The 144179-nt window shown below is 38.7% G+C and overlaps 2 protein-coding genes across 3 annotated transcripts; both read left to right on the top strand.

Moving 5' to 3' along the window:
- The first annotated feature begins 242 nt into the window (after window positions 1-242).
- On the top strand, window positions 243-977 carry LOC113444611 (uncharacterized). The gene has a single exon (XM_026713444.2). The coding sequence runs from the start codon at window positions 243-245 to the stop codon at window positions 975-977; it is 735 nt and encodes a 244-aa protein (XP_026569229.2).
- A 71213-nt stretch (window positions 978-72190) lies between these two features.
- Window positions 72191-140220, top strand: LPAR1 (lysophosphatidic acid receptor 1). Of its 2 annotated transcripts, none has more exons than XM_026713463.2 (4): window positions 72191-73155; window positions 104324-104487; window positions 111877-112624; window positions 137604-140220. In XM_026713463.2, the coding sequence occupies exons 2-4, from the start codon at window positions 104431-104433 to the stop codon at window positions 137903-137905; spliced, it is 1107 nt and encodes a 368-aa protein (XP_026569248.1). In that variant the 5' UTR covers window positions 72191-73155; window positions 104324-104430; the 3' UTR covers window positions 137906-140220. The 2 variants fall into 2 exon arrangements, with proteins under 2 accessions (XP_026569248.1, XP_087782655.1); XM_087926529.1 differs by lacking the exon at window positions 137604-140220 and adding an exon at window positions 120376-120729.
- The last annotated feature ends 3959 nt before the right edge of the window (window positions 140221-144179 follow it).

Raw genomic sequence — 144179 nt, 5'->3', positions numbered from 1 at the left:
AACTTTGGATCTCAGCTGCCGAGAGTGTGGATTGCTCAGAGATGCCCAGAGTTGGGTTTTTCAATGAGCAGCTGTAGAATCCAAACATAAATAAATAACCATTGTAAAGTAGGAAATAAGACTGACCTCATTTAAAGCCATTCCATATATTTATTTGTATTTATTTATCATATTCGTATAGCCATATGATTATGGATGCTAAATTGTTTCTTTTCTCTTTTATTGATCCAGTATCAGTAAAGATGGACGTCCCTGGGAAAAGTCCAATTACAAAGGACTTGTGCCCTCTCTGTTCCAAAGCTTTTGACACTATGCCACATGTAAACTCCTGTTTCCACAGCTTCTGCTTTTCTTATACACAGGACTTGTTGGAAACCAAGGCAAAATGTCCTTCTTGTAAACAGCCTTTCCATTCGGTTTCTCATCCTGTGAATGTTCCTCTGAAAGAGCTCCTATCCACAAAACACCGCCAAGAAAACCTCTCCTCTTTTTCACCATCCAGGAAGAACCCTGCAAAATATGGTCTCTTGCATTCCAAAAAGAACTTGGACGAATATTCATCTTTACCTTCTAAAAGTCAATCTGAAGATCACATCACTTTATCTTGCAAAGACTATTCTCCCTCCCTTCATTTAAAGAGATGCTGTAAAGTGTCCCCTATTAGATTGCCATCAAAAGACAATCGACCCCCTTGTGAAGTCACAAATTTTCAACCCCATTGTGAATGTCACCATATGAGGGTTTTAGGAAAGAAGCCAGTTCGTGTGTCCAGACAATTAGAAGAACCTGAATTCAGATCCACTGCAAACTCCCTGAAATTTGATAACGATGATCTGGAGAACTTTGGCTCTAGAATAGCAGCTTCCAGTTTGTCTATGTCAGATTTTCTAGAAGCTACATTTATGCTTATTTCTTCTGGGGCAATGGCATTCATATTTCTTTATATCTATTTAAAATTGGTTCTTGTACATAAATAATAAAAGTCAGATTTGTTTGTGAACATACTAAGCTCTGGCTGATAGAAACAATACTTCCTGAGTCATTATGTTCTGATATAACACATGATCACAATGCTTTGATATATTCTTTTTTTAAGATGTGTTACACAAAATGACAAATATACTGTATAATAGTATTGCAGTTCAGGACCTCGGAAACATATATAATATTTGACACCAAATCGTTCTCTGTACATTCCATGGGAAACTCTTCCCTATCTATCCATCTGAGAAGGTTCAAGAGATGTCCTGCTCTAAATTCTACCCCGGGGAGAAATCAGATGAGACAAAGAAAGAAAAAACTCTGTATTTGGGTCACAACTAATTGAAAGCCCGTTTCATACCTACCAATCTTGCCCTCTAGTCTTAGGATATATAATATGGCTTCCAATTAAATAAAAATAAACTATAAGCAGATTTGCATAGAAGATGGCAATCTTTCTAGCTGCAAATTGTTTAGGGTTTTGTTGATTAAAACAAGCATCATGAAATTGTCTGGAAATAAACTGGAAGAATGTAGAATGGCATATATATGGAAAACCAATGGGGAAACTTTCTCTGTATCAAATTCCTGCCAAAGGTAAATATAGTTAGTGTTTTCAAACCTAGTTTAAACTCAAACTGAAAACGATCCAAATAAACAATTTAATCGAAGCTTTATGCCAATTTCCCACCCCCCACCCCCCAATATGTGGGCCTGAATAGGTATGAATAGGCTTGTACTCACACATAAATACAAACTGGTACTTCATGTAGAAATTTTTAAATTACAAAGATCTTAAAGATTTAGTAAAAAAAATAAAACACAACCCATTTCATGTTTTCCATTTCGATCTCTACATGTCCACTTAACAAAACTGGGTCTGTGGAAGGAAGGAAGACATGTGAATAAGATCCCAAAGTTTTGTGAAAGAAAGGAAAAAACAGATTCAGGGAAGGGGGTTAAATTCTTAACATCAACGAGTTTTCCTACATCAGTCAGCAAAAAGAGATTTAAGGTCACTACATTTGTCCAAAGAACTCAGCTGATAGTAAGCAATCTGTCAACTTTCAAAGATGCTGGACATTCTTTTGCGGGGGCTAAAATGACATATGTTTAAGACTGCAATTCTATGCATGTCTCATTGAACTCAGTGGGACATCTTGACCCTAAGGTGCACTGCATAGCATTAGTTTCTCAAGAAGCAAAACAGCTGCTACCTTTGTTCTTTTTTGTGATAATTTCCATTCAAGGTGAGCGTTTCAAGTTTTCCCTGTTACCCAATTGTATACAAGATCATTAAGTCATAGGCACTGGGTTAGTATATGTACCATATACCATATCTGCGGGGAAGGAAGGGAAACTAAAGAAGAGCTCACTTCAATGTGTTTTAGTTTTCTTATCTAAGAATGTCTGTAGCTTCTACCAGTTGCAGCTGTCAGAAGCCTGAGATGGTCATCTTGCTACATATTCTTCAGCTGCTCATGTCAAACAGCCAACAAATCATTGGGCTCAATATACATCAGTGTCATTCTAGGATGGATAAAGTTATCATGATGGCTTATGGTTTATGATTCTAGTGGTATTACAAAATGCTGGACTAAAGAAGTTGGAGAACACCATATCAGTCTCCCATAACTTTGTTAATTAAATTCAATCAAATGTATGTGAGGTTTCCTAATTTGATTTTGAAATGCCAGTGGGGAAAGAACTGGGGCTGTTTGTTTTCAAAGCGTAATTATTTTTTCTCTAATAATTTTGACTCCGCTTCCATATACATCTCATTCAAGCGAGAAAATGTATGTGAACCGGTCTCTTCTCACATTAAAAAGCAGGAAATGTGTGGTTTCACATTTTATTTAATTAGCATATGGCAAAAATGTTAAACACATCACAATGATATTCTCAATGAGGAAACATGCAACTATTTACTCTGTTTACATATTCAAAGGTAGACTATTTATATAGTCAGTACACGATGGAGTTGCATACCAAAAGTCTGTGGGGTTCCCTGACATTCATTCAGAGGGCAGTTTTTCACAATAAGTAGTCTGTTTTCACAATAACTGTCTGTTTTGGAGCACTACAGCTACATTCCAAAGAGGAGAGCTTTCTCCATTTATGGAGGAGACTAGACATGTTGAGGTTTAATCCTGTTGAGCATTCACCAGATCTTTTGGACAGTTTGGATCCTTTTGGTTCTAGAGGAGCATTCTTGCATCCAACCTGAAGCAGACTGAAGTTGTTATCCAGCAAGCCCTCCTAATAGGTTGAAGTCTGGAGCAAAGCCTATTGTTTATAGCTTCAGTAATATCTGCATTGATTGGCAGGTCTCACATTCACTCATCAACACAGTTCCAAACCATTTCCCCTAATGGCAATTTGACCAGGGAATGGGGAGCTCAACCTCCTAGAAGGTTTATTTGCTAGTTTTTTTCCTACTGGCTGCCTGAAATTTGGCACTTCAAATCTCACCAAGCTCAAGGTTGACTCAGCCTTCCATCTTTCCGAGGTCAGTAAAATGAGGACTCAGATTGTTGGGGGCAATAGGCTGACTCTGTAAACTGCTTAGAGAGGGCTGTAAAGCACCATAAAGTGATATATACATCTAAGAGCTATTTCTATTAGGTCACAATAGAAGCAGCAAACTCATGCCCCGTTTCTTCTTGTGATAAAGCCAACAGAATCCTGCCTTTACAACCACATGATTCTTTATTCCAGATGAAAATGGCAGAAAGAAAGGGAAGAAAGAAAGAAAAAGACAGAAGGGAAGGAAGGAAGAAAACAAAAAGAAAGAAAGACAGAAAGATTATAAATTCATATTTCCCTATCACAATTCCCTAGATGAATTGCTGGTTAACATTAGCTCGAGGCTTTAGAGTGGATTCTGAATTATAGGCTGTACTGTCAACATGGTTTTAGGATTAGGTTTGACAGGGAATGAATTTGACAAGTGAAAGTCACTCCCATTATTGTAATAAGTTCATCTCCTGATGAGCTTTGGATTAGCTGTGGCAGCCATGCCCTGCAGGATTAGGATAGTATATAAATTCCAAGGCATTTCTAAATGCACTGCAGGTTTTTTGAGATGGATAGTGCTTCTGTTGAAATTCCAGTTTCACTCTGGAATGGCAAGATGAGAAGGATCATTAACATTGCTACTCCTGATCTCCCTGTGTTTACAGGGAGCCCAGAAAGTTCTGGAATTCTGTGAGGAAATCTGGACAATGATGTAGGCTGATAGGCTTATCTAGGCTGATAGGCTTAGTGAGTGCGATTGGACATAAATAATACATACTTACAACCAGTATATGTTGTTCAGTCAGCCAAGCAAAACCATTTCTTTGTCATTATCACATCTTTAGTGAATCAGCCAAGCATTTTTCCTCCTAGATCTTTTTGTAAAAAAAAAAAAAAGTAACTGCTTTAAAAGTTATATTAACTTCCTTAATGAACCGATTCCTTAAAATAGAGGCATCTGTCTTCATATTCACACAGAAGCCAGAAAAAAGAGGGGCTATCTTAATGTTGTATAGTTTTTATCAGTTTATAATATAACATACAAACGGAATACAAAAGCAAATATCAGGGAAATTAGGAAAGGAAAAAGGGAAGTGAATAGTGGGAGAAAGGAAGGGGAAAACAAAAAAAAAAGGCATTGACTTCCGATTCCTTTGGTGTAATAAAATAAGGCATTAAGATTCTACCCTCAACTTTTTACTTTTTCATAATATTAGAAACTAGCCATTTCTGTAACAACAAATCTATCTAATCGGTAAAGCCCAAGGTCAACGTTTCATCTTTTTCCACTTCAAGCACAAAGTCCAGACGTGGTTTCCAAGTTGAAGTAAAGGTGTTTGTGTGTGTGTTTTTTTTAATCAATCAATTTAGCCATCTCTACTAACTCCCATCAGTTTTTGCAGCCATTCATCCATTGTGGGAGTTGAGGTGACCTTCCATTTCTGTGCATAGAGTAGTCTTGCTGCTGTCAACATATATAACATCAGAGTTCCATTTTTAAAAGTCTCTGGATTTTTTTTTTTTTCTGTATTCACTTTAAGAATTTTCTGTATTAGGGTATGAATCCTACTCCAATGTTTCTTTGCTTTATCACACATCCACCATAGATGATAAAAAGTCCCTTCTTTACACTTACATTTCCAACATTCATTTGAGGTACCTTTATACATTCTTGACAATTTATGTGGAATTAAATACCAATGATATATCATCTTATAAAAAATATTTTAAATTATAGTTTAATGTAAACTTTAAAGCTTTATTCCACATATTCTCCCTGTGTTGAAACATTACATTTATCCAAAATTCCTTACCCACTGAATCATACAATGCTTTATTTGTTCATTTTCCATATTTATATGCAGTAACACTTTATAGACTTTAGCAATAATATGTTCATCACTACCACACAATCAAGTATCCAATTCATTTTTAACAAAGTTAAGTGAATAGCAGAGATACGTTATGCTTGTACCACTTGTATAATGTCTTCCAAATAGGTTTTGAAGTAGGCATAGCACAAATGTTTTGCTCATCATATATACCGGTATATATAGGAACAAATATCCTAATTTATTCAGGGTCAACATCTAGGTCAGGACTGTCAAACTCCCGTGGGTGGATGCATCACTCACTGGCCATGCCCACGCCCAGTTTAGTGAAGGGGAAAAAAGTATCAGTATGTCACGTGACGCTGCCGTGATGACATGAGTTTGACACCCCTGATCTAGAGAATGAAACTCTCATTTTGATAGCAGTGGTGAATTTGTTCCCATCCCCCACATCCTTCTTGAATATACCAGCTAAAAACAGAAGAACATCGAACCAACTGAAAATCTTCATTTGTCCCCTGCCTTTGTACTTTATGAAACAGGATAAATTTGCTGGTCCTTGTAGCCACCTACAGTGTAGATCACCATATTGGCTGGGAAATTCTGGGAGTTGAAGTCCATAAGTCTTAAAATTGCCAAGGTTGAACACCCCTGATATGGATGGTAATTTCATGGTTATAGATGTGTTCAGATACAACCATATACATATGTAAGAAGACTCATGTCTTCCAACACTTCACCAGTTCCCAAGAATCATTGAGAAGAATGGGAAAAATCATCTTCTCCTTCCATGTCTTCCATGGTAACTGGGGATGAAGTTGATCTGCTCAGTCTAATACGCATCTGTCTCCTCTGATTGTGTCTCAAGGAATCATGGTTGAAAGAGATTGCTGACCTGTTAATCTTCATGAGTTCCGATACTTTCTTTTCACAACATGAGTCTGCAGTTATGATTTTCAGTATGATTACTTGCAGACAACCTTCACAGTATCCTTTTCAATAACTGATAGTTGGATCTTTCTGACTGGGTCCTTGTTGTTTCTCAGAACAAATCAGGACAACTTTTTGGCTCGCACTGCTTGCTTATGCTGTCATGGTCCTTTTGATATGGCAATTGCGCACACCTGTAGAAGTCAGTTCAACTATACAAATGTTCTTAACACAGAGAAAGAGAGTCCTGGTCTCATTGTTGGCCTTCCTACGCAGTACTACAGCCATACACTGATGCAATTTTGCAGAGAGGTTTAAGTACTGCTCCCTAATTTCCCCCCACTATGTCAACTCTGTGTAATATACTAAATTGCACAAAGAATGTCTGGCCCAAGTCATGCAGGTAACTTCCTTGGGTGAAGGTAGACTTTAAATCTGATTTTCCTAGTTCTAGTCCAACACCACTATGCTTAATTGCGGTCAATTCCTGTTAATACTGCAGAAAATACAACTTCAGCAATAGAATGCTCAACGCCTGGAACGCCCTACCTGACTCCATTGTCACAGCCTCAACCCCTCACAACTTCAACCTCAAACTGTCTACCGTGAACTTCATCCCATTTCTAAGAGGTCTAAGCGCACCAGCATGCCTACCATCCCTGTGCTACTGTCCCCATTTATCTGTATTTACTTCCTTAGTTCATATTTATGTTCATACTTACACTTGTTATCTTGTACATGTTTGACAAAAAAACCAAATAAATAAACAAATAAATAAATAATATCTTTATGCCTTCAGTTGGGACTCCCAAAACATGGATCAGATCATTTTGTTAAATCTGTCTGTTGGTGTTTGGAAAATTCATCAAAAGGACAGGAGAAGTTACCCTGCTTTGCTAAATAGCAGATCAATATTTCAAGGCTGTCAAAGGCCCCAGATATATAGTACAGGAATACTATTATAAATGCAAGTGCTTTGTTTATTTCCTCATTTTAAGGCGTGCCTTGGTTCCTCTGACTTTTCTTAAACCTATCCAAGTTTAGAAAACAGAATATAACTCTAATTACTTTCCCATTTCTCCACTCATCCCACTGAGATAATCAGTATGTTCAGCCAAAGATTTTTTTCCCCTCCCCTGAACTAAGAGAAATAGTAACTGCGGTTGGCCCTGACTTAGCCTTATGGCCTATAGCGCTTCTTCTGCATGAAGACAATGTTTTAGATTATTTTTAAGCAAAGCACAAATATCCAGTGTGGTTCAGTTACTGCGCCAAGAGAGATTAATCAACAGTGTTTCCTTAATCATTTAAGTATGGGTCAGCTCCCACAGAGCCAACTCCTCCATTACTTTAGGAAAATCTGTATGAACCCTTTTCTGACTCTCGGGCATCCAAATCTATAGTAGTGCAAGCTTTTTCCAAGCTCACTTCCTTCCATGTGCTACTGCATACACTATTTCTGTGTTTAGAGATTTAGGCAAGTAGCTGATATTGTGACCTTGTGAAATAATACTGACTTTTATTTTTTTAAATAAAATAAGGAATACCCACCCACCCTCAAATCAATGTATGGATGTGTTGATAGCAAGGATAGTTTGCATCAGTATAAACACCGGGAGAGGTATAGTGAATAATGCTGGAATAAGCTAGATTTATCTCTATTTCTTCAGGCCCCAATTTCTTTGTCTGAGCAAATGCCTGAACCCTGCCTGAAATTTCTTGCCTAAGAGAGTACCATGATGATTATATACAATATATTATCTTGATCCAAAACCATGGTTTGGTATCAGGTTCAGTTTGGTGCATGAAAATCGTTGATTAAGTTGTACATGTGTATGTGTGTCCATGTGACATACAAAGAGACAAGCTTTGATTATGTGCTGAGCCACAATTCTGGCCTCATCCCCACCCACAACATACTGTATACATAACTATATGCCGTTGTATAACCTAATGAAGAATTATGTCCTATTTATCCATTTTTGATAACCATAATCGTGACATATAGATGGACATTTCTCCCAAGTGTATACGCAGTATGACTATTTGTTTAATGACAGTGTGAAGTTCTGAGACCTTCGGAAAAAGTGATTTTTTAATCCATCCTCAAAGTTACGACCATCAGCTCACCTGATCACAACGGCTTGCATTTACAACAATTACAGCATCTTGTAGCCATGTGTTTGCAATTTGTCACTGACCCAGGCAGCTTCCAACAAGCAAAGTCAACTGGGGTAGCTGGGTTCTGTTAATGATGTCATGATTCACTTAATGACCACAGTCAAATGATCATAAAATCAAACCATTCACGTTATGACTTATGAGTACATTCAGCGGTAGGATTCAAATAATTTCACAACCGGTTCTCTGCCCTAATGATTTCCTCCAACAACCAATTCATCAAACTGCTCAGAAAGTTAACAACCAGTTCTCCCAAAGTGGTGCAAACTGGCTGAATCCCACCACATTGTTTAGCAAACAAAATTCCAGTCCCAACTGTCATATATCAATGGCCCACTACCTTTAGAATTGCTACTAATAAAACCTTTAAAATTTAATTATCTGTGCAGCTTATCAGCAACCCTCAAATGAATATATAAGGGGAAAATACCCAAAGCACTTATATTTCCCCCCATCTACGCTCAAGATGGACATAGAATCTGGCCTTCTCATGTCTTCAGTTCTCTCAGCACCCCAATTTTCTAACTTTTAATTACCAAGAAATCTACCCAACTCAGAGGAAATAGTTTATATTATTTATGTAATTTATATGCCACCCATCTCATTATCATCTCATCTGTGTAGCTTACACTGTCATAAATAATGATATACCCTTTTGCAGACATTTTTGTCAATATTGCATCCCAAAATAAATGATTTCTCAGTGGTTTCAATTTAAGGAATATTTAAAGCAATTTCCTAAATTTGTGATATTTGGGTGATGAGAAAAGTCTGTCCTACTTGAAATTTTCATAGAATTACATGGCTGGAAGGGATCTTGGAGGTCTTCAAACTAGTCCAATCCATTGCCTAAAGTAGGAATCCTGCTACCATCCGGGACAATTGTTTATCCAACATTTTCTTGAAAACCTCAAGCAATGGAGCGCTTGCAACTCTGGGAGGCACTGCTTAGTGGTTCTCACTGTCCGGAAATTCTTCCTTCTTTCCAGGTTGGATCTCTCCTCTGATGAACTTTCACCCATTGCTTCTTGCCTTGCCTCAGGTGCTGTGGAGAATCAATCAACGGTCTCTTCCCTGTGGCAGCCCTTCAAACATCGGAAGATTGCTATCAAGCTCAATCTGAGAGGATTCATTGGCTGTCAATTTTTTTATGTACAGGAATTGTCTAGAAAAGCCAATTGATCCTTTGAGTGTGCTTTGGATTTGCAAACATTTAATCACTTCCAGGCATGTAGCATCCTAGTATCCATAAATGGATAGCATCCCAGTGTCCATACATAGATAAATCCTGGTGGCATTTAAAGTTCATTAATGAGAGTTGGAAAATGTGAAGGCTAATTGCCTGGAAGCATGTTGGTGGTTCTCTGCTTGCTCCCCTAAGATCCATTTTACAGTCCGTTTACAGTCGTTATTTTTGGAACAACATCAATCGTGGTTGCTCCTTCCCAAAGAGACATTGTTTGTAATAGTTGCCCTTAGACTTAACTGATCATTTCAGACGACATAAATGCATGTGCTTGCTTGCTCTTCCCTTTTTTTATTTCACAACAAATAATGCCATCTGCATTGCGGTCATTTGAAGGACAGGTGTCTAGCAAAAAGCCTGTGTTCTGTGAAAATCGAGTAGCCCAAGGGCACTTGCCAAAATAAATAGTTTACAGTCTGTCTGAACTTTGCAAAAAAAAAGGTAATCTAACGGTGTATGGGGTATACAGATGAAACGGAGTCTTAAAACAGATAACTTATCTACTTGAACCAACCTATTCCTGATGATGTTAAAGAAAAGGGGTTATTTCTTAGATCTGTCTCAAGAGATTTGGAATTAATCTACTCATTAGACAAGGGTCAGGCTTCCCTGACCAAACTCTTAGCAGAAACTTCCACACAATTCATTTAAAAGCCTGGATTGAACTCTATTCAATCCAGGTAGAAGCTCTCAAACAAATAACATGACATGTCTGGTTAAGAATCTTGGTTGTACACTAGAATGATGCCATATAAAATAATTGATTGGTTCTGCCAAGGTGAAATTGAAATTTGCCTGTTATACCCAAAGGCAATTATACCCATGAGTCAAAGATTTGCCTCGTCTGAGCAGTCCTTAATTGTTTATATAACTGACATCACTGGTTTGGGAACGGCTGGCTCCTTAGCTACTTTTCCATACCAGGAACATAAACTCCAACATTAACTCATGGAGAGGAAATTTTGAAGGACAAAATCAATGGCATGAATAGAACAGCCGTCTTCAGATATATCAGAATGTTTGCTGGCAGGGATACAAACATATGAGGAGAAAAGTAAGGAATATGAAACTCATTCTGCCATATAATGCATGCCTAAAAATTATTTCAATTTGCAGTGCAAAAAAATGGAAGGGTTTACTGCATCCTATCCACTAAAACTGAAATAAAACAGACTTAATTTTACATATGAATCAAGCCTCTGCACTTTTTAATGCATCTTCCTATGTAAGAAATGATTTGGGGTCTTTTTTGTGGTTGGCAAGAATTGATTTGCCCCAAATCTGTTAGAAATTAGTGTAGAGCTTGTTTATTTGGCAGGGTGTGAACCAAAGTTTTCTTCCGTGGGATGTTTCTTTATCTGCCAAGAAACTGTGTTAATATTACATTTAAAAAAAAAAATTTCTTGTTGCACTGATCTAGAACCAGATCTTTGGGCCTCTATCGTTGGCCATGCTTTTTTTCTTCTTCTTCCCCTTTTTATTCCTGACAGTTATTAGAAAACCTACTCTTCTCGCACTCTAGGTTTAACTTCAGCACCTAAGTTATCTCTTGTAGGTTCTACTATGTTTTGTTTTATACTTGGGCTAGGACCAAACTATATATCTCAAACTTTGGCCTGCTTTGATGGCTGAATTATCATGTTCATCCACCAAACATTTCTAGGAGAAATAAATAAAAATGACTTTGGTAAGCAATATAAAAGTCACCTTCTACTGTTCTGTCTTAGAAAGAGAGGTTTGTGTCACCTCACTGATTCGTGAATATCAATGGTGATTTGCATGGTGACTCTTAATTTGAGGGCATGTCTGAATGAAATCCATTGGATATATATATATATATATATATATATATATATATATATATATATATATATATATATATATATATATATAATAAAACCGAACACTTCAACAGCAGAATAATCAGAGAAGCCATAGAGATAGAAAAACGCCCACACAGCATGAATAAACGAGATGACACCTCCGCCTTCCAGCCATTGGGAAACCCGCCCTCATGAACAGACAGTACCTAACATGAAGAATGACACCAGACCCACACCCATGAGAGCCACACAAGATGCCACTACCACACTTCCATGTAGAAAACAGACTCACACCCACTCAGAAGATGAGACACGACCACGGACCAGAAGCCGCACTGCAGCTGCATCACTACCCACTTCAAACCCCTCCGAGCCATACATGAAGCAAACCAACACCCACTATGAAGATGCAGCACGACCACGAACTCGAAGCCAAACAGCAAGATCACAGCTCACCAACTCAAATACCCCAGCAACTAAGACTAACCTGAGCACAACCAAGCCCCCACCTGAACAGAACACACCCCCACCCAATCAGAACACAGCCAAGCCCCCACCCAATCAAGTCACACCCCCACTAGCAATTAAAAGGAAGAAGCAGCTGCAATCTCACATCACTCTGAGAAGCACAGAGCCGAAGACAGAAGCCTGAAGATGATGAATGAGACTTCATCGAAACGTTGCCTAGATACTTCGAATCTTACGCGGGAGAAAACCCGAACAACCAAAGATCCATATATATATATATATATATACTCCAAGTCACAATTAGCATCCCAGACAAGTACTTTTTTATTTAAAAAAAACAACTCTACTAAAAATAGAGAAGACAAATGCCTACAAGGAGGTTATACTGAGTTCCTTCTTTGGAACTAGGGGAGTCCAGGTTGATGTCTACCCTACAACCCTAAAGCTAACTGCCCCTCTGTTCATTCTGTAAAACTCAGGAGAGGAAATTAAAAGTACACAGGTTAGGTTACAATAACAATTGAACTTTCACATTTTGTTAAAAACAAAAACAACTGCATTAAGGGGGGCAGATGGTTATGTTTAGTCTGAGGATTACATGATGTATTCCAGAATGTTCATCTTTCATATTCCCAGTTTATGCAAAAGGGATGAAGAGAGAAAAGGTGTATGTGTGTGTATTTCCCAGGTAAGCTGAATTCTTGCCGCTTTGGTTTAGCAGAGCCTGATATTCAGTAATGTACTTTCACACAGAGAGGTAGTATTCTCTTGGCTTCTACAGGCCTGCAAAATTTCCAGGACAGCAATCATAGCATAAGGACTAAGGAAAGGACTTTATTCATCACTTGAAAATGCTATTTAAATCTGGCAGTTTGAATTTTGGCCAGGAGACGGCTGTTTCTTTCTACCAGGTGATGGATTATACATTTTATTTATAATCAAATCAGTCTTGCTTCCTAAACTTTTTGCCATTACACTTCCCTTTTGTGCAATCTTAATGTATGCACCTCCTCTAAAAATCCAAACCCCAAACCACCAATATGAATACAAAACGCCAACATGACCACAAGTGAACAATAAAAACAATGCAATTCAACTTTGGGGAGTCCTGTCCTAAAGAATATTCATTGGCTTGTTTTTCAACCCTTTGGAAGATTAGTAGAGATGTAAACCTGGCTCTTATATTACAATAGGTAGGTAGGTAGGTAGGTATATATAGACAGACAGAGAAACAGACAGATGGATAATAGATAGATGATAGAGATAGGGATGAGATAGATAGAGATAGATAGAGATAGAGATGATAAGAGATGGAGATAGAGATGATAGAGATGGAGATAGAGATAGACATGTAAATATGTATGTATGTATGTATGTATGTAGAGGGAGGGAGGGAGGGAGAGAGAGAGAGAGAGAGAGAGAGAGACCCTGGGTACAATAATTGCAGAATTTGGAACTAAGTACCATATTATTAGTGTAATATCCAGAATGAACAAGCATATGGCTATACAGTCGAGGATTGAAAAGCCAAGAGACTAAAGATTAATTCTGACACATATTCTATAGATTATAAAATTGAAAATTCCCCACCGTACTCTGGATTGGAGGTCCAAAACCCATAAACGATGAACTACAATATTGTCTCCCAGCCTAGATAATACACACCCACATATTTGAAAAGCATCAGAGAGATAATACTGTTAGAAATAGATATTTCCTGACCATAATTTTAAAGGAAGCTTGAGTACTAAACAAGCCAGCTGAGAAATATATTTTATTGTGTCCCATACAATAATATCTTATAGAGAAAAGGCATGTACAAAACAAGAAGAGGGACACAAATTGAGTTTTAAAATTGAGCTTTAAAAATACAGAGAGGTGTGGGAATGTTACTGCAAAACTGACTTGAATGAGCACAGGCTTTGCATCTTTTGAGAAAGCTCACCGTGAACCCTGGTTCTACAGAAGGCTGTACCGTTGGAATCCAACAACAGCTGCTAGAATTTGCTGCCATGCCAAGACATTAGAGGCTTAAGCCATTTGTCTCTGTGGGTTGATTCACTCACTTCAAAGTAAAGCAACCTTAGGAGGCAATGCAAGAAAGAGAATCCTTTCATTAAAAAGGAAAAACAAAATTGGGGAAAGGTGCAAAAGGGAAACAGAACAGAGAACAAAGGGAATAAAGCAAATAGCAGGAATTTCTAGACACAAGATATACAGAGCTCAAAGGAGCACCTAACCTGCGCTCAGGCAAAATAAAGGAAAAAGTTCTATTTTACCCAAATTAATGGCTGGCATGATATCAGGAATTCATGTTGTTTTTCATAATTCCTGGATGGATAACACAAGGCTCAAGTTGAAAGGGACTGTGTAGGTAAACAGAGACAGAAAAGCCCAGTTTTACAAAGAGGAAGAAGAATCAGAAAAAATAAACTTTAAAACAAATTTAAAGGAATCCACCCACTGACCTTTGCAAGCTCTGAGTATAGTAGTCTGTAATTATGCCCTCATCCAGCAGCTTCGCATAACTACAGCACTAGGGTCATGCTTTAAAAAAAAAAAACTTTTCTGAACAAATCTTGCACTCACTATTGTGTGTAGGTAGGAGGATATTATTTACTTCTTTAGGTTTTAAATATACTTGGCACAAGTATGTTTATATTTGGTTGGATGGAAATTCTGGCAGTAACAAAAATGATGATTGCAAGTCAGAACATCAAGAAACCAGACTTGTTATGTGACCAAATTCATCCGATTCTATTCAAATTAGGGTGTTTCTTCCAGAATGTATAACCATCCATGTTTAGTAACAAACTCAGATGACTTGTTCCTGTTCTTCTGGGTGTTTAGAACAGACTTTAGACTTAAGAGAGAGGAGGAAAACGGTCAAATGTAAGAATTAGAAACATGCTGCTAACTACATTTTGTCTGTCTTTGGAATCTTTCTTAAAATGTCTATTACAGTAACACATGTTATTTTATCAACACACTGTGTCCTTTAAAGTAATATAATGTCTAGCTGGAGCCTAAGAATAATCTGAAAAACATTTATAAATAAACCTAAACGTTCCATTTGCCTTAGATTCCCAGTTGTTAAATGTTGATGTATCCTACACTAAGGAGCTATTCTAGCTCAATGCATTTAGCAGCTGTGAGGTTATTTCTAAACAACTGTGCTCAAAATATTGGGGGACAATATTTTTTTAAAAATAAAATCCATCATTGATTCTGTTGTGAGTGGGAGTGTACAAAGCAATCCAACATCTTCGCAAAGCCACAAATGTTAGTAATAAGCAAAATCCACTGTGATGTACTGTTTTCTTATTAAAATTAGAAAATGCAGAGGTGGTATTCGGCAGGTTCTGACCAGTTCTAGAGAACCAGTAGCAAAAGTTTTGAGTAGTTCAGAGAACCGGCAAATACCACCTCTGACTGGAGATTTTATGGTAGCCTGCCATGCCCACCAAGCCATGCCCACAGAACCGGTAGTAAAAAAAAATTGAATCCCACCACTAAGAAAATGGCCTACTGTATCTAGAAAAGTGTTGCCTACAAACCCATAACTGTATAAAAGAGAATGTTTTATTTATTGATTTAAAACATTTCTGTAACCATCCATCTCATACCAAATTCTGAGTGGTTCCCAATCAGAAACTAAAGCAATATAACACACACAAAAAAAATTATCAAAACCATGAATATTTAAAACAAAACAAAAAAAAGGTTCCAAGTCAAACTTCTGACATCCTGTCACCCCATTCTCCCACCTTGGTGCGAAAGCCAAATCCTTCAGAAGGCTAGAAGTATAAAAATCTTCCAATTTCATTGGGAAGAGTGTTCCACAGGGCAGGGGTTGCTATGGGAAAAGGCACTCTTCCTAGTTCCTATAAGGTGGGAATCAGTGGTGGGCTTCAAAAAAAATTTGTATGTCACTGCCCTGTATGTCTAATAGATCCTTTGAAGTTTTTTGAAGTTGGGCTCGAGAATCATGATTTAATTTGAGTGATTGCTGGAATCCTGACAGCAAAGCCTAGTTGAAGTGGTTGGAGAATACGCAGTTCTTGAAGATGGGGCCCTTCGATGATGAAGGGACTCAGATTAACTCTGCCCATTGCAGCGGTTCCAGACGACAGGAGAAAGGAAACAGGAGAATCACACCACCATTTTCTCCTTCCAGTACCGCAGTGGTGGCAAGTTTGAGCCCTGTGAGGGTTTTTCTTTTTAGCCACTGAAAATATCCCTGCCCATTTCTTCAGCTTCCTATATTTATACCATTCCATGTACAGGTTGTTCTCGACTTACAACAGTTCATTTAGTGTCCATTCGAAGTTACAATGGCCCTGAAAAAAAGTGACTTATGACCGTTTTCCACAGTTACAACCTTTCAAGCATCCCTGTGATCATGTGATTAAATTCAGATGCTTGGCAGCTGGTTCATACTTATGTCCATTGCAATGTCCCGCCAGGATCATTGCAAACGCACAAGGAGCAAAGTCAATGGGGAAGCCAGATTCACTTAACAACCAGGTAACTAAGTTATCGACTGCAGTGAATCACTTAACAATTGTGGCAGTCATGAAATGGGGCAAAATTCACTTAATAAATTCTCACTTAACAACAGAAATTTTGGGCTCAGTTGTGGTTGTAGGTCAAGGACTACCTGTATTCATGTCATCCTCCTCAACTGGTTCCTTCCCTCCAAACCCTTGGCTTTCTGAAAGTCTCCCTTCCATGTACAGCATATTATTTCAGCCCTCCAGAGTAGACCAGATTAGGAAATTAAAATTTTGAATGCTAATGGTGACTTTGGGCCAGTCACTCACTCTCTCTCAACCCAACTCGCCTCACGGGGTTCTTGCTGAAAATAAAAGGAGGAAATAATAATATATTTACCCTTCATCAAGGTGTCATTGTAGATTGCCTAAAACACAATAAAGAAATTTTTAAAAGCTGGGATTAGTTTTGGAGTAATACATGTAGTCCTCAACTTTCAACCACAATTGAGCCTAAAATTTATGTTGCTATGTGAAGCTGTTGTTAAATGAATTTTGCCCCATTTTGCAGCCTTTCTTGCCACAATTGTTAAGTGAACCCCTGCAGTGTGAAACTAATAACATGGTTGTTAAATGAACCTGGTTTTCCCAATGACATTACTTATCAGAAGGCCTTGTTGGAAGAAATATCCATCTGGTTCAGTTCGGGAGAAAGGCCAGGAGAAAGGCACTGGAGACAAAATGGAGGCTGGAGGCTGATTGGAAAAAGAGTCCATTTATTCATGAACAGCACATGTTTGTGGTTCTGGTGCAGCTCACCACACGGAGTTGAGAGTGGGGGGCGGCTTTTATATCTTCTCTTGGGCTTTGTACTTGAGCTTCCTGTTCCTGTGCAAGAACATATATTCTATTGGCTGTTGTCAGATTCCTATGGGGTCATGTTTGTCTGAGATCCCAGGTTTGATTGAAGCTTGGAAGGTCATGATGTAATGAAGATTCTAGTGTTCTGAAAGGATGTTGGGCAATTCCAATTGTGTCTTAATGGCTTTGTCCTGGTTTGGATCTTGAATGAGGCCGAAGGTCTTTTGTTTTGTAGATAGGATGGCCCAGTTTTCTTAATGGGCACCAAATATCTGCTGGGGGCAGGGAGTTTCTGTCATCCTTAAGATTTTTATTTCTCTTTTAGGGGAAATGTTTTTAATATTTCTCAAAATATTTTATTCTTTTAGGAGAGGGGTGAGTGCTAACTTTCTACAGTCTGAAAAAGTGATCATACAATATGATCCCGGGACACTGTAATTGTCATAAATATGAACCAGTTGCCAAGTATCTAAATTTTGATCATATCCATGGGGATGCTTTCAAGTGTGAAAAACACTCAAAAATCATTTTTTTCTCTGATGTTGTAGCTTCACACTGTCACTAAATGGATTTTTTTTGTAAGTTGAAGACCTCCTGTATGTGGAGGAATGAGTCACACTACTCAAATTCCCGATGTAGGATTGTAGCATCTCAATGTAGGAGAAAGAATATAAATCCCCTCTCATCTGATAGAATAAAAGCACAACCCATTATTAAAATCTCTTTTTAGTTCCTTCAGAATTTCTCAGACCCATTTAAGATCATCCCAGGTCTTTTATATTGCATTAACCAGGGACAACCAAGGGATCCTTTGATTCTGACTCTTCCCCACCACCCGTTAATGACGTTTTTTAAAACCTTATCACAACTGTTTGTTGGCTCTCATCCAAACTCCCCAGATGTTTTGCTTAAGACACTCGCAAGTTTTCCTTGACTTACTGCCACCTTCCCAAATCTGGTGGTGTTGCCCAGATGCACTGAACTACCATTTACACTGTTCCCAATCAACATGGGATAAAAATGGTCAGGAAACGCTGCTTTACAGGATACAACAGCAAGTCTGCTTTTGACAATAGCATCGGTATTGGAAGATGGATTCTTTTTTTTTCAACGTTTACGGCTGCCACTGCCTTGCTTATTACTTCATGCTTGCTACATTCCACCTCCAGCACAGAACAGGGATGGGAAAATCCTCTTTCTGTATGGTAATAAGGACCAGCTGTTTCCATGGAAAAATATATACACACCCTACGGGCAGGAAGCTTGTCCAATAGGGCATTTTTATTGATGTGTCACTGAACAAAAGGCACACCCACATTCTCCTCCCACTAAAAGCATCTGTTTTTGTTGTTTGTACAACGAATTAAGAAAAGAACATAAAAAGGAGCCTAAAGCCTGGTCCCACTCAATCTCCTTTCCTTTCCAGACAGGGCAACCAGAAGTTTATAAGAAAGTGAGCAATAGGAGAAATGTCTGTCTGAACATTTACATGTTTTCTCTTTCTATTATGTATTCTTTTAAAACAGTAAGCTTCCCAGTCTTTGTGGAGTTGCGTGACTTCAAAAACCAAATGAAGTTGTACATGCTTCTAGTACAGGAGATAGTATGTATTATTATAACCAGAGGTGGGATTCTACCAGTTCACACCTATTCACTAGAACCAGTTGTTAACATTCTAAGCAGTTGGGAGAACTGGTTCTAAGAAGAAATTACTGGCCTAATCCTGTAAGGAAGGCAGGAAGGAAACATTCTGGTGTTGCTTACAGAAACTGCCACTCCGTTGACCCTTATTACATTCTTGGCAGGAATAGACTTCCTGTCTCAGGAACTTCTCTGGAGGTTTTTTTCCCCTCCTTTGCTGGTACTTTGCTTTTGTGGAGTGACCATTCAAAGTTACAATGGCACTGAAAAAAGTGACATGACTATTTTTCACACTTACGACTGTTGCAGCATCCCCACAGTCATGAAAGGCCAGACAAGGAGATGTGAGCCTCAATGAGAGCGATATTGAGTTGGCCACACCCAGCTAATGACATGACCACCAAACCACGCCCATCACCTAAACCATGCCCACAGAACCCGTTGTTAAAAATTTGAATCCCACCCCTGATTACAACCAATAACTTCAGGAAGGAATTGGACAGGAGAGCCTCCCAAAAGTCACTGTCAATGGTCAGGAGACTAGAGGCTAACTCCTATTTGAAGAATAAGACATATTGTTTAGCCCTGAGAAGAAAATACTAAGGAGGAATTTGATAGCAGGGTGATTTCATGCAGAATGACATCTTCAACATGAAACCCCGCCTCAAGCCCTTTGCATTTTTTGAAATCTTTGGAAGGTTAAAGGGCAAAGTACATGCCATAAACCTTGCAAGGTGGTTATTTCACCCCTTAAAACCCTCAGAGCCTCCCTGAATAAGCTTACTTTTGAACTGTGCCTACCGACACGTGCAAAACCTTGTGCAGCCTTCAGGCTCCTAATCTCTCCAATACATCATTCTCAACAGAACCATTGCGGTCTTTTTCATTAACTCCCTCTAAAACTGGACTGGGTCAAGTGAAGTTTTAGGGTCTGGGGCTCTCACCTTGATTTCCATATTCCTTGACAAGCAAAGCCACCTACCAATTTCTGGGAAGAGAAATTATTTACTCCCAATTATTTGCTCTGGGTAAAGAAGAATGTTGGAGGGAGAATCTTGGCAGAAAGAGAGAAGGTGTCCCAAAAAGAACCTGGCATATTTTAACCCAGACTTTAGCACCGTCCCATAGATTATTCTCAGTCATAGTCAAGGTAGTCCTTGATTTACAACCCTTCATTTAGTGACCATTCAAAGTTACAATGGCACTGAAAAGAGTTACCTCTTTTCACATGACCATTGCAGCATCTTCATGGTCCTTAGATTTAGATCTTGCCCCACCCACCCGCCATGCTGTGTAGCATATTGGGCAGCAAGGGATCTCCAGAATTTTTGGTCTTGGGTAAGTACTTCAGTGTCTTCCAATGTGATGTATAGAGTCTTTAAGTCTTCCAGGAACATTCTTCGCTATGTATTTCAAAGAGTTTCCTCCTAGTCACTTGGCATCTCATTGCCATCTTCAGGATTTGATTGTTCTCCATTCGGAGAATATGACTCGCAAGTTGGAATCTTCTGCGTGTGACAAATTCAGTGGTGGGATTCAATTTTTTTTTACTACCGGTTCTGTGGGCGTGGTTTGGTGGGTATGGCTTGGTGGGTTAGGGGAAGGTTACTGAAAAATCCCATTCCCTCCCCACCCCGCTAACCTGCTTTCCAGCTCTGTTCTCCTGTGCAGGGCAACAAAAGAAGGCCCAGCTGATCAGCTGGGACTCAGGAGGCAGAGAATAGATGGGGGCAGGGCCAGTCAGAGGTGGTATTTGCCGGTTCTCCGAACTACTCAAAATTTCTACTACCGGTTTTCCAGAACTGGTCAGAACTTGTTGAATACCACCTCTGGTGACAATGTTATGTAGATCGCAGGAGGAACTCTTTTGCAGCACTTCTTTGTTAGTAATAAGGTCAAAATAGCAAAATAACAAATCCCCATGGCCACATGATCAAAATTCAGATGCTAGGCAACTGGCACGTATTTATGACAGTTGCAGGGTCCTGGGGTCATATCCTTTTGCGACCTTCTGACAAGCAAAGTCAATGTGGAATCCAGAGTTACTAATTTAACAACTGCAGTGATTCATGTAGCAATTGAGGCAAGAGAAGTTGTAAAATGGGGCTAAACTCACTTAACAACTGTCTTGTTTAGCAATAGATATTTTTGGCTCAATTGTAGTCAAGGACTATCTGTATAACAACCAGGATTACCACTTCCAGGTCTGATTGGGTTTTAGCCAATTATTTCACTTAGATTGTTAATCATCCATTACATATTAATCAATGAAACCTATATTCATATCCTTGGGGTATAATGTTGTGGGAACTCTACACATTATTGTGGCAATGTATAACTTTATACAATGTATTTGTATGAATTCTGATGATTGAATAAAGGACTCTGTGAGAGGTCACAGAGGTCAAAGAGGCAAAAATATTTGTTCAGGCATATTCCAATTTGAAGAAGACACGACAAGATACAGGTGTCATAACAAAAGATCCTAAAACCACAGATAGTTCTCATGTTAATTGGTTACGTTACTGACAATCTGATGGGAAAGTACCAGGAGATATGAGAGAAGGGACAAGGTTGGATCAGCCAAGCTTTGTCGGAAAATATAAAATTGTATGGAATTCTAGTCCTTTGGAACCATCACCTAGAACAAGGTAGTATAAAAGGTGCTTCTTCTGGAATTCAAACATCCCGGCCAGCTAGTCTTTCAGATGAATAGACATACATGGCTACCTGAATAAAAAGAACTAACAAACATGTATTTTATTTATATTTCCTTTTTCTAAACTGCCCATCTACCTCAGAGAGGGGCTCTGGACAGTGTACAGCAGGGGCCTTCAAACTTGACAGCTTTAAGACTTGTGGCCTTCAACTCCCAGAATTCCTTCTCCAGTCATATTAGCTCAGGAATTCTGAGGGGTTGAAGGCCGCAAGTCTTAAACTCACCAGGTTTGAAGACCCTTGGTGTACAGTATAAACAATACATAATGTATGAAACTGACTGTAGGAGATGACTAGGCTGAGCTGGAGGGAGAGGTCAAACAGGTCATCAGTTCAAACAGGTCAAACAGATCATTAGACTCTTGTGGGCATGAGTCCTTCATGCCCACAAGAGATCTAAGCCCAGCCGACCTTGAATTCCTTTGGCTTCTATCCACCGCCCATTTGCTTTGGCCATTAGTAGTTCAGATTCTTGTAGAGAGCTTTAAGCTTGTAATAAATCTTTATACAATTTGAATTGCCTGGGTTTTATTATTTCCCTGGGTCTTGACCTTAAAATATTACATTATTTTAACTTGTGCTTTTTAAAATTATAACATTATAAAATTTCAAAAAGGTAAAAAAAAAAATTCCTAGATTGGCATGGTGGTGGTTGTGGGGGTTCTCATGAGGCCATCCAGCCACCCAAGTTGCATGGTCCCCTGTGCTCCCAATGCAGGGCCATAGAGTCAAGTTTTAACCCCTTGCAGAAGGTCATGAAAATGGTTGCAAAACTTCATTTTGTCTCTGCATAAGAAAAGAAAAAGAAGCAACATCGGGTTGCTCCTTCTGACCCCCAATGTGAGTAGAAACTAGGCTCACATATCTGGGCTCAGCAGCAGAACAAACCCTCCTGCATTGCATTAACTGACATACCAGCCGACAAGCACTGATGAGAGCTGTAATAAGCAGCAGAAGAAGACAATCCCTCTCTATAGCAGACCCTCCCATTGCAAAAGGCAGGGCAGTCTTCCACCATACTACGCATTCTCCCCTATATACATATCAGCTGTGAATTAACAGCTGACAGACATATATAGAGGAAGATTTTTCCACTGGCACTCTCCAACTAATGATGTGCTTTTCAAGTTACGTTTGGCGGAAAGTTTAGTGCTTTTCAGTAGACTGTTAAACCCACATGCAAAAATAAAGGCAAGGTTGCACCACGAACTCTCTCTTCTGTAGTCACATCATACAGTCTGCCTACCCCTTAGTTGTTGGTATGGTTTATCCATATCTTTTAAAATTAGTATGATATGATAACAGAACAACACAATAACAGAGTTGTAAGGGAGCTTGGAGGTCTTCTAGTCCAACCCCTGCTTGAGCAGGAGATCCTATACCATTCCAGACAAGTGGCTCTCCAGTCCAGCACTCACAACTTCTGAAGGCAAGCCAGTCCACTGGTTAATTTTTTTCACTGTTGTAGGTTGTTCCACTCCTTGACTAGTTTCCATCCACAGTTTCTTGCCTTGCCTTCTGGTGCTCTAGAAGATAGGTTGACCCCCCTCTTCTTTATGGCAATAAAGTATTCCAATATTGGAATACTACTATCATGTCACCCTTAATCAGTAGTGGGATTAATTTTTTTTTAACTATCGGTTCTGTGGGAGTGGCTTGGTGGGCATGGCATTGTGTGGCTATCGGTTCTGTGGGTGTGGCTTGGTGGGCATGGTAGGTGAAGGATACTGTAAAATCTCCATTCCCACCCCACTCCAGGGGGAAGGATACTGCAAAATCCCATTCCCTCCCCACCCTACTAACCTGCTGTCCAACTCCGTTCTCCTGTGCAGGGCAACAAAAGAAGACCCGGCCGATCAGCTGGGACTCGATGGGAGGCAGAGAATAAATGGGGGCAGGGGCAGTCAGAGGTGGTATTTGCCGGTTCTCCAAACTACTCAAAATTTCCGCTACTGGTTCTCCAGAACCGGTCAGAACCTGCTGCATACCACCTCTGCCTTTAGTCCTTCTTTTCACTAAACTAGACGTACCCAATTCCTGTAACTGTTTTAGCCTCCAAGCCCCTAATCATCTTTGTTGCTCTTTTCTGCACTCACTCTATATAGGACACCCTAATAGAGAGCCTGACTTTCCTGCTACCCCAAACCAAACACTTATGGAGGACAATATCTAGGAACCTGAGTAGAGGAGAAATACTTGAGCTGTCCAAAGTGTCCAATAGAGAGCTGGCCAATAGGAAGTAAGCCAATCCCACCTGCTTAAATCACCATGCTACTGACTGAATAGTATCACATTGCATTTGTCAAAGAAAATGTCTGGGAGAGGGAAAATAATACGGACAATTTAATTCCCTCAAGTAATGGTTGGGAATCAGAAGCAATATGGCAGGGATGCAACAGAAACAAGGACTATTATGTTGTGGTTAGATTCCGCCTTTTGCTGCAGCTCAGGGTCATCAGCCATGTGAAGGTAGTAAGTATGGACAATAGTTAGCCAATCTTACAATATTGCTAAATTTATATGTTACATCATGACATAATCTGGTTTATTTGCTTTGGGTTTAGTGGAAACATTTGTGAACCATTCGTGGTGGTTTGTAACTGTTGTTTGTGACTTTAAGGTTAATTCAAGGACTAATTGGAGTTCCAGAATGATCTTTATTACAAGTTATACTACTACATAGTGCCATTTTGTCTCTTTGGAGAAGCAGTAGCACTTCCATACCACTTTATAGTGATTTACAGCCAGTGGTGGTATTCAGCTGGTTTGCACTGGTTCAGGTGAACTGGTAGCAAGGATTTGGCATGGGTCACCAAACTAATAGTAACTTCTGGCTGGCCATGCCCCTGACCCGGTAGTCAGGAGCTCGCTTGCCTCGCCCGCCCGATGCTCATTTACCCCGCCCGCCTGATGCTAGCCCACCCAGTCACTCCTTAAGGTATTTCTTTTGTTTCCTCTCCCAACAATCAGTTGTTCCTACAATCAGCTATGCTGGGATTTCCCCTTGTTTACTTACTGCTTCACCCAGGAGGCTTCCCTGAAGCTCAGGAAAGGGGGGGGGGAAATCCTCCATCCCCCTCTCCATTTTTTGCCTTCCTGGGCCCCAGGGAGGCCCCTAAACGAAGTATGGGGGGTGCTGCATGGCCCCTCAGGCTCAGTTTTCGGCCTTTCCGAGCCCTAGGGAAGCCTTCTGGAGCAAAAACACCCCCCAGGAGGTCTTCCCTGAGGCCCAGAAGGCCCCAAACTGAAGTGTGGAGGGTACTGTGGGCCCCCTTCAGGCTCCATTTTTTTCCCTCCTCAGCCCTAGGGAAGCCTTCTGGGAGCAAAAAGGCCCTGCCAGGAAGCTTCCCTGAGGCTCAGAAGGCCCCAAAACCAAGTGTGGAGAGGTGCTGTGTCCCCCCCCCCCAGGCTCAGTTTTCTGCCTTCCTGAGCCTTAGGGAAGCTTTATGAGGCCCATAAGGCCCCAAAAGGAAGCGTGGGGCAGGGCGCTGCACGTCCCCCCCCCCCCCAAGCTGAGTTTTCTGCCTTCTTGAGCCCTGGGAAAGCCTTCTGGGAGCAAGAATGACACACATACCCCAAGGCCTCCCTGAGGCCCAGAAGGCTCAAAAAATTGGGGGGGGGTGTATTGCTGCAAAAAGCAAAAAAAGCCATGCCCACCTAGTCACGTGGCCATGCCCCCAGCCACATCCACAGAACCAGTAGTAAAAAAAAAAATTGAATCCCACCACTGTTTACAGCCCCCTTTAAACAGTTTACAGAGTCAGCCTATTGCCCCCAACAATCTGGGCCCTCATTTTACTGACCTCAGAAGGATGGAAGGCTGAGTCAACCTTGAGCCAGTCAGGATCCAACTCCTGGAGTGAGCAGTGACTTCGCCTTTAGTACTACATTCCAACATTGGCTTAAGAACCAAGAAAGATAGTAAGTTGTGGCCTATTTCTTCAATAGCCAATTGGTATTTTTAGACAACTACCACAATAAGGTCAATTCATCTAGCTAAGTGTGTGTCTTTCTCCAGAGACAGCCCAATTTAATTGGTAATAGGACAGGTCCAAACCCTGGCTATCTCCTATAAAGCTACTATCTTTTTTTCTGAAAGACATCTGCATGTAAAAGAAAATTATAAGGCTGAATTTTGACTTGTCATTCATACTGCCCAGTAATTAAGCCAGAAAAATAGTTGGCAGCTCTATACTTCCCATCTTAGCCCCTGTCTGTGGATCACATTTTTCCTTCTCTGCCTCACGAATGAATGGCTTTTGTTTTTTGCTTATGGTTATATAACATTAGAAAAAAAAAAGACTCTAGGAACTTGTTACAGGAAGTGCACTTCTATTTATCTTGTTCCTTTTCTTGAAAGCTCTTATTGTCATAACAGAAGAATATGTTTTAATGAACATTTATCCCAAGAACAAGTGGAAGAGATGAAAATGTGTTGTTGTCTTTGTTGTTTAAAAAAAAGCAGGCATAAAGCTTTGAAGCATCAAAAGGAGAAGCAAGTCCAAACTAATTTGGTTATTCATTTATTGCAGCACAGAATGGCAAATGATGAGGCTTCGTTCTAGTTAGCACTTAGCCCACATTCTGTTTCAGAGATGCCCTAATATAAATTTTCCATTTTGTAATACATTACCGCCTTCCAGAACTGTCATATTTCCTTCCTTAAATGAGTATGCAATCTTTATCTACTCCTCCTCCTCCTCCTCCTCCTCCTCCTCCTCCTCCTCCTCCTCCTTCTTCTTCTTCTTCTTCTTCTTCTTCTTCTTCTTCTTCTTCTTCTTCTTCTTCTTCTTCTTCTTCTTCTTCTTCTTCTTCTTCTTCTTCTTGCTAGGTGTGACTATATTATGGAATTACTAAACTTCTTTCTTAGAGATGACCCAACAACTGGAGGAAAAAGCAGCTTCAAGAAAAAGAAGCATTTATTTCAAAGCCTGGCCTTCGTTCGTCTATGGCTTCTTTTAATTTTAGGATCTGATCTGATGTGATGTGTACCTTCTATCTTCTGGACTTGCTGCCTTTCATAAGATAAGGTAGACTATGATGAGGTAGTACAAAAGTGGACTTTTTAAAAATGATATGAGCTTGGTACTTATTATACAAAAGTCTATTAACCTCAAGACATCTTGCAGCTTTTGAGAATTCTAGAGACCACATCCAGTAGACATCAAGTTGCGAAAGCTGACGTGAGTCATTTTGGATCTCCAGCAAGGCAACAGGAGGGTGAGATCATACTGCTGACTTCCCAATGACATTATATGAACCACCAAATTAGGAGTTCCCTGTATATGCAGCTGAATGGCCACAGAGTTTTAGTTGAATTAGCTCTAAATAAATCTATTTGGTGGTTAGTAGATTAGACTCATTAATTAATTAGTAATTAGACCAGTGGTTAAATGATTATTTGCAATTATCGATTGCAAATTCACCCTCTTCCTTGAAAGTCATGCTAGGCAATTGGAGTTGAGGAAGCGAGAGACAGAATGAGACAAGAATTCCTGTAAATGGGGAAGCTGACCTGCTTACAAATTTAAAACAGTTTCCTTTTCCCGAGAACTCATGTGTTCTGCAAGGAAAGGGGTGTTTTGAACTGGGATGGAGTTCTTATGTGGAAGTACCCAAAGATTGCAACCATATGAACTTTTAGAGCAAGCCTTCCTGGAATTTATTTTATTCTGAAGTTCATAGATTCATAGACATCCTTGCTTTGGAGAAATGTGAACTGGGAACCTGAAAGCTCACATCTGTTCTTGGGATGTCTTGAAGTCATAATGCGGCTTTAATAGAAGTGCCTCTCTGATCTTCAGACCCTCTTTCCACGATATACAACTAATATTGCCATACGTTCAAGTGCTTTCTCTGAATTTCTGAAATAAAGAAAACTCCTTGGACTTGCTAAACACTATATGTGTTCATACTACATTAACTAATTCCATACCCTTTTAAAATGCCAGGAAGTAAAAGTTAAACATGGTTGATACCGGATCAGTGATATCACTATTAAATATGGTGAACATCAGCACGGGGAAAAAAAACCTTTACCTAAACTGCCAAAGATAATTTTACAGAAATCCATCTCTAAGCCTTAGAATGGTAAACTATATGGAAGTTTTCTCTGTGTCCTCTGTCCTTTTTAAAGATTCTTTAATTGAAAAACAATACATGATATTGGGAAGCTGTCACGCTACAAACGAAAAATGAGCATCCTTCACCACTTACATTTCCAAGAATCTCCCTGTCATTCTTAAGCATGCTTAAACAATATAGATGTGGGCTTGTGTTATAACCTGGTATTTTCTTTAGAAATGTGATTGTAAATGTGAATTGGAGACCATCCTTTCCAGTTTGTCTTCACTAAAACTCTTTTGTGACTAAGTAAGCCTACTGGGAAAGAATCTCCTTAATGTTCCCAGTGTACCAGCCAATTCCAAAAGGCTGGGAAGAAACAAAACAACCTGTACCAGGATCAAATAGATTAGATTAGATTAGATTAGATTAGATAGATAGATAGATAGATAGATAGATAGATAGATAGATAGATAGATAGATAGATAGATAGATAGACAGACAGACAGACAGAGATAGGCAGACAGAGAAACAGATGATAGACAGATGAGGGAGGAAGAGGGAGGGAGGGGGAGAGAGAGAGCTTTTTGACCCAGTTGCACAAGGTGTTCATCCTACATTTTCTAGAAAGAAGGCCTCCTACGCTGGGTTTACATGTTCACATGACCCTGGGACACTGCAATCTTCATAAATACATGCCTGTTGCCAAAGGTCCAAATTTGGATCGTGTGACCACGGGGATGCTTATTAACAGTCACAAGTGTGAAAAACAGTCATAAGTCACTTTTTTCCATGCCACTGTAACTTTGAATGATGGCTAAACAAATGGTTGTAAGTCAGTATATGGTTGGTATCAGGAGAGTTGAGAGGTTTTTTTTAATTTCGGAATAACCCCTCCATTGTGAAAATATTTTGACCTGCAGTAGCCAAGTATCAGAGCCAAAGAAATGTTTTGTTCTTGTTTTGCCATTTCTACTGATAGAAGGTTTTGTCTTACTAGGTCAGAGAGATGCCCTGCCAGTGACAATAAAAAGAGAATTACTGCAAGAGCCCTGTCAGTTGGTTCAGATTAATGCAAGAGCTCTGTCAGTTGGTCATCAACCACAGAGATGACAGCACATTTTCTGTTTAAAGAAATGCCAGTCAGCTCTGACCGAGTCAGACAAAATCTTCTATCTTTGATGCTTTAAAGCTGCAAACATCCTACATTTCCTAGAAAGAAGGCCTCTTACACTGGGTTTACATCCCACTGAAGAACTATCTAACTATCTATTATATGGATAGTTATCTATAATAATTAAGCTTTCGCAGGTATTTATATGTATGGTATTCAGCTTTGTTCAGGTATTTTCCCACGTCATTATAGTTGTGCTTTTAAAGTTATAGCAACGTTTTGGCAGAATCTCATCTGCCATCATCAGGCTTCTGTATTGTGTTCTGTATAGTATACAGAAGCCTGATGATGGCAGAATTGATTCTGCCAAAATGTTGCTACAACTTTAAAAGCACAACTATAATGACGTGGGAAAATACCCGAACGAAGCTGAATACCATACACACACATATATATATACCGTGTTTCTCATATAATAAGGCCGGGTCTTTTTCTTTTTGAGCCCGGAAAAAATGGCTAGGCCGTCTTTTCAGGGGTGACTTAATTCCCCTCCCTTGCATCTTCGGGTGGGCGGGCGGCGACAGCTTGGATGTTGACCTCGGTGTTGGTGGGGCACTTTGTATCAGGGTCAGCGCAGGCAGCACCATATCCGGGTGTGCAACAAAAGTACTTCCTAACAGCAAGCCCCCCCGCCATTTCCCCCCCATTTCGCATATTTTAATATAGGCCTTAATTTGGGGGGAGGGGCTTAATTTCATTTCATGCCTATAAAACATGCTGGGACTTCCTATTGGGGGAGGCTGTATTGTTGGAGAAACAGGGTACACACACACACACACACACACACACACACACAAGACACTGGGCTTGTTGGCTAGAAAGCTGGCAGACCAGGTTCAAGACCCAACAGCCACTCAAAGGGCTGAACCCCTGTCCTCTCCCCACAGTTCCTGCCAATCTGGCAGTTTGAAAGCACGCAAATGCCGGTAGATTACTGCATTTTTCGCACTATAAGAAGCACTTCCGCCCCCGCCCCCCCACACACACATACACACACAAAAATAGTGGGGGGGGGAAATGTCTGTGTGTCTTATAGAGTGAATGTTGCCAAAGCCCTGCGCACCTGCCAGTTCCCACCCTTTGGCCTCTGCCTCCCAGCAATTTGCCTCCTTGCAGCAAACAGCAAATAAGCTGGTCAGCTTCAGCACAGCCTGATCTATCATGAGCAGCTGATCCACAGTGGTGATTGGCAGCCCACCTGGAATGGGCTGAAAACAGGCAGAAAATGCAGAGGCAGAAAATGGGGCATGCAGAGGCAGCGATAGGACAGCGGCGTGCTGGTGGGAGGCGGCAGTCCTCGCAGCCCGGAACAGCTAACCAGCGGTATTCCAGGGGGCTGATCCAACCGCCAATCAACTGCTCGTGCTAAATCAGGCTGTGTTTAAGCTGACCAGGCTGTTTGCTATTTTCTGCAAGGAGGCAAATTGGTGGGAGGCAGAGGCAGATTTTTTTCCCTTGTCTTCCTCCCCAAAAGCTAGGTGCATCTTAAATTCTGGGGCGTCTTATAGTGCAAAAAATACAGTAATAAGTACCCCTTTGGTGGGAAGGAAACAACACTTTGTGACATCATGCTGATCACATGACCATGGAAATCAGTGGTGGGATTCAAATTTTTTTTACTACCGGTTCTGTGGGTGTGGCTTGGTGGGCATGGGAGGGGAAGGATACTGCATAATCCCCATTCCCTCCCCACTCCAGGAGAAGGATACCATAAAATCTCCATTCCCCACCCCACTAACCTGCTTTCCAGCTCCATTTTCCTGTGCAGGGCAATGAAAGAAGGCCCAGCCAATCAGCTGGGACTCAGGAGGCAGAGAATAGATGGGGGCGGGGCCAGTCAGAGGTGGTATTTGCTGGTACTTCAAACTACTCAAAATGTCCACTACCGGTTCTCCAGAACTGGTCAGAACCCGCTGAATACCATCTCTGGTGGAAATGTCTTCCGACAGCACTGGCTCAATGGCCTTAAAATGGAATTAAGCATCGCTCCCAGAGGTGGTATTCAGCAGGTTCTGACCAGTTCTGGAGAACCGGTAGAGGAAATTTTAAGTAGTTCGGAGAACTGGCAAATATCACCTGTGACTGGAGATTTTACAGTATCCTTCCCTGCCATGCCCACCAAGCCACACCCATAGAACCATTAGTAAAAAAAAATTGAATCCTATCACTGATCGCTCCCTATAGTTGGCAATTACTAGCAGAGTAAAATCCACAGGGACTGCTTTGCCTTTTGTTTATATATCATAGAATCCCTAATCCCTAATCCCTAAAACTCTATTAGTATAGTTACATATTATAATAATTTATATTGCAGAGCCACCTGGACTCTTGGGGTTTGTGCCACTTGGGACAATACAACAAACCTAGTTATAGTGGATACCCCAGGGCATTTCCTTCTTCCAGCCTTGTTTTCACTATTTTCATATTTCGATATTGGGATGCTTTAAGGGCAGAAATAGTTAGATGTTTCGAAATCCAAAGAGAACTGCCAGTCAACCAATGTCCTCTTGCCAGTTAATGCCATATCCTATGCACCCAGGACTGAGCAGTAATTTCCTCTAGCCACAAAAATAAAAGTCAATAACATTGCCAACTTTTCCTATTGTTTCTGTCTTTGCCATGGAGGCAAAGCTCCATTGCCTTTCAGTGGCAGTGCTGGGTGGCAGAGTGAGCTAAGAATCCTTTAACAAGAGCACAAAACACCCCTTTCAAAGTAAGACAATGTTTTATTTTATTCCCAAGTGGCATTCACTGTCTTGAAATGTTTCCCCGTGCACAGATACAACACTGCTGGCATACAGATATGTAAAAATTGTTCACAACTGCAATGACATCACACAATCAATGAGGACTCATCTTAGGATAATATTCTTATTGTCCAGGCTCTCTTCTTCCTGCCTCCCTTCTTTATTGCTTTCTTTTATTGCTTTTTTTTTTTTTACAATTATAATTATTGCCTCCAGATTGTTGGGGCCGATATGCTGACTCTGTAAACCACTTAGAGAGGGGCTGTAAAGCACTGTGAAGAGGTATAGAAGTCTAAGTGCTATTGCTATTACAGAAGTATATTTGCTTTTGTTTTACTCCCTGAAGACCTTCTGAAGAAATAAATCCACCCTAAATGAAATTAATATTTTAGATATTTTTTAGATTTCCCAAGTAACAGTTCAGAAATTCACAGGTGCTCTATGACCTCTCACTTGGGCTATTTCTGAATTCAGGTCTAGTGTTCTTTTGAAGGAATGCTAAACTCGTGTTCAATAATAGCTTGACAATCGTGGGTATGGAGAAACACTTGAAGCAGGGGGAAAAGGCCCAATATTTCTTACAATCTTTCTACCATGCTGGGACCCTGGACCTTTCTTTATGCAGGAGCTTTACGTACACGGGAATAGCATTGCCAGAAGAACCCATTCTTTAAAAAAAAAAGTTGACTACCGGTCTGATGATCTGCTAATCCTGTGTTTAGGCAATCAATGTAGCACTTCTTCTGAAGGACCTGTCAGATATCGGTTGAAGAGATACACCAAGTGTTTGGTCTCTCCTGCAGCCCAGGACGAAATGACCATGGAGCAACAATTGGAGGAGGCCACTTCACTGAAGATAGAATGGGAAGCAGCTCGGGCGGTGGGGGGGGGAATGAAGAAAGAGACTGTCGTTTGGAAACAGCCGCTGGTTTTTGTGAGAAATAGCAAGCAACCCGTTTCCCTTTGCAAGCAGGTCACCTGTTAAAATCTGATTAAAACATGGAGAACAGTTGCAGGAATTGGGTATGTCCAGTCCAGAGAAAAGAAGGACGAGGGGTGACGTGATAGCAGTATGCCAGCGTTTGAGGAGCTCCCACAAAGAAGAGAGGGACAACTCATTTTCGAAAGCACCAGAAGGCAAGACAAGAAACAATGGATGGAAACTAATCAAGGAAAGAAGCAACCTGGAATGAAGGAGAAACTTGCTAACAGTGAGGACAATTAACTGGTGGAATGGCTTGCCTTCAAAAGTGGTGAGTGCTTCATCACTGAAGGTTTTTAAGAAGAAACTGGACAGCCACCTGTCTGAAATGGTTGAGCAGAGGGTTGGATTAAAAGACCTCCAAGCTTCCTTCAGGCTCTATTCTGATTGATTAAGGAGCTCTGAGATTGCTTGGTAAAATTATAGTTAATAGTGGCTGGTTTATATAGGGTTGCACTAACTACTCTAGCTACCAGACAAGACTCTTTGGAAACAGAGGCTAAGATTCTCCTTGGCCATCAGTATGCATGGCATGATCCCCTCAGATCATTCACTCTCCTTCTCTCTACTTGGCAGTGCTTGGCCCTTCTCAGAGTTTCTCACTGCTGCTGAGGCCCTGTTGAAGTAACGTTGACATAAGAGTAGATAATCACTGTGACACCAGCCTTTGAGGTCGCCAGAGGACAAAGCTGCCATTTGTTGGGTTTCACACATTGCGAGTCTTTATTCCTCAGCTCGGTGGGGCCTGTAAAACCCACGAATAAATTGCACAGCCGGAGCATGAACAACAAGCAAATGAAAGCAATTTTTGTTTTCTTGTGTTGGTAAACTGATAATATGGATGGCAATTTGTTGGCTTAGTGACCAAAATGACCTAAATTAGCTTATATAATCAGTGCGGCTTTGGAGGCTCTGAAGCAAAAGAAAACAAGAGAGCTTCTGGGTGAGTGCTAATAAATCAGGCAAGAGGTGTATATTTCAACATGAAGTAGAGTTACAACTCCTGGTATATGGAATATAATTAGATTATACATATTGTTTTTATTATAATAGAAAATCATTTCTATAATACAAAATGATAGATGATATATAGACAAATGGATAGATAATAGACAGACAGACAGACAGACAGATAGACATAACCCTAAGGGGGTAGAGAAACAAAGACACATTTTTTCACATATATTTGTTTCTCTGTACATGTGTGTGTAATTATAATTATCTATCACTGGTGGCACAGTGGTTAGAATGCAGTGTTGCAGGCAAACTCTGCACAGAATGTGGAATTACTTCATCTGTATTATATAAGACAGTGAAATATTGTAGGAAAGTACAACATTTTATCTATTTGGTTTGGGGTCAAGATTTATATCAGAAAGATCCATGTCTTCAGCTATACTAAAAGAATGACTTTAACGATACATGTCCTTCCCCTGAATTAATATTTCTTCCCTCATTGACTGATTTACTATTATCCAACACAATGTTTCTCAATTTTTGCATCTTAAAGATACATGGACTTCAATTCCTACAGTTCCCTAATCCATATAGCTGGCTGGGGAATTCTGGGGGTTGAAATCTACATATTTTAAAGTTGCCAGGATTGAGAAAAACTGGTCTAACACAGGCCTCTTCTTGAGATTTTATCGCAATCCCAACTGTAATTAGGAAGCAAAATCTGGGATAATAGTATTCAGTCATTCATTATTTTCATTTTTTTTAATGCACCTTTCCAACTGACTGACTCTGGAAAAAACAAACATAATAATACTATTGAAAAATTACCCTACTTTTGTTTGCTGAGAAAAATACATAATGTAGTTTTAGGAAAAGTGACTCAGATGTCATACAATTGGCAAGCAAAGGGACTTTCTCAAGAGATTTTGGAACTCCTTGATCGTTAACAGAGTTTCAAATACTAATATGCTCAAGGTTGACTTAGCCTTCAGCCTTCTGAGATTGGTAAAATGGTGACATTGTTTACCGGTCAGAGAATGCTGTAAAGCACCATGGAGCAGTATATAAGTCTGTGCAATTGCTGCTGCTATCCATCCATCCATCCATCCACCCATTCATTCATCTATATCTTTCATGTTATTTTAACTATCTTCAACTTCGGTTCTAAAGGTCATGTATCAACTATTTCCAGTTCCCAACAAGCCCTATAGTGATTACTTGATAGACAAAATAATGCAAGTAAAGAGGGCAAGAAGATTTATTTTTTATTTATTTGATTTGTCAGTCGCTTATAAGATAATAGGTATAAGAACAAACATGAGTGTGAATACAGGGAATAGATACGAATAAATGGGGACAATAGGACATGGATGTAGGCGCGATTGTACACTTACGCATGCCCCTTAGGAATGGGGTGATGTCAATAGCAGATAGTTTGAGGGTAAAGAAGTAGAGGTTTGAGGATGTACCAACAGAGTCAGGTAGTGCATTCCAGGCATTGACCACTCTATTGCTGAAGTCGTACTTTCTGCAATCAAGTTTGGAGTGGTTTACATTGAGTTTGTATCTGTTGTGTGCTCTTGTATTGTTGCGGTTAAAGCGGAAATAGTCATTGACTGGTAGGACATTATAGCAGATAATTTTGTGTCACAAGATTTGCACAAGATGGCATAAGATTTACATAAGATGTGCACAAGATTTGCACAAGCTTTATTGACAAATAGGAATGAATGTTTTATTTGGCTCATTTTTTTTCAAAATTGTACTCAAATTATCAAATATTTTCCTAAGTGGAACAAGATGTTGATAAACTGGATGGATGGATGGATAGATGGATGGAGCAATAAAAATTAACAGATTCATCAGTCCAGACTGAGAACTTTGAAACCTGACTTTCAGCAGAAACATCTGAGCTTGAATTTTGATGTAAGTTTATGCCAAGGTTGTGTTGTGAACTGGAGCTGTCATTTCTTCTTTCAAGCAGGCAGTTCATATTTAATTTCTTTCAAAATAGCAGGCAAGAAAATACAGTTATCTCTGTGTTAGAAATAAGTGCTGGCTGGTCCAGTTGGAGTCTAATAAATGTCCATTCTGAATCTAATCATGATGAATAGGCATTTAAATATCTAACACTGGATGATGATGATGATGATATTATTATTATTATTATTATTATTATTATTATTATTATTATTATTATTATTATTATTTCTATGACATAGTAGAACTCAGAGCATTGGAACCTAGGACAATCTAATACAGTATAATATTTTTTTAGAAAGGTTCTCATGGATATCACAGTTTCAGATTGTTCTGAGTAAATCCATTCTCTCCTGTTTGGTCAATGACTTTATACTGGGAAATGGACATTTTGATTGGCTGGCTGACTGGACGTCTAGGGATTTCAATTTGTTTCCAGATACAATTCAAAGATTGGTAGCAATTTTAAGACTGTTAGACCTGGATCACTTTTGAAGGATTACATTGTATCATATCCATGTTTCTACAGGTTGAAATCATCCTTGAAGGCCTCTTTGTATTTTAATAGTCTCTATGGTGCTATTTTCAATAGCTGCTCCCTTCTTTGAAATTCAGAGTTATTTCAAAGTAACTAACACCTAACATCCTCACTAGGTATCTTCCAGAAGTTGTGAGGAACATCATTGTTATGAATGACTTTTTGTTGTAGTTCTTGTTAAACTGCTGTTTCAATATTTTTTGATATTTTTATTCCTGCTGTGTTTCTCTGTTGCAGTTTTCTCTGTTGCAGTTTTTTTTTATTTTTTTCCCCATCTTTTTTCTGAGCCTCCTAGAAATCTGTCAAACCTCAGGTTTATTTATTTATGTTAGTTTATTGATTTTTAATACGCTTTCATGGCTGTAATATTTGACAATACAAAATGCACGCATCCTCAAGCACTTTCACTATCTAGCCTTTATATCTCACACAAATAATTGCATTAGAAAAAGAGGCATATAATCAAAGTGTGAGTTTAATGTCACACTTGGGATTATCCTGATAGCAATCTATTAGTCTGGAAGCTCTCATCGTAGAAAGCTTGGCTATCGATGTCTATTAGTGATGATGGCTATGTGTTTATCACCTCTGTTAGATGTTCTTTCCTTTCAGTTTTGCAGTAACGCAAGTCATTTGGTGCTATTACCTTTGAGTCTCATTTCAGTTGTTGCTACTGCCCTCTGCTCTCACCTCTCAAGAGGCAAGCAGACTTCTCTGGCAGTGCACATGAAGGAACATATGTGTCGTTCGTAAATAGTTGCATAGCTGTTGCATTCATAACATTTGTGAATGTTCTGGCTGGGGGCACTCAAACAGTAAAGCACAGAGCAGGAAGTCAGATCAACCAATCAGCATGCAGGATGCGCATCTCCACTCAATGCACAGTCGGAATTTGCTTACCCATCAACCCCTTTGCAATGTAGGTATACAGTGATGGCTATGGGCAGTTGTGGGCAACTCCATATCCACCTTTTTGTCTTTCCTGGCATATCCAGTTCGCCACAGCTGTGGAGTAGCAATTTAGATAGGCCTGAAGCAGTGGTGAGATTCAATTGGTTTTACTACTGGTTCTGTGGGAGTGGTTTGGTGGGTGTGGCAGGGGAAGGATACTGTAAAATCTCCAGTCAAAGGTGGTATTTGCCGGTTCTCCGAACTGTTCAAAATTTCCGCTACCGGTTCTCCAGAACTGGTCAGAACCTGCTGAATACTACCTCTGGCCTGAAGGCTGATTCAGTCTGGCTCCTGCGCTCTTATTATATCTGAGCATTAACAGAAATGAAAACCTTATTTAGGCTGTTAGCATCATATGAGTACAGATCCAGGCATCAATCACTTGAGCATTTTCTCATTCTAATCCATTTCAACCTGTCCTTCAGGGAACAGAGACTCTGATTTCTTTATTTTCAATTATATCAGGTATGTAAACTGAAGAGATGTCACTCGGTATATAATGTAAAATATTTCTTTTTGACATTTGTATTTGGTAGACAACACTTGATCCAGAAGCTCAAATGTTATACAAGCTTGATCTAAATAAGCCTCGGTGCCAAATTACAGGTTTAAGAAGTTCAGAATGAATGTACACTGCTCAAAAAAATAAAAGGAACACAAAAATAAGACATCTTAGATCTGAATCAATGACATATTCTTATTAAATACTTTGTTCATTACATAGTTGAATGTGCTGACAACAAAATCACGCAAAAATTATCAATGGAAATCAAATTTAGCAACCCATGGTGGTCTGGATTTGGAGTTACACTCCAAACTAAAGTGGAAAAAAACACTACAGGCTGATCCAACTTTGATGTAATGTCCTTAAAACAAGTCAAAATGAGGCTCAGTTGTGTGTGCAGCCTCCATGTGCCTGTATGACCTCCCTACAAACTCCTGGGCATGCTCCTGATGAGGTGGCGGATGGTCTCCTGAGGGATCTCCTCCCACACCTGGACTAAAGCATCCCCCAACTCCTGGACAGTCTCTGGTGCAACGTGGCGTTGGTGGATGGAGCGAAACATGATGTCTCAGATGTGCTCAATTGGATTCAGGCCTGGGGAATGGCAGGGCCAGTCCATAGCATCAATGCCTTCATCTTGCAGGTACTGCTGACACACTCCAGCCACATGAGGTCTAGCATTGTCTTGCATTAGGAGGAACCCAGGGCCAACCACACCAACATATGGTCTCACAAGGGGTCTGAGGATCTCATCTCGGTACCTAATGGCAGTCAGGCTACCTCTGGCGAGCACATGGAGGGCTGTGCGGCCCCCTAAAGAAATGCCACCCCACACCATTACTGACCCACTGCCAAACTGGTCATGCTGGAGGATGTTGCAGGCAGCAGAACGTTCTCCACGGTGTCTCCAGACCCTGTCATGTCTATCACATATGCTCAGTGTGAACCTGCTTTCATCTGTGAAGAGCACAGGGCACCAGTGGCGAATTTGCCAATCTTGGTGTTCTCTGGCAAATGCCAAACGTCCTGCATGGTGTTGGGCTGTAAGCACAACCCCCACCTGTGGACGTTGGGCCCTCATACCACCCTCATGGAGTTTGTTTCTGACTGTTTGAGCAGCCACATGCACATTTGTGGCCCGCCGGAGGTCATTTTGCAGGGCTCTGGCAGTGCTCCTCCTGTCCCTCCTTGCACAAAGGTGGAGGTAGCGGTCCTGATGCTGGGTTGTTGCCCTCCTACGGCCTCCTCCACATCTCCTGATGTACTGGCCTGTCTCCTGGTAGCGCCTCCATGCTCTGGACACTATGCTGACAGACACAACAAACCTTCTTGCCACAGCTCGCATTGATGTGCCATCCTGGATGAGCTGCACTACCTGAGCTACTTGTGTGGGTTGTAGACTCCGTCTCATGCTACCACTAGAGTGAAAGCACCACCAGCATTCAAAAGTGACCAAACCGTCAGCCAGAAAGCATAGGAACTGAGAAGTGGTCTGTGGTCACCACCTGCAGAACCACTCCTTTATTGGGGATGTCTTGCTAACTGCCTATGCTTTCCACCTGTTATCTATTCCATTTGCACAACAGCATGTGAAATTGATTGTCAATCAGTGTTGCTACCTAAGTGGACAGTTTGATTTCACAGAAGTGTGATTGACTTGGAGTTACATTGGGTTGTTTAAGTGTTCCCTTTATTTTTTTTGAGCAGTGTATTTATAATAAGGCTGTCCCTTGGCAAGGCTGGCCCAGATCATATAAGAATTGTAATCCTGTTTGCTTAAACATATTCATTTTCAAAATACTCAACATTTTTAAAAAGTACATCCTGTCTTTTACAATATTTTCCCCTCCTGGCTCATAAAACTCTTGGCAGTTTACAATAAGATTAAAAATAAAGAAATCAATCAACAAGGCCAAAGTCAGTGATATGTGGCAATCCACCCATCCTGTATCTCCCGAGTTTTCTCTTTCTACTTCTCTTTCAACAGTACTGCTCTTTGTTATTACATATGAAAACAGGAGCATTAATGTTTTTTTTAATAAATGAAATGTTAGGGTTGTGCAAAATGTTTCAGCTTGCAACATTCTAAGTATGACATGCTTTGCTTTGAGTGTTTTAAGCTCCAAAAAAACATCAATTGGGTTAAAGCAGCTTTTCATATTCCTAAGAAGCTAATTTATCAGGATAAGCAAAAGCCAGTTCTATTCCCAATGTCTTAACTGCATAAAGCAAGGGTTGGGAACTAGGGCCCTGCTATGACTTGTGGACTTCAACTCCCAGAATTCCTGAGCCAGGCTGGCCCAGGAATTCTGGGAGTTGAAGTCCATGGGTCATAAAAGAGCTCCCCACCTCTGGCATAAAGCAATGCAAGTTAAAACCCAGCAATTACAAAATGATTATTTTTTTCTTCAAAGTTTACTTTCCACCTGAGATTTTCATACCAATATGTTTTGAAGGGTTTATATATTCAGCAGTGAATCGTGAATATTATCTTATACGCTACATGATTTTTCTGTGCTACATGATAGATGTTTGACACATACTGTCACACATTGACTAAGGAAGAGAGAAATAGATAAAAGTCTGGGGCAATGACCGCCTTCTATTACACTGACCCTATACCAGTCTTAAAAGGAAACTGGGAGCTTCTGTACATGATCAAAATGCAAAGATTGTAATGATAAGCTAAATGGGTCTTTTTCATGCAAGACCCACCAGGGTCAAAAGGTGATAGTTCAATTCTGCCAAACATGACTCCAAAGCAGTAAGAGTAAATTGATGGAGGACAGGGCACTCCAAAGGAATTTTAGCTGCTAAGATATTTGGAAAAAGCTAACAAGAGGAAGTTTCTTCCTCCCTTGTGCCCACGTCTAAGTTCCATCAAATATTCTGGTTTTATCTGGCACACGTAGTTTCAAGGGCAAAAATGAAAATACATTTCTAACTGAACTTTCTCGTGTGCTCATAATCAGAATGGGCTGTATTGTGCATAGCCCAGTTTCCACTACTAGATGTTAACTTTCAAAAATCACACCTAGGCATTGGACAATGTTGCTTTGAATCAAATAGCCCTCAATGGCTTGCGTTTTATGTCCATTTGCCTGCAGAGGTTTTTGAAATCTCACAAGTTGGGCATGAAGGTGATATATTCTCCCCACTGTAATATTGAGAGATATATTACTCCCTTGATCTGTTTAGCTATCATGTCTAAAATCCACTGATAAACACACAGTAAATTTATTTAAACTTTTCAAAAAGTTTAAACTTCTGTTTCAGAACAAGGGATTTTAATGGCAGATTGACAGATCAAGAGGAAAGGAATATAGAAGTAGTTTTTGGGGGGGAGCTAAGAATTATCCAAATAATTCTAAATAATATTATGGTACATAGAACATGTGGACCAAGCAAAACTGTTTGTTGTAAGCTGAATGTGCTGAGGTGAAAGAATTCTAATTTGGGGGGCTGTTTTGATAATTCTGTTGTTATAGCTCCTAATGTTCCAATAACCATAGAGAAAACTTTTGCAGGTTTATTCCATCATCCCTGTATTTCAGTTAAGTTCTTATATTTTACAGTCTTTTCCAGTTTCTTTTCTGCTAGTCTTCTGTCCTATTGACACATCTATTAGTGAAACTGAATTTTACTAAGAAAACAAAAGCCAGTTTGGACTAGTGGTAAGATACTAGAAGCCAGGAGATTATGAGTTCTAGTCCCGCCTTAGCCCTGAAAGCCAGCTGGTTTTCCAGTCACTCTCTCTCAGCCCAACTTACCTCATATGTTTGTTGTTGTGGGGAAACTAGGAGGAGGAAGGAAGAATTTAAATAAATAAATAAATAAATCAAGTACATAAATTGCGTGATATTGCATTCTAAATATTGGTTGATAGTTATAACTATCTATCACTGGTGGCACAGTGGCTGGAATGCAATATTGCAGGCAAACTCTGCCCACAGCCTGAAATTTGATCCTCACGGCACTCAGGGTTGACTCAGCCTTCCATCCTCCCGAGGGCAGTAAAGTGAGGATCCGGATTGTTGGGGGTAACATGCTGAATTTGTAAACTGCATAGAGAGGGCTGTAAAGCACTATGAAGCATAAGTCTAATATAAGTCTTATATAAGTCGTATAAGTCTAAGTGCTATTGCTATTGCCACTTTTACTGTAACAGCCTTAGCAACAAAATTTTGCAATTCTGAACGTGCTTTCCCACCCCTCGGTTTACATTAATGTGCAAACAAGTGGCCAAAGGGCGCTGTCCATTTTCATGAAAGTGGCCAGCAACTAGAAGCATTATAGTGGTTCTGGTTACAGCCTGCCAGAAAACACATTATGGTCTGAGATTTCTTTGACTCTAGGTAGCATTCTTGCCTCCTTCACCCTTCACAAGCTACTGATTCTTCCAAAGCAGACCTTTTCTGATGCAGACCAGAATTTTGTTTTCAAACTTTGCATAACATTCCAGAGCAGGGTTTTGCTAGTAAGGAAGAGGATTTGTTTTCCAAAAATTGTATATCACTCCAGAGAAAGCCTTTTCTGAAGACAGAAAGTCAGTATTGTTAAAACCTCATTGGTGTTCTCTTGCTAAATAAACATCCCAGCCAAAATATTGTGAGACTGTGCTGAGGTCTTCATATTCTACGGACGGCAGGGGGTTTAATAAAGCCTTGCAGAAAAATAAATGTGTGTGATTTTGGAGAAACCTACTGTGTGCGCCTGTAATTTTTCAACGAGAGGAAATCATGGTCTAAAGCTACAAAAAGAACAGGGTAGCACAAATGTTTAACCATCACCTCTCCCCAAGTGGACCAATTCACACAAAGTAGTAATAGGAAAACCAAATGTAGAAATTTATTTTCGGATTTTAATGCAGCATAATCCGTCCTTTATAATAAATGAAAGTTTTATTTACAATGAATGGCAGCATACATTTATCTCACATTTATTATTTTAGATGTATTTCTTGATTTGGCCCTTAGAGGAATTCTGCTGTCACCATAGCAAACACTGCCTTAGTCTCAGTAATGCTTCACTCAGTAGGATTTTTCCCTTTAGGACATGAGGCACAATGTGTATGCTAGAGCAGAAATGGGAAAGAAGCTCACAAATAATAATTAAATAGTCTATGCCAGGCAGTGCTCTAAATCATTCTGATTTATATATGCAAGGGTGGGCTGCTTGGGGCTCGCGGGGGCTTGCAGGGGTTCGGGCTCATAGAGGCCCCAGTAACCTCAGAAAGACAAGCAGCAAGGGAAAGCTCTTAATAGGCTTAATTGAACTTCTGGGCATTCAGCCAAGAGCATTTCACACCTTGTAAAAGTGCTGCAAGCTAGATAAACAATCCACTCAGCACTTGCGAGGGAGAGCCATTGAGAAAAATCAGATAAGAGCCACTCGGCTCTGAGAGGATTAACTCCCAAATAATAAGAATCACATAACTCACCAGAAACTCCACTAAGACTCTAAGTTCCCTCTCACAGTTACTGACTGGTTTCACACAATCTTTTATTTAAGTATTAAATAGACATAATAATAAACATATTTTTTTTGGTATATCTTTTTTTAGATAATTAGGGCAAAAAAGCGACATCGAGTTGGTCACACCCATCCAGTCACATGACCACCAAGCCACGCCCACCCAGCCAGTCATTAGGGCAGAGAGCCCCTTGCTAAAAAATTTGAAGCCTACCCCTGTATATATCATATGTTCTTATTTTTGTTATGATGGCAAGTGTGGAAATGGCCAAAGAGTAGACAGCAACATTGGATCAGCCTTCTTCACTTTTTTGTAACCTTCCTCAGTGAGAGTTTCCCCCTCTTTTTCTTTTGATCACAAATGAGCATGGGGCCTAGGACAACAAACCAGTTCTGAAATTTGAGGAGGTATGCTAAACCTGAAAGCAAACCTGCCTTTGCCATAGGGAAGCATACCAATTCTCTAGAATTTTGGGACAAAAATGGAACATGTTTTTCCAATGCAGAATGGGACAAGGAAAGAGACAATGTCAAAGCTGCATTAATTCTCAGCCTGGTCCATCCAAGTGTTGCACAAAATCTCATAATCCTATTTCCTGTAGAGTTTTGGAAGCTAACCTGTTTGATATTAGGTGAATGCTCAGAGCCTTGCAGTTTAGCACCCTACAACAAACTATCAAAATTTCTAAAATTAATCTTAAGGATCACCAAAACAAAAAGCTAGCAATAAGCAAAGTACTATACCATGTTTTATTATGGTATAGTATTTAGTACTGATAGATAAAGTAGATAATTCATTCTTTAAAAATTTTTGCCAAGATAATAGACAGGTTGGATCATTTTTCCCCATGACAATGCTTTAAAAACCAACAATCCTGGAAAACTATTTATAACAGAATTAAACAATTTTGATGATGTTTTTCTACTAAATATTATCAAATCTCATATTCCCATAAAGTATAACAAACGGGCTTTGAATATTGTAACAGCTGCTAGGACTGTGTTTCTTATTAGAATGTATAATTCTGTCTATAGGAGAACGGCAAATTAATTTGTCAGGACATACATCAATGTCAAAAATATTATAATTGAAAACAAATCAGATATAAATTCAATTCAACATGGAAACCATTCTTGGATGAAAAGTTCTACATATGTTCTTGTACTAATTTGAAGCTTAGATTTTCTTCTAATGTAATGTGTTAAATTTCTTTATGATTTGCTAAAAAGCATAGAATTTTTACACTAAGCAAAAATGATTATAGTCCCATGCTGATTTATAATTCATAATCTACTGCCTATTGCTATTAATTATTGCATATTGTCTTGATTTCATTAACCATGTGAAATTTTAAATTAAATAAGATACTTTCATATTTAGAACTAAATGTTATTTTCACATTTTTATTTTATTCTGTAATCTTTGTAAATCTCACGTGTTTATTTTTTGTTTTTCCTGCTTTCTTTCTAGTTTTAATTTTTTTTTCTTTTTTTAGCTTACAACTAATTAATAAATTATTCATTTGTTATTTTCTGTGATTTAGAATTCAATGCATCTCGATTTTTCTGTTTTGATTATAGGTTCTATACTGTATTGAAATTTCTAGTGATGAAACCACTGACTTCAATCAGTGCAGTTGGCGTTATAGAGTGGAATATAAATTTTAAATTGTCACGGAAAGCTGTCATAATGTTTGCAATCCAGCTTTGAGACAGAAAAGAAAGAAATAAGTTTGGCTGACACCAAACAGTGCTACAGTGGAGAACTTTTGTGAGACACACGGAGATGTGAACAGGTCCAGCAAAAATAAATGAGAGCAGACAGAGGAAATGAATATTAAGCACATATACTCCACTCCCATCCACTTCTGACATATAGCCTCTGATAGATTATTCCTCTCCCAGAGAAAAGTTATCTTTAAAAGGGAAGGGAAAAATCCCACCCCTTTTTAAAGTTGAAGTAAGGTTATACTATTAAAATAACCACATTATCTGTCTTCTTTCTGAGATTTTAAAACTACAGTCTTTTAAAAAATACTAAGTGATGCTGGTTAATAAAGTAGGATGTAGTGGTGACAATGTGAGATTTCTGAGGGACTTTTTTTTCCTTCAGAAGCTACTGCATGTGATGTTTAATGTGACACAAGGAGACCATCTAGGTAGCGCATTTTATTATTTTACATTAGCAGAATTTGGCCTGTTGGAAGAATTATCCTTCTGGGTTCAGTTCCAAGTGGGGAAAAAGACACTGGAAACATGGAGGCTGTTTGGAATGATAGTTTAATGGTGGACAGGATCACATGGCTTGGAGCTCCAAAGTGAAAAGGATGATCACATGCTTCAAGATGTTGGGTGAAGGGAAAGAAGGAAGGGCTGAGATGCTGAGAGTGCCTGGTTTTATACCCTCTGTTGGGATTTGAATTTGAGCTTGTGCTCTGATTGGTTGTCAGACTCCCATGGGGCCATGCAGGAGCAACTCTGTAGGCTGTCCTGAGTTCCAGGCTTGGTTGAGCCTTGCTGGATGGTGATGTAATGAAAAGGGCTTTGGGCAATTGCTATAGTTTTACCTGGAGATCTTTATTATGTAAAATATTCTGGCTCAGGCCTTAATTAATGACCCATGAACAATGGTGGGGGTGAGCTTCTACTTCTGAGGTGAGTTTCTGCTTCTGAGTTTCTACTCTTCTTAGGGGAAATATTCTGCCTTTTTGATATTTCCTAGGATATTTCAATTTTCTAGGGGAGGGTTGGGTGGTAACTTCTTACAGGCCAAAGGAGTGAACGAAGAAATTCCAGAAGCCAGGAAGTGGAATGTAATGGACTCCTGAGGTAAAACTGTTTCCATGTCCTTCCTCAGCTCTATGCTATGGCTATTTGAGGAAATTCGTGTATTTATTTATTTATTTTATTTATTTTGATTTGTCAATCTCTTACAAGATAATAGATATAAGTATATACATAGTTATGAATACATGAAATGAGTACATATAAGAAAAATAAAACAAACAATAGGACAGGGACGGTAGGCACATTGGTGTGCTTATGCACATCCCCTACAGACCTCTTAGGAAAGGGGTGAGGTTAATAGTAGACAGTCTAAGGTTAAAGTTTTGGGGATGTATTCATTGATATAATTTCAAACATAAATTAAATTAAGGCCAATATAGTTTTGGTTCCAATTCCCACTTATTTCTTTGTCTTGATCCTGCCTTTGTGTACTTGTGTGTATGCAAAGTGTAACTCTCTGTCACTCAAAGGTTACGATAGGAGTGTCTTCAGAGTCTGCAGAGATTCTTGGTCATCCAGGTCATGGTTGTCCCAAAGGTACTTTTTCAGGAGGCAACTGGACTTTCTTGTTTTTTCTTTGAAGATGTTTTGCTTCTCATCCAAGAAACTGCTTCAGCTCTGAAAAGATTCCATTCTCCACTATCCTGTCAGAGCTGAAGAAGCTTCCTGGATGAGAAGCAAAACATCTTCAAAGGAAAAACAAGAAAGTCCAGTTGCCTCCTGAAAAAGCACCTTTGAGTGTCTAGAGAGTGTGGTCAAAAAGTCAAGAGGGCAGCTACAATGGTGGGATCAAAGTTTTGCCTATTTTTAATATGTATTGCACAAAAAAACAGGTGGAGTTTTGATTGTACTGTCATGGTCACCATCTTGATTTTTTTTTTAAATCACACTCTGTAGATGGTGCTAGACAAAGAGATGCCTTTCTTCCATCAAACTGAACAAGCTTCTAAGATCAACTTGACATGCTTCACAATCCAGCCATCCAGCCAAATCCAGCCAAACTATCATAGCTGAAGAAGATCATTTTACCCATTGTACAACAAGCTTCTAAGATCAACTTGAGATGCTTCCCAATCCAGCCACCCAGACAAATCCAGCCAAACTATCATAGCTGAAAAAGAAGATAATTGTACCCATGGTACAACAAAGGGGTTGACCAGAACTTGTTCAATTCCAAAAGAGACAGGGAGGAAGGGAGGAAGCAAAGACGATGCTGCTTCGTTGAGAGAGAAGCAATTTGAAGACCCTGCAAACACAAAGTGAAAACTAACTGAGGTTTATAGTAAGTGTGCTAACGTCATGGAAGACAATAACATCTCTCCAGTAAAAACTGAGAGGGCTGGAGTGAACTCCGCAGAGAACAAGGCATTCTTAAGAACCCTAAGGAATAGAGTCACTCAGAAGAATATTGCTTTGAAGGGAAAAGTTGTGAAGCAACATAGAAGCAACATAGCAAAGCCTTAAAACGTCAGAAAAGAAAGTTGCAATGAACTCTGCCTACAGATTGAAAGGCCAAGAGATAGAACATTGCACATTCAATCCATCCCAAAGTTGAAGCCTGTATCTACCAAATACTTCATCACAACACAAAAGGAAAAAACACCCCCCCACACACACACACAAAAACAATGGTGTGAGCTGTGCTGGGGAAATTGTTGAAGGGCAGGAGAACAATTAAAACAAACAAAGAAAAAGATAAAATCCCCAGTTTCCTTGGCAGGGGCAAAATGTATGTCAGAAGCAGAAATTATCAGAAAGCATCTGTTCTAATGATAGCTTATCATCCTGGATGCTGCCCTTATGAAAGATATTATGGGTTGTTACTAAGGACAGGGTTTTTTGTGTGTGTTTTATCTATGTATTTTTTTCTTTGGTTTATTATTGAATTTCTACCCTGCCTTTTGGTTCAATTCTAAGGGAATATTTAGTTCCAAGGTAAATGTAAAGTACTGAACAGAAAATACAAAAAATTTAAATATCAGAAATTTAAATATCACAATGAAAACTCATGATTAAAAACTGTGGTTAAAAAAAGGTGCATAGCAACTTGGATTATATAATATTTTAATGTTGTCGTAGTGGCTGTGGTATTAACCAGAATGATAGCATGGGATCTCAGAGACACTGTTTAAGAAGCCCTACCCTAAATGGTGCTTTCCAGCAACACCCATCATTCCAGGCCATTGGGGATGATAGGCGTTGTAGTCTGACACTCCTAGAAGATAAAGCTGCTTAAGGGTCAAAAATCTGCTTTGTTTATTGAGTGTTATCAGGAAAAAAAACCTTCAAACAGTAAAATCAGAATTACACTATCATGCCATTACTAAACAGATGGGATCACTATGAAATTCATTTGTATCTATAAAGGAGAATATTTGTAGCTCAGGGTTGAAATGAGGAGTCCTTGGTGTTGTTTGAGCTTGTTTGTTTTCTTGCAGATATTTCATTTTCTGATGATGTTACCTTCCAAACTAAGTAACATCATCAGTGCTGGGTAATGAAACATCTGTAAGAAAACAAGCAAGCACAGAGAATATCAAGGACCCCTCATTTGTATTGCCATATATTTTCAGGGATGAGTAGCTACTTGGTGCCCATGATGACTATTATCCTGTAAGTATGCAAAAATGAATATAATTTACTTTTCTGAGTGCCTTATCTCCAGGCAACTTGCTTGCAAGTTTTCCTGCAGGATGATTGATTAGATCATGTTTTCCCAAGTGGTCGAAATCGACTCGCAAAGATGAATGGCATTATCCAAGAGGTCAGTATTGTTAACTATTATTTGTAGTACTGTTAGTTAAAGTAGCAGATATTAAATTATGTTCATATAATAATTGTTTGGAGGTTGATGAACAAACTGAAACTTTATGAAGTGGTCAATAACCCAAGGAGTTTGGGGATCTTTAATCCTGCATGGGACTTTTGATGTGATTTTACCTTAAAAACGTGAGTTTATAACATGTCAAATCTAGTGTTTTGCCTATATACCTTAAAATTTGTGATAAGATGCTCCAAGTATCAATGAATGAACGTTTATTTATGTATTCGTTCATTCATTCATTCATTTATTTTCTGCAGCTGCCCATCGCATCAATGATTCTGATTGGCTTAATTCTTTATTACTATAATCAACCAGTTCGATACAGGCTGCCTAATTCACACAGTTAATGAATTGTTGCATATGTGTAAATTGAAATTAAAAAAACCTTTTACTAAAAAAAAGAAAATGAACATAAACAATTAATCATAGGGACTTGTCATGCTATATGATATATAAGTTGGCCCACACCTAAAGTTAATTTTGCGGTTGTGGTACCTACAATTATTACTATAATCAACCAGTTCGATACAGGCTGCCTAATTATTATGAAGTTCTACCCACAACTGTAACACATGGACAATTGTGTGTTATTATGCAACACCTAAGAAGTATATAATACATAATACATGATTTTCTAGAATAAACTTCTTCAAGAATTATCTCTCCATAGTCCCCTGCTTGAAAAGTGAGAGAGAAATACTGGCATGCAGTGCTCACTGTTAGTACAGCTGAGTTAAAGCAGCTGTGAGCTGCATGAGAATTAAACCAGCCCACAGCCCAGAGCTGGCAAAGCGCAGTACAGCATAGAGCAGAATAAACAACAGGGCTGAGATACGTAAATAGCTCCTGATGTTCCATCCAGCCCAGCCCCAAAGGCCATTAAACAAGCCTTTGGCTTGTTCGTTTTTATTTGTTTTTAGAGGAATAATGAATTTTCCATCTGTATTCGGTGCATAGTTGTCTAGCAACTCCAGAACTGACTGTTTTGATCTGCTCACCTTTCAGAGCTGGTTAAAGGCCTGGGGAGGTGGGGAACAGTATGGAGAGGAATCATTCTTCAGGGAATCATAAGAAAATGTACATTTCCAGACAAAATTTAACACAAAGGAGAAGTCTCTCAAGCCTGGGGTAGCCATTCACTCTTCTTCCACTGCCTCTAAAGAGGCAACGCCGAACGAGATTGGGGATTTAACAAGGAGATCAGTAGCAGTAGTACTAATTATTATTTTAATCAGATTTTTAACCTCTGGCAAAAATTACCAGATGGTGATTATAAGAGAAAATGTCAAAAATGAACCATCCATGCTACAGAATTATCTGTGTTCGAGGAACTAGGAGAGGTGACCTAACAAGGTATAAATATTACTGTCAAATTTTTGCCTGCTTTTTAAAATAATAATTCTCAGGATGAGACAATTGTTCCCTAATATGCTGAAATTTTGGCAATCTGAATCTCCAACTTTCAAAACAGCCATTCTACTTCAATTCTGTGCAGTCATAGGAGGGTAACCTGACCTGAACCAGACCAATAATTAAATTACTTAATTATCCCACTATGTACATAATTTCAGGATCTCAAGAAGAATTTCCCCCCCTAATTTATTTATTTTTATTTTTACACACACACACACACAGAGAGAGAGAGAGAGAGAGAGAGATTTGTAGAAGTTGTCTTAGTTTATCTGTAAAAACAGTTTAAAAACTGTTTTTAAATCACAAAAGTCACATGAGGGTTTCTGGAACTTCAGCAATCTCCATCTTCACTTCCTAATCCAGAATGCCACCCAACAAATCATGGAACGCTGTGTAGTTCTGCAGAGTATAATTGCTGAGACATTCTGACTCCGTCATTGCATCTGGAGGTCACAGAATACTTATTGATTCAGAAGCTTTGAGGTCTGATACAAAAAGTTACATGTCTCCAGCTAGTAATGCGAGCTGTCAATTCCCCCTCCACTTCAAAGCTTCCAGATCTGATTAGTACTGTACCTAGATGGCAAATTGTGGGAAATCCCAGCCTACAGTCTACAGTGGAAAGGGAAATGAAAAGTGGATTCAGAAAAGGACAATGGCGAGGCACTTTGAGGTGCTGCCAAGAAAAGTCACTAGGTAACAAGTACTCTCATTCTATTAAAATATGCATCCAGGCACAAAATGTGCCAGGCTCTAGAGGGCACAGGGAATGGCCTTTTGAAGGATGGAAGGCACAGCCACTACCAAGGCAATCGTCAGATAAGTGGGATTTGAGCCTAAGCCAAGAAAACAACTTCAGAAAAGTCTCACACAAGGGGAGGGAAGATGGAAGCACATTCAGAGTCGCAAGATTCTGTTACAATAGACATCACAATAAAAGTAGTCCCGGTCTATATAAAAATCCCTTTTTATGACCCTGTAATCCCTTAATTTGGGTAGAGTCAGGGCAACTGAATAGATATGAGCATTTACTGTATGGATGCCATTCCTGACGCCACGTAGAGTTCACAGCAGATACTTTTTCTTTGCGCCCTAGGAGAGATACATCTACCACGACCTAGGACTGACCTCTCAATCTTCCGAGTGGGACATGAGCATCTTCATCACTAGGCCACCATTCTTAGTCCTGGACAATATATGGTATTGGTTTATTAGTCTGGCCTATCATATAGGACTGATACATGGTGGGGGGAATTGATGGGTTGAAAAATTCAACAAATTCAAACATTGCATTATAGTAAGCAATGTAAAAAGTGACTGATAGCATTCAATAGTTAGGTAAAATATCTAGACTTCTAGTGATCTCCTATCCAACATATTAGTAATGTACTAGTAATGTACTAGTACTAATATTACATATTAGTAATCCATATGTCTGTGAATATAGCAGCATTTGATGCATTAGCTCCCTATAGCATTGTGAGTAGAATTATTCAAATTCTGGAAATAAATTTATCCTCTGCGTCCCTGCTTGATGTCTAATCTAAAGGTATGTGCAGAAAAATAACTCAGGTTTAAGCTGGCGCTATTTCTTATTTTTACAAATTTTAGATGCTTTTGAATCCCATGAGATATATCTTGTTTTAAATAGCATGCTGTACTGTACCTATCAGAAATTTTAAAACACCCTGCTACAACCTTTGACTGCCTGCATATCTTGATCATTCCTCAAATCAAGAAACTCTCTGTTCCTTTGTTACAGGCCCAATTTGGTTTTCTTGGAGTTGAGGATTACCTCATTCCTAAAAATCATCAAGGGATCTTCTTTTAAAACTGCTACAGCAAATATATTTTCCAGGTAACCAAAACAATTCTAGGGGACAAAACAAAAAACAAAAACCCACTGTTCTTCCAAAATATTCAAGCAGGGTTGTTGTTTTTCTGAACTGAATTTTTAACTCCTTATTTTTATTCTCTAGGTAATGGCATGGCGGATTCTTTTCAGGCACGTGTCTTTGTAAAGTATGCTGATTAGCCTACAAGAGAAGTTTTTCAAATCAGCAAAAACCAAATGGTAAAGCAGTTCCACGCTTGCTCTTGGGAATATCCTAACTTTTCAGGCAGCAAACTGTTGTTTTAGAGGTAGAATTTGTCATTGTTCTTGCAAATTCCCAATATGAAATAAAGTTAAATACACTCTAATTTCTTATGTACCCTAATCTGTTGTGCTGCAAGTAAGTGTGTGGTATAGAATTAGAAGCCTGTATGTTTTTTAGAAACTACTGCAGTCATGAGATTCCCTCCGCCCCACCCCAAATAGATGCAGTCGGATTTGGGACAATTGTAATGGCACTGCAGGAATTGAATTGTCCTTGGTGTTCTCTGAGCTTGGTTGTTTTCTTGCAGTTATCATCACTAGCACTGATGATGTTACCTAGTTTGGGTAATGATTGAAACATCTGCGTAATGCACGTGACTCTGAGGACACAGATAAACCTCCAAATGGCCTCAACGACTCACAATGCAAATGACCAGCTGTCTGCAAGGAATATAAATCCATTCTCCACCATCCAGTCAGGGCTGAAGAAGTTTTTTTTCAATGTCATATTAATACAGATCTTGCTTTGAGTGTCCATTGGGCTTTCTTGAAACTATAGGAATAAGTTGCCATTTCCTTCTCTAGCGAATGGTGTTTAGTTTCATTTCTCCCCTATGACTGGGAATAGGGGTAACCAAGACAGAGCCAGGACTGGCAATGGAGACAGACAATTTTCAGATATGTGCTATGATTGAACCATCGTGCTTGACCTCTGAAGATGCAGATCCCAACAGCATAAATCCTAGCTTCATTGGGATGTGCTATAATGAAGGGATTCACAGCATTATTCTCCAACAGAATTATCTGGCAAACATTGAATCAGGAAATTACATTTATTTATAATATGCAGCTCTAAATGAACTTGAAAACACAAATCTCTTTCTCCCTCCCCTCACTCATTCCCTCCCTATCCCTCTATCTCTCTCTCTCTTTCAGCTTTTCTTCCATATGCACCTAACTACAGCATCAGCATGCCACGGCAACATCATTTTTTCTGGCACGTCACCAAAATTTCCTTGCCTTCATCTCATTCCCAGTCCATGAATGAGACAGTTCTAAGTCATATTTAACTCTACCAGTTTTTAAGTAATGATTTTCTTGTTATTTTGAAACTATCCAAGGACACTCTCTCCGCATGCAAATTATATTAGGCTATCATAACCTTGAAGAGAAACCAAGTAATAACACTTACTGGGAACAGGGGCAACTAAGACAGAGTAAGGACTGGAAATGGAGACAGTCAATTTCAAATATGTACTATTTTCTACTGACTCATTTAATCCTTACTAATTCTAGCTGTTTTTATATGTATCCTGTTATAATTTTATAAGCCACCCAGAATCACTTCAACAGTGACAGGGTATGCATATAAATTTAATAAATTAATAAATAAAAATATTAAATAAAATGGATGGGAAAGTAGCATTTTGAGTTAGCAATACAGACCCCATCCGGAGTAAATGAAAGAGAAAGACTCCAGCTTAGCAATATTTTTCCAGGAAAACAATATGCAATAAGGTTCAATAAAGCACTTAAGTTACCATTATTTCAATGACTCCCAATTGTAAATGCAAATGGCTGGCAAAATGCCCTTATAATTAAATTAAAATTCAGCAAGAGAAAGATCTAAGTTTTCTATTCACCATACTCTCCCTTCTTTCAAAAGTATTCTCCCTACATATTGGAACCATTCTAAAATATTCAGCATTGGGCAGGTGTAATGGCAACTTCAACCATGAAGGTAGATTTTATAGAATAATGAGGGAAAGGGAACATAACTCACTGACAGATTTGCGTTTTGTATCAACAACTGCGTTATTTTGTCCTAAAAGTTCCAGGTAGTTAATATACGTGCATTAGTAGAAGTATTGTTGGAACATCAGACTTAAAGGAGAAGAGTGGAAAACTTAATTCACTCTACTAGAGAGAAGTTCTCTGAGGATGGAGCTCTAGCACAAGCCTGAAAGCTCAGAAGACTAAACCTCTGGTCCCAGTGACTGACCCAGGTTGGATCCTGCAAAACCTAACAATGCTGTGATATTTGCCACAGAATGGCCTTTACAATAATCACATGTCAACAACAGGTGGCTATTAGACCAACCATGGAAAAACTGAGTTCATGGAAATCCCTAAGTGTTGGGGATCATTTAAAATAATCCAAAGCAAGGTAGGATGCCAACATCATTGCACTCAGAGATTGCCCGAATTTTAATCCAAAGATTAAAAAGCATTTTCAGATAAGGACTCAACAAGAAGTCTACATGCTGTCCTGATTTCAGGTACAATCTCTGGCCAATACTTCTCCAAGCATACTGTAGGAGGCCACACTAACAGTATCTTCTAGCATTTTGAAAGATCAGGAAGACAAATGCTTAGAGATCAGTCAAAATAACGGTAAATGTATTCAGTACTATTCTTCTTTATTTTGTATCCAAAACTGTATGTATCTTGAGTTTAAATTAAATCTGACTTCACAAATTTCTCTCTGCCTCTAAACCTATAAAGAAATAGTAATGCAAACACCTCTTACTGTAGATGAACATTTTAAACCCAGTGTGGACATTTCACTAGGGCAAAGTATAAACAGGGTGATGATGTTCTTTAGTTAAACTACATAAAATGGGATTATGAAAGTGTGTGAGACAAATTGACTGACATTTATATCTCCCTAATGTTATTGCTGGCTCTTCCCTTGAATTCTGAGTTCCTATAAAGAGCAGTCATCCTTCCTTTAGGACAGGAAGTGTTTGTAGGGGATTTACATATCCCTTTGGTAAGGGGACTGTTCACCCAGATGGCATACTGCTTATTTCCTTTAAACAACAATTGAGGAAACAAAGCGAACTGGCTGGATTAGATGGGAAATGCTTATATTCTGTTCTTAACCTAATGAATAAGCACTGTTTCATTGAGATAAGTACCCCTTTACTAAGAAAATTATAAGAAAATTTAGTTTTCAATAAGGAAACTTTCTTTAAAAAGGAAAGTTTATAAGTATATAAATAAGTTTTAAATGTTTATTCAAAAGATACATTATGGTGAGAGAGAAGTTCCCTGAGGATGGGCTTCAGCACAAATCCAAAAGCCCAGATGACTAAACCTCTGGTTCTGGTGTCCAACCCAGATTGGATCCTTTCCAATGTTATTAAACAATACAATTCACACTGATCCATGTTTCTAGGCTCAGTTATGAAAATGCGTTTCATAATTAATGAAATAAATGCCTTGAATGATAAAGTCTGACCATATATTTATTGATCTAAAACAGAAGTTCCCAATGACTGAGCTAAAGGCTGCAAATGAAATCTTGATAGTATGTTATGGACATAAACATGATTGCATCACTGAGAGCAGCCATTCTTAAAATCTTTATATACCAGAGGATAAACAGACATGGAGGGTGGGCTGGGGGGAATCAAAGCATGAAGAAAAGCATATGTTCTCCTATTAAATATTGCAAAAAAGCATCTGGAAATTGTTCAATCTATACATGAGTACTGATTTTGCACATATACGTCAAATGAATTGAAAAAATGAAAACTGTAGCAAGTTGTAAACATTTATACTCCAAAATCCACCTCGTAGCCAACCCACAAAAAAAGTAAAGGGACAGAATAAGGGAAACTCTTATTGAGCACATCAGCAAGACACAATACCCTTCCTTAATTAACAGGAAAGCAAATACTTCTTTACAAAGCACATTCAGCCTTTCTGGAAATACACTAAGTCTTCAAGAGGTCCTTGCAACTTAACTGCTCCCTTTAGAATATTTTGTTTGCTTTGTACAGTTGCCCAAAAGAGAGAGAGAAACATGAATTCAAAAATGCAAGTCTTCTCTGTCTTTTAGGTTCAGAATTTATACAAATTCACAATGCTAAGATGCCACATGCTAGTTTTGTTTGGGTTTTTGTACATGAACAACTATCACCTAAAATGATAAAGTTTTAAATTTTAAAATGTTATCTGGCTATCTAAGACCTTTAAAGCAAAAGGGATGACGTTGATGATGAAATACGCCGGCATATGGTTTATTCAAATAATCCTTGCATTAGAGCAATATATGTCTGGTCATATGTTCCCAGGCTTGGACTAAGAAATAGATAGCACCATCAAATATATGAAGCCCATTTACTAAATAAATAAGAGTGACTTCTTTGCTTGAAAATGAAACAAGAAGGGCACTTAGTCCTGTTTCTTTACAGTACTCTTAACTTAGCAAAAACATGTCAATAGCTAGCAGGGGAAATGGCATACTCTCGTGTGTTCACTTGCTAGTCAATTTGTTACCTGCTAGTGTAATATATAATCTTTATTTCAGTTATATTTAAAAGTTTGTCAATCTGGTTTAAAAACAGAAAATGATATGCTTTCCTATTCAGTAGGAGATCAACTGACAATCCTGAGCCTGTTTATTGTGAATGGCCACATTTTAGTACATATGAGGTTTTAAAATGGCAATGTTACTATTTGGGCAGGAAAACCAATAAAAACATGCCATTTTTTTTCAGGATAAACCATATACCTACTTCTTCATATTTATGTATAGGATTGCACTGTTAATCCACAATGAAGTTAGCCAATTTAACAGCAGTCTTTCCTTATGTCTGTGTAATATTTTGCACTGAATTTCTCTAGTCCAATCCCCATTTCAATACTCCATGATGTCTCAAATAAATATACATAGTTTTATTTCTTGGGTATAAGAGAAAGATAACAATTATTACAAAGTTTTGATAGAATCAATTTTTGGGGCTCAACTTCTGAAAACTCACAGTAGCTCCTAGTCATACTGCAATTGTATTATTTCAAGTAGACCTCTTTAAAGCAATAAATGAGTAGAATTCTTCATCCGTTAACATTTTCTATGTTAAAATTTCACAATCAATCCATTTTTCTCATGGTTTGCTTTTGTGTAATAGAAATGTTTAACATGCTTCATAAGGTTGAACATGCATTTGACTGTGGATTGAAGTGAGTCATATAAGCATAGCTTATATTTATTTAGTGATTTTATGCTAAAATTATATATTGAAGAATTTGATAAAACAGCCTATCCTTGCCCCATCACAATGAGAAAGTTTGCTTATTCGTTCTGATAAACTGTTTATTTTAGGATGAGAATTAAATCCAATCCTTTTAATTGTTTGCTAACAGTTTCCAGTGCCTTCATTTATTTCATATAAATTGATACCACTTTCTAAGGTCAAAATATGCTTACCATCACTGTTCTTGTTTTTACAAATAATAGCAGCCAGTGTCAGGCTCTTTAAAAAGCCAGCTGAAAAACAAAATCCCTTGTTGCATCACAGCTTTTCTGTATGAATTGCAGCCAAGTGCAGGCAAAACAATGGGACCCTGCAACTGAGACAAATGCTAGCAACAACATATGACATATTATAACAAATACAATTCTATTTCTAGGAAAAGGAATGGAAAATTTTCCAGTAAATATAGGTTTAGTCTAAGTACCTTCATTTCTTTTTCCAAAAATTAAAAACTACTTACTACAAAATTCAACTCATCATCTCATGGCCCCCAGACCAATTTCAAGTTTCCTGAAAGCAATCAAATTGGACCACCTGAACGAGTGAAATTTTACATGTGATTTCTATGTTTTATTGTAATCACTGAGATCCTTATATTATTGTTACAGTATATAAGCACAATGAGCTAATAACTCTCTGTTCTGTGCCATCTTGGGTGAAGGAAAATATATATGAGGCTGTGAAATAGTTCTAATTCACCCATTGTTAGTTTGGGTCCCATTCACTGGCTGTCATGCAATATTTGACAAATTATTCCTTCGGCAATACAACCCTTGAAAGCTAACCTTGTTGCCTATCTCTGCCTTTATGCCATTGTCCTGCTTATTTGTCAAGCAATTGTTTTGGTTAAATTATACATTTCAAATATTTAAAAAATGATAGTTCTATGATCTATTTTCACCTTTTATTTCTATCTCAAGGTGGCCAAACATTTGGATCGACTGAGCTGCCAGCAGAAACTAAACTTTGGAAGAAGAGGTAAAAAAAGTGCAACATTTTAAAGAAAATCAAAGTAGAATTTTGAGCTAAGTTTATTAACATTTTTTTTTTTTTGCATTAGGGGAAGATTTCATGTAATAATTTTCTTCTCAATATAAAAAGTTTGAAAACAAGATGTCCACAAATATGCCCTTGCAGTTTGAATTCCTTTATTTTTAAAATATTTAGTCATTTTTTGTTAAAGTGGCAGATTCAACATGCTCATGTCCACTACTTTCATAACAGATTTGTGGCTGAGTACCACAAAACTGCCACGTATACAGTATGTATAACCCATGACATGTGATACCATGTACAACAAAGAGATAAGGGCTGCTGCCTTTCATTAAAAAAATAATAGTGGAAAATAAATACTCTCAGCATTCTTATTATGGATTTTAATAAGAAACTGTGGTGAAATGGATGGCCATTTTTTATTAATAAATAATCATAATCTGAATTGTTCTCCTGAAGCTTCTTGAGAATTTTGAGAAAACTTTCCTGAGTATTCTAATGGGAAACAAGTACTATTTCTCGTCCATAAATAAGAAAACTCTTGAAGCTCATCAGATTTAATCAAATATTTTACATGTGCCAATGACAGTCCCATAGTGAGTCTGAAATAGGTATGGACTGGTCTGGTTCCCAAACTAATTTTAAAAAACCAGTTATTGATGAAGTCAGAACTTTAACTTGGCCTTTTATAACCATGGAAAAATTCCTCAACATTAATTAGTGATCTAACAACACCCTTCATGATCACTAAATATGTAATCTGTGAGTGGATCGGACATTTCTACAATCAATAAGAAGTATAATGTCATAGTTTAGATTCCAATGTTGTATAAATTGTGGTTTACTGAGATCCTTAATCCAAAATGAAACACCTTCTCTATTTTAATTTTAACTTTACTTTAAATACTGATATTTTAATAAGTAAAACAGAACAGGAAACAAACAATGGGCTGTATGTTTCCTGTATTTGCATGGGTTGAATGAAAAATAATGATTTTGATGTTATAAGTCACTAAGTGCACATGCAATCAGAACCACTCATAAATAGCTGAAGTAAGTAACTTGTTTGCTACCAAGATTACAAGAATGTCCCTAGAGGGCTTCCCCTTTCCCTAGGAATAACCAGATAAGAATTAATGGATATGCAGCTGTACAAGGACTCCAATCTAAGTCCCTATTTGACCCCTCCACCTTCCCAGCCTGGCTGGGAGTTTACCAGTACTAAAGGTTAAGGTTAGGGTTTCTAATGTGCAAGACACCCTTATGTATTCTTTAGCATCTGTTGTTTTTTTTAACTTCATTTGCTGAGAAAAGGTTGTGCTGCTATGTTCATGAAAAGAAAATTTGTCAATGCACTTCAAGGAACATGTCTGGATTTAATTTCTGACTGATGGACAAGCCCGCCCCCACAACTGAAATTCAACATCTAGTGAAAGTTTTCATGCTGATGACCCAATGTAGAGCTGAGCACTGTGCGCTACTGTGTCAAAAGAATGTAAAGACAATGAACCTAGACAAGCTGGCTTCTCTGAACAAGAACACAGTGGAAGGCCTGTGACAATAACCAAGGAGATTCACATGAGAAAAGTTGATGAAATTATGAAGGACATTTGGCAGATCACTCAAAGGGAAATTGCTGTCAAGTTTGGAATTTCACAGGAACATGTGGATTGCTTTATTGATGTTCATCAATATTGGAGTGTTTGTGCTGACAACAAAGCTGAAAGCTTCAAGAGCTTAAATTTGCCAGAACTGGTTGCTATGCTTTGAGAATGGAAGTGAGGAATGTCTTCACAGCTTTGTGACAGACAAAGAAACTTGGGTCACCATAACGATCCAGAAGTGAAAATCGATTAATAGAATATAATCACAAACTTCATTTATGAACAAAAGAAGATTTTAGCAGGAAAATTCATAATTACAGTTTTGGAAATGCAGATAGTGATTATTCACATGAATTTCCTAGAACATGGAACCATTATCAATTCAAATCTCTAAATTACAATATACAAAACCTTGAAACAATGTATAAATGGGGGTTGAAAATACAAGGAGGATATTTTTCTGTATGTCTTCCTTTTTTTCTTTTGCCCATGAGGCATAGTGTTAAAATCAAATATTATCTGGCTTTTGAATATATCACAACCCTTCTTTTTCTCAGCCCTTTTTCCTGTGGTACAGCCCTTACTAAATGAGTGCTAACTACATGTCAACAATCTTTGCCCTTTGCCCTTAATTACTGTGTACTAATTCAGTGGTTCTCAACCTGTAGTTCACAGACCCCTGAGGGACCATAATGTCATCACAGGCTTCAGGAAATGTGATGATTTAAACCTTAAGTCTTGGGTCCATGGCCATGATCAGTGGCCACAAAATGTATTTAAAGAGGATCTGAGGTGAGAAAAAGTTGGAAACCATTGTTCTATGCTCTATCCACAGACCATTGTTTTGTTTTTTTTTCAAATGACCAGAATGTTCATCCGTTTCCACCAGACTTTCTATTTTCTCCACACCTTTTGAAATTCATCCAAGGTTGGTTCACACTGTTTTAACCTATTTGCAGTTCTATGAAGGTGGTCTGAGCATGATCACACCCATATGTTGGCAAACCTATTGCTCCCAGAGATGATGATGATGTCATCCATTTAGCCATGTCCAATTCTTGGTGATTCTATGGGCCAGGTCTCTCCCTCTCCACATCTTCTGATCTTACACTATGTCTTTGAATTGTTCTATGCTCTTCCTAGCATCAGCTTTGATGGTGTTCAGCTATTCATGTTCTTTGGCAGCCTGATTTACTTTTACCGCTAACTCTTCCCAACAGGATTGCTTTCTTTAGCAATCATTCCTCCTCATGACATGACCAAAATAAGTGAGATGGAATTTTGGGATTTGTCCTTCTAGTAACATGTCTGGTGTTCCAGACATGTTCTGTTTGTAGGTTGCTGGCTTGTTCCTCCCAGAGAATTCTCAGCCAATTGAGACAGTTGATCTCTTTTCCATTGCTGTCCTTTCAAGCTGGCTAATAGCTATCTAGTCCCATTTCCCCAATTCCCTCAGGTCTGTGACTAAACAAACAACCTTTCTCCCCTTCACAAAAATAAAAACATCCCTGTCTTCTCCTTAATTTGTTTTGGTTTTGTAATGTCTGAAAGTAAATATACATCTAACTTCATTCTCAGAAAACATGGAAAAACATTATCTGACTTTTATGTTCTGAATATCAGGAATTACTTTAATATTAGAGTAACAGCAGTAAGCATATTTTAGATATACTTTGTTTTTCACAGCTATTCATATTTTTCTGAGAAACAATTTATAATGAGTTTTTTGGGGTATCTGAAGGCAACTATACTTAAGTCTGATATATTTTACTGATCTAGATTTTGGTTTTCTAACCATACGTAAAACAGATCGTATCTAAATAAAATCTGAGAGCTTTGATTTTATAAACTTTCTTATGCCTAAAGATATTAAGTTCAAATATAACTAAAAGCATAGTTAAAAAGCACTTTGTAATATTATATAGATATCAGCTGAGTGGGCAGAAAATAGACTTCAATTCAATGTTTAATTTTCTGTTTTTTTTAAAACAAATTATACACTTACATAGAATCAAGTAACTAATCTTTATAGGAAAGGTATGGAATTTCTGAGTTTAAAAGAAATACCATGTTTTGTTTTGAATGTACTTATTTAGTTTAAAATAAGCTTTTAATTTAAAACCTTCCATAAAATTTTGCCTATTCTGATTTTAAGATGCCAATAATGTCTTTCATAATTAGATAATACCTGTGTACAATTATATATATAATCTTTCATTTCTTTGAGTTCCATAGTTTAATGGCTGTTAAATTTTTTCTTTAAACTTTATTAGTTGCTTTTTTTCTCTGTGTTGTTTTCTCACTGGACCAATCACCAGACTACATACAATGAAAGGCTTTAGTATTGGCTACACAGGCTAGAAATTTATTTATTTATTTAATTTATTGAAATCTAAAATACAAAGAAAAATGGAAATAATAGAAAAGTAGGGGAGGAAAAGGGAAGAGGAAAAAGTATAGGGTAAAATAGCCAAAAAAAAAAGCATCGACTTCTAATTCTTTTTAGAGCAGTACAATACAACCTCAATGTTTTACTTTTACACAGTAATATGTATGAGCCATTCTATAACAACAAACCTATCTAATCAGCAAAACCTAAAATCAAAGTTTCATTTTTTCTCCACCTCAAGCACAAAGTCCAAAAGTGGTTTCCAAGTACAAACAAAATTAATTGAATTCTTTTCTTTAATCGAAGGATTTGTAACATTTAGAACCTTTAAAAAAAAACAGCGTTTCCATTTGCCTTGCTTTAGATGTATTGTGTATATGGAAAACATTCTTATTTATATTTGGTTAAACTTTTGTGATGGATACATGCTATTAATTTTTCTGTGGCTCTGTATTCTCCAAATTCAAATTTCAAGTCAGATATTGTTACAGTTGCATCTTTCTTCTGATGTCTGGCAGTTTATTCTCAATTAAATGTATAACTCATAAATTGTGATGTTTCTTTGTTAATATGTTCTGGATCTATACCTAATTTTAAAATATTGTAATTTTCATTTCAAATTTCATTTTTTAATTATCTGGATAACACACTGTACATTTTACTTGTACATTTATTTTTGAGTTTTTTTAGCATGTGGGAAAATGTTCCTTCTGTGTCCTAGCATTTCCAATATTTGTTAATGTATGATTTGTCTATCTTTGAAATTATTGACGGAAGTGTAAAACAGTTTATACCAATATTCTCTTAGGTTATAACTTGGAGTGAATTCTATGAATTCCATTGTTCTTCCCACTGTGGTGTTGTAACTGTTTCTTTATAGTTTTGCATCCATTTTATCCTGCACTGTGTTCTGTCTCTGTATCATATCTGAGCAGATATTTAAATATATGTCCTAATAGATGATATTGATTTTGTATAAATGTTTAAAATTCTGCCATACATTCCTTTATGAAACACCTGTAGGGCAAATTTCTTCCTCCTTCACTTTATGCTGATGATGCTCATCTGGTCACATAGCCTTTAAGAAAACCTTTATGGATTTTTTTCAACATTATCAAGAGAAATGGTTAGTTATTAATTTTTTAAACAAAAGTCACTCAGCTAGAAAGATGGTATGTGGATAGTTATGACATAGAATTTTTTTTAACACTTTACATCCCTTAGAATGCTTTTTTCCTGAGCTTCCTAAAAGAAAACTGCTCTCAAGTTTACTACACCTTCTTAATGGCTGAAAAAAGTATCCCAATAATAATAAATTTCCAACTAAATCAAAGAGTAGCTACTAAACTCTGTGGTGATAAATCATGTAATTACTATATGGAACATACGTAGAACCTGATTCCAGCTAGACCTTTTAAAAAATTCATTTGCATTTCTTAAATTTTCCTTTTCAGCTTCATAGATGTTCTTCCAGTGTAGTTGGAATGATTGCCTTCCTAGTACAATAGTAAGGTAATTAGAGGCTGCGTTGCCCAAAATTGAAGCCAAAATGTAAATAGCTACCCTGCCAATCTAGCTAAGACTTATCCTGAAGTCAAATAGATTGTGGTCATTAATACCATCTGACAATTTTAGATATATACTCCACATAATTGAAAAGCATGAGACAAATATATTCCTACTGTCCAAGCATTTATTATCTTTAAGACTACATAAGCTGAAGAGCTTCTAAAACAGATGGTTTGGGATACAGTTACAGAATGACATATATCAACCCCACAGAGATTTCCTAATTAGTCAGCTTTTCTGCATTTGTTTATCCATCCCAAATACTCTAGAGCCAAATTTAATATTCTTCCCTTGACTCTTTTCAAAAGTAGGTTTCATAAACCCTCATTTTCTCAGACGTTTTGTCCATGTGAATTTGATAAAATTGAGGCAAATGCACTATTACTACTACTATTACTACTATTACACTATTACCACCACCATTAATATTAGATTCTCAGCTTAATTTAATTCAGCTTTTATTTTCATACAATCCAAGACATTCAGATGAATTTTATGTTCAATTACTTTAGCTGATAGAAATTCTGAGATCATACTTAAGAGTTGCCAAATTTTACTCCTTAGCAACAAGAACACACAAAAAGACTCCAAAGTGCTGACTCAAAGACATTTGGAAGAAAGGCAATAACATTTATATTATTACTATACTATACTATACTATTACTATACTATTGCTATAACTATTACTATACTATTACTATACTATACTATACTATTACTATACTATTGCTATGACTATTACTATACTATTACTATACTATACTATTTTGTTTTATAACTATACTGCACTACAGTACACTATATTATACTGAATATTTTTATTTTGACAGTCAGTTGTGGTTTAAAGCCATAATAAAGTTTGATTTAATTAATAATTTTTCAATCACATGGTTTTCTCTGCCCCCTTCCTTTTTTCCACATTTTCATTTCGAACAACATGCATTCATCTGCGAGTCGTAGTAAATTTGGCTTCTTAAGGTAACATTCTATTTTTTTCCAGGGAAATGTCCTTCCTTTTACACAAATTAGAGTAACATTGATGAAAAGCTCTTGGGATAGTGAAATTATCTGTTAAAATCGTATCTCCTTCTAGGAACTTGAAGATCGTCCTCTTTCCTTTCTTTTTCCTTGATCTGCAGCCCAATCAATTTTCAGGTTTGTTTGCATATTTATAGTTCTTTTGTTTAACATAGTTCAGTCTAGTCTCCATTTCTTAGTGTCGACATGGATAAGTGTTGTTGTAAGAATTTAATTTGATATGAAATATTTATGTTTATGAGGGATTTCTTATTTCAACTTTTCTTTTAATTTCTTATAAAATTATTTGCATTTTCTCCTGTAATTTTAAAAATTGTACAATTTGTATACATTCTAAATTGTCCTTAATAACCACTTTGTGCCCCCAAACTGTTCTTAAGCCTGCATCTTTATTTAAATTTTTCTTTTAAAAAAACTGTTTATTTCTTTTCACAATCTTTGATTATTTTTATTTTTTATTTGTTCTGGTCTCTGGTCTACGACTGTAAGAAACTAAATTGAATTGAACTGACTATTCAATCTTCCTGTAATAATATTTTCTATTTTTTTCCATTTGCAAAGGATTGTTATTTTGTACAAAACCAGAAATTGTTCTCCTTCTTTCATCAGAAGGCTTCAGAAATGTTTAGCTAATCTATGCCAAGGTGCTATGCTGCATACCTGAAGCAACTCTTTGTTTCAATAAAACATATGTTGCTTATAAATCCTGGAGTTAAAATTCCAAGATCTCTTTTTATTTCTAGCTTTCATCTGCCCACCTGTAAACTGTAAATTATCTAACGCTTCTATGACATGAAACAACTGAAGTCAATGGTATCTAGAACAGTACTGCCTGTAAAATCCAACTGTGCAACAAATCTTGAGCAGTAAATTGCAACTATATGTCAGAAAAGTCTAAAGAAGAAATGCCAGATAATTAGAAAATCATTAATCCAGGCAGAAACTTAAATGAGACCATGTTCAAAATTGTTTTTAATTTTATCCATTTGATTGTTACTGCCAGGCACCAACAACCGGGCGCACATGCAGAGTTCAAATTAGCTTCTTTATAGCTCAATCCTATTTCACTGTAATATTCCCAGAATGGGAGTTCGGACCTGGGCCAGACTAGATAAGGTTCAACCAAATTCAAGGGTAGGTTGGATGTTGACCTCTGGTGTCTATATAATGATTCCAGACTAATTCCCGACTTGTCTCTTCCACGTGGCTCAGCCAATCTCTCTCTGACAGTTGCCATATGACTTTTCAAATTTGCATTCCATTTTTAAAGGCTACAAAATATTTTTTTTTTATATTATCAATTTTAAAATGAATAATAAAGCTCAGAAATATAAATTGAAACAGTATGTTTTGTTGTCTTTTCAAGAAGTTAAGAGATTGGGATTAATCACAGCTCCCGAGTTTTAAAATCACACAAAGAAAGAACTTTTCTGCTTACCCTTTTACAATAGGTCCTGTCCTACAGATCTCAAATTTGAAAAGTTTTTTGTAACTTCTGTTTATTTCTGAATGTCTTGGGGGAAGCCTGAAAAACATACCAGAAATCTGCAAGCTTAATATTCTTGTTCCGAAGAAGTTCAGTTATATTTTCTATGTATACTCAAGGCTACAAATATATACATAATAAAAACTAACCAAATCATGGTGGAATCTATTGGTCTTATTTCTGAAATAAATATACACCACACAATGCTGCTAAGCATTTCATTGATTTGGAATTATGAAAATAAGTTTAGTGAAATCTTGGTTTGCACATTTCTCTCTGATGCAACCAGCCATAATTAAGTTTATGTGTTGGATGTTATACTAAACTGACTTGAAAAGTGACACTTTTTAAATTCTATCACCAGAAAAAGGGAATACTGTATAAGAGAGTCCAAAAATCCATTGTGCTCAAAAATACCTCTATAGATCTTAATACAAATTGCATTATACAGAAGACAGACAACAGGGAAAGGCTAAAAGATTAATTATCAGGAATTATTGGAGAATCATGAGGAATATAAAATGATATCAAGAGAGCAGTTAATGGCATACAACTATATTTGTCAATGGTTTTCCTATTTGGGATTGAATATGATTTGCTTTTGGTTTTCTAATACCCAGTTTTTCTGTAACCACCATTGCTGTACTATAGGCAAGTTGTTCAACAGAAGTTATCTGTTCAATAGAAGTTATTTTAATCCTTGCAAGTGCCTTATTCACATCCTTCATTAAGATGCCAGGGGGTTCTTGAGCATTGCTTTCAATGCTGGCAGTCTTTGTATTATAATTCTGCTTATGTTAGAATTTTCTCTTTTAAATCTTCTTGTCAGGGACTCAATTCATGGATTGTTTCAAAGCTGTCCTGTACTGGTTTTGTTGTTGTTGCTTTTTCTAAGCTCTCATTTCTGTAGTTCACTTCAGCTGTTCTGTTTATATTTGTAATTGTTGTTAACTAAGTTTCTTCTACTATTATTTTTGGGTCTCACATTTTTGCAATTTCTCTGAATCTGTTCCAGTCCTGCATTCCTAAATATTTTATTTCTGGTAATGAATATTCTTTGGTCTGCTAATCATTGTTTAGAATATTTGAGTTCCTTTCCAATGTTCAAATATTCTCTTGAAATATTTCCACTTTATTGTGTCATATTTATAACAGTAGGACATGACACAATTTTCAAACACAGTAATTTTTGTCTTGCCTGTGATTGTTGTACTTCCAGTAACCCTACAAGGCTAGGCCTTGGTTGTCCAGCCATAGCTCCTGAGCCCCATTGCCCACTTGTCAACAAATGCCCCCATTTGACATGGTTCTTGTTGACCTGGGTGGTGACAAATACAATATAGGATTCTTTTTCTATTTTCTCACCACATTAAATGAGTTGATTGATTTACTTCCACCAAGATTTGTCTGGCACAGGTGACCTTTCTGGTAGAATACATTACCACCAGCGTAACTCTCAACTTCATCAGTAACATAAGCCCTTCCCTTATTATTAATATCATTGCTGCTGTAGAAAACAGGCTGCTGGGCTAAATTTACTTAATGAAGCAGAAAATTTTGTGCATTTGCATTTGTCCAAGACGTGCATTCCTTGATTTTTCTTTTTTTAAGGAAAGGAACTGATAGTTTTACCAGCTCATTTTATTTTTGCTTCCTACTGATGTGAACCTATGCTGACGTCAATAGACACACTGACCAAATTATTCTTGAAAAAGATATGTCTCTGGTGCTTTGGCTTTCTTACAGAAAGGCATATAATTTGGTTTTAAACAGTGGTAATCCTGGGAATACAAGAAATACTGAAATAATTAAAGAGGAACTGTTATAAGTAACCTGGTTCACTTGAAAGCCAAATCTAGGATTTTCAAACCAGAGTAATTCAACTCATATACTGAAATAAGAACATTAACTTGCCACAATGTCTGAGTCCAGCTAAAGAATTTCCCCACCCCATTCCCCTCTGAGTCAAAAATGCTATTCACCCATTCTTAAAAACCATATTGTCCCCACTCTCAATCCCTTGCCAGCATCTGTTTCAAGTCACTGATGTTGTGCTGATTTGCAACCGTGCCACTTGTTTTAGCCAGGGCACTCAAACTATCTCCTTAGGCTTTGCTGCCATCCCTTTTCCTAATCTGTTTGTGTGTGTGTGTGTGTGTGTAAAAGAGTCAATTCAACTGGGCTTCTCTTAGCTTCTTGGTTTGCCTTTTCTTCCACATCTCAAGTAGTCATTTCCATATGTTTTTAAGTGAAGGGATGAAAAAAAAACAGGGAAGACATCAGGATAGAAATAGCTCCAGAAAAGAGTGAATGCCATGACTGCACAATTGATTTTTATACCTAGATAAACTAAAATTAAGTAACTTTTAAGCATCCAATGATTTTCTGATAAGTAGTTTTGGGTAATGAAGGGAAAAAGTTTGGGAAACAGATATAAAACATTACTCTCCTCCCAATGCTGTGATGAGATAATTCCAGTTTCAGGTGTTTTCTTTTTTTAAAGTAGGTTTTTATGATTTAAAAATCACCATACTGAATGATTACAGTGAAAGCCAGACTGTTCCAGCAGTTCACATTCCAAACTAGGAATGGGGAACTGCGTTCTACCTTAGGCATAAAAGTTAGTTCATTGACCTTGGGCCAGGCACTCCTTCTCCACTCTAGGGAGAATCAGAATCAGAATTGAGCTGGAAGGTACCTCGGAGGTCATCTAGTCCAGCAGGAGATCCTATACCATTTCAGACAAATAACTGTCCGGTCTCTTCTAAAGAAACCTCCAGTGATGGGGCACCCACAACATCTGGTGGCAAGCTGTTCCACTGCTTAATTGTCCTCACTTTTAGGAAGTTTCTCCTTATTTCCGGGTTGCTTCTCTCCTTGATTAGTTTCGATCCATTGTTACTTGTCCTGCCCTCTGATGTTTTGGAAAAATAAATTTCTAATAATGGTGGCTAGCAAAATGCGTGGACTTGTAGGCATCAGGGGTCAAGTCTGAGTGGCATGCCAAGAAACCACACGAATCAAAAGGTTTCAACCTGAAGTTATGCCACGGGGCCAAAAGGGTGGAGTGGGATTGTCCGAGCAGTACTATGTGACAGTGCAAGTGGGGTCAAGGCCATAGAATTCAAACCCATTCCCCTTAAACATCTGGACAAAGACCACATGGGAAAGTGCCTCTTGAGAAATATCACAACTGGTCAACTGAATAGATGGAAGAGACTTTTTAAAAATGTTCTTTGGAGGACAAGAGGGGAGTCTGTCATGTTCCTCCCATGTATTTCTTGCTAATTTATAGTTTATAGGGAAGTGTTAGAGTTTATACTTCCCTGACCCTCCAGGCATTCAGGTATTTTCATTCCCCAGAATGATGGGAAGAGCGCTGGCAGAACTGAACCAATATTTATTTGTAATTCTTACAAACAGAGAAGAAGTGATAGAGGGAGTTGAAACTGCAGGAACCTTCGGTGAGAGTGACCATGTCATACTAGAATTCAACATAACGCAAACACAAGCAACAGAACATAATGACATCAGAGTCTTGGATTTTAAAAGAGCTGATTTCAATAAACTCAGAGAGGACTTGGGAAAGATTCCATGGATGAAAATCCTAAAGGGGAAAACAACTCAAGAATTTTGGGAAACTCTAAAAAGTATGATCATAGAAGCCCAGACCAGCACAATACCATTGAGAAAGAAAAACAAGAAATCCAAGAAGAAACCAGCATGGCTGCACAAAGATCTCTCTGGCAAATTAAAAGAAAAAAAGGACAAGTACAAAAATGGACATACAACTAAGGTAGAATAGCCAGAATCTGCAAAGACAAAGTCAGGATAGCAAAGGCTCAGAACAAACAAAGACTTGCAACAAAAGTCAAAGATAATAAAAAAAGTTTCTTCCAACATATAAATAACAAGAAAAAAATCAAGGAAACAGTTGGTCCACTAAAGAGAGAAGATGGCAAGGAAGTAACAGGCAACAGAGAGAAAGCAGAACTGCTTAACTCATTCTTTGCATCCGTCTTCACGCAAAAAGAAACTATAGCTCAACGCACCAAAATCATAACTGTAAAAGACAGACCAGAAATAAAAGTTAAAATAAGCAAAAAAAAATAGTAAGAGAAGACCTGTCTGATCTTGATGAAAACAAATCACTGGGGCCTGATGGATTAAATCCAGAGTTTTAAGGAGCTGGCAGAGGTCATCTCAGAACCACTGCATCATATCTTTCAAAAATCCTGGAGCACCGGGGAACTACCAGAGGACTGGAAAAGAGCTGACGTGGTTCCCTTCTTCAAAAAAGGAAAAAAAAAACAGACCCAGGAAACTATAGACCAATCAGCCTAACATCAATACCCAGGAAGATACCGGAAAAGATAATAAAACAGATCTGCCAACATCTAGAAACAAGTAAACTAATAACTAGCAGTCAGCACAGGTTTGTTAAAAACAGGTCATGCCAAACCAATCTTATTTCATTCTTCAACAAGTCACTAAATTAGTAGACCAGCAAAATACTGTGGACATAATATATTTAGATTTCAGCAAGGCGTTCGACAAAGTAGACCACAACCTACTTCTTAGTAAGCTAGAAAAAAGTGGAATAGATAGCACTAGATGGTCTGGCAACTGGCTGGCAAACTGTACTCAACGAGTAGTCCTTAATGGGTCTAAGTCTACATGGAGGGAAGTAAGCAGTGGGGTGCCACAAGTTCCGTCTCAGGCCCAGTACTCTTCAATATCTTCATTAATGACTTAGATGAGGGAATAGAAGGGGAACTTACCAAATTTGCAGATGATACTAAGCTGGTAGGAATAGCTAACATCCAAGATCCAGATGGATCTTGACAGACTAGAATACTGGACCATATCTAACAAAGTGAAATTCAGTGTAGAGAAAAGTAAAGTCCTACACTTAGGCAAGAAAAACCAAAAGTACATATATAGACTGGGTGAAACCAGGCTCAATAGCAGTAACTGTGAGAGGGATCTTGGAGTCTTAGTGGACAAACAGTTAAATAGGGGCCAACAGTGTGCAGCAACAGCCAAAAAAGCTAATGCAATCCTAAGTTGCATTAACAGAGGGATACAATTGAGATCAAGTAAGGTACTAATAACACCCTATAAAGCCTTAGGAAGACCACACCTAGAGTACTGCATTCAATTTTGGTCACCACATTATAAAAAAGATGTTGAGACTCTAGAAAAAGTGCAGAGAAGAGCAACCAGGATGATGAGGGGACTGGAGGCTAAAACATACACCAAGTTTTACAAGTTGCAGGAACTGGGCTTGGCTAGTCTAGTAAAGAGAAGGACCAGGGGAGACATGATAGCAGTCTTCCAATATCTGAGGGGCTGCCACAGAGAGGAAGGGTCAAGCTATTTTCTAAAGCTCCTGTAGGCCAGACAAGGAATAATGGATGGAAACTGAACAAGGAGAGCTTCAACCTGGAAATAAGGAGAAGCTTTCTGCAAGTGAGAACAATCAACCAATGGAACAGCTTGCCCTGGGAAGTTGTGGGAGCTCCATCACTTGAGACTTTCAAGAAGAGATTGAACTGCCATTGGTCAGAAATGGTGTAGGGCCTCCCGCTTGGGGGTGTGTGTGTGTGTGGACTAGATGACCTACAAGGTCCTTTCCAACTCTGATTATCTGTTAAATCTGTTATGCCTATCCTGTGAGGTTATTCACTTTCTTACATATCTCTTAACGTGAGCGTTTACTTTGAGTTCAGCCCATTTGTGAGAAATCCAATACACAAATAAATGCATGGTAACAATCTAAAGTTATCTGCGGGACATCTGGTTGAGGAAGCCGAGCTTACACCGTTTGGTTTTTATCGGTCCCCGGAGTTTAAAGTTCAACTCCGGCACGACTCGAACCTTTGCTTACCGAGGGAAGAAAAGTGGCCCGGGCCAACTCTCATCCCTCCCGAACGAGTTTTTCTGGTTCCCTAACCACCTCGCTTGGTTCAGTTGGGGTGGCCCAAGGAACCGGGTCACAAGAGGAGAAAAGAATACGTTGACTCGCTCGGAGGAGAGGGAGCGTGGAAAGAAGGAGAGACACGCCGCGGTGGTGAAGGGGGACGCAACTGAGTGACACTCCCTCCTTTGGAAAAGGCGCTAAGATTTGCGCGCACAGCGAGAGAAGCAAGGCGGAGCGCGATACCTCAGCGACTCCGGGCAGGTGAGAAAAGGCGGGAAAAAAAAGAAAGAAAGAAAGAAGAGAAGAAGCCGCCGCCTCGCCGAAATTGCTTCTAGGCGGGCCAGGAGCCAAGCGGAGGGAGCGCAAGGCAACCACCCCACCCACCGGACTGCACACAGACACACCGCCCTGCGGAGGCTGCAGACGCGGGCGGCGCCTCGCAACTTTTCCCTTCGCTCTTTCTCTCCCCCCCGCCTTCCCCCACCCTCCCCAACGTCGGATGAGCAGGGTTGCCGCGCCAGAGGCTGCCGCAGCCTCCCCTTCGCCTCTTGTCTCTCGGCCGAGCAGCGAGCGCGCCCTTCTCGCTTTCGCCCCCTGCCAGAAGCGACGCCGGGGCAAAAGGATGGTGTTCCTGACGCGGCCGCCGCCGCAGCCGCTGCTGCTGCCGCCGCCGCCGCCGCCTCCTTCTCCTCCTTCCCGCTGCAGCTACCCCGCAGCCAAGTGAGGGCGAAGAGTCCACCGACTTGGAAAAGAGGCACGCCACAAGCAGGCGGCTGGCTGGAAAAGGCGGCGAGGGCGGGAAGACACCCCCCCCCGGTCGCTCCTCCGGCTCGGTCTGCGAGCTGCTAGGTGGGACGAGAAAGTCTGCGGGGGTAAAAAGCGGCAGCAGCCTCCCGGGGTGAGGGAAGAGACTTCGCCTGGCCCAGGTAACTGTCTCTTGGGGATTTAAGGGGGGAGTTTCTGGAAAGGCAACGGGCGTCTTTCCTTCCTTCCTTCCTTTCTCTCTCTCTCTCTCTCTTTTGGCTCGGGCAGGGCTGCTTTTTGGTGTCTCCGCCACCATTCTTGGCCGGTTGAGTCGGGAAGAAAAGCAGCCCAGGTCTGCTTTTCTCCCCCCACTTTCCCCCCCCCTCAAGGAAAAGAAGCCGTCGCGAAAAACTCAAAACTTTCCTCCCACCTTCCTTTTCTTGCCTCTGGCGACTTTTGGAGTTTTCTTCCGCTTCTTTTTGTAGACTTAAAACTTACACTGCTCTTGGGTCGTCGTCGTCGTCGTCCCGTCCCCCGTCCCCTCCTTTCTGCCCCGTTGCCTGTGTATTTGAGAAAAATAATTGGGAGTGTTTAGGAACGATACTTTCTTGTCTGGAAGTCTCCCCCCCCGCTTTCCATGGGTCCCGTTCTCCCCCCCCTTGCTGACACGTCTCTGGTTTTTCAATTAGTGGAACTAAATTCCACCTCAACCCCCCCCCCCTCGCTGCTTTCTTCTAGGGATGTTAATGGAAACAAGAAGCAGTCTAAATCTATTCTGTGTGGGCTGCCTTCCTCTTCAAGTGTACTTTAGCTTTTGTTTTAGGAAAACTGCCTCTATAATAAACAGGGATTCCTCTGCATCTGTGGTTGGAAGATTATAGCTCTACTGGGGGGGGAACGGGACTTGCCGTTTTAAGTTCTTATCTTCCAAATGGCTTAAATGTGTATTTATGCCTCTCATTTGAAGCCATGTGGTATTTTAATGTTTAAAAGAAAGAAGACACCCTAGAGTTATTGCTTCCATCCTGGGTTGAAGTGCTGGGATACTCGAAAGGCTCTTATTGGAGCATTAACTCCTCCTTTAACTTTCTTCTTCCCAAGGCAGAATCTTTACTTAGAGAGTGCCTGTAATGTCATTTAATGGGGATTATGTATTCCATCCTACTGATTTTATTCATATTCACACTGGCAACGTTGCAAAAATGGTTGATGGGCTGTTATGCAATCTATGCTGGTGATTGGATTCTCTTCTGTGTCGCGTATTCAGTTATACAGCATAGCAGTAATCACATGGATTACAAAAACTTTTTTGGTCTTCAGTCGGTTTTACATCACCATCCACATCTTCTTTATGAGCATCAGAATGGCTAAATCATCTTAGTTGATTAAATATTTGCATTTCCCTTTTTTGTAGAGTATGGTCTACATTTGCTGGAATATAGGGCTAGGTGTACTGTATAGATGCCAGGTATCTTGTGAATTTCTTCAATGGACTGACATAATTTCCAGAATAATAAGGGACACATGAGTTATGTGATACAGAATTGTCACAAATTCTAGACTGACTGAAGGCCTTTCAGAGGTCCTTTATTCATCTACTTCATCATCTATCCACAGGTTCCCTCAGCAAAGAGAGAAGAAAGTCTATTGATATAACTTTGTGAAACATGATCAATTGAGGGATCAAGGCAATGTACTATAGAACTTTTGGGTATTCTATCTAATGAAATGTATGAAAGATTTGAGTAAGCTAAGCAAGCCTAACCAAACATAAAGTATGTCACATTAAAAAAAAAAAAAAAGAAAATAAATGAATGTTAGAATCAAGTGGACCATAGAGTATTTTCATTGCTAGTCTTCTTTGACTCAAAAAGTGAAATGGAAATTCTTTTCATAAGACTATTGATTACATGTATTATCTTGCCTTGCTGGGTTCTACTCCATGTTGCACAAGTCTGTCCTTTTTTGGAATTTGCCCAAGTCCATTTCTGATTCTGAAGAATGTTCATTTACCATGGATCGGAAAACCCAAACATATTGGCAACCAATTCTTAGTGGAAGATGCCATTAGTTTTATAAGGATACATAATTGCCATTGAACTTTAAAAGCGGTAAAAATGGTAATGTAACATGTTATCACTACAAGAAGCATCCAAATATTAGAATTATTATGCCATTATTACACAGGTTATATAAAACTATGACTCTCGCATTCATTACCTAAGCAGTAGATGTTCTGAGTGGGTTTCAATTATATCATGATGGAGGGCAAACAAAGCAAAACCATTAGTCTGAAAAGATAGAGATGCTGTTTAGCCAAAAGCTAAACTAGACAATTAGAAAACTATAGGTTGTACATAATTTGCATGTCAATAAAGAATCAGTGTTCTAATTGGGTATGAAATGGTTGGAACAAATTAAATCAGTTTGGAACTAATTAAACTGCCTTGCCCCCAGAAACATTATTGGCATTGGCCTTCAAACCCTTAAACTGTTTGGAGCCAATCAATTAAGAATACTCTTATAAGCCTTTATTTTATCAGTGGTAACTAAAACTATCTGCCTTAAATAGGAAAAAAATAGGTTGGTGTGCATGAGGAACAAGATCTTGGTTGGTGGACATGTATTTATGGAATTACATCTTTGAAATAAATATATATGATTTATAGAGATGGACAAGAACTATCATTCCAGGACTCAAATTTTTGTTGGATCCTAAATCAGTCAAGTTCTCTTCCAAATCATGTTAGTTTAGGTGGTTTTCCAGAAGTTAATCTTTTGAGCCAGAATCTATTTCTCACATTGGACCCAAGAAATCAGAACATGGGAACCAGTTTGGGAACCATGTTTCACCATAGACTTCCAGCTGGGAAGAGTAAAAACTGCCCAACCACTCCTGGAATAGCTGGATCAGTGTGATCCAGAGAACCAAATGGAACATTCAAGAGTATTCCAGAATATTTGATTCCTGTTAGCAGGTTTTGTAAAAGCTTCCCACCTTGAGAACACGTTAAATGTTTTAATACTATAATTATACACTATTATGCATGATTAATTGTACCAGATTTGAAGGCAATATTATATGTCATTAGTTAATTTTTATTTTCATGATTATTTTTATCATTTTCCCCCAGAAGTTAGAATTGCAGAACTAAATACAATTAATAAACATATTTAGCAATTATAACAAGAAAATTAGACCATCATCAGTTAGGAGAAACACGAATCAGCTCAACAAGATGGAGATCTGGCAGAACAGAAAGACTTATTGATCAAAGGAATACTATTCAGAATAGGGGAGGATAGACTTCTCTAAGAACAACATTCCAGAGATCAATGCAATACACAATTATACATTGAACAAATCTGGCTTGCCAGTAGTACATGTGAAAAGGATGTTCCAGTAGATCATAAGCTAAAAATGCCTAAACAATATGATGGCAACTGTTAAGTAACCCAGAGCCACAGATATAGAACTTTAAATTTCTCCCTGTTAATTTTCATCTTATTAAATTCAGCCCACAGGTCATGTATATATGCATTAAAAAAATCTCTTTCCATTCTAAAATGTTGCCCACTTCTTATAGTTTTATGTATCTGCAGATCTGATAATTGCCTCATCCAAATCGTTCATAACAATGTTGCAGAGCGTAAAACCCAGGACAAAAATCCAAAATCCATACTGCTCATCAAGCTAATAGAAACTGGTTCTGAGTGCTCTCTGGGATGGTCATTCAATTAATTGTGAATCCGTCTATCAGATGTATTATCTAAGCTCATATAGCTTTAACATTTTCTTAATGAGGAGGTAATAAAAGGTTTTACCTAGTGCTTTTTTGAGATCACAGCACACTGTGTCCACAACATTCCTCTAATCTAATAAGTTAGTGACTCTATCTAAAGGGAGATAAAGTTAGTTTATGAACTCTTGGGATAAAGCCATGCTGGCTTGTGATTTTTGCACTCCTACGACTGTTCTCACAAACATGCTTCTCAAACACATTGCCCACCAGAGGTGGTATTCAGCAGGTTCTGACCAGTTCTGGAGAACCAGTAGTGGAAATTTTGAGTAGTTTGGAGAACCGGCAAATACCACCTCCAATTGACCCCGCCCCATCCCGAGTCCCAGCTGATAGGCTGGGTCTTCTTTTGTTGCCCTGCACAGGAGAACAGAGCTGGAAAGCAGGTTAGTGGGGTGGGGAGGAAATAGGATTTTGCAGTAACCTTCCCATGCCACGCCAACCAAGCCATGCCCACCAAGCCATGCCCACAGAACTGGTAGTAAGAAATTTTGAATCCCACCGCTGTTGCCCACAATAGGTATGAAGCTATTACAGACAGATCTGTAAATTCATATGTCTTCCTTTTCTCTATTTAGCTTTCCTGTGATCTTCTAAGACTTTACTATTTTTGATCAAAGAATATACTTGGAAGTTCTGGGATTACCTTCACTGGTTCCTTCAGTACCCTAGAGCAAGATTCATCGGACCTCACAGAATTCATTAAAATTGGATTTTTTTTCTCCTCACCTGTCCAGAGTTACTGGGCAATGATAGCTAGTGCTTCATTTCCATAAAAGCTTAATAAAATTTGTTAGTCGGAAAAGAATGCTACCATGACTCTTCTCTTACAACATTGTATTTTTAGAAACAGTCATTCACTAACACCAATACAGATAGTGCTTGACTTACAACAGTTCATCTAGATGATAATAATAATAATAATAATAATAATAATAATAATAATAATACTTTATTTGCGGTCACAGACCAAAACACAAGTACAACAAAAGAAGAACATGGGAAAATTAGTCATTTAGTGGCTGTTCGAAGTTACAGCAGTGGTTTATGACTGTTTTTCACATTCACAATCATTGCATCATCCTGGTGGTCATGTGATCAAAATTCAGATGCTTGGCAACTGGTTCATACTTAAGACAATTGCAGTGTTCTAGGGTCATGTTATCAGTTTTGTGACCTTCTGACAAGCAAAGTCAATGGGGAAACCAGATTCAGTTTACAACTGTGTTACTATCTTAACAACTGCAACTGTTCACTTAACAATCATGACAAGAAAGGCCATGAAAGGGGACAAAACTCACTTAACAACTGTCTTATTTACCAACAGAAATTTTGGGCTCAATTGTAGTCGTAAGTCGAGGAATACATGTACTACATTGTGTCTTTTCTTCTCAATTACCTTTTTCCCCAAGTTTGGGAAACATTTAATTTCTGTTCATCTGTGAAAATTGCCAGTTCTTCAATTTGCTTGTATTGTCATAGGGCAAAATTCTCATATTACTATAAAGCAGGAAACATATACACAGCAGTTTTTAGCATTTCAAACTTTAGGTTGTGATATTTGTGTCATAGTGGTTGTTTATACAGTTAATTTTGGCTTACCAGGCTTCTGCTCTGTCATTTGTGAAAGCAGTGTGTTTATATGTAGACAAAAACCTTACATTTACTGAGAAGAAGGTCCTGCTATGTCTAGAGAATTTAGTCACAGGAATATCTGCATAGAAATGCAGCCTTAAACCCTACATTTTTTTTTGCAAAATCTGAACTGTGTTGCAATTGATACTTCAGTTTTATAATAGTAATTTGTTCTGTTTCAATATAAAAATGATAAACAATTTCTGGACAAATTAAAATTCTGTACTAATAATATTAATTCTTACTACTATTTAACGGCATGTTTCACGTAAGTATTGTGAATAAATGGGCTATTTTTTGTTCCAAATGTTTTATAGTATGAAAAGAGTCTGAATTTAACTTTAAAAATGTATGTAAATCCTGCTGTTAAGTTTTATTGTTAAATGCAATAAAATATAATCCTGTGTATCTGGCTATCAAAATGCTTTAAATAATCTAATCTAATCTTTCTGACTTTGAGGATTCATAATCTCTGTTCAAATTCTTAGCTGGATCAAAGCCTAGGCTTAAGTTTCCTTCAATTTAATAAAAAACAATTATGCTATAGTATATAGCCAATAAACTCTAATCACTGCTAGAGTGCAGTGATCTTTTATAGATACAATTACAACATTTTCACATAGGAGACAAAAATCAAATGTTGTAGACTTAAATATGTAAAGGAGTAATATTTATTTTGATGATTGTGTGCCTTACAATATCTTAGAGTAAGAGCCTAATATTAATAATGGATTTAGTCATTCAAAGAAGTGGTGGGTTTATCTTAATTCCATGTGTTCAAGTGAAGATATAGCCATATGTCTGGGATGCTTTAACCTGGATTCCAATATGGAGTGTAGGATTGAGTCTAATGGTCTAAGCAGCTCCTTTCAGGTCTATAATTCTCTGTGGAAATAATTTTCTATCAGGACTAGTTGGCCAAATAACATTGGAGATAGGTATTCATCTTGTATATCCACTGGCTGAAACATCTTGCTATAGTAGGTTTTAGTAGGTTTGTTTTTACATTGTGTCATCGTCTAAGCCAGGGGTCCCCAACCACCGGTCCGGGGACCGGGACCGGTCCGTGGAACAATTTCTACCGGGCCGCTGGTTTGCTGGGCGACGCCATCTTGTTTTGATGAAAAAGTGCTTCCGGTGAGCTTTTCTGGGTAGAAAGCGGCGTTTGGGTGCTGAAAGAATCCTCGCGCCTTAGTTTCATCGGGGGGGGGGCGGCTTCAAACAAAACTAAGGTGCGAGGATTCTTTCAGCACGCATGGCAAGGCGAGCCGAGCGACCGTCCCAAAGCTGTCGCGAAGCCCATCGACACAGGTACAAAGGAGGAGTTGAAGGTGGAGGGGAGAAGCGGGGGACGGCTGGCTGGCCAGTCGCTCGGCTCGCCTTGCCATGCGTGCTGATGCCAGTACCGGGCCGTGGATGATTTTGTGATGCCGGTACCGGGCCGCGGCACAAAAAAGGTTGGGGACCACTGCTCTAAGCCAGTTACTTAGTGCTGAGATGCTAAAAATGGTTAGGGAGCAAAGTTCCATCCAAATGTCCTGGAATAAAACTTCATAAACCTAAGCCAATGGGGCCTCTTATCACAGTTTATAGAAATTGTTGTGCAGAATATCTAAAAGGCTTCTTATAGTCTAGTCTTGGTTAAGAGTCTTCCCTAAATAAAGGTTTAAATTATGACTCAGTGAACCATTTTCTGCATCTTGGAGAAACTTTTATCAACACACAAATTGACTGTAGTTTTGGAAAAAACAGTATTGGGGGAGTGGGCCCTGCTCTTTCTGTTTACATTGCTAAGGATTTAGATTTGTTTTTCTTGGTTTATATCTATGGTATAACTATGTTTAAAAAATGGAAGGACTGCCAGTTCGTTCATACAGTTTCAGCACTATGTAAAAACAAACATATGTGAAAATAGGTCCTAGCTTTTGACTACCAAAAGTACACAAAAATATGTAAAATAGATGTTCTGATGTTTTAGCCTCATTATAAATTACATATAATGTAATTATGCATAACATGTTATGTGTGTGTGTGTTTTACACACACACACACGGATAGATTTTGTCATTTGTTGGATTAAAACTTGCACCGAATTACCATAGGTTTTATACTGTTTTATTTTCCCCTTCAATCTGAGCATGAAATGAAGAGTTTGTATGTTAATTAACAGCCTAATCCAAAATGAAAATAGAACACCCCATCTCTAGAAATATTAAGTCCTGACTGATTCAATAGAAATTTCCTCCTTGGTATGTCCCTTTAGAATGAGCCAGAAAATCCATTTACATTTGCCTCTTTCACTGACCAGATGGATTTAGTAACCATTTGGCTGGGTTTACACAATTGCGTACATTGAAACTAAACATACTTCATGCTTAGGCAACATTTGATTACTCTGTAATTTGTAATCTATGGTTTATGGTGTAATGTACTTTGTGAATTCATCAACTGTGACATACTTAACAAACCCTGACTTAATTAGATACCAGAATCAAGTTACTAGTATTTGTTGTGCTTTGGAATACTGGGAAAAGCATTGTATAATGATTATAGCAATAGCACTTAGACTTATATACTGCTTCATGGTGCTTTACAGCCTCTCTAAGCGGTTTATAGAGTTAGCATATCGCTCCAACAATCTGGGTCCTCATTTTACCCACCTCGGAAGGATGGAAGGCTGAGTCAACCTTGAGACAGTGAGACTTAAACTGCTGAACTGCTGGCAGCCAAAAGTAGCCTGTAGTACCGGACTCTAACCACTGCGCCACCATGGCCTATACTTATGGTGACTGTGTGTGTTTCAGTGGGCTTTCCAAGAAGGATATTGGAAATATGATCATGATTAAAGTTTTACTATGATGGGATACCACGGAATATATGTCTTGCTTTGAATCACCCAAGTTTGGTTAATCAATATTAAGTTTGTATTTGCCCACTGTATTTGCCCACTTCCTGTCCAGTTATGTTTGGATCTAAGAGGTGATGCTCATCTCTATTTCTTAGTTTAAGGAGCCAGCGTTGTCCGGAGACATTACATATGCTATGTGCCGAGGTGATGGAAGGCTACACTGAAGTGATATGTATTTATTTACTTGCATTTACATGCTTTCCAACTGCTAGATGGGCAGGAGCTGCAGCAAGTAATGGGAGCTTACCTATCGCCTGGGTCTCGAACCCAGGCTGTCAGCTTTCCAGCTGACAACTTAGTATCTTTAACCACTAAGTCATCGCACCCCCTCCCATTGTACATGGAACCTCGTATTTTTATGGTATACAAATTGCTATGCAGAAGGCCATTTTGTTGTTGAACAACTCTTGCAGATAATGGGAGAAAGTTAGAGGATTAGAATTCTTCCTAAATTTTTTGCTGTCTGTGAAAGCACAGGTATCTTGACAATGTCCATGAATTCCTTTATCCAATTGGATTTTTGTATCAGCTCCAATCCTTTCTCAGGAAAACAAGTACTGCCTTGTTTAAATGCATGCTCTATGTGAGGCTTCCCATTAAAGGCAAATCTGGAATTTTAAGATGTTTTTATTTCACTGGCTTTTTGATCATCTGTTAACAATTTTACTGAAGGATTAGAAAATAAATGTATTAAAAATGGAAAATGAATTAGTAAACATGGGCTGAATGGTCACTTGGTGACTAGAAAGGAGAAAGTTGAGTTAAGAAAGCCCTTTCTTAAATTCTAATATGAGAAAGGAAGGTTAAAATGAAACCATAAGTAGGCAGTATGACTAACAGAAGACTCATCCCAGTTGCTCTGTTTTGAGGTTACAGTACATTATTATTCCAAATTCCAAAACAATTTCCATGCCAGTCTATGTCTTGCAAGTGCCTCCGGGCAGGTGTATTTTTAGTGATTGATTGAATGGTTTGGAAGACTGTTTGACACTTGTGTGTTCTGTTGTGAGGGTAAAAGGCTTTGAAAGAAAGAATGTTTCTTTGAAGTGGTAATGAAGCACTAATGCAGGATGCAAATTCCAGTTTGACTCCTTTACTTGAGGTAATGTTTTACTGCCTTAACCTTTGTGAGTGTATCCTGCTTTTACTCCATAGCATTCCATTTAATTGTCAAACAGTTAGGTTGAAAAGCTGGAAGAAATTATGGGGGGAAATATTTGTTTAGACCAAAAAGCAAAATATTATATCGCAATTCCATTTAAAGTTATTTAAGACACACTGAGGACTTCAAATTGGGCTTCCAGAATTCTAGCTATCTCACTGCTTTTGTACATCTTCCATATAATATAACGAATATATATAATAATATATAGAATATAATGAAGGGTCAATTTATATTATTGTAAATTGACAATCATGTGGTAAACTTGAGAAATTGATCACTGGGTTGGATTTAGATTACAGTAAATTTGTTGGATTTAATTCCTTTGAAATCAGTGGGAGAAATTATAGCTGAGTAAAGGGGGAGATTGATTAATCCAGGGTTTTCCAACCTTGGCAAGTTTAAGACAGGTGGACTTTAACTCCCAGAATACTCCAGTCTGGCTGTGGAATTCTGGGAGTAGAAGTCCACTGTCTTAAAGTTGTCAAGGATGGAAAACCTGGTTTAATAACTGTGGATCTGGAGTTTGCTTTCATTGTGCTTCAGAATTTCATAAAAGAAAATGTAAATCTTAATAATATTTGAATGTCCTTAGTTGTAGTCATTACACTAAAATGAATAGGATACATTCTTGCCAAATGATGCCAAAATATCACAGTCTGATATTTTGAAGCTGATTTAGCATTAAACAGCATAAGCACGGGAAAGGAGCAGCTTGAACTGTAAGTGAGGATGCCCTTAATTATACTTTAGTACTTTGAAACTTCCTTTTTTACTAATATGTCTCTTTCTATACAGACATTTAGACAAGTAGGTATTATCTTTTGGTGCCCTTTGTTATGTAGAGTGTTGAAGCTATACCATTTTAAATAACTAAAATATTTTCTCACTTCTAATGTCCATAGTAAACTTTCTACTGTTTAGTGACACATTATTTGGTGTATCTGGCTTTGTAAACCAAGTAAATAAATTATCGTGTGCTAATAAAGAGTGTTTTGGTGGCCTAGAGGTGGAGCTCTCACCTCCAATCAGGAGAGTTTGATCCTAGGTAGCGGCAGATATTTCTCTCTCTAGGCGCAAAGAGAAAATAGCAATAACACTTAGACTTATATACCACTTCACAGTGCTTTACAGCCTTCTCTAAGCCATTTACAGAAGTTGCCCCAACAAAATATCTGCTGCTAACTCCGCATAGGCATCAGGAAGGGCATCTGGCTAGTAAACAGTCAGCTCTATGGAGTCATCCCAACTCCACCCCGATACAAGAGATTACAGGGTTGTTTTAAAAAAAACTGTGACAGTAAAACATATTAACCTAATAATGGGTTTATTTTTTAATGAAGCTACTCCAATTTAGTAAATAATTTTTAGACTTTTTTTTAAAATGAAGTTCACTAAAGGGGAAGGAAGCAATATATTTTGCAGACGTTACAATATATTTTGTTAGAATTATTGTGGATGCTGCGTAAAGGCACTTGAAAAGTTTATTCATTTCCAATATCTTGTCACATGTTCATTAGTAATTTTATTTAAGAAAATTGCTATTAAGATAGATATTTTATGTGGTCACAGTTTATGAACCTGCATTGAGCCCCAGAAAAGAGGTGAAGGTTTAAACAGGATGGAGGCTACAAGAGTGCACCTAAGGGCATGTAGCCTTTATTTATTTTCTATTCTATTTATTATCCTATGGCAGGAGTTGGCAACCTTAAACACTCAAAGAACCACAAAGGCCCTAACTGGAAGCCCCTGTTCAATTCTGGAGCTGACTGGAAGTCCGGTTCCCCCACCATACACTCTCCTCCTAGCTCAGCATCCTTTTTCCTTTTATTGACTGGCAACAGGGAGTCTCAGCAGAGGGATGAAAGAGCCACATGCGGCTCTGGAGCCACGGGTTGCTGACCCCAGTCCTATGGGATATTCAAATCAGCAAATCCACCCAGAGACGAATGCATCTCCCTTTTAACCAATGGGTATATTGGCTGACACCATTTTCTAGTTACCCTTTCTACGGTATTAATTGGCTAATGGAGCAGGGTGACCCTAAGCAAATTATTCTGTTTCCAGACCATTTTATTCATGCCAAAGCAATTTCCTCGAGAGCAAATTGACTCTTCCTTCTCTTCCCCTCTTTCATTTTGGAAGAATCCATCTTCATGTTAATTTAGAGCTATGTCTAAAGGGTCCCTCACAACCTTTCTTATCCATATTTATGGTCTCACGATCACAATTTATTATCTTTTTGCAGACTTCTGTGTGCATGCTCAATTAAAATGTGCATATTTTTACAATATGGCCTGGAGAGCTAAATCATAATATTTCATAACAGATTATTGTACTTCACTTTGCCTTTTCTTCAAAGGCTCAAATATTAAATAAATTGGTATTGCCAACAGGTATATAGGAGAATTTCAGTATTATGCAACTAGAAGGGATACTACAGTAAATTATCTTACTTCTGAAAGAAAATATTAGTAAGTTAATAAGTTAAATTTAGTTGAATTTACTAATTGTGACTTTGACATTTCACAGACATTGAATGCTGATTTATATTCTCTATCCCAATAATTTTAGGGAAGAGAATGGTCAAGGGATTAAGCATATGAGTTCTTTGCCCCAGTTCAGAATCTGCTCCAAATTTTAGTGTTATCCACTTTTTCCTGGTTTTATACCAGCTTATCTGAAACAAAAGCAAAGCTGTGTTTTCTTCCAAGAGTTAATGGCTCTTAACTCATCCTGGCTCTGAAAGTCAGCATTCTGTTCCACAAGTCTGTCTTTTGGCAATGAAGCAACATGCAACCACCATTGAAACTGTTGATAAACGGACATCATTGCATAAAATCATGCACTTTTGCTTCAAATCTATCTTTTCATCTTCACAGACTACAAAAAAAAATTTAACAAAGGGGGGAAAAGGAGTTTGGAAGCTGGAAAGCTTTTCCATATAGCATTTACTAAGAACTGTAGTAATAAACACAACATGAACTAAAACTATGAAATGAGAAAGTCTACTAGAAGTGTGGGAAATATATATATATATTGCACATTCTGTATTAGTTTATAATTCTGGATTGTCCCACAAGCTGCATTCAAGCAAACCGAGATACAGTCTCTCCTTCAGATGGAAAAAGGAAGGGGCAGGTAAAATCTAAGTTTCTGTTCTTTCCATGCATTTTTACAACTGTGCATGGGAGCTTAGTAGGAGCTGCAAAAAATAAACTCTACCATCCTGCCAATCAGCTATGCCTTTGTTTGAGATATCCATATATCAGGACTGTCAAACTTGTGGCCCATGGGCTGGATGTGTCATGTACTGGCCACGCCCATGCTGGGTTTAGTGAAGGGGGGAAAGTCATGATATGTTACATGACAATGCCATTACGATGTGAGTTGACACCCCTTTCATATATTTTCTACCAGTTGCATATTGTTTTCCTTCCTCAATTGTTGCATATTTTTATACACTATAATCTCTGGTATATTGACATGTTTCTTTTTGTGATACAGGTAATGGAGCTAATCTCTGAACATTAGACTGCCAATCTATGGATCATAAAATGTAGGCCTTATGCCACGCTTACGACAGAGCATATTAAATAAAAATATGAAATACTGTAATAATATTTCAATCAGTATTTTGTGAAAGTCTTTTGCTTAACTGCATTCCAGTCAACAATGCTCTTTTCCTGATTTGAGCAATAAAGCATCTATTTAGGATAGATTGAAGCTATATTTAGAGCTAAGGTTGCCCTATGAATGCAAATCATAGTAAAGTTGTTAAAAAGTGCTTAATAAATTTAAAGAAAAGACAAGGATGCTTGTTGACTTTAAAAAGGAGTTATTTGAAACTTTTCAGCATGCTATTGCATTTGGATGGAAATGGTGTAATCTTGGTACCTGACCTGAGAGACATCATTACAGGTAGTCTTTGACTGACAAAACACAATGGGAATGAGAATTTGTGTCATAAATCATTGCAGTCGTAAATCAAGTCAGTCCCAATTTTAAGACAATTTTTATGGTTGCTTGTTACGTGAATCACTAGGATCATGAAGCAAATCCAGATTCCCTAATGGGCACTTTTTGCCAGAAATCAGCAAAAAGGTCACAAGTTATGATCAGGTAAACTACAGGGTGTCAGATGTGAACAGGCAGGAATTATTCCGAAAAATAGAACTAGCAGAATCTAAACAATCAGAGAACAAACTATCTTACCTGATTGATGTTTAGAAAGCTGGTCTAAAGCCTTATTTGAACAGAAGTGAAATGGTTTAACATGAATCTGATTTTTTTTTTAAAATGGCCAAATGCCAGCACAGAACAATAGAATATATAAAAATAATATAATATGATGAAAAGGGGCAGACATCTGGGTAGGCGATGGTTTTATATTTCCCAGCTTGTACCACCAAGAGAAGAACACCATACCTTACCAAAGTAAAAGCTTTCTATGCCTTGAATAGACTAATTTTGCAGTGTTTGAGGAAGTACTATATACATATATTGTCCACTGGCAATTTCAGAATCTGCCTATATCACTTTGCACTCCACATCCCTCATGTACTGTTTAATGAGTAATGTTGCTTAATCGTGGCCCCAGCTTGTCATGAAGCTGTTTCCCCAGTTTCAATTGGTCATTCAATCAAATCCACAACCACAGCAGAATCAAGCACTGGCCCTGTGTTTCTAGAAGAAGGACAAACCCAACTATTTGATATTAAGTGCCAAAAAGGGCAGAGATCTTAATCCTAACAGTCTGGAAGAGATAGAGCTGACCTTTTTTCAAGTTCGGACTCTTTTCGCATCACATGAGTTGTATATACTGAGCTTTTTGTCTGAAGAACTCCTGGGCCTAAAAGATTCTGGACTGGATCAATAAATTGGGCGTTGGTCTTACCTGACACGCCATTTCTAGTCGAGCTGCGAGGATCATCCAGAGAGTGGGAGGTGCTCCAGTCTGCGTCTGTGTAGGCTGAGCTTAATTATTAGGGAATGCTCCGCCCTCTGTCACGTGGTCCCTTGTAGCGTTCCCAGTTTATGCGAAGTCGAGAGAGGAGGAAAGTCGTCTAACTCTCAACTAACTAGACTTAAAGTATCAGTGGCTGAAACAAGGTTCCCCAGACGGAAAAAAAAAAAGGGTGGGGCTGGATGATCCTCGCAGCTCGACTAGAAATGGCGTGTCAGGTAAGACCAACGCCCATTCTCCTCGAGCTGCTCGGATCATCAGAGCGTGGGACATACCAAAGCTTGGCTGTCCTACGGAGGAATCCGTCTGGGGTGGAAGCTTCCTGGGTCCTCAATGACCCGCTGGAGGACTCGTCACCAAGCGAGGCCTCAGCTGACGCAAAGATGTCAATCTTATAGTGCCTAATGAAAGGGGAGGGGAAGCCCAGGTGGTGACCCGACAAATGTCTGAGATTGGAGCCTGGGTGGCCCAGGCCGCAGAGGTGGCCGCACTCCTAGTGGAATGCGCCGTAACCCAACTGGGAACCGGCAAGGCCTGAGACGAATAAGCCTTGGCGATGGTGGCTCTGATCCATCACCCGATGGTGGAAGGGGACACCTTGTGGCCTAAGGACTTGGGCTGGAAGGAGAGAAACAAAGACTCTGACCTTCTAAAGGGTTGTGTGCGGTTAATGTATATGCGAGGGCCCGCCTCACATCTAGGGTGTGCCATCGTTTCTCCCTTTCCCACGAAGGATTGGGACAAAAGTTCGGAGTGTAAGCTCCTGAGCCCTGTGGAAGGCTGAATTGACCTTGGGCAAGAAGGCCGGGTCGGGGCGTAGAACCACCCGATCGGAATGGAAGATACAGAGGTCCTTTCTCACCAAAAGGGCAGCAATCTCCGAAATCGGTGAGCCGAGGTAATTGCCACCAGGAATACTACCTTAAAGGTCAAAATTTGGAGAGAGGATTCTCTAATGGGTTCGAAAGGAGGTTTGGTGAGGGCCACTAGGACCTTGTTAAGGTCCCAAGTTGGGTACCGGTGCACAACAGGGGGACGGAGATTAGTAGCCCCCCTTAGGAAAGCCCTGATATGGGGATGGTGAGAGAGGGGACCCAGATTGTCACCAGAGACGACGGTTGAGAGGGCCGCTACCTGGCGTCTCAGGGTATTAGGAGAGAGACCTTTCTTGAGCCCATCCTGGAGAAAATTCAGAATCTGGGCCACCGAAGGCAAGAGCGGATTGACCATGGATGAATGGCACCACCTGCAGAAGCTGACCCAGGTGGCATCGTATATCTGATTGGTTGAAGGCCGTCTGGTGGCCAGGATTGTGCTAATGACCTGGTCAGATAAATTCTCCTTCCTCAACTTTTCCCGCTCAACCTCCACACGGTTAGTTGGAGCCATTGGGGCTCCGGATGTTGAATGGGCCCCTGAGACAGGGAGATCCTGTCCGGAGGGATTCTCCACGGGGAGACACCGAAAGGTTGCGGAGGTCCGCAAACCACGGTCGCCTGGGCCAATAGGGGGCCACTAAAATCAGATCTGCCTTCTCCTGGATCAGTTTCTGAATGACCCTGGGAAGCAAAGCTAACGGGGGGAAGGTGTACAGGAGTCCTGGGGGCCACGGACAGCAAAGTGCGTCGTGATTCTCAGCCCCGGGGGAAGGGAATCTGGAGAAGAACCGAGGAAGCTGGGTGTTGCGGGGGATGCAAAGAGGTCCACTAACGGGAGACCGAAGATCATGGTCGCCTCCCTGAAAAGGGATGGATGAATGTGCCACTCGGACTGGTCCACGGTGGCCCTGCTTAACCAGTCCGCTCGGGTGTTTGAGGCACCGAAATGTGTTCTGCTTTGATCGAGAGGAGGTGACGCTCCGCCCAACGACAGAGTCTCTCGGCCTCTCTCATCAACCGAATAGACTGGGTCCCGCCTTGCCTGTTGACATGGGCCTTGGCGGTAACGTTGTCCGTGAGAATAAGGACGTGCCGCCCGCGTACCTGAGGCAGGAAGTGGCGCAGGGCCAGGTGGATGTCGTGGAGCTCCAGCCAGTTTATGCTGCAGGCCCGCTCTGCATGGGACCATTTGCCCTGTGTTGTAAGGGACTGAATGTGAGCGCCCCAGCCGCTCAGGCTGGCATCTGTGGTGATGACGAGACACTGGGGATCTTTGAAGAGATGACCCCTGTTGATGGCAGGGTTGGTCCACCAGAGGAGAGACGAGAGGACCTGTGGAGGTACCTTGATGGATGATTTTGAGTTGCTTCTGCCGGACCTTTGAAACGGAAGCAGGAGCCACTGCAGGGACCTGGTATGAAGACGGGCCCAAGGAATAATAGAGATGCATGAAACCATTTTTCCCAGTAATTTAGACAAATCTAATAGAGAAGCCTCTTTGATCGTCGAATAACCTGAATTGAATTTAGAATACTCTGGAGCCTTTCCGGGGAAAGGAACACTTTTTCCTGCACCGTGTCAATGATGGCCCTCAAGTGTGCAATTCGGGTAGAAGGGACCAGTTGGCTCTTTTTTTGGTTGACCAGGAAACCATGGGTGTGGAGGGCGGAGAGGGTAGTCATAGTGTCCAGCTCTGCTTGGGATTGTGAATGGGACAGGATGAGGATATCATCCAGATAGCAGTGGAGACGGACCGGGCAGTCCCTTAAGCGAGCTGCCAGGGCTGCGAGGATCTTAGTGAAAACTCTGGGAGCGGAGGCTAACCCAAAGGGAAGGGCCACATACTGGAAATGATGGTGATTGTAACAGAATCTAAGGAATTTAAAGTGTGAAGGCCGAATTGGGATGTGGAGGTATGCCTCAGAGAGGTCTATAGAAGATAGCCAATCTCCTTGCCTGGTACCCTGCAAAATGGATTGGAGGGTGTGCATTTTGAATTTGCGGAGGGTTAGGAAGCGGTTGAGCCGTTTGAGGTCCAGGATAGCCCTCCATCCCCCCGAGGACTTGGGAACCACGAAGAGGTGGGAATAGAAACCCTGCCCTCGCTGAGAGGGGGGAACTGGCTGGATGGCCTGGATGGAGAGTAAGTGATGGATGGCCGAATCCATTAATTTGTGTTTGGAGGGGTCCCTAGAGGGGGGAGATGACATGAAGAACTCGGGAGGTTGAGAGTTGAACTCCAGTCCAAACCTGATGGAGTCCCTGACCCATTTGTCAGAAGTGGTAGAATCCCACAGGTCGGCGAAATGCCTCAGCCGACCACCAATGGGGGAAAGAGACAGGATTCATTTGGAGCGCCGGAAGGGTCTCCCCGGAACCCCTGAAGGGACGCTTAAATCCTCCGCCCCTCCTATTTCGATCGCTCGAGTCGGAACGATCCTGGGAATATGATGCTCTATACGAGGGAGGTCTCGGGTACCTGGGGGAGAAGGGGGACTGGTAGAAGGACCGGGAGGATCCTCTTCGAAAGGACTGAGGGGCTCAGGAGTCAGGCCTCCGAAAAAGAGGAGGAAGGAATTTCTTCTTTCCCCTAGTTTCGGCCAAGAGAGGGTCCAGGGCCGGCCCAAAGAGCTTCTTTAATGGGGGCGGAGGCCAGCTTTACCTTGTTCTTCACGTCCGCCTGCCATGGTTTGAGCCAGAGCAGGCGGCGGGCAGTGACCTGGGATGCTAACGCCCGGGAGGCGAATTTAACCGAATGGTACGTGGCGTCAGCTGAGAACTCTGCCATCACTGTGATTTTGGCTATGTCCTGCAGCGCCCGTATATTGGAGGGATGTGGGACTTCAGTTGATGGAACCACCGGATAGAGGACCTGGTAAAGAAGGAGGCTGCGGTGGCCGATCTAATTGCCCAGGCGTCGGCTAGATGAGCCCGATGCAAGGCTAATTCAGATCTCCTATCCTCGGGTTTGAGGGCCTCCAGGGGGTCACTCGGGGAGGAGGAAGAGGCGAGACCAACAATGGGCTCGTCCACCTCCGGGGTATTGAGGAGGGAGCAGAAACATGGTTCGAGGTTAAAGAACCTCTTATCCTGTGTGGATGGGGCCGGGGGAGCCCCTGTAAAACCCAGCTGGTTGGAAACCAGATCGTGGAAAATGGGAGGAGCGGGAATCACATCCTCGGCCACCACGGGCTGCTTGAACATTGCGTCCTCCGGTTCTTCCCCAGAGGAGTGGGGGACAGGGGGAAGTTGAGTGGCCAGGCCCGAAGTCCTGAGGGCCTTGAACAAGATGGACTTGAACATGTGGGGCTTGAATAACCCCACAAAGGAAGGCTGGTCAGGGGTAAGGCCCTCGTCCTCCGACAACTCTGCTTCCATCGGGTCTAAATCTGAAAAGGGTTCCCCATGGAAGGTGGATCCCCATTCAAGATCCTCCTCCTCCTCCCTGTATTGGTCTAAAATTTCCATTCCCTCCTCCGGTTCCCTTTCTGGAAGAGGGCTGGCCCCCCGGGAGGGTACCTGACCAGGAGCAGGGTCCAGGGTGGGCATGGACCTAGTAGGCACCGGTTCTTGCGCGGGAGCTGTCTGAAGAAGGCTCGATCCGGCCATCTGCTGCATGCCTTGAGCTATCCCCTGTCGAATAGCCTGCTCCATCCAAGTTTTCATGTACTCAGGCATCTCGATCGTGGGCGGGTCCTCCTGTCTCAGGCCAGCGGCCGTGGGAGTGAAGGTTGCTTCAGGCATCCGGCTGGTAGCTGGTCCAGGGGTGTGAGACTCCTGGTATGAGCTGTGCCTGGAGAGACGGGAACAAACTGGAGGGGGGGGTGCCTGGAAGTAGAAGGGGCGGCTGAGGGTGATGGTTGAGTCACCCTAGAGCGCCTATCGAACTCCCTCTCTAGTGCCTTATGACGCCTTAAAGCGTCCCTTTGAGAGGCCTTAGAAGTCTCCTGGGAGGTTTCCTTAGCCTGTCTGCGCACATGGTGGGACTTAGATTTCGCCTTCAAAGAATGGCGGGAGTTAGGGTTATCATCTGCCATGGTAAAACAACAGAAGTATCAAAATGAATATATATAGAAATATATATGTGTGTACAGGCGGTTGGCACGCCTAGGATACGACCTGGGTAAGGCCGGGTATCCAGAAACTGGCCCGCGCCCCCTTTTGGAATTTGCAATGAATAATCTGAAAATATGACCAAAAAAGGAAAAAAAAAATTTTTTTAAAACTGCCACAGATATAGACTTTTAATGTACAATTGTATCCCACCAGGATAAGGATCCAGGAAAACACACTGCAGCGACAGTGATGGAAGCTAGGTCTCTCTAAGCAAATCTGAGAGAGAGAAAAATGCCAATTGAATGAGATTGGAATACCAATGTAAGGAAATATGAAGATATTCTGTATTAGACTGAATAACAACCTGGCAGTTGGTAAAAGGAAGAGAAGCCAATCAGCCAAATCAACGCCAGCAATACAAGGCCTCAGGCAGCTTGCCCCCCCTCAGGGAGGGAGTGGCTGCTTTTCTAATTCCCCACCCTGAGTTCTGCTGCGGAAGCCAACACTTACACCAACAAATAACAGAGTAAAGAGTAAAAAAACAGCTTTTTTTCCCTCTGGGAGAGGGAGATAGAGAGATCAGCCCTACTAGGCCTGGGAGCCTAAGCCTAGGGCCAGCAGAACGTCGCAGCAATAGGAGGCCTGCAAAATGTCACCTGGCCACGAGGCGGTGCCCAAAATGGCGGCCGCCTGGAAATCGAAAGTAAAAGGCAAAGCGGGCGGCTCAGGGCGGGTGCGTCCTGCAAGCCACGAGGGCGAGGACGCTGAAATCGCCTCTGTCTGGGCGATTGGCGTTAGTGGGGGGAAAACCAGAATAAAAAAGGCTCCGGACCTTAGAAAGGCACAAGGACAGCAAGGCAGGAATGAAAGAAAAAGAAAAAACGGCAGAGAGCGGGGGGGGGGTTAGCACTAAGCGCTGCTAAGCCGCCCGCTCAGCCCCCTGGGGGCGAAAACGCACACCCCTAAGTCTCAAGACACCCCCAGATGCGCAGAGGCTAAGGAAATAATAAGCTTAAATCAAACCTGTAACTGAAATATTATCCTGCTTGAATCAGCCAAAGAGTGGGAAGCACAATCAAAACACACAGCCTAACTCTGCAAAGGCTGAGCATAAACTGGGAACGCTACAAGGGACCATGTGACAGAGGGCGGAGCGTTCCCTACTAATTAAGCTCAGCCTACACAGACGCAGACTGGAGCACCTCCCACTCTCTGGATGATCCTCGCAGCTCGAGGGAGAACATATAGTTAGCAGTAAAATTATGTGTCCTGCAAGTGATTTGTTCAAAGGTATTCAGAAAACTTCATGATCAGGTAAGGTTACTTCAGTCTCCTTTGTTTGTTTGTTTTTATTTAATGAATGAGTTTTAGGATTTTAATTAATCCAAATATGTGCACTGATGATAAAACTTTTAAGAATAATTGCCTGGAGTATTAGATGCTATTTGATTGATTAACTAGATGCCATCAAAATGGTCCTGATTTCTACCAACCACATAGATTTCTTTATTTCATATTTTTAAACCACCCATCTTCCTCAAAGAGGGGCTCCATTATGTTTTTAATCTGGACTTTTAGGTCTTCCAGTTGTGGACTCATTGCTACCCTGAGTCCATCCATCCTGCTGCTGGTTACCCTTTTCTTTTCTTTCCTTCCATCTTTCCCAACATTAGAGGCTACTCTAGAGAACTAGGTCTTGTTATAATAATATGTCTGAACTATTGGTAATTTGAGCTTGATGATTTGTGAGAATGTCAGCCTAATCATTTGTTATCTCCAGTGAATATTCTACATTTGTTTGATGAGCCATTCACTTGTTTTCTTGGTTGTCATTTAGAAGTCTTCTCCAACATATTGAAAGTGTCAATATGTTTCCTATCATGCCTCATGAAAACATTAACATAACTATTTTACATGGCTGCGAAGTTAGCTGGATTTTAAATGTGATTTGGAGGACATATAAATGTGTGTTTAGCTCCTTTCAGGAATATTTTAAACCAAAAAGATTTTTCCAGGATTATGTACTGAAAAGTGTAGAAGGCAGTTGCTTTAATATAGGCCTATTAAGTTTTGTATGTACACCTATTCAAAATCCAAATCACATTTTGCCTTTCAAATCAAGATCACTGCATACTGCAGTGCCCAGCCTTCAATGTTATAGTTAAATGCAATTCTTAGAATTTATCAGTTGGCTTACTCCCAGATAGCTAAGTATAAGAATGGCAAACCACTTTCAAAATTTTCCCCAGAAAACTGCATGGAGTAGTCCAGGCAATTGCCAAGAGTCAACAATGACTCAAAGGTACACACATACACTCACAAAAATAGAGTGTTAATTGGCATGTCTATTATCTTAATTTAAGGTATTAGTTTAGCCCAGTATTTTTTTATTTGTTATAGCTTTCTGCAGCTCAGAGCCTTCTAGATTTAATGAAGCTAAACATCTAAGAATTCTCATCTATGCCATGAAATGTGTTTACTTTAATAACAAAGAAACAGTGTGCAAATTTGGGAAGAATGAAGAAACATATCTTGCTAGGCAACATAGCTTTTCCTCTTGAAATATGATATCCTGGAATAATGTAATGTAAAGTTATACTATAGAATTATTTCCTTACTTTATTTTAAGATGCAAGTAGTCCTTGACTTATGACTACAGTTGAGCCCAAAATTTCTGTTGCTAAGTGAGACAGTTGTTAAGTGAAGTCAAGAATGACCTGTACAAAGAGAGAAATCCTATGTAAAACTTAATTCTACCTGATTTGGTCCCAGATCAGTGTATATGTAACTGGAGTCTAACCTTTGCAATTGGAAGACTTTTGAATTTGGGCAGTTGAATGCTGAATTTAAAGATATGAGAAATTGTCTCAAAAATGTTTGTTATGGTAATCATTCACCATTTTTTCAACTTCTTGGTAAAAAGTTCAAATTTAATATAGATAAACATCATCTGAAAGATTAATAAAAGTAAATAAAACACTTCAAATTATTATAAATGGTAAAAGCAAAATGTTAAAGGATTTTAAATACTTAAATCTTACTAAACCATAAAAGTACTTATTGAAATGCTAACACACTGAGTTAGCAAAATACTGAGTATAAATTTGTGTTTGCGTATATATAGATGTTATGATTACCGACAAGAGACCTAACAGGAAACATAAAACGGCATAGAAAGCATAAAAGTTTTGTATATTTGTGCAAGGGAGTTAAATTAGAGTATTTCCCTGGGTAGAATAATAGCAACTAGGAACAATAAATTGCAACCCTCTTGGAGTTCCCATCTGACAATAAAAACAGCAAATGCGATTGTCTTCAGAACAGGTGGAACTTCTATTAGTAAATAGAATTATGAGAGTAGGCACTAGATGCTGTATAAAGGACACTTGAAGAAACATAGGGTTAGTTAGAGTCTCAGATTCTTCCAGATCTCAGAAATACGATTACTCTACAAGAAGGATGTTGTTATACCCTGTATCCAGTTTGACTGAAGGCAAGATATTAAAGCTAGCTAAGGAGAAGTCCATAAAGTACATTGGGCAGATAATACTGAATTTGCTTTTTTTTAATTTACAAGTGTAAAGGATTTCCTATTCATGGTTTACCAGTATTCATTACCAAATTCAGTTTATATCCAAATTAGAAAAAGGTTTTTTTAATTTCTTATTTTATGTTAATAGCTGTATTTGGTTTGCAATCACTGTGTAGCATTATATTTATTCTTCCATTTTCAATTGTCATTGATAACTTCAGAAAAAAGGAAATCTCAAATGCTGAGGTAAGGAGAAATCTTGGTTTTGTCTTTAGATGGTGTAACTTATTCTGAAAAAGTTACTCAATTAAAAGACTCTTCAATGTTTTGGTCTGTTTTGTTTTCTGACACTTCCAGAATCCGAAAAGTTGTCTCGGCATTTTCTTTCTTTCTTTCTAATAAAATTGAAAGAGATAAAATGATACTGAAGAAGTAACTGCAAAGAACTCTGAGCATTTCTGGAAATTGCAGCAGTAATAGCTGTCAATCACTTAATTGTTCTTTTAAAGTCATTTATGGTCCAGGTCTAATTATTAAATGTCAAGTTTGTACTGTATAAAAGCTTCCCCACACAGGAGTTGGTATAATGTCTTTTTGTAGCCAACAACACTCAAAGCACATTCTCCCACTCATTTCCCAGCATAATTTTTCAGAATTTAACTGAAGATTAAGGTAAAATGCTCTTCTATTCAGAGGGAGAAAAAAAAGAATTATCAACAGAAATCATGCCTAAATGTTAACAGGTGCTATGCCAAAATATTTTTAATAGAAACTCCTTTAAAGAGGTATAATCATACTTCCTATAGTATTCGCTTTTATAATTGAATTATGGTACCTATCATGTAAACATGAAGTAATAACATTACATTCATCATAAGTTATATTCACGATTTCATCTGACATCCTCAATTCCAAGTTTCCAATAATATCGAATTTGTGTTTTTAGTTTAAGCCAGATTAAACTACAAAAGCTCACCCTTTGATTTAGAAAACTGCATAACAATTGCCCGCCTTTTACAACATTTTTAAATTTTATTTTATTGGGGCTGTTTTTCATCAGTTGGCCAAGGCCACATGATTGATATCATTCCCCCTTGAAGAAAATCTGACTTCAACTTGCACCTCTGTATACAAAAATCTAGTGTGGTGTGAATGAAACAGATTCTTTTCTGGTCAGTAGTGTAAGGGACAAATTATTTTACCAACTACTCTTTCAAACAGTTGAACTTATCTCCAGCGAGTAATTGGTTCTCTGCTTGTGGCATACTCTATCGCTTTGTGAATTTCATAAAATAAAACTTATGAAATAAATATGACCTATATCACAATTATTGCTGCACAAGAAGTACTTAGGCTTTGCTTTTGATTTCATGATTCTGTATTGGCATAGATTTTCATAAAAAGTGTGTATTCGGAACAGTCATTTTTATTTAAATAGGGGAAAAACACTAAATTTCACAATAATAAGAAAGATTTCAACCATATGTAAACTGCTGCTGGCTAATACGGGCAACTGCTGGATGATTTTGCAGGAGAAAAAAATATTGTGCCAAAAAAGATACAAGACCAGCCCTCCCGCAATAATGTTATATATTTGGTATGCATTCAGAAATGTTACATATGTGCATACACAAAATATGCCCTCATATGTTGGATAAGGTATGGATATGCAAACATTAAAATCAGCTGCATTTGTACAAATACTAAATGGAATTCCAGGACATTTGTGTTTGTAACTAAAAACAGCAGTGATATGCACTAATGTTTTATTTTTATTAATCACATTTATATGGAAAGTGACTCTGATGGAAAGTGACTCTCTGCTCTCTGTTGTTCTCGGTTGCTTAATTTCAAAAATATCATTTCATAGTTTCAAATGAATTAATGGACTTATTCCCAAGTGCTTTAATCCTTTATATGCAGTTATCTGGAGAGAACATTCATTAAAAATAAGGAGAGCTGCTTACATAGAATGCGTTTTGTTTTTTTTTCTTTCTTTCTTTCTTTCTTTCTTTCTTTCTTTCTTTCTTTCTTTCTTTTTGTTTGTTTTAAGGTAACTATAAGGCACTTCCTTATCTAACTCTCTTTAGCTGCATGGATAGAATTATAAAGTACAGTAAATCAATAAACATTAGTAAAGGATTGGCAGAAAACCATAGCCAGTTCAAAGTTCTTTATAACTATGTACATAAATGTTGACAATTAGATTTCAGTGAAATCTGTGGAGAAATATTTTTATCAATGTAAAAATATACTGGGCATATCCTGAATATTAAGATATCTGGCATGACAGTATTTAAGAAATAAAAATATGAATGATATAAGTATCAATATCATTGGACTGAGATCGCTTGTGGCTACGTAGGGATTCTAGGCTGATCCCTCTTTTAACTTACTACCATGTAGGACAAGGAGTGGCAGAACCTGACGGCAGAGTTAAAAGAGGATCAGCCTAAAATCTCTCTTAGACTGCCACAAGCAACGTCCAACCCACTCTTGAAATTCATTGACCTTTATCTAACTCCAAGCAAGTGCTTGACTCTTAGTTGAGAAGATTCCTGTGCATAGGCTATGTAGCAATAAATAAATAGCCATCTTAAAAGTACAGAGGTAGTTATCTTTTAAAAATAATTTGTAAAAGCTACTCTTTCATTGTAAAAAACAAAATCTGGTGTAGGGAGGGAGATCTTGGGGGAGCAGGCCACTTTGCCTTCCAGTTCTGTCCCTCTCATCTTTCTTTCTTTCTTTCTTTCTTTCTTTCTTTCTTTCTTTCTTTCTTTCTTTCTTTCTTTCTTTCTTTCTTTCTTTCTTTCTTTCTTTCTGAAACTGCCCATCTGCTTCACAGATTGATTCTGGGCCATATGTTAGTAAAAAAGATTAAAACATAAAAACAGTATTTGAAATTTATAATTTTAAAAAGGCAATGATGGATTAAAATTAATATTAAATATATATTAAAAGGCAAGGGAGGGCTTTCAGGGTGCTAAACAGCCCGAAGGATACATGCTCTTTTGTGAGCCTCAATCAAGGCCATGGAGCCATGTCTTTAACACCTTTTCAAAAGGCCGGAAGAATGGACTCCATATTTATCCTGTACCTTATAATAATAAAGTAATTCAGCCTCTAAATGTATTTTTAAAACTTTAAAAATTACAAAAAGTCACAGATCTGTTGCTTCTTTTTGCCAAGTGAAGGAACTAGAAGATGCTGTGATATTCACATGACATGTTCTGCCTTACACTGTCAATTACAAAGAAAAATTAGTATTAGAAAAAAGAGAATTTTTTTTCCAGCTTCACTATTCTTTCCAGCCCTAGGACAAAACTTTGTCTTTGTAACTTCCATAATTGCAGTTCAAGTGAAAAACAAATGTTAACATCCAAATACTCAATAAGTTCATTTAGAAAGGCCTTTAATGGTCAGGATAGAAGCTTTATAAAGCTTTCCTTGGCCAGAAGTTGGCTTCATTGTGATATTTTGTAAGAGGAGAATTAAAACAAATGAATTACCAGTCTTTCCATTATCTCAGTGCTTACATTAGTGTTTTGTTTTCCTGAAGTTGATTCTTCAAATTGTAAAAGTAATTTACAATTCAGGAAAACAAAACATAAGAAATGTATTGATATATTAGTCCTGGAACATACAGTACTAATTGTATATTAATTACTCCCCTGTGTCCATATTTGTAGAACTGCACTGTCCACATCACAGATTGAGCCTGGTAGATTACCGGATGAATCTGGTAACTCTGAAAAAGGTCATTGCTTTACTGCTGATATACATTGTAGATTATCAACTTTATGTTAAGTAAACATGATACATGCTTGACATAAATTTATACTTTAAACGCTGTGATTTTTAGATCTGGAAGTTCAAAATATAATTCCTTTGAGATGTAGATTTGTAATTCCTTTGATTCTTTTGTACACTTAGACAGGCATTATCTTTTTATACACACACACACACACACACACACACACACACACACACACGTGTATGTGTGTGTGTATGTTTGTATGTATGTATGTATGTGAAAAAAAAAATCCAAATAATACATGTAGTCCAAACCCTGGACTAACCTAAAATAGCTGTTCTGCAATTACAAGTCGGTTCATTTATCTACGTCAGTCACTAGAAATTTTTAGTGCACATGTGGGCTACACTTCCATTTTGGGAATAGCAAGGACCAGGTCAGTTTCCAGCAAGACAGGAATCATTTATCATTTGACTGGAGGTGAAATTGCTGACTTGGCATCTTTTATTGAGTGAGTCTAGTATAGAATTGACACAGCTAGGACAACCTGGGTTCTTGCAAATAATACTTTGCCTTATTTACCTTCTAACTAGTTGCTAAAACTTATTTCCTTTCTCTCAGATGAGCTTCAGTGACATTTTGACCTTCTCAATAAAATGTGTTCTCTCTGTGTTAAAAGGAAGTGAGTCATCAGTAGAAAGCAATTGAGGATCACTGATTTCTTTTTGAAACTTAGTTCTACCTCTTTCGATAATTAAACCAAATGTAGTTTCCACATCTTAACTGATGCTCTTTTCTGAAAATGGGGAAGAGGATCCATTTAGGTGATCCCTGTGGGATCTGATAAGTTTTCGAATGCTCTAGGGGATTTTTTCCTGGACCTCTGATTAGAGTTGGGGTAGTACACATAGTATTATTGAACCACCTATGGATGGATACCTATGATGTGGTGCCAAGTGTTCATGTTTTGTCCCAATGCTATCTAAAATTTATAATATTTATAATGAAACAGTTAGATGTGATTGTTAGGAGTTTTGGGATTACATGTCAACATGCAGGTGACACTGAGCTCTATTTCCCTATCTTATCTAGATCAGAAGAAATTGTGCATGTCATTAACAAATGCCTGGATACACTGATGGGTTGGATAAGGGCCAACAAATACCAATATAGGTAGTCCTCGATTTATGACCATAATTGAGGCCCAAGTTTCTGTTGCTAAGCAAGATAGTTGTTAAGTGAGTTCTGTTCCCTTTTACAACCTTCCTTGCTGCAATTGTTAAATGAATCACTGAAGTAGTTAAATTAGTAGCACAGTTGTTGAATCTGCCTTTCCCATTGACTTTGTTTGTCAGAAAGTCTCAAAAAGTGATCACATGATTCTGGGATACGGCAACTGTTATAAATATGAGTCGGTTACCAAATGCCTGGATTTTAATTACGTGACCATGACGCTGCTACAACAGTTGCAAATGTGAAAAATGGTCATAAGTCACTTTTTTCAGTGTGGTTGTAAGTTCGAACAGTCACTAAATGAATTGTTGTAGCTTGAGGACTACCTGTAAAGCAAAGACTTCAGGGCTTTGTGGTTCCTGGGTCTGAAAATTCTAAATAGAGCTATGTACATTCTTCAAGAAGTAGTTGATGTGACCTTTGTGTCAGCGTTGTCAGGATGGCTAGCAATGTTTACTTTCAGGTTGTTTATGCCCAAAAAGGGAATAGTCAACATACAATCTGCCTTGCTAAATCTGTTCATTTCTTAGACTATTGCGATGCATTTTATGTGGATTGCCATTGAACTTTGTCTAGAAGTTGCAAAAAGGTTATAGGCGAGGCAGCCCAACTATGCATATGTTGGCAGAAAGCTGGCTAGGTGGGAGAACCCGGTGCGAAGAAGCCAATATCCACGCAGGATTGAGGAAAGGCAAAACTCTTTTATATCTGTACAGTTTCACATCCAAGAAGCATGTCAGAAATCAGGGACAGTTATTTTTATACAATTTATTACAGCACGGGTGTCAAACTCGCAGTGTCACGTTGCCATCATGTGGCGTATCGCGTCATTTTTCCCTTCGTGGAGCTGGGGTGGGCGTGGGCTGTGCGTGACGCATCCAGCCCGCGGGCCACCAGTTTGACACCCCTGTATACAGGAAACAAATGTAAAAGAATTGTTGATTGGTTACCAAGTTACATGATAGTCGCACATGCGCACAAAGCAGAGCCATTCCATAATTCTCCATTAATTATTTATTATCATACACTGTAAGTTGACCATCTCTGGATGTGTCCTATGGTAGTCCTCAACATATGATCACAATTGAGCCCCAAATTTCTGTTGCTAAGCGAATTTTCTTAACTTTGTTAGACCTTGCTTGTTGAATGTTGCTGGTCAAAAGATCGCAAAAGGTGATCAAGTGATCCCAGGACACTGCAACCATCATAAATATGAACCAGTTACCAATTTTGGTCACATGATCCCAGGGATGCTGCAGTGGTCACAACTGAAAAATGGTCATTAATCACTTTTTTCCCAGTGCCGTTGTAACTTTGAACAATCACTAAATGAACTGTTATAAGTCGAGGATTATCTGTATGCATGATGAACTTTGCTTACCTTCAGACCCTTGTTCGGAGATTACCAGCTGCTGCTTAAGCTAAATATCAAGTCACCTTCCTTAATAACGGGTTCATTTGCAAGGTATCTTATAAGCAGCTAAGTGTAGTTAGCCTATGTTGGAGACATTTGTAGTCAGCCCTACTATGTGTTTGTGATTGACTTCCCAACTCTTGCCAAAAGATGTTATAAAAATGCTACTTCTTGCAGGAAAAGGCATAACTAATAACTGCTAAAGTTAATTCACAACTTATCAAAGCCTCTAATTACTTATTAAGAAGTTAATAAATCACAAGACCCTCAAACTGAAGTGGGTATCATACCTATAAGTAAAAACTAGGCAAATTTCCACTCTTCCTACACGTATGTTATATCTGTGGAAACAACTCCAGTTAGCTACAGAGCTGGAGTCAAAGTTTTGGTTACGATACGGAAGGACAACTTGTAATCAGATTACCTACCAATTTTTTCCTTGTTATAGCCCAAGTTAGTTACTAAGCTAATCAGGGTTCTGTCAAGTGTACTACGAATCACTGACTTCCCCCAGTAGGTACTTATAGGTGGGTCTTTTCTGTGGTAGTATCGTGTTTTTTGTTCCCTGAAATTCAGGAGCTGTCTGATACATTTCCTTTTAGGTATCTTTTTACATCCTGGCCTTCCCTGTATGAATTGTGGGAGATTGGTTCAATTTTCCCTAATCATCTTAAATGCATTTCTTTGATTATGGTTGATATTGTTTAACACCGCTTTATGTACTGTATTATTGAATTATGTATTTTATTGGTGTGTTTACAGTAAGCTGTTCTGAGGTGTTATGGCATAGCAAGCAGTATCTAAATATACTAGATGGTGATGATATTGATGGTGGATGATACGATGGATGGGTGGAATTGGTGGGACTGATCAAGGCAGGATTTTCCATTTTCTTCTCGATTAGTTGGGTTTTGTTCTTCCCTCCTTTCCCTCCCCTCTCTCTCTTTCATTATTTCATTTGTTATTTTGAGGTAATTTTAAAATTTACATTATAATTTTAATATGTTTTCCACTTCGTCAACATTGTCCTATTGATTTTTGGATTTTTGCACTGACAAGTTCCTACAAGATTGTTGGAGAAAGCTTCAGGAGTCACAAAACAGTTTAGGCTAACAGTTTTGATCAAGCAAGATACCTCCAATGAATTTGGGAAAGTTCCACTCCAAATCCCTCACTACCCTAAAAGCCAGGACTTGGATGCAGGAGGATCTATCATGTAATGTAAAAGTATGTGGCACATCTAGATAGATAACACTTCAAATCATGAAATATGTGGTATCTGATGGAATTAGGATCATATTGCCTCCTTCTCTTCATCTGAACTTGGAAATAAATGTTTAAAAGCTTCTGCTTCTAATCAGTGCCAAATTATAGGTTCTACTACATACAAAGGCAGCAAACTAAGCTTCCCCAACTAACAGTTTGTTGCACTTAAAGACAACAGGAAAATATTACTTCCTAATGAGGAACAGAAACGTCTAATCTCTTCCCCCATTGATAAAGGAAGGAAGGAAGGAGTATGCAAGATCAGGGCTATAGTGTTTCTTCCCACTCTTCCAGTTTGTGGTTTGGGATAAGAACATTGAAGAACCCTGCATTTTCTAGTAGGCAAAAGGACAAATATATATTTAACCAGCACAAAAGTTTCTAAATATTTTTAGGATTCTGGAGGTAGTGCTAACATTAAGGCTAACCTACAACTTAAAAACTTTTGCTTGAATGCACTTCCTAATTCTGCAGAAATCCATGAGTTATTTTTTTTAAATAGATTTTGATTTTAGTTCGTGGCTTGTGATATATAATTTCTAAACAAAAGAATATATTGTTAATGTAACAACTGTTGAAAGCTGTATGTATTTTTCTATATTGACATTTTATATTAGGCATTAAAAAATGTGCATGTTCTTATGCATTTTGCTTTTTGTTAAATGGTTATTCATCTAAAAAGGTTGTGCTATTGAGAATTGTGTTTAATCTCTCCTAAGGTTTTAAAGACTATTTCTGTCTTTTAGGGATAAATATCAGCATGACTGAGAACTGATCAAGAATTTATTCATAACACCTGAAGTGTAGAAGACAGAAAGTTCTTTAAAAAAATAATCCATTTTCCTGGGTAAATATGGCAGATCCTTCAGCGGAAGTACCTTTTTTCATGCCACAGCCAGAAATAATTGAAGTAAGTTGAAAAAGTTCTAAACTTAACTGTGCTCTTTCATATACAACTTTGATGCCTCCAAACTAGCAGACTTTAGATATCTCAGATTTTATGTTATATGATCATGTGATTTCCTTATGGCAGAATTGGCCAGTAAATTAGTAAGGATTTATTAATAGTAATATCACTTAGACTTATATATTGCTTCACAGTACTATGCAACCCTCTCTAAGCAGTTTACAGAGTTCAGCATATTGGCTCCAACAATCTGGATCCTCATTTTACCAACCTTGGAAGGATGGAAAGCTGAGTCAACTTTGAGCCTGTCACAATCAAACTGCCGGCAGTGTAGTAAGTTAGCCTGCAATACTTTATTCTAATCACTGCACCGCCATGACTCTTTCATTTTAATGATTGCGCTGATCTTCTATTTTTTAAAAAAAACAAAACAAAATTAAGACATTTTGTTGTGAGGAAGTAATAAAGATAGGTCTAAAGATATAATTGTGACAGCTTTGGATGAGATTCAAATCCTTTCAAAAACACAACTAAGGAAACTTCCAGGACTTTGTAGAATTTGAAATATCTTTTATTTTCTCCTTACTTCAACACATGGAGTAAGTGGTGTTCCAAGACATAAGTTATATCCAATGGGACGCTGGAGTTGTTTTCATACCTTTGCCTGGCCTGCCCTCGGTGAGGTGTCACTAAAGGGATCATTGTTTGCATTGCCACAGCATTCTATTTACCTAGTGGTTTTATACGTAAATATGATCAAGGAAAATCTAGCACAGCAAGGAAAACCTTAGGGCAAATCTACACAATCTCCTTGTCCTGGAATGAGAACAGACTACTGTCTTTTTCTCAAGGGCATGTCTTCAGGACTCTGCCTGCAGTGTCCTCCTGGAGCTGAAGCAGACCAAAGATGGTTTAAGATGGTATGTTCTAAAAGTGTTTTTTCTAATATACCACCTGAGGGATCTGCATGTAGGCAATAAAGAATGTATGGATAAGCTTGGAGGAAGCAACCATAAATTTGCGGGCAGTGCTGTGACTTTCGGTTCTGCTGGTTTCCTGGGACACCATCCTCCTCATTCTTTTCCCTGACTTCTTTTCCTGTCCTGTCAGGCCTTTCCTTACGATGAAGCATAGAGCTAATAAAAACATATATTGTATTTCATATATGACATTCTGAAACAATAAAAGTAGCTCGTACATTATATGTAAGAACACTAACTATACAACGTGAAGATGGTTTGTGACAAAAACAAATGGGAAAAAAACTGATTCAATTTATTGAATAGCAGAAAATATGCATTAGAACCAAATGATGTATTTCTTGGTTCCTAGATTTTCTAATAAAGATGCATTATCCACATACAGTAATACAGCTGAATCATTGATAATTGGAATGTTCCTTAGAGATCATCTAATCCAATTTCTTACTCAGATCTGAAGCATCCATGACTTGTGGCCTTTGTTTACGCACCTGTACAAAGAAGACTCTGTGGCATTGTAGAACAGTTTTTATTGTTAGAAAATTATTCATCATGTCCAATGAAATCTATTCCATTGTAATTTAAACCCATTGTTTTTTGTCTTGTCTTCTCAACTCTGTGCGGTTTCTTTGTGTTGCAGAAGTTAAAGATTAAGACTGGCACTGGAGAGACCCAGATTTTGATACACTGAAATTAGCTGAGTGACTATGGGCCAGTCACCTCTCTCAAATAAACCTACTTCACAAAGTTGTTGTGGAGGGTGGGAGAATGGAGAAGGGAATGCAATGTTCAATGCCCCGAGTTCCTGAATGAAAGACAAGATACAGTCATACAAATAAATAAACAACTCGGACACAATTTTGTCCGGTCCTCTATATGAGAACCCTTCAGATACTAGAAGACAACTAGCATTTCACCCCACAGTCTTCTCTTCTCCAGACTTGAGATACACAACATATCCAGCAATTCCTTTTAAAGTTTTCTTTCCAAGCCTCTTCTTGATTGCTTTCCTATAGACATCTTCTAATTTGTCAGTATCCTTTATAAAATGAAGTCAGTAAAATAACATATTTTATAACAATTTTTGGGAACTTGAGCTTTTGGATAAGTTTTTTTGCAATAAATGTTTGGGTATTTAAAGTATTGCATTATTATTTTTGACAGCCAGTTTGGAGTAGCGGTTAAGAAACCAGGCTAGAAACTAGGAGACAAAGTACACAAAGTACACAAAGAGTACACAAAGCCACCTGGGAGACTTTGGGCCAGTCTCTCTCACTTAGCCCTAACAAGGAGGCAATAGCAAACCATTTTCTGGGACTTGTCCACTTGCAATATCTTGTCCAGGAAGTCACTAGAGGTCAAGACTGAATTGAAGATGCATGCATGTGCACACACATACACAGATCCATATAATTTCTCTTCCTTGAAAGTTTTACATTATGGCCCTGGATGATATTTTCATATCTTCCGTCTGTTTTGATAGTCTGTAGTACAAAATAATATTTTTATGGGTACTGTATTCTTACCCACATGCTCTCAAGTAGTTCTCAGACTGAGATTCCCGAATCTTAGTACATGTTTGCACATTCTTCACACATAATACCATTCTCCCTCCCCCCCCCCCCCATTTTCCCCCCTTCTCTTGTGTCCTTCTGTATAAGTTATACTTTTCATTTGTAAACTTTGTCCCACCAGCTTTCAGTCATAGCTACTGAGTCATATTAGCCTTTCTACGTTAAGATTTCTAATTTTTCCTTTTTTATTCCTGATAAGCTATTCATTTGTGCCAAGGGACTGGACTCCCTGGGATGTATCATTTGATTTATTCCTGGTGGTATTCACATGCTTGTTGCTCTGTTCCTCCAGAGTCTGCATATTCCTCCCAATCCCATTCTTAGTATACAGCAATCATAGGTGCTCCAACACTGGAGGTTTTTAAGAAGAGATTGGACAACCATTTGTCTGAAACGATATAGGGTTTCCTGCTTGCTCAGGAGGTTGGACTAAAAGACCTCCAAGATCCCTTCCAACTCTATTATTCTGTTCTGTTTTGTTTTCTGTTGCTTACACAACTGAATTTAAAGCCCTATGCATTCAGTTTACAAGATACTTTCCAAACAGGTGGAATTCTTCCCAATTCTGGCAAGGTGTAACTTAACTTTTGCTACGAATCCCTCAGTTTAGAAATATATCCCAGCATCAAATATTCAAATGATTCCTGTCTACATAGCTGCTAGACTTCTGTCTTCTTGGGTCATGCCCTTTGTCCTAAAATTATAAAGAAAAAACATCTGAATGTCCAGCTCCTTCGTCCTTTGTCAGGAACTTTGTTGGCTCTTGGAACGTCTTCATAGCTATGACTGGCCACGTCATTATTCCCAAATGAATCAATAAGTCAGACAGAACTTTGAAAGTAAAAGATGATCACCAATGATTTCCTGTTCTTAACACTTTCATTGGCACACACAATAAATGCTGCTGCTTTTTAATCTGCATTGAAGGCTAATATTGAAGAATTTTCTCCAGTACTTTTGCACTATAAAGACTAACACTTCAAAGATAAGATCTTAACATCCCATATCAGTCAGTGACCTTGCCTAAACCCCTCTATCTCAGGGATTTAAAAAAGGTATTTTATTTCTTCTGGGACCTTAGTTTTAATGCCGACTTAATAGCTAGGTTTTTTTTGTTTTCCAAATAAATTTATTAACTAATTTTTGTCAATCTTGCAAAAGTTTTTCTGGGACTGAAAGTAGCACCATTTAAAATTTAAAAAAAATATCTTAGGTGATCATTTTAATAATCATAACTGATGCTAACCCAAGACAGTTTTAATTTTTTCTGCCTTTCAAAACATTGAATTTCTCTCCACAATTTGGTGTAACGATTGTCAAATAAGTCTTTGTTACTGCCTGTCAAATATAGTCCCAAATGTTTTGTAGAACCTTTTATTTAGTGTCAACCTGACTCTTTCTACACAAAGCTTTCTTTTTCTTGGGATAAGTGTCTTATCTTTGTGTTTACACATTGTTATATCTTGAGAATTTACCAAAAGTTTTGTTTTAGTTAGCTATTTATTGCATGTTGAAGCTGCATCATGATGATGTATGCATCATCCACATAGTATTTTGATGAGATAATGAATTTACTTCTATAAATATACTAAATTAATTGATGAATTTTACATTTTATAATTGTGAACCTTTATTTGTTAAATATATTTTTCTTTATCCAGGGCTCATTTCTCTTTTTTCTCTATTGCAGTAGCTATTCATTCTGATCCTTTATTAAATATTTAATAAAGAAATTATTAAATATTAAAAAGTCAGGCTATTGGTCTATTTCAGGGGTCTTCAAACTTGACAACTTTACTCTCAGAATTCCTCCTCCAGTCATGTTAGCTCAGGAATTCTGAGAGTTGAAGTCCACAACTCTTAAACTTGCCAAGCTTGAAGACCTTTGGTCTATTTAGTCCACTATATTGATGATATTCCAGACAGACATTTTTTCAACTGCTCTTGGGGTTGCTGCCATTGAACCAGAAATCTTTTACACAGCACATTCACATTACCAATGCACTGTATTTCTTGGATAAAAAAACCAAGTAAACAAGCAAACTTGTATAAGGTTTATACACATGCCACTGGACAATTCAGTTTAACACAACTCCAACAAGCAAGTATGCTATAACATTTCTATAATCTATAGCAGGGGTCTTCAAACTTGACAGCTTTAAGACTTGTGGACTTCAACTCCAAGAATTCCTCCTCCAGTCATGTTAGCTCAGGAATTATGGGAGTTGAAGTCCACAAGTCATAAACTTGCCCTTGATCTGTAGGAATAAAAGGTTAGAATTATCCCTTTCAGAATGTCACACTTTGCATTATAAGTTATATTCATTTGTCTTTTCTTAGCTCTCCCTAAAACATATTGTTTTCCCCTTTTTAAAAACTCATCTTTGTGTGTGTGTATATGTGTGTGTGTGTGTAGTAATTTCAGAATGCATAAATAGTAAGAAAGGTCAGCATTTTCTTCCATTTTTTTTAAACAAGTGGTTTGTGGAGGATTTAATCATAGTTTCCAATAGGGACAGTGGCTGTTTGTAATCATAGCTTCCAATGAGATCTGTGACCTTTTGCATAAGTTGTGTCACTTCCTAATTTTATTTTGTTTACAGTAACACACATTCCCTTTGCTCTGGATTGTCCAGCTTTGGATTGTCCAGTCTGGGAGTTGAAGTGCACAAATCTTACAGTTTCTGAAGTTGAGAAACACTGCTCTAGACAAAAATTACACAATAGCAGGAAATATTAGATAGGTTACAAAAAGAAACAGAATTGCAATAAAATATTCTCATAGTTCTGCTCATTTATTTGTTATTGAAATAAATAAATGCACACCTAAATTGTACATTTATGCCAAGGATTGAAGTTTTAGGCAGTTAGTGCAAAGTCTGGATGGACATGAAGATACAGTATAAAACAGGAAGCAGAATGGATACCAGAAACTGTGGTATTCCTCTTGCCCCAAAATACAGTCTTTATCCGCTCTCTGATTTCTGGTGGGCAGCAGTAGGAGAAACACACATTTCCAAAAAGAATAAGAAAAATATTTGAAGCCTAAAAGTTTAGCACATTACCAATCTGTATGACACAAATAATAGCTCTTTTTTTTTCTTATTGTACTTAGGGTAAAGCTTCAATCTGTATTATTAATAGTTTGACAGAGTTAAAAACAAAATGAGAGGTTTGCAGAAGGGACCATATATGAAATGAGGAGGTAAAAAGTACATGTTAACAGGAATGTAAAAAGTACAAGCGAACATTACTTTAAAACAAGAAAAGACTTCAGTGTAATATTCATATTGTGAGTAGTCAATATTGTGGAAGAGTAACGGGAAGAGGAGATGGGGGTATATGAATTTCACAGTCCCTAAAAGAGGCTGGATGGCAGTGAGGATCATTGTAGTGATAACAGTTATTTGCTCCCGACTCTCTCACAACCACCATCACCTCCAACATCATTTCTCTTGCAAGTTAGATGCCTCCATACTGCCTTAACAAAAGGCAATTCTGAATTTCGTCACTTCTACTGCACATTCAGTGCAAGCCAGAGCACAGTTTTGTTCTTCTCCTGTTGACTTTCTAACAAGAAGAAAGGAAAGAAAAACTAGTTGACTGTATATCAAGAAAGATCAGCACTTGCAAAGTTAATCTGGGTATTCCCTGCCCTCAGCACTAATTTTGACAAAGATGTTTGCTTTCTATAGTTTTCAAACTGATTGTTCTTCATAAATACAATTATGAAAAGATGCAACAAGACAGAGACGCCCTCTTCCGGGGTTCTTTTGTGAGAGCACCAAGTATGAGTAGGCACAATGGGAATAGATACATTTACTCTGCCTCTCCTAGGCATTCTTGGTACATTCTACATATAGAAGGAATTGTGTACAAAGTAGACCCTATTCTGTCTGTTAATTTATGTGAACTTATGCCCATAGAGATTCTTTCTGAGATGTACTCAGAGGGAACATTAAAATACTGATTTTTTAAAAGGATTCCAATATTCTTGCTAGAGCTTCCGTGGTTAAAGCTAATTCTCCTCTGCAAAAAATCCATTCCTATCACAAGGTTGACAAAAATAGCGAGCAGAAGAATTAACCCGTTTCCTACCTGCAGAGCTTTCACAAAAAGAAGACATTGGCAGAAGAGTGTGGCGAAGATAGTATCATTGTAAAGGTTCATTTCCTGAATATTCTCTTTTTATACCATGTAAGAAATGGAAAATCTACCGGGTACATACAGCAAGTCAGAAAATTATTTCATCTTTAAAGGATTGTATCAAATACGTTGTTATTTGTATATTACACAATGTGAAAGTGGCAGTAGGTAGCTTTGTCCATTAGTCAAAGTATCTTAATAATAAAATAATGAAAAGTTCAAATAAAATGACAATAAAGTGACAGACACAGCACATTTTATTTAACTTCTATCTGTTAATTTATATAAAATTTCTTCCACCAACGTGTCTATCATAGAAACACCTCACTATCATTTTCAAAACATTTTACAGCCCCAATTTTACTTGAGATGTCATCATAATCTCCTTTGTTTATAAAACTGCTCAACATTCTAGAGCATCCTAGGCAAGTTTAAGACATTCCCCAATGTTGGCTGAGGAATTCTGGGAGCTGTAGTCCAACACCTCTTAAACTTGCTAAGGTTGGAAAACATTGCTCTAGAGCAGGAGTCTCCAACCTTGGCAACTTTAGGATTTGTGGACTTCAACTCCCAGAATTCCTCAGTCAGCTTTGCCAAAGTTGGAGATCCCTGCTCCAGAACAGCTTTTCTTTCTCTGACACTTCAGCACTTTCTCATTCTAACTTCAGATTCTGCTTTCTGTTCTTTTCCAGTCTGCAGGCATGAATGAACCTCAGTGCTACTACAATGAAACCATTGCCTTCTTTTATAACCAAAGTGGGAAAAGTCTAGCAACTGAATGGAACACTGTGAGCAAGCTTGTAATGGGACTTGGGATTACAGTTTGTGTTTTTATCATGCTAGCCAACCTCTTGGTGATGGTGGCCATTTACGTCAACCGGCGTTTTCATTTTCCTATTTATTACCTAATGGCTAACTTAGCGGCTGCTGACTTCTTTGCAGGGCTGGCATATTTTTACCTGATGTTTAACACAGGACCCAACACTAGAAGATTGACTGTCAGCACGTGGCTCCTTCGTCAGGGACTCATTGACACCAGCCTGACTGCTTCAGTTGCCAATTTATTGGCCATTGCCATTGAGAGGCACATCACCGTGTTCCGTATGCAGCTCCATACGCGGATGAGTAATCGGCGAGTGGTGGTGGTAATTGTGGTCATCTGGACTGTGGCCATTGTCATGGGTGCTATACCAAGCGTTGGTTGGAATTGTATCTGTGATCTCACTCACTGTTCTAACATGGCACCACTCTATAGCGACTCTTACTTGGTCTTCTGGGCTGTTTTCAATTTGGTCACCTTTGTAGTCATGGTGGTCTTGTATGCTCATATCTTTGGATACGTGCGCCAGAGGACTATGAGAATGTCAAGACATAGTTCAGGGCCTCGCAGGAACCGGGATACCATGATGAGTCTCCTAAAGACAGTCGTCATTGTGCTTGGTAAGTATTTTCAGATGTAATTTCCCCCACCCTCTTCAAAATAGACAACCTCTATTTCATGGAAATGCTACATGTTGCTTCTAATGTCCATTTTATACTGTCAGCATACAGATCAGTAAGAAGTATTATCCATATTATACAGTCTGTTTTCATGATGTGTAAAAATGTTTAGACTCTATACCAGTAAAATAAAGCGGCTTTGGATCTGGTAGCTCTCCAGTTCCACAAATATTTCATCTGTGGTTTCAAACATGGTCATGTTTCCTTGTGCACGGCTGATTTCTACTCAGGGAGTCCTGTAAGACATAAGGCCGCCGTTTGAAATTGTGGATGTTGAAGATAGTTCTGCTTGTGGTTATGAAGGGCTTTGCACAAATTCACCAATTGCAATCTTTCCTGGAGAGAAGATTTTTCTCAGTGTTACTGATGTCCTCCATTGTGGATTACTGTACTGTGTTCCCCATGGGATTGCTGTTGAAGACTACCCAGAAACTTGAGCCTGCGCTAAAAGCAGTGATGCAGGTGTTAATCAACCTGCCCATGTCTCACCTCTGCTCTGCAAATTGTACTGATTGCCAGTTCGTTTCTGGGTGCAACACAAGGTGCCCACTGTCACTTTGAAAGTCCTTTATAGTTTGGGACCTTTATGGTTCAGGACCTGGATATTTGCAGATCCACTGTCTCCTTGTTGTGCCTATCTGTCTTTAAGAATTGGAAGAGAAGACTTCCGTGGTGGCACAGTGGTTAGAATGCAGTACTGCAGGCTACTTCTGCTGACTGCCAGCTGCCAATAGTTTGGCATTTCGAATCTCACCAGGCTCAAGGTTGACTTAGCCTTCCATCCTCAGTCCTTGGGATGTTATTTATTACACTGTTATTGTCACTCCCTCTACGTAGGCCAGACCAGCAAAACATCTCCACAAGAAGGCTGAAACTACTTTTATACAGAATGGCTATAATAACAGAATCGTGCAAGTCTGATTGTGCTGTTCCTCCCCCTCCTTATACTTCAGTGAATTAGGGAGACATATGTCTGAGCTGGAGGTTATTTGGTCATTCTGGACCTAAAAATGCTTCAGCCCCTTGTTAACCTTGCAATGGAGCTTGCATATCCCTACCAAGGTCATCCTCCTTACTCACTACAGTTGTATTGTTTAGTAATGTTTAGTTTTTAATCTTAGCTACTGTTCTAGGATCTGTAGGCCACGCGGAGTCAGGCAGATTTATTTATTGCATAACAACATAAGCCTTGTTTTGTTTTGTTTTTTAAAAAAGTAAATAATTTAATTCAAATTTCTAATACTACTAGGATAGCATGGAAAGGGGATTCCCTGCAAGTGGCCTCTTTGCTAATGACATCATTCCTGTATGTTGTTTAGTATAACCTAACATCTCTCGGAGCTTCCCTAACCTTGCTACTGCCTGCCTCCTAGGGTTGAGGGAGAGTAAACGCTGGTAGAGGAGAGTATTTGTAATTCAAGTCGAAATTAAGGGTCCTTAGTGCTCTCTGAGTTTGGTTGTTTTCTTGCAGACCATTTCACTCATTATCTTACCTAGTTGGTAAGAATGAAACATCTGCAGCTAAGCAACAAGGACCCCTCAGAGAGGGAATGGCTTAAGGTCAGCCAGCTGGCATTTTGTCCTAAGCTGAAGTAGAATTGAATTTATTGGTTTCCAGCTTGGTACCTTTAACCACTGCGCCAAACTAGATCTTGAATCTATCATTACACTGATAATAACCGTTAGCCTTTAATTCAACTTGTGATTTTTTTTTTCAAATATATAAACACATATGTAGCTCTGAGGTATCAATTTCATTTATACAGTCTGTTTTTAGGGGGGGGTTGTACGTGCATTATATATATCGTGTTTCTCACATAATAAGGCCTGGCCTTATTTTTTTTTTTGACCCCCGAAAAAATGGCTAGGCCGTCTTTTCGGGGGTGACTTAATTCCCCCCCCTTGCATCCTCGGGTGGGCAGGCGGCGACAGCTTGGATGTTCAGGAGACCTTCCACCACTGTTGCTTTCCCTTCTCCCTTGCTGCCGCAGCGTTAGAGCAATGCTGCAGCATTTGGCGCAGCCACATGCGGCCAGTCAGGGCTCCTCTCTGCAACCGGAGCCCTGAGGAGACACTTGGCTTCAGGCGCTCCTGTCACCGCCTTCCCTTTGCCTTCAAAGGTAAAGCGAATTATTTTAAAAACCTCCGCTCATCCCACCAGGGCCGCGCCGGAGCCGTGCGGGCTGGGCAGAGTCGGGAAAGTGAGCCGTGGGTGTTTCCTGGCTCTGCCCAGCCCGCACAGCTCTGGCGCGGTCCTGGTGCGGCCCTGGCAGGATGAGCGGAGGGCCTGGCGGGGAGGCGCTCGCTGCCTTGGTGAGAGTTCTGTCGCCGGGCAGGAGGGCCCACCTGTCAGTTGCGCTGGGCACCCCAACACAGGCAGCACCATATCCGGGCATGCAACAAAGTACTTCCTAACGGCAAGTCCCACCTGCCATTCCCCCCCATTTTGCATGTTTAATATGGGCCTTAATTTGTGGGGAGGGGCTTAATTTTATGCCAATAAATCATGCCGGGGCTTCCTATTGGTGGAGACCGTATTGTTGGAGAAACACGGTGTGTATATATATATATATATATATATATATATATATATACACACACACACATACATACACACACACACAATAAATTTCCTCAACAAGTTCTTTTCCCTTTCGATAAATTAAAGGTTCCCTTCTTATATAACATTGAGGGTTTTTTTACAAACAAGATCCAAATTTGAAAAAATATATCAAGGATGGGAGGAATGTATCTTGTAGTATTGGGGTATTGCCATGCAAGAGATTAAGGTCTGATATTTACATAAATAATAGAATACGAGCTGAAATGTATTATTCACAATATAGTAGATGATGGTACAGGTAGACCTCAACTTACAGCCACAACTGAGCCCAAAATTTATGTAGTTAAGAAAGACATTTGTTAAGTGAATTTACTCCCATTTTACGACCTTTCTTGCCACAAGCATTAAGTGAATCACTGCAGTCAGTAAGTTAGGAACAAGGTTGTTAAGTGAATCTGGCTTCCCCTTTGACTTTGCTAGCCAAAAGGTTGCAAATGGGGATCACATGACCTTGGGAGTCACATGACCTTGGGACACAGCAATGGTCATAATATGCATCTGAAGCATCTGAATTTTGATTACGTGATCATAGAGCTGCTACAAAGGTCGTAAATTTGAAAAATTGTCATAAGTTACTTTTTTCAGTGCCATTGAATGGTCACTAAATTAACTGTTCTAAATCAAGGACTATCTGCATTATGAGATACCCCTGCAGCCGAAGAGCTTCCCCATTTAGTGGACCCTCTTTTGCTAAACCAGAGATCTCCAAACTTGGCCACTTTAAGACTTGTGGACTTCAACTTCAAGAATTCTCCAGATATGCTGGCTGGAGAATTCTGGGAAATGAAGTCCACAAGCCTTAAAGTTGCCAAGTTTGGGGACTCCTGTGCTAAACCTTTTCTAATTACAAACCAGAGCAACACACAATTTAATACTGTACTAACTTTTCTAGATCACAGGATGCCTGAGAAGAACCTCCATTGGTATCAGTACTTTGTTACACAAAGTAACACTATCACATAGTGGACAGTTTCAGATGGAGGAAGTTTGTGCTGCAGATGGCAAAAATCAATTGTTTTAAACCCTTCCCATCTTTCAATGTGAAAGTATCACGCACTGTTTGCTATAAATCCAATTAATTAAAAGTCTTAACTAAAATGTCTATCTGCACGTAAAAAGAGAAAGGAATGTATATAACTAAGTGGAATGTGTTTATACATGATTGAATGGATTTTATGTAGAAAAAGGTTTTGGAAAATATATGGCTTTGTGCGTTCTGCCCTGCTCACTCCTGTCATGTAGACTCTGACAAGCTTATTCAGAGTGAATTTGTTTTGCCAAAAATAAGTTCAGCAGCCCCAACATACAGGAAGTTAATCTACCCTATCATTTCTGCAGAGAAACATATAATATAATGCCTTTGAAATCACTGTATATTCTGTCACTTGGTGACAGAATGGCTTTATACAACTGCTTTCAATGCTCTGCCTTAAGAATTTTACAAAGGAGTAAGGTGAAACAATTGAACTACCTTGTTCATTGATTTATCTTCAGATAATTTTCTTATATGCTTAATTTATTTAATATGTATCCCATCTTTATTATTTTTACAAATAACTCAAGGCGGCAAACATATCCAATGCACCTTCTACCTCCTGCTTTCCCCACAATAACAACTCTGTGAGGTGGATTGGGCTGAGAAAGAGTTTTTTCAGGGTTGACAGAATGACTGGCCCCAAATTGAAACTGTCTTTGTACCACTACCTGAGTCCAACAAGTATTTTTATCATTCATTCAGAAATGGTTGTAGACAGAAAATTATTAAATCAACAGTATTCTTCTGTCTAGATCAGACATGTCAAACCTGCGGGCTGGAATAGCAATAGATCCAGAGTTGGCCTGCGGGGCTGTCCTGGATACGGTGATAGATCAGCCTGTGCTGCCCCGGCCCACCCTGACCATGCCCACCCAGTCAGCCACGATGATCAGGCCACGCCCACCCCAGCCATCCAAACCTGATACGGCCCGCAATGGGATCGAGTTTGACATCGTTGATCTAGATCAGGGGTGGGCAAACTACGGCCCGCGGGCCACATCTGGCCCATTGGTCATTTTAATATGGCCCGCCTCTGAAAAAAAAATTCCCCTCTGAAAAAAAAAATTGGGGCCGGCCAAGAGACCCCGCGCCACACGCCATAAAATAGCACACACAACACGGAGCTGGGCAGCCGCTTCCCTGGTGGCGGGGCCAAGGTCGCCGCCCAGGGAATGCCCACTGCTTTCCCTCCGCCCAGGCTCCGCTCAGGTGTCCGGCTGGGGCTGTCAGGAGTTGCTACCGTGGGCGCAGCTCCGCGCAGCTCCAGTCCCGCATTGCCTTGGGAAAGGAAAAGCAAAACCAGGAGCTGCTGAGCCTGAGCCCCCGGTGCCTCTGCTGCCGTTGCAAAGCACCACCGTGGCTCTTCCTTTTTGCCTTTCCCTTCCCAAGGCAATGCGGGACTGGAGCCGTGCGGAGCTGCGCCGGCGATAGCAACTCTTGATTCAGGGGGCCTCCGAGGGGAGGGGAAGGAAGAGAAGAAGGGTGGGGAGGGTGGTGGGGGGCAATTCCCAAAAAATCTTGTGCTGACCCGGCCCGTCTGTCAAATTTTAAAAGTCAATGTGGCCCCCGAGACAAAAAGTTTGCCCACCCCTGATCTAGATAATAACCATAGCAATAGCACTTAGCCTTATATACCACTTCACAGTGGTTTACAGCCCTCTCTAAGTGGTTTACAGAGTCAACATAATTCCCCTTAACAATCTGGATCCTCATTTTATTCACCTCGGAAGGATGAAAGGCTGAGTCAACCTTGAGCCGGTCAGGATCAAACTGGCAGTTGGCCGAGTTAGCCTGCAATATTGCATTCTAACTACTATGTCACCACAGTAGTTAGATAAATAATAAATAAATATATACATTCTACATTCAGACAGTAATCTTGTTGGAAACTACTCTGGGATAAGAAAAAGTCCAGAATAGAAAAGGGGACCATCAAAAATGAAATTTACTATTCATCTATTGTTCTTTATTACTTAATTATCCCTGACTGTTCAAATAGACTTTTGTGCTATGAATAATGTCTTTGTAAGTTGTATTTATTATTAAAGCTAACCTTTTAACCTGTCCCAAAGTCCACAGCCTGATCTCTTCCAGATCTATTATGCTAATTCTGGCACTAGTCAAGGTGGATGAAAATTGAAATTTAGCACACACATATACACAGGATACTACTAGGAAGGCAAAGATTACAATCCTGCAAGCTTGGGGAATCATTCTTTATTTTATAATTATAATATGGAAAAAGGGGGACGCTTTTCAAGGTCTGGGATGAAAAGTTAACTAATAAGGCTGTATAAAATGACTTTGGACTATCAAAAAGAGATCATTGCTGGGTGATAGGTGCAGGGTGCCATATTGGGTGGTGGGGGGGGATATTCTGCCCTTCAGGCAGCTAAGTAAATCTTTTTAATGTTTTGCCCAACAAAGCAGTGAATGTTCAAATAAAATCTATTCTGCTGAGTTGTTTTAGAGGTCTCCATTACTTAGTTACAAATAACTGAAGCTGATTAGAATTAACACACATAATCATAGTTATGCTACCATAATGAACCCAAAATCCATAGTTTTTGTTTCTTGACATGTTAGCTTATTTGAATTGTGCTACCTATGCATATTTTGCTTCAATTGTTTCAAAGGGTTGTTCCTATTTAGTGTTGAAAGCATTATTTTTGGAATCTATTACTAAGTCCACTATTTTAAAAGTCTGGGACTACAGTACTTTTATTTAGATTTTTCCAGATTTAGATCAGATGAAAGTTAGAGTCAAGGTTCTCCTAAAGTAAAATATTCGATACGTTTGAACAAATAGAAGTTTAACCTGCTGGTTATCCTTCATATTTAAAAGCTGATTATCCTTGGGATTTTTCCAAAGAGCATGCAGTTTACACATCAGGAAGCCTTGTATACAATACAGTTTTGAGAAATTATAGACAGGCTTTTTTGTAGTTGTTGCACCAGTATTTGTACTAGTTGTTGCACCAGTATTTCAGACAAAATATATTTAAGGAAAGAAGGAAGGGAGAAAGGGAAGAAGGAAGGAAGGAAGAAAGGGGAAGGGAGGGAAAGAAGGAAGGAAACAGTTGTATTATTTTGAAAGAGGAAAATTTTTGACAAATAGATCAGGTTTAATGGGAAATAGATAACAATGACACAACTAAGGGCTAGATAAAGCTGAAGATATGTACACTACATAAAAAAACTTCTTTCTCTGATTCATTGTCTAATGCTGAAAAATTTCTAATGACAGCTCCCCAGCTGCTTATACTTGCAGAATGCAAACTGGTTCTAATAGTAACACATGTAGAGCTCTTCAAAAAAATAATTCAAGCACATACAGAATTAAGTCCCATTTCAGTCTTCGTACTAGACTGTAAAATCAGAGATTTATTATACCGCTTTTTAATTTAACCTCCTCCCAGCAATTCAAACAACTCCCTCCCTCTCTCCTTCTCTCTTTGAAGTCAATCCCTTATGAAGGGAGAGGGGGAAGAGGAATAATTCTTTCTAAAGAACAGAAAAGTATTTTTCATATACCCTTCTGCACATGTACAAAGGCCAAACAAGAGAATCTTGTATATCCGTCTCAGAAAAGGCCTGACATTGTGTCTGCCATTTCCTTCCAGCCAAAGCTTTGCTCCAAGAAGATAGCTCCCCTTTCTCCTAAAAGTCGGGCGGGGGGGAACTCTTGATGGCATGAGTGATGTGGAGTCCAGTCGAGTTTCACAAGAGGGTTCATTGTTTTTCCTTATGACTGAAATGACTTGAACCTCTGGCTGGAGCATTCAGGAGCTGGCAAATGGCATCATCCCACAGAATTGCTGAAATGTTGAATCTTGGGGCAGAGTCAAAACAGAAGAGATTTCCCCGTCCTCTTTATGCTCTTTTCTTCCCTCTGAGTAAAATATTTCAAACAGAAGGAAATGATTTCATAGTTTGATCACTTTTCTCATTTTAACAAGGCTGCTTTTGAAATACTCAAAGCAATGGAGAATATAAAAATCCTTTTTCCACAACATGTCTCTTTTCTCCCAGGATTACACAGGAATGATTTATACAGCTTACATAGGAAAGAAAATGGACTTTGGGCAGGCAGAGATTCAAATTATAAAAGGAAAGTTTTATATTTGAAAAGAAACCTTGCAGAATTATAGATTGGTGCAATTTCCAATAGACTGCAATCTTTATCATACTTTACTGAAATCAAATTCCTTAGAAATCACCCTGAAATTTCCCTGAGATACTAAAACAAAAATTTGCCAGTTTATTGTGTGAAATTTCTTAATTTACAATTCAAATGTCATCCATCAAGCCGCACACTCAAGATATTACACTTAACTTTGTCCCATGGCATAAATAGTGTGACAAATAGCCTTGACCCCACAATTGGAACTATCAAGAATACAAAGCCAAGGGTACAGGGATTAACTATGTACTATCAACTTCATCCTGAAGGTCAAGAGCTTCAGCCACTTGTGTGGTAGGGAAATAAATTGCTGTAGGGAGGATATTTTCGATAACAAATATTATTGCAATATTCAACAATTATATTATTCCTAAAATGAGATATGAGCAACATTAATGATAGACGTGCTGCTCATTTTTACAAGACAGTAAACATCCGGTGTTAATTAATATTCCACTAATCATACTTCCCTAATTTGTCAGATCTGGGATGCTGGATCATAATTTCAGTATAAGCCAGAATATACGCAGAAGTCTTAAAGTTGACTTACAACATGTCCTGGTTTGCCTAAAATCTTTCACCTTTGTAGATTGGTGGGGTGAAAATGGAAATTATAGTTAACTGAAGAGATGCTGGTTTGTTCATTTTTACAGTAAAGAGAGGAACAAAGGAATTGAGTGCACATCTACAAGATTCATTCATTAAACTGAGATTATCATTTGAACCTATCCAATGTAAAGGGAAATTATAATACCACCATACATTACTTGGGGATATAAATGGATAAGGATTCACTTGAAAACCACCAAGAACCCATGGGGTTAAACCTAATTAGTGATATACATTTGATACAACCTGTATTGTTGCATTAATTTTTTAATAAGGCATTCATTCTCTTGAATTTAGTCCTTGAGAGTGCTCTGGCACATCAAAGGCTGTGAACTGAGAGTTTTTCGGAGGTAAGTGTTTAAAAAAGCAACAGAATGGAACATTGTTTACACAGCTTCAGCAAAAAATGCTTCTCAGTATATATCCAAGGACTTTTTAGTAGGTATGAGTTTAAGAGAGGTGATGAGAATAGCCCTCCATGGCACAATGATTTTATTTGATCAAAACAATGGCCTTGGCCTCCTTTCACATTTTATATTTTTTATTGTTTGTTTTGGCTTTTTCTATCACTGTTACTAGCAATTCACCTTGGTGTGGTATATTATATTCCTGATAAGCGTGTGCAACAAGGATACGGTATAAAACAGGAAGGAATGTAGAAGCTTGTGGGTCATATGAAGCAACACAATTAATGCTTCTACACTGATACTCAAACTAATACTTGATATGTATCTCTCTCTGGAAAATATGCACAAATTGTAGAAACCTGAATATGAACATTAATGTATTAAAGAAAATTGCATGAGGAGGCAGATATTAAAAATATGTGCTTCCAAAAACTGATAAGAGAAATTATATACAAATACATACACTGCTCAAAAAAATAAAGGGAACACTTAAACAACCCAATGTAACTTCAAGTCAATCACACTTCTGTGAAAAGTGTCCACTTAGGTAGCAACACTGATTGACAATCAATTTCACATGCTGTTGTGCAAATGGAATAGACAACAGGTGGAAAGCATAGGCAGTTAGCAAGACATCCCCAATAAAGGAGTGGTTCTGCAGGTGGTGACCACAGACCACTTCTCAGTTCCTATGCTTTCTGACTGATGGTTTGGTCACTTTTGAATACTGGCGGTGCTTTCACTCTGGTGGTAACATGAGATGGAATCTGCAACACACACAAGTGGCTCAGGTAGTGCAGCTCATCCAGGATGGCACATCAATCACATTACTGAGCCTCATTTTGAGGACAGATACAGATAATCAGAGTTGGAAGGGACCTTGTTAGGTCATCTAGTCCAACCCCGCACCCAAGTGGGAGACCCTACACCATTTCTGACAAATGGCAATCCAATCTCTTCTTGAAAGTCTCAAGTGATGGCGCTCCCACAACTTCCGAGGGCAAGCTGTTCCATTGGTTGATCTCACTGTCAGAAAGTTTCTCCTTATTTCCAGGTTGAATCTCTCCTTGTTCAGTTTCAATCCATTATTCCTTGTCTGGCCTACAGGAGCTTTAGGAAATAGCTTGACCCCTTCCTCTCTGTGGCAGCCCCTCAAATATTGGAAGACCGCTATCATGTCTCCCCTGGTCCTTCTCTTTACTAGACTAGCCAAGCCCAGTTCCTGCAACCATTCGTTGTATGTTTTAGCCTCCAGTCCCCTAATCATCCTGATTGCTCTTCTCTGTACTTTTTCCAGAGCCTCAACATCTTTTTTATAACGTGGTGACCAAAACTGGATGCAGTACTCTAGGTGTAGTCTTACTAAGGCTTTATAGAGTGTTATTAGTACTTCCCTTGATCTTGACTGTATCCCTCTGTTAATACAACTTAGGATTGCATTAGCTTTTTTGGCGGCGGTTGCACACTGCTGGCTCATGTTTAGCTGGTTGTCCACTAAGACTCCAAGATCCCTCTCACAGTTACTGCTATTGAGCCTGGTTTCACCCAGTTTATATGCGTACCTTTGGTTTTTCTTGCCTGAGTGTAGGACTTTACTTTTCTCTACATTGAATTTCATTTTGTTAGATATGTCCCAGTGTTCTAGTCTGTCAAGATCCATCTGGATCTTGGATGTTAGCTATTCCTGCTAGCTTAGTATCATCTGCAAATTTGGTAAGTTCCCCTTCTATTCCCTCATCTAAGTCATTAATGAAGATATTGAAGAGTACTGGGCCTAAGACGGAACCTTGTGGCACCCCACTGCTTACTTCCCTCCATGTAGACTTAGACCCATTAAGGACTACTCGTTGAGTACGGTTTGCCAGCCAGTTGCCAGTCCATCTAGTGGTGGTGCTATCTATTCCACTTTTTTCTAGCTTACTAAGAAGCAGGTTGTGGTCTACTTTATCGAATGCCTCGCTGAAATCTAAATATACTATGTGCACAGTATTTTGCTGGTCTACTAATTTAGTCACTGCGTTGAAGAATGAAATAAGATTGGTACATTACATCAAAGTTGGATCAGCCTGTAGTGTTTTTTTCCACTTTAATTTTGAGTGTAATTCTAAATCCGGACCTCCATGGGTTGCTAAATTTGATTTCCATTGATAATTTTGGTGTGATTTTGTTGTCAGCACATTCAACTATGTAATGAACAAAGTATTGAATAAGAATATTTCATTCATTCAGATCTAGGATGTCTTATTTTTGTGTTCTCTTTATTTTTTTGAGCAGTGTATATAGTTTGAAAGTGTAAGAATTAAAGGAGCATTTTGAAAACATGGGAAGAATGCAGAATGAAACAATGCTTGTAGAAACGCAAGCACTATCGAAGAAATAACTCTTTTGTTCATACTTAGGACAGCTTAGAGATGTTGTCATTTGCAAAATGAAACACTTTAACAAGGCAATTAAGTCATATTTCAATAGTGAAGGGCTTATCTGGAGATGCTGCTGAGTTGGATCTCACTAATCTCAATGGTTTCCGAAGCTATTCATCCCTCTCTGCAGACTGATTCAGAAATAAATTACATATTTTGCATACTCCGTAGGACCTGGAGGAGGAAAGAAAGTTTATATTTTCATAACTTCCTTGGGATTGGTGGGACAAGCTGAAGAGAACAGTTGAGGGATCCTTGGTGCTCTCTAAGCTTGTTTTCTTGCAGACATTTCATTACCCAAACTAAGCAACACCATCAGTGTTCAGAGGACAATTGCTATTTAAAATGTTCAAACAAGAAAATTGGTATCTGAGATCGTGTAAGCATACTCAGCAAATTATTCTGAGAATTCAAGGAAATTACTGCTGAGAAACACTACCACAACTTTTGAGTTTGAAAGCCAGCCTCTATTTTGCCAAACCGAACTAACCTCTAACTTCAGTTCGATGGGAGGGGGAAAAAAAATAAGGCAGTAAACTCAAGAACTGAGTTCTCTTCTGGAATAAAAGCAGAAATTCATTTCTGCAGTTTTGCTTTTTATATAAATAAGTATATTGTTAAATTGCATGGATCATAAATTTAACTGATACACAAGGAAAGGACAGTTCTTGCCCCTGATCTCAAGCTTCCCTAAATTTGTCATCTTTAGTCAGTATTAACGGCAAATAACTGAAAACGATTCAGGAAAGAGACAGCCAATTGGGAAAAGCTAATGTTTTCCACTAAAGACAGTGAAAATGGAATCTGCCAGTAATTATTGTTGTTGTGAGCTGCCCAAAGGTGCTTAAGATGGGCGGCCATATAAATCTTTTAAATACATGGGAACGCAAATTAAATCCTTAAAGATGGATTGGTCTGAAATGAAAAATGTTAGTGAAAATGAAATTGAATGCTTTGAAACAAATTTTTGCCAGCTGTAATTGAAAGAAAATTTGTAGTCCTTTATGGGCAATAATTACAAAAATAAGAAACATTGGAAGTATTAGGAAGCCTTGGATTAATTATTGCACACTTAAAAATAGTTTTTATCCTTAAGCACAGACTCAAGTATAACAAGGGTCTAGAGCAGGGGTGTCCAACCTTGGCAACTTTAAGACTTGTGGACTTCAACTCCCAGAATTCCTCAGCTCTAGACCTTGTCCATTGACCAGATGACCATTGCCCATCTTTATAAAATAATATGGAAGTCAGTATTAATGAAATAACCTGAAAAAAGAGCCTTGTCTCTACTGTTTTTTTAATGCCATTATCAACAAGATTTAGAAAATATTTATGATATAATATGAAAATGTATTATTTAAAATTTATTATAACTCGGGTTGCATTCATATTGAAATGCTATATAATTTTCTGAATATTTATATTGAAAATATATTTATATATGTACAAAAATACCTCCATCCCTGTGTTGAATGGGCAAGAATCACAAACCTCCTTGTATACTGTCAGTGTTTTAATTTAAAATAAGAAAGTGACAATTTATCACAGCTTTTTGCAGAATATTTTATTATTCCAGGATAGTTCAAATGTCTTGTTGGCTTGTTTATTTTATTTATTTATTACTCATATTTAAAGGACCAAACATCTCATAAAAAATAACTCTGGGGTGTACAAAAATCAATAAAACGTGTGTGTGTGTGTGTGTGTGTGTGTATACACACACACACACTCACATACATATAAAAACATTTGTTATAAAAATATAACAAACATTCAAAATAAAAAACACTGTGCATAATTAAAATACATGAACCACAGAGAAAAAGTAAAAATTATCAGCTAAAGTGGAGTCATCTAAATATCTCCAGTTCTCTGTGGTCCCCAGGCCTGGTGACATAACCAGGTCCTGAGGGATTTCCGGAATGACAACATGGATGGCGATAACCTGACTTCAGGATGGGGAAAACGGGGTGGGCACTATAGCGGAAAAGGGCCACCTCCTGCGACCCACCAAATGTAAGTCCATAGATAGTGGTACCCACAACATGCCTTTTTTGCCAGATTTTAGTTGTGTGCTCCATAATCAAGCAAATTTTATTTAGTACTAAATTGGACTAGAAGGGATACTAAAACACAGAAAACAGGGTGCTTTCGGGATAATTTCTGAAAGTGGAAGAAGAATAATTTATGTATGATACAACGTTGCTTTCAATTAAATATCCATTAAAATGAATAGAAGTACTGCTAATAGACTATGTTATAATCACTGACAAAATCCTGACATCAACTGGGAGACAAATTCTGCATCAGGTGGGAGATTGAACAGGTTCCTAATAACTTAGGTTACAACTGTCAAGAGGGAACTAATGGGACAGCTATACTGGACCTAATTCTTACTTATAGGGAAGGGGGCGATAGAGAGGGTTGAAGCTGCGGGAACTATGTTATACTGGAATTCAATATAATACAGGCACAAGTACTAAAACATAATCAAACTAGTGTCTTAGAGCTGATTTTAACAAACTTAGGTCTTGGGAATGATTCCATGGATGAAAATATTAAAGGTAAAAACAACTAAAGGAGCTTGGGAAACTCTGAAAATTATGATTATAAAAGACCAGCCCAACTAAATACCACTGAAAAAGAAAAGAAAAAACAAGAAATCCATAAAGAAACAAGCATGGTTGCATAAAGAACTCTCTGATAAACTGTGAGAGAAAAAAATGTCAAAATTCTGCAATTTCACAAAATATTGAAATCATTTCTATCTCAAATAATTACATAGGTTGTGGTTGTGTTGCATTGCCATTTAGCAACCAGCCTAGTAATGGTAATTTAGTGATATTCCCAAATCAGTTTATATTTGCAAGTTGAAAGAAATTCCAGATGATCAAGTTTTTCAGTCAGTTTCCATCATCTTGTGCTCATCATGCCCTCCATCCAGTTAGCTTTTAAAAATTGGCATTATACCCATATTAGCATTATACCTATATACTTCTCACTAAGAAATACGCTTTACTACCCAAGGCTCTCTGTTTTCTCTGTTTCTTTCCTGCAGTAGAATTCATCCATTAAAATGTACTAACTGGGCCCAAGATCTGGGATTTTCTTTAAAGAAACTCATAATTATTTTTCTCTTCTTTCATGGAGCAGCAAGTTCCCAAACTATTGATTTTTTAAAAAAGTATATTCACACATATGGGGCCTATTCCAGACAGATTGCTAAGTGACAGGAGTTATGAAATAAGCATCTGTGTATCTGGCAGCATGAGGCTGCTTGGTCAGCTTTAAAAACAGTGATAATACCAAGGACTAATCTCAGCACCGCAAGGCAATTGTTCCACAGTGGAGGTGAAGAGACTATGTGTAGTCAATCTGTCTGTCTCTCACTCTCTCTAAATATGTTATACACAGACAAATTCTAGCATAAGCCCGCCCTCCATAAAATAACCCAGTTTTCATTAGATGTCTACATCAGTCTTTTTCATGCAAGCAGTCATTGCCAATGGTACAAGGAGCAGAAAGTTGCTTCCTGAGGAACATTGCTGCTTTACTTCAAATCCCTTGCTAAATGAATGTGTCACATTCCATTGTTTTTTGGCTACCATGCTTCTCCTCGTCGTCCTCGATGATAAGATTCTTTGGGGTTTTTTTCTTCCCATTTCTGAACTCCCTGAGTGCATTTTTTTTTTTAAAAAAGTCACAGATTGTTTTTATTTCTTGTATCGCTAAATTTTCCATAAACTGCGGCATCCCTTGTACAAATTTTATGTTCTTTCCTGAAAGTGTTAAAACTCAGAGACTCGTCGGCACATCTGTTTAAGGGAGCTGTGATGCTGAGACGTGTTAGGAAAATTCAGCATTTCATTAGGGAAAATTAGTCCCAGAAATCAAAGCCCATCTAAGAATGCCAATGAGGAGCTGGGAACCCAAGGAGACCAACAAACCTGGAACATACCAATTAGGAAAGACTATTTAATGAAATACAAAGAGCTATGCGGTAGTCTAGAAGTGAAGACACTCACCTCCCACTCAGAAGGTTGAGAGTTCAATCCTAGGCAGCAACAGATGTTTCTCTATCAGGGTGCAAAGAGAAAAATTATCTGCTGTGGACTCTGTGTAAATGTCAGGAAGGGCATCCGGCCAGTAAACTCCCAGCTCCAATCAGTTGCCCTGACTCCACCCTGATAAAAAATGATTTCCTCGTCATGAAAAGAAAAAAAAAGAAATGCAATTAAATATAATAAAATGAATGGAACCCTGTCTTTTCTGACCACCATGCTCTTAATCTATTTATCTACGTTTGTCCAGCCTTCATTTCAAAGCATGCTACATACATCAGGCCTATAAATTGCAAGTTGAAGAAAACAATATTAGCAGATACTCTAGTTAGGTTGCCTGTGAAATGTTGCACATGGAATAATAGTTTCTTATTCTTAGCATAGTGGTGGGATACATGAAATTGGGTCATATGTCTTCTGTCTTTTTGATCAATTGTACATCTAAGCTATGTGGGAAATAGTGTTAAAATAGGAAGAAATCAAAGTATGTCTGAAATCAGTGGGGTCTGACCAAATAAGTTTGGTGCTGGTTGGTGCTTAGACGCTCAGCTGAAGTTTGATGTAAGAGACCAGTCAGTGACTGAGCACATGTTTTGCATGGAAAGGTTTTCTGTTCAATTCCTGACATCATTAGTTTAAAACATAAATGTTGTGAAGAGTTACTGCTATAAATACTCTTAATATTCTGGAGAATCTCTAACAGCCAGGACAAATTCTAGTCTACGTAAAGAAATAGGTTGCTCTGACATGAAATGCTTCTTGTGTTTCCCATGTGTATTTTCTACTTGCAAATTGGGTAGCACTAAACTATTGTCATGTGGTCAAAGCTTGTCTTCAGTCTTCTGGTCTAATGAGATGGTTGCTAGAAAACTGAAAAGCAAAGGAGGTGATTAAAGAATCAAATATTCCCAAAATAGCAATTGATGTAAGAAGAGGTAATTGTATGATGTTAATATTCCTACAGTAGTAGTACTAATAGTGGTAATACTTATCATTATGCTATCTTCAGTAAAGCAGGGCAGCATAAATAGAATAGAATAGAATAGAATAGAATAGAATTCTTTATTGGCCAAGTGCGGTTGGACACATAAGGAATTTGTCTTGGTGCAAATGCTCTCAGTATACATAAAAGAAAAGATGCATTCATCAATAATCATAAGGTACAACACTTAATAATAGCCATAGGGTACAATAAGCAATCAAATCATACTAGGAAACAGACAGTATAAATCATAAGGATACAAATGACAAAGTTACAGTCATACAGTCAAAAGTGGGACGGGATGGGCGATAAGGAGTGATGAGAAGATTAACGATAATAGTAGTGCAGACTTTGTAATAGTCGAACAGTGTTGAGGGAATTATTTGTTTAGCAGAGAGATGGCTTTCAGGAAAAAACTGTTCTTGTGTCTAGTTGTTCTGGTGTGCAGTGCTCTATAACGTCGTTTTGAGGGTAGGAGTTGAAACAGTTTATGTCCGGGATGTGAGGGGTCTGTAAATATTTTCACAGCCCTCTTTTTGGCTCATGCAGTACACAGTCCTCCGTGGAAGGGAGGTGGGTAGTAATTGTGTTTTCTGCAGTCCTAATTATCCTCTGAAGTCTGTGTCTGTCCTATTGGGTTGCAGAACCAAACCAGAGGTTATAGAGGTGCAGATGACAGACTCAATAATTCCTCTGTAGAACTATATCAGCAGCTCCTTGGGCAGTTTGAGCTTTCTGAGTTGGCACAGAAAGAACATTCTTTGTTGTGCTTTTTTGATGACGTTTTTGATGTTAGGTGTCCATTTTAGGTCATGTGATATAGTAGAACCTAGAAATTTGAAGGTCTCTACTGTTGATACTGTGTTGTCTAGTATTGTAAGAGGTGGTAGTATTTGTGGGTGGGGGGGTTCTTCTCAAGTCTACCACCATTTCTACGGTTTTGAGAGTGTTCAGTTCCAGATTGTTCCGGTTACACCACGAGGCAACTTGTACAAACTCCTTTCTGTATGCAGATTCATTATTGTCTCGAATGAGACCAATCACTGTTGTGTCATCCGCAAACTTCAGTATTTTAACAGATGGATCATTTTCATTAAATTCATTATATTCTGCTGGACTTGAAGATGATAGCCAGTGGTTTACTTAAATCCTCAGTGAATATAAAGCATAGAGATGGCTTCATTAGGATTTCAATGGAGATGTTACCTGTCTCTTTTAGGATGTAAAGCTATACAGTACGCAGCTCAAACACACAGTAGAATTTACTTCCAGATAAGCATGCCTGCAATTGTGTCTGTTGCTGTTGACTGACACACTGTTTTAAGTGTTGTTCAAACATGAAATCTGGGTAATGAACTAGAATGAATGGAAACATCAGGCCCATCAGCCCAGAAAAAAATGGAGAAGGAGGAGGATCTCCCACCTTTTATATATTTTATGAATTATTGAAAGCCTCTTCTGAGAGACTTATGCATGTTCTCAAAACCCTAAATATGCTCACCAGCGCAAAATAAAATTGGGCCCTCTCATATGCTGGTATTTGACGGGGAAGGTGTGGTCTCATTATGTTTAAAGCTTTGTCTTTCCTACCTACTATGGTTAAGTAGGAAAAGTACACCAGAGCGGTTACCCGCTTTTGCAGATGCTGCATATCCATTGTCCACTTTATGCTTCTTGTGACCTCTTGTGGTGAGCCAAAGAGGGTGCAGTAACAGCATTGCTTTGAAACTTCATGGTTTGCAGGAAACGGACAGAGGCTCTATTGCCAGAGGAATGTTTAGAATGGGGCCTGCTTTCATAAGATCTCAAGTCACCCATAGTGATGCTTTGTGATAATTTTCCTCTGAAACAATTTTGGCAAGTGTTTTGGATCTGGATATATTGGAAAGATGACTAAACAGTTCAGCCTCATATTTCATAATCTTATCTGGGGAAGTGTTTACAAAGAATTGTCATTTAGTGTTTTCATAATGTGATATGAGAAAACTCCAGTTCTTTCCCATGAGTCAAGGGGCAGGTTTGAATTTTGAAGGTTTTCAGTGTTCTTCTCCTGCAGAATCTTGGTGGTTCCCAGAACAATAATATGGGGATAATAAAAAATGCATCTGGTTAGTTAATGACCCTGATTTAATATTAATGGTTAGAACCAGAAGGGATGAATGCTATCTAAGTTATTTCTCCTGCCATTTGTATTGCTTTAATATGAATCTTTTAATTGTCCTGCCTGATACATTAGTCTGATGTAGGGTTTAAGGCGTCGTTGGGTTGGAGAGATGCAGAATCCAATTTGCATTCTGGGTGACCTCTGGATAATTATAATTGCTTAGCCAAACCTAGTTGCAACCTAGTGCTGGAAGAAAATGAAACCTGCCTATACATAATCTTCATTTACTATGAAGTAAATGGTATATTGCTAGCTCTCACAAATTAAGTGATGTCAATATCTGCTTATTTGTGTTTTTCATGCAGGCTAACATTTCAGAAAGATAGATTATTAAATGAAAACTCTGGCATGCAAGCAAGATCTATTATACATTAGAACCTCCTGCTTATCCAGAATGTGACATGAAATTCATGCATTTTGTCTGCCTGCCTGCCTGCCTACCTTTAAATCAATTTTGACTCTGGACACTGCACTTTTCTTGGCAAGATTTTTTAAAAAAATTGATTTTCTATTAAATACATTTCTTAGTGCTTATTAAACATCGTGATGTCTGGTATATAATTTGCTTAAAAGTACAAATTACATTCTTAATCAACCCTTTTTCCCAACCATTGGTAAAATAAATTCCATGTTTGATAATATTCTACATCATCTTTCTGTTTAATTTTCAATGTCAATCTATCAATTTCTGCACAATCTGGAATTTTCTTGACTATTTCTTCATCTCGTGGTATATATTCATTTTTCCAATATTGTGCAAAAATAATCCTCGCTGCTGTTAAGACATGTAATATTAGATACATACTTTTCTTATCAAGTGTGTGTGCATGTGTGTGTGCGCATGTGTGTGTGTGTGTGTGTGTGTGTGTGTGTGTGCCTGTCTGCCTGTCTTTAAATCAATTTTGACTCTGGTGATTGCCTGGACTCTGCACTTTTCTCGGTAAGATTTTTAGAAGTGGTTTGTCATTGCTGTCTTCTTCTCAGGGCTGAGAGTGACAGGCCCAAAGATGACTTCAGTGCCTAAAGAAGGACTAGAACCATGGTTTAGTTCTTCTAGCTAAGTGCTTTTAACTACCACACCAAACTGTATCTCCATCACCTACCTAGTTGAACATTAATAATTACCTAAATGAAATCTAACATTTAGAATAACACTGGGAATGTTGATGAAAACATCAATAGATTTTGCCATTATCTCCCAGTTTTGTGGTGGCTTCTGTTTTCTAATTGTATTAAAACTGAATTCCCATAGTTTCCTAGCCATGCTCGCTTTGGAATGATGATTTAAGTCTAACACATTAACATTTAAGTAATGCAGACACAACCTGACACAAGAGAGAAACAATAACTCATGCCTCAAAAAAAAAAAAAGGATTAAAACTCATAGTTTTAATGTAAAGTTTGTTTTAACCATAGGGCACCTGGTTTTTTAGTTCTAGTCATTTCAGCCAAATGTTTTCTGCCACATCTCTTTTTACAAACTGTATATTTCCTAGCACAGAGCTCTTGTGTCATTGATAAAAGAGGAGAAAAATACAACCACTTCCTGTTTATTTTTGGCCTTCAGCAGTGATAAGATCCATAGGGGCAGCTTTGTGTGTTTTGCAATAATAAATATTTCAAATTGTTTTGACAACAGCTGGGATTCATCCATTCCATTAACTTCACATATCTTTCTGACTGTAACTATCTCTGAAAGGCCTTCTCATCCTCTTTTAAAACTTCTGGTCCTTGAAAGTTCTGTGCATAAGCAACTCCTGTTTGTTAACTAAAAAAAGTAATTTAAGTCGTATAAAATATTCCAGACACTAAATGTGAGGTGAATAAAATTTTATATTGGCTAAAATTGAAGCATAAATTTTTGCTCTGGGTCAGAGCCTTTAACCATGTCATGTTTTTGTTTTGTATTATATTAACATTGCTTCATTCATCCACCAGAAAGATATTGATCCTGTTTGATTGATAAGAATTTTGCAAAGAACCTATTACTTACCAGAGGCATGGTGTTGGCTAAACCACAGTATTAACCTCAGGGTTAATTATGGTTTGGGATAAACAGCAGTCCAGAGAAATACCTTTCAGAATGTGGTAGGAACAAGTGTTCTCTATCAAACAATTTATATTAACCTGTTTAGCTGTAAGGTCACTTAATTTCTATAAATCCATTTCCTCAATTATCTCCATGGAATTACTTCTGTAACACATGCAAGAGCATTAAGGTTGGGAAGGTTCAGTGCCTGAACCTTAGATGCTCATGGATGGGAAGATACAATAACATCCCTTATGCACAATAGTTCTGAATCTATTCTCCACAATCAAATCAGTACAATAGGTCATAATTTGTTTTATTGCCTCTCTATTGTTATTGGCACACCCAGCTCAGAGCCTCGCTTTTTAACTCATGGTATGAATTTCTCTGAGTTGCTTTTTTTCCTTGATGTCTTTTCGACAATGAAATTTCCAGAAATGTGACAAAAGTTTTACTCAAATGCAGTTAGAAAATTATTTCATTCCTATGCTGGCCAAAAGCAGTAAACTGTGAGATAGATGGATACATGTCAGTATATAACAGCAGTATATATATTTTTTAATATAGGTCTGTTAGCAAATTAAGGTTGTGCAGTCAACAAATAACAGCTAGGGACAATGTGATATATTTAAATGTAATAAAAAACAAAACTAGTGGATTTATCGCATAAAAATATGCAATGTAAAAACATCAAGGATTTCTATTTTTGTGTTATTGAAGTGTGCTGTTTCTGAATATATAGTAGCCACATCTAGCGCCCTTCCTGAAGTTAAAGCCTGTCCAGTGGAATGCAGTATGAATATATTACTGGATTTCTTAAAGATACAGTAACTACTTTTTAAACAGATCCTGAGAATATGCCCTAATATAATTTTCTGATTTTTTTTTAATTAATAAAGGAATATGAAAAGTGTTCTCTGGGGTTAAGAATTTTAAAATCCAGTTTCTGAAATCCCCACAGATAACTGTGCTATTTTAATGCAACCAGTACTGTGAAGAAGATAAACTGTAATTTAAAATTATAATAAGTTGAGGCCTACTTGGAAAATTCTCTTAACGAACAGCTTAAGCATCTCCCAAGCATTACACATTTGATTGTTGCAATTTATCTGCCTCTCCCAAGACACATACCACTGAATCCACTGTTCTAAAGCATTCCACATTCCCAAATATTTCCTTTCCTCCTTCTGAACATAAAAACAGGGGAAATCAATGCTTGTAATGAATTAAAACACTAACAACAACAACAACAAAAATGTTGTTTGTAGGAGATGACCGGGCTGAGCCTGAGGGAGGGGTCAAACACATCATAGGTCACCAGTCCCTGTGCGCCCACAAGAGATCTAAGTCCAGCCTCTCTTTCCCTTAATGGCCAGTTGGTCAGATTCTTGTAGCGAGCTTAAGCGTATGCTTATTTGGATTGTCTGAAACTCCTGGTTTCCCTTGAGCTTGACAGACTTGATTTGAACAAGAAATCAATAAGCTGCACATCTAAAAAGACTGGACAGACCATTTAAATGCGTGGCAGAAGGAAAACAAAGTTATTTCAAACATCGATGACAAGTGAAACATTTAAAACAATGCACCGAGTTCTTCAGTGCTTGGATCTCTTTGCTGATAGACCTGTAATAACTTTGAGGTCTGGGGAGAGAATCTTGCTTTCTTCATTCTCGTTATTTTCAGATACCTAAATAAGGAATAGTAAGGTAATGAATTCAAGGCATGAATATTTATACATCTTAGGCTGTTCTTTCAATTACTTCAAATAGCTATCCAGCAAAGAGGGAAAAATCACAATGATATTGTTCAAATAGAGCCATGATGGCGAACCTATGGCATGCGTGCCGGAAGTGTCATCTCTGTCGTCATGCAAGCCGTCAACCCAGAGCAGGTCACCCACCCGCCCACTAGCTGATCATTGGATAGCTTTTGTGCATGTGCAGAGATGTGCACACACAGTGGGTCATGTGCGCATGCGCAGGGGGCGTGGGCCCCCCACATGCATTGCCTTATGGGTGCTGGCACTCACAAGTACACGCACGTGCAGGTGTGCACACACACTTTGGGCATGTGAGGATGGAAAGGTAGGCCATCACTGAAGTAGAGTTTGTTAAGTTGTAGCTTAAGCCCTTGGCTCTAAATTCATATGACTAAAGTGGACTTTATATTAGCCTGACTATGGGCATCCATAAGGAATGGCTTATGGGAGGACAAATGATGAAAACTGCATTATGACATGACATGTTAATTGGACTCCTTTTATATGTGCATTATGATTTGCCAGAAAAGAAGCAATGGGGGCTGTGCTTCAGTGTCACAATGCAAAATTTTGATACTTTTATACTTGTGTTTTGACACCGCGTTAACATATATAAAGGGTGGTGATTGCATTATGATGTTATGATTCACCTTTTGGCACTACTTTGGCTAGCTGAAGACATCTCTGGCCAAGATATATGTTGTTAGTTTTACTAGTACAACACTTGCACTGATTTATTGTTGTGGAGTTGGATTTTTTTTTTTTTAACCTCAGCTGCAGATTACATGTGTGTTCTTGTTTGTATAGTGTTAGTCGCTCAGAGTCATGGATTTGATTTGGGCAGCCATGTAAATTGATGTAATAAATGAACAAACTGGATGGAGGTGAGGGGAGACAAAACAGCAAATGGATAGGTAGTAAAGAAGTGCCATTTAAATGTTACAAAAAGGATAAAATATACCAGGCAAACAGACTTCTTGCAAACTAAGGTTATTCTCCAAAGGCATCTGTAGTTTTCAAGAATGAACAGTGAACAGGTTTTGAAGGTGATTTGAAGTATATCTGGGTGCAAACATCACAGCTGTTGGTAATTCCTTAAATGAACTGGAGCTATTCAAAGAAAGTTATACTAGATTTAAGAAGCTGACAACAGGATCGTTTGTGCTTCTCAGCAGATGTACAAGTGGCCAATCTTCGTCCTCAATGTTGCAGACAATAATTAGTTGCAGACAATCTTGGTGTTTCTGTTTGGGAGATATGATACAATTGAGGTATGTACTGTAGTTAGCAGGGACAAGGTTAATAATAATTAATAATAATGCTCAGTTACAGAATTAATTGCTTCAAAACATATATCCAATCTACCCATTGTATTAGTTCCTTTTAAAAACTTTGGGAGGTGATCAGTTAATCTGCTAAAGGTAATCCAAATTCAAATTCACAAATAAGTAGGTGATTGTATGTCTTATTCTTTAATAAGGATCCTTGGCTAACTATATATTTAAAAAGCAAACCAAAACATTGAGATTCACTAAAATATATAGAGGAATACATCTAGATTCATCCCCTTGCTTCATTCTGAACGTCATTCTCAGACTTCAAGTGCCAGCAAATTCTTTCCGACTCCTAGCAACCTCATAGACTAGACTAATCAAATCTAGTCCAGTTCACAAAGGCTTTCAATGGATAAATGAGAATAAAATTTGCATGTCACAAAGCTCCTTCAAAAAATGTATGATAGAAGATATAATATCTAGGCAATATTATATAGCATTTTGAGCTCTGGTAGTGCAAAAGTTAGAATGCGCTGTTTGAATATTTAATGGTTCCTTTTTCTTTCTGGACTTTTTCTTATCCCAGACTAGTTTCCAACAAGTTTACTGTCTGTATGTAGAATCTGCATATTTAGTTTTTTAAAGCTGTGGTGGCACAATGGTTAGAATGCGGTATTGAAGGCTGAGTCTGCTGACTGCCAGCAGTTCGATCCTGACCGACTGAAGGTTGACTCAGCCTTCCAGGTCAGTAAAATGAGGATCCAGATTGTTGGGGGCAATATGCTGACTCTGTAAACCACTTTAAAAGGCTGTAAACTACAATGAAGTAGTATATAAGTCTAAGTGCTGTTGTTATTGGCGATCTTAAATTATCGTTATATAATAGTTATGTAAAATGTAACTATTATTATATAACAGTTATATAATATAATAATTGTCAATTCATAAAATATTTCTGTGGTCTTTTTAGAGTTGCCAACAGAAAGGGAGAGGGAAGCAGTGTGTCAGCTTGCAAACCAAAAGTGCATTCCATAAATGTTTTCAAAGATAGTAACTAGGTGACTGAAGTTTCTGCCGCGCAAAATTCTAACTGGAGAACATGATTGATGACTCTTGGCTATGGATGTGTCCCATTGGAGAATATGAATTACGATACATCCAGGGGGTGGGGGGAAACCAGGGTCAAGGGTGACAATGAATCAGAGTCAGCTACATCCAGGCAGTGCTGGACATGTTAACTCCCAATAAATCCTTTCTAAGTTTTGGAAGTTTGGCTTGAGACTCATGATTTAAATGGGGTAACTGCCAGAATTCTGACAGCAATTATATAATATCTAGAAGACCAAATGTATTTTTTATTTGTCTTTTCCAGGTGCTTTTATAATCTGCTGGACTCCAGGATTAGTTCTGCTTCTTCTTGATGTTTGCTGCCCGCAATGCGATGTCCTAGCCTATGAAAAGTTCTTCTTGCTGCTCGCGGAATTTAACTCTGCCATGAACCCCATCATCTACTCTTACCGAGACAAAGAAATGAGTGCCACCTTCAAGCAGATTCTTTGCTGTCAACGCAGCGAGAGCGCCAACGGACCCACCGAAGGCTCTGACCGCTCGGCCTCCTCGCTGAATCACACCATTTTGGCTGGGGTACACAGCAGTGATCACTCAGTGGTCTGAACAAAATCCCACCAAGATAAATTTAGTGCTAGGTGAATGCCTAGTGGTGAAGCTATTGACAACATTCTTGACAGTCTTTGAAGCAAAAAGAATAACAACTTTTACAAGTTCTTCTTATTCACTAATGGGTTATAGTGCTTATTCACCAATGCCCAGCCCACAAAAATTCCCTAGGCTAGCTTTCCCCCCCACCTTTTTTTTAAAAGTATAACATAAGCAGCTCACATGGGGAGTTCAAAAAATATTTGGACAAGTCATTTAGGTCACCCAATTAGCCATTCATCAGCGGATGCTTTTATGACAGTCCTAACACAAATCATTTCTACTTCTTTAGGCTTCATAAGTGCTCCATTGCCTTTTCATTCGGGGCCTAAAGCTTTGTTTTCTCCCTTCACCTCAAATGCATTTCCATTTAATAATCCATTCCCCCATCACTTCACTTTGGGACACACATTTTCTGGGCAAAGAATGAAACAGTTTTAACTTTCATTACAATGCCAATAACAATGAGAACCATATCAAAATAACAGTGAGAAATAACTGTTTATAGCTTGTGTTTTATTAGTGTTTGGAAGCATGTTGTGTATATGCAGATGCATTTAATCCTCACACTGAAATTAGAGGGATATAAAAGTGTTGTTATCTGACTATTTTGTCCCTGAAATTTTAATTGTCATTAATAAAGAGCAGAAGGAAGACTGTAAGTTGCAACAAAAATCCAATTTTCTTGTGGCCTTAACGCAGAAACCTAAAAGTTCAGATCGAAAAGGCATTTCTTTGTTTCTTGTACCAAGGGGAAGGGTTGTTTTTTTTAATGAGAGATGAGACTTATTTGCCAGATTCTAAGATCTGTCCCAGATTTTAGGGAAGGTTGATGCCACAGTCCCTAAAATGGATGTCTAAGAAGCAAGTCTATTGTCTGGTGATCAAAGGCATGTGAGGATGGTAACATCAAGCTCTTTTCCCCCCATTTTTCTTGATGTTCCAAACAAAATCTATGGCATGGTACTCAGTCTGTCCAAATGCTAGAGTGTAAGTGGAGAAAAAGAGATTGACAGCTGCCCAGGGACATCCTAGGAGGACTTGCTATCTAATTAGGCGGCAGCGGGACTAAGACGTGCCTCTTGAGGTGGAAGATAAAACCAGGATTCTCTCCATCATTCTCTCCTGCATGGCTTCTGCCACTCATTCATTGCCCAGGTTGTCTGTAAAAAAATATCTGAGGATTTCTCAGAACTCTGTAAACTGAGGTGATTACTGCAGCTGTCTGTTCAAGATAGTTTCCATAGACATGATCTCACAGTGCATTTCTCCAGTAGATCAACAACTACAGTACTCGGTGTGCTTAGTTATAATGAAAGATATGATCTGGGTATAGCAGGTCTGTGGGTAGTGGGTGGACTACAGTCTATACTAATTTACCATCCAGAGTGAAAATATTTTATAATGTGGTGGACCTGGTCTTGTAGCCCCTCTTAGAGGCAGCTGTAAGATGTTGGAGAAAGCAAAGGAATCCTGGACCTGAAACTGAATTAGTATTTTTATAGTATCCTCTAGTAATTGAAATAGCACCCTAATTTTACTATTTAAGAATGAGAATTTTGGAGCACTGTCTCTTATGTAATTTTATTACACCCAACTGTTTCTTGGCTCAAAGTGCAAATTCCATTCATAGTTTTTACACAGAACTCCATGAAATAAGTATTTGACAGTAATCAAATCCAACAAATAAGTCTTAAGAATGAGAAAAGTGACTTTTAAATGTAACATTTCTCTTTGTAAATTCTTAAGATCAAATATAAAAATGTTTACACTGAAGGCTGGGGATTTTTAGAAGCACTTGGGACCATTATGAATAATTGTATAGTGATGGCAATTTGCAGAAGTCCCCTTCTATGTTGAAAATCTGCCTATATAAGAAAATTTTCTTAGAACTCTTGTTCAACCAAATCGATTAAATGCTTTCAAATGAAGGATAATAGATTTGAGCTAGTGTCATGTTTATTTGGATAGAGTAGGTAGATTTCTAAGAACAAAATATAGCAATGTCAAAAAGATAGACTATTTAGCGATGTACAAAGTGACTAGGTTAAAATTAAAGGGAAGTAGGCTGATCCTACCAGAGGGAATATAGGAATCATGAAAGGTTCATCTAATGAAAAATACTATATTAATTTCATAATGAAATTAAGATCAGTGAGCCCATTTGTCTTTACTTATGTAACTTGTATAATAAAACAGATCTGGCTGTTAGAAAGTTTTAAAATACACTACATGCTAAGCCACTAATAAAAGTTTTTTCAATAAGTATACAATATATGCTGTGCGTATCTTTTATCATTATTCAGATTTGAAGTATTGTAATGAAAATAGCCGTGCAGTAGCTGGAATTCCTATTTGTTTAACTTCTTGAAATTCTGTCCTGAGTACCTATACTGGGGTTTAAAGAACTTTCTGTACATTTTTTCTGCTAGTAAATATAGTTTCATTTTCATTGTATGTGTAGCAAATGTTAGATTAGGTTCATTTGGACACCAGGTATCCAAATCGTGACAGAGGTCACATTGACAAGTGGCTATGGATAAGTAGAAGGTGACGTCTATTCCTACCCTCCAGAAACAGTTGGTGGCCCATACTTGTGACGGGGCAACCTGGCAGTGCATATGTAAGTCACACTTAATGGAAACACATCCTGATACATTAGGAAATTCCTTACTAACTGGATGATCTTTGGCTGCAGAAGTTCAATGATGAAGAGAAAGACTTGGTGATACATGTACAGTAAGCATGGACTAGGAAGAACAAGTGAAAATCAAGAACTTACGACATCTGAAGGGCTTTCTTGCCATGTCCAGAATTACATTCAGTTCAGGATTATATCTTAAATTTCAGAACAGACAACCTGGACAACTAGGAAGCTAACCTTTGACAAATAAAGGCATTTAAATTCTGAGAAGGATTTTAAATTACATGCGAATCGTGTTGTTATAGTTCTGTTTGGTCATATTGTTTCACAGTTTTTCAATAATAGGAGAAGAAGCTGCGGTCAAAAAGGATTGCAGTTTTAAAATAGGCCTAGTTTCCAGCCAGGGGTTTTTTTGGGGTGGGGGTGGAGTGGCGGCATATGAAAAGCAGTGGGGAACATTGCAAATGAGAAATAATGACATCTGACTATCACCCTTCTCAGAAAAATTTGCAAATGAGGAACAGCAATGGACAACAAAGACCTTCCCTGGCCCTATCCTTTTGATTCAGGCTTTCCCCCCCACCCCTTAAATATGCTGCATGAGTTCATTCATATAATATACCAAGATGAAAACCAAACAAACCACATGGACATCTTGAACCACTAACTAAAAGTTAAAGCATGCGCATACTGCCAATATACTCAATACTTCAGCTCTCCTTGGTTTCTTCAAAGTACCAGTCTAATTCAGAATGCTACCTTTAAACCAAAGGAGAGCTATTTTAGAAATGTTCTCCTTTTTATTTATATGATCCTTTGTGATTCTCAGGGGCATTGCTTAAGTTTTATCTGTTGTCTAGCGCAAGGCAAGTGTTCTGCTATATTAGGCTTGTTCTGTACTGCCCTTCCACTTTCATAACAACTGCAATATTTCCTTTACAGTTTATACAGCTGTCTGAAGACACATTTGCTTATCCTCTCACTGATCACATATAAAATGTCAGCATTCTCTCACACAGAAAATTACAAACAGTTTGACATGCCCTTAAAAAAGAATACATCGTGTTCCTTTTTTTTGACTCTTTGGGTCTGTATTGGGGGATTGTGTATTTGTTAGCATTAAAGACCCGGAATTTCCTCATGATTGATTGATTTACAGTATATCCCAAAATTTTCATTCAGGTGCTCAAGTCAGGTACTTCCCCCAATTTAGCTCAATCCTGTTGCATTGTGATCCAATAAAAGAGCATGGTGGCCATAGTAGAGAAGAGCCACTCCAGGGCTAGTTCTTACTTAGATAGCATCGCTTCATTACTTGGTAGCAAAAGCCATTTTCAAAGCTGATCTTTTTTTTCTTTAACTACTTATGTCCTCTTAACAACCATTTTGGGTGGAGGAAAACTGAAAGGCCAATTGTGGCAGGACTTTCCACATGGTCAAGGTTTTTTTTTCCCCTTAAAGTCATGGTTAAGGAGCAAATGACCATTTGCATCCAAGAATTCATCCTATTTTTATATGACCTTGCACATGGTATTTTAGAAACAAAACCCATTTTTAAAATTGTATTTATCTGTTTGTTTGTTTATTTATTTATTGCTAAACAAGGCAGTTGATAAGTGAGTCATGGGGAGTTTTTTGCCATATTTTTTTAAGTCGTTAACAAAATTACACGGTCCTTAAACAAATCCATCTTGCCCCATTAACTCTGCTTGTCAGAAGCCAGATGGTGAGGTCGCAGATGGTGATCACATGACCACGGAATGCAGAAACTGTTGTAAATACATGCTAGTTGCCAAGCAACCAAATTTTGATCACATGACCATGGGGATGCATAATTGCGAGGACTAGCCGTAAGTTACTTTTTTCAGTGCCATGGTGAGCTTTGATGGATATTAAACAAAGGGGTTTAAAACAAGGGCTACCTGTGACTTATTTCTATCAGCTCTCGTTAAAATGGACTTACCCTGACTGTAGTCAACTACAAATATGCATATTTGCAAATCTGCACATATCCATATCAGATATGGAAAATTGTGCTAATTCTAAAAAGAGGGTTGATAAGTTCATATCGCCTCAAATACAGTCACAGCAATCCCAATCACCATCGTCAGGGATTTTGAATGCTGAGAACTGTATTGCAGCCATAAGTAGAGGATAAAATCTCCCCGTTTCTGGTTTAAAGTTTTTTTTTTTCTTTTTTTCTGAACCATAATTACTGGAATGCTCTTTTGACCATCGCAGTTAATACACTTTCTTTCTTCAGAGAATCCCATTTGTATTTAAGCTCAATTTTATAGTTATGGATACAAGTTACGGTTTTGTTTTAGAAAGTTCTTTAAAGGTTCAGCTTAAATATACCTGCCACAAAAATATCCTAAGAATGCATGTCATTTGAATCCATGCAGCCTTCTTGGGATTTGAACTATTCCACTGTATATCATAAGACTCTTTAACTTGGTAGCTTCCCACATGCCTCTGTCAAAACCCAATTTGTTAAGAGCAAAAATAAAGGCTGAGGTTATCCATAGGTCAACCTAGTGTATATGCATTGACTGTGTTGTTTAAGCGTGCAGCTTTCTAAAGCCAATGTTCCTACAAAATATTCCAACAAAAATGCCAAATCTTGATATTCATATTCCATACTCCTTCATATTTTGGGATTCTTGCCCTCCTCTCCACAACCTCTGCAGATGGGGAGAATTAAAGACAAGGGCCTTTTCAGGAGAGGCCAAAAGAATCAAGAAAGTGGGTTGGACTGAATATTTGAAGCCATGACTCTTTCTGACATGTGTGTAATGTAATTTAAAATGGAGGAGGCTTTGATTATGAGGTTGCGCCTGCTGTCTTGACTTTTTTGACAGCTCCAGTGAATTTCCCTTGACTAAAGGGGAACAAGCAGCTGAATGAAATACAGTTGTTGGGTTGACTTAGTGCAACATTTCATATACCAGTAAGAAATCCATCACTCATTGATGCAGGAAGAGATCCCATTAACTAACTCTGTAAATTGCTTTTGAGTATGGGTAGTTCTTGATTTATAATGGAAATTATGTTAAGACCCTCAAAAAGGTACTTATAACCCAAGTTTCAAAGTTACAACTGGTGGAGTCTCTCTCCCTCACTGTAACTGCACTCCTTGTACTGGTCGCTTCTCCTGACCAGGTTTAGGTTCCCATGCCAGTTGAATAGCAGGTTTGGGAGGCCTGGGGAACCCCAAGAGACAGGGAGCAGAGCACCAGATCATGCCTCAGTGATGGCAGTGGGCAGCTTGGGAGGTCTGGTGCAGGCAGACAGGCCCCGGCCTCTGCTAGGCCTGCAAGGGCCTCCCGCACCCTTTGCTCCACTTAATGACTGGCACTTTCATTTGCATTTATTTATTTATTTTTACCTGTTTGTTTGCCAAACATGAACAAGATAACAAGTATAAGCATGAACATAAACAAGAACAAATGGGTAAATACAGATAAATAGGGACAGTAAGACAGGGACGTAGGCACACTGGTGCACTTATGCACGTCCCTTACAGACCTCTTAGGAATGGGGTGAGGTCTACAATAGATAGCTTGAGGTTGAAGCTGTGAGGGTTTG

This window comes from Pseudonaja textilis, chromosome 2 (assembly GCF_049901715.1).
Source record: "Pseudonaja textilis isolate UNSWEBS1 chromosome 2, rPseTex1.2, whole genome shotgun sequence".
NCBI classification, from domain to species: domain Eukaryota; kingdom Metazoa; phylum Chordata; class Lepidosauria; order Squamata; family Elapidae; genus Pseudonaja; species Pseudonaja textilis.
The sequence above is the reverse complement of the archived record's forward strand: the minus strand, read 5'-3'. Positions and strand labels throughout refer to the sequence as shown.

Bases quoted from the DNA above. Each gene is read 5' to 3' on its own strand.
- LOC113444611 (XM_026713444.2), top strand. From the start codon at position 243: ATGGACGTCCCTGGGAAAAGTCCAATTACAAAGGACTTGTGCCCTCTC.
- LPAR1 (XM_026713463.2), top strand. From the start codon at position 104,431: ATGGCAGATCCTTCAGCGGAAGTACCTTTTTTCATGCCACAGCCAGAA. The intron at 104,488-111,876 runs GTAAGTTGAAAA...GTTCTTTTCCAG, and splicing joins CACAGCCAGAAATAATTGAA to TCTGCAGGCATGAATGAACC. The intron at 112,625-137,603 runs GTAAGTATTTTC...TGTCTTTTCCAG, and splicing joins GACAGTCGTCATTGTGCTTG to GTGCTTTTATAATCTGCTGG.